At 30.0% G+C, this 144,179-nt stretch overlaps 1 long non-coding RNA gene across 1 annotated transcript; it reads left to right on the top strand.

Annotated features, from left to right (window-relative positions):
- Window positions 1-55,775: 55,775 nt before the first annotated feature.
- Window positions 55,776-141,870, top strand: LOC129960654 (uncharacterized). Its single transcript, XR_008783650.1, has 3 exons — window positions 55,776-56,045; window positions 63,832-63,899; window positions 141,628-141,870. It is a non-coding gene; the product is annotated as an uncharacterized LOC129960654 (long non-coding RNA).
- Window positions 141,871-144,179: the final 2,309 nt, after the last annotated feature.

Genomic DNA, 144,179 nt, shown 5'->3' with positions numbered 1-144,179 from the left:
AAATTTTAGGAGTCAAGTTCACGCACATGCGCAGAATTCATTCCTGTTCAAAACATTGTGCTTTTAGACAAGATTGACACCATGTTAAAACTTTTAGTGCATAATCATAATGAGAGTCTTAGACCATTCAGACGCTCTGCGAGTACGAAGCTTCGTGGCCAGATCGGCAGCACGAGTCACAAAGTTTTGCTGGTCTTGAGTTCAAGTCTGGAAAAAGAGAATTTTTTAAATATATTTTTATTTTCTTTTTTTTTAAATTTATTTTAGATATTTTTATTAATTATTCCCACACTTACTACGAACTTTTAAAAATCTTATACTACTAAAATAAAATTTACTGTCAAAATATTTCTATATTCAAGAGAAATTTGATGAGTCAAGTTCACGCACATGCGCAGAATTCATTCCTATTCAAAACATTGCACTTTTTGATCAATTTGACACCATGTTAAATTTTTTAGCAGATAATCATAATGAGAGTTTTAGACCATTCAGACGCTCTGCGAGTACGAAGCGTCGTGGCGAGATCGGCAACGAGAGCCACCTCGTTTTGCTGGTCTTCAGTTCGAGTCTCGAAAATGAGAACTTTTTAAATATACTTTTCTTTTCTTTTTTTTTTTTTAAATTTACTTTAGATATTTTTATCCATTATTCCCACACTTACTACGAACTTTTCCAAATCTTATACTACTAAAATAAAATTTATTTTTCAAAATATTTCTATATTAAAGAGAAATTTTAGGAGTCAATTTCACGCACATGCGCAGTATTCATTCCTATTCAAAACATTGTGCTTTTAGACCAGATTGACACCATGTTAAAACTTTTATTGCATAATCATAATGAGAGTCTTAGACCATTCAGACGCTTAGCGGGGGCGAAGCTTCGTGGCCAGATCGGCAGTACGAGCTACCTAGTTTTACTGGTCTTCAGTTCGAGTCTCGAAAATGAGAACTTTTTAAATACATTTTTCTTTTCTTTTTTAAAAAATTTACTTTAGATATTTTTATCCATTATTCCCACACTTACTACGAACTTTTCCAAATCTTATATTAATAAAATAAAATTTATTGTGAAAATATTTCTATATTCAAGAGAAATTTTAGGAGTCAAGTTCATGCACATGCGCAGAATTCATTCCTATTCAAAACATTGTGCTCTTAGACCAGATTGACACCATGTTAAAACTTTTAGTTTATAATCATGATGAGAGTCTTACACCATTCAGAAGCTCTGAGTGTATGAAGCTTCGTGGCCAGATCGGCATCACCAGTCTCTTTGTTTTGCAGGTCTTCAGTTCGAGTCTCGAAACTGAGAACTATTTTCAATATATTTTTCTTTTCTTTTTTAAAAATTTATTTTAGATATTTTTATCCATTATTCCCACACTTACTATGAACTTTTCCAAAACTTTCACTACTAAAATAAAATTTTATGTTAAAATATTTCTATATTCAAGAGAAATTTTAGGAGTCAAGTTCATGCACATGCGCAGAATTCATTCCTATTCAAAGCATTGTGCTCTTAGACCAGATTGACACCATGTTAAAACTTTTAGTTTATAATCATGATGAGAGTCTTACACCATTCAGACGCTATGCGTGTACGAAGCTTCGTGGCCAGATCGGCATCACCAGTCTCTTTGGTTTGCAGGTTTTCAGTTCGATTCTCGAAACTGAGAACTTTTTAAATACATTTTTCTTTTCTTTTGTTTTAAAATTTACTTTAGATATTTTTATCCATTATTCCCACACTTACTACGAACTTTTCCAAATCTTATAATACTAAAATAAAATTTATTGTGAAAATATTTCTATATTCAAGAGAAATTTTAGGAGTCAAGTTCATGCACATGCGCAGAATTCATTCCTATTCAAATCATTGTGCTCTTAGACCAGATTGACACCATGTTAAAACTTTTAGTTTATAATCATGATGAGAGTCTTAGACCATTGAGACGCTTAGCGGGTACGAAGCTTCGTGGCCATATCTTCAGCCCGAGCCACATAGTTTTACTGGTCTTCAGTTCGAGTTTTGAAACTGAGAACTTTTTTAATATATTTTTCTTCTCTTTTTTTATAATTTATTTTAGATATTTTTATCCATTATTCCCACACTTACTATGAACTTTTCCAAAACTTTCACTACTAAAATAAAATTTTATGTCGAAATATTTCTATATTCAAGAGAAATTTTAGGAGTCAAGTTCAAGCACATGCGCAGAATTCATTCCTATTCAAATCATTGTGCTCTTAGACCAGATTGACACCATGTTAAAACTTTTAGTTTTTAATCATAATGAGAGTCTTACAACATTCAGAAGCTCTGAATGTACGAAGCTTCGTGGCCAGATCGCCATCACCAGTCTCTTTGTTTTGCTGGTCTTCAGTTCGAGTCTCGAACATGAGAACATTTTCAATATATTTTTCTTTTCTTTTTTAAAAATTTATTTTAGATATTTTTGTCCATTATTCCCACACTTACTATGAACTTTTCCAAAACTTTCACTACTAAAATAAAATTTTATGTTAAAATATTTCTATATTCAAGAGAAATTTTAGGAGTCAAGTTCATGCATATGCGCAGAATTCATTCCTATTGAAATCATTGTGCTCTTAGACCAGATTGACACCATGTTAAAACTTTTAGTAGATAATCATAATGAGAGTCTTAGACCATTCAGACGCTTAGCGGGTACGAAGCTTCGTGGCCAGATCGGTAGCCCGAGCCACCTAGTTTTACTGGTCTTCAGTTCGAGTCTCGAAACTGAGAACTTTTTAATATATTTTTCTTCTCTTTTTTATAATTTATTTTAGATATTTTTATTAATTATTCCCACACTTAATACGAACTTTTCCAAAACTTTCACTACTAAAATAAAATTTTATGTCAAAATATTTCTATATTCAAGAGAAATTTTAGCACTCAAGTGCATGAAAAATGCGCAGAATTCTTTCCTAAGAAAACCATTCTACTTTTAGAACAGATTGACTCCATGTTAAAACTTTTAGTGAATAATCATAATGAGAGTCTTAGACCATTCAGACGCACTGCGGGTACGAAGTGTCGTGGCCAGATATGCAGCACGAGGTACCTAGTTTTGCTGGTATTCAGTTCAAGTCACAAAACTGAGAATTTTTTTAATATATTTTTCTTTTTTTAAAAATTTATTTTAGATATTTTTATCTATTATTCCCACACTTACTACGAACTTTTCCAAATCTTATACTACTAAAATAAAATTTATTGTTAAAATATTTCTATTATCAAGAGAAATTTTAGGAGTCCAGTTCACGCACATGCGCAGAATTCATTCCTATTCAAAACATTGTGCTCTTAGACCAGATTGACACCATGTTAAAACTTTTTGTTTATAATCATGATGAGAGTCTTAGACCATTGAGACGCTTAGCGGGTACGAAGCTTCGTGGCCATATCTTCAGCACGAGCTACCTAGTTTTGCTGGTCTTCAGTTCGAGTCTCGAAAATGAGAACTTTTTAAATACATTTTTCTTTTCTTTTTTTTAAAATTTACTTTAGATATTTTTATCCATTATTCCCACACTTACTATGAACTTTTCCAAATCTTAAATTACTAATTTAAAATTTATTGTGAAAATATTTCTCTATTCAAGAGAAATTTTAGGAGTCAAGTTCATGCACATGCGCAGAATTCATTCCTATTCAAAACATTGTGCTCTTAGACCAGATTGACACCATGTTAAAACTTTTAGTTTATAATCATAATGAGAGTCTTACACCATTCAGAAGCTCTGAATGTACGAAGCTTCGTGGCCAGTTCGGCATCACCAGTCTCTTTGTTTTGCTGGTCTTCAGTTCGAGTCTCGAAACTGAGAACATTTTCAATATATTTTTCTTTTCTTTTTTAAAAATTTATTTTAGATATTTTTATCCATTATTCCCACACTTACTATGAACTTTTCCAAAACTTTCACTACTAAAATAAAATTTTATGTTAAAATATTTCTATATTCAAGAGAAATTTTAGGAGTCAAATTCATGCACATGCGCAGAATTCATTCCTATTCAAATCATTGTGCTCTTAGACCAGATTGACACCATGTTAAAACTTTTAGTAGATAATCATAATGAGAGTCTTAGACCATTCAGACGCTTAGCGGGTACGAAGCTTCGTGGCCAGATCGGTAGCCCGAGCCACATAGTTTTACTGGTCTTCAGTTCGAGTTTTGAAACTGAGAACTTTTTTAATATATTTTTCTTCTCTTTTTTTATAATTTATTTTAGATATTTTTATCCATTATTCCCACACTTACTATGAACTTTTCCAAAACTTTCACTACTAAAATAAAATTTTATGTCGAAATATTTCTATATTCAAGAGAAATTTTAGGAGTCAAGTTCAAGCACATGCGCAGAATTCATTCCTATTCAAATCATTGTGCTCTTAGACCAGATTGACACCATGTTAAAACTTTTAGTTTTTAATCATAATGAGAGTCTTACAACATTCAGAAGCTCTGAATGTACGAAGCTTCGTGGCCAGATCGCCATCACCAGTCTCTTTGTTTTGCTGGTCTTCAGTTCGAGTCTCGAACATGAGAACATTTTCAATATATTTTTCTTTTCTTTTTTAAAAATTTATTTTAGATATTTTTGTCCATTATTCCCACACTTACTATGAACTTTTCCAAAACTTTCACTACTAAAATAAAAATTTATGTTAAAATATTTCTATATTCAAGAGAAATTTTAGGAGTCAAGTGCATGAAAAATGCGCAGAATTCTTTCCTAAGAAAACCATTCTACTTTTAGAACAGATTGACTCCATGTTAAAACTTTTAGTGAATAATCATAATGAGAGTCTTAGACCATTCAGACGCACTGCGGGTACGAAGTGTCGTGGCCAGATATGCAGCACGAGGTACCTAGTTTTGCTGGTATTCAGTTCAAGTCACAAAACTGAGAATTTTTTTAATATATTTTTCTTTTTTTAAAAATTTATTTTAGATATTTTTATCTATTATTCCCACACTTACTACGAACTTTTCCAAATCTTATACTACTAAAATAAAATTTATTGTTAAAATATTTCTATTATCAAGAGAAATTTTAGGAGTCCAGTTCACGCACATGCGCAGAATTCATTCCTATTCAAAACATTGTGCTCTTAGACCAGATTGACACCATGTTAAAACTTTTTGTTTATAATCATGATGAGAGTCTTAGACCATTGAGACGCTTAGCGGGTACGAAGCTTCGTGGCCATATCTTCAGCACGAGCTACCTAGTTTTGCTGGTCTTCAGTTCGAGTCTCGAAAATGAGAACTTTTTAAATACATTTTTCTTTTCTTTTTTTTAAAATTTACTTTAGATATTTTTATCCATTATTCCCACACTTACTATGAACTTTTCCAAATCTTAAATTACTAATTTAAAATTTATTGTGAAAATATTTCTCTATTCAAGAGAAATTTTAGGAGTCAAGTTCATGCACATGCGCAGAATTCATTCCTATTCAAAACATTGTGCTCTTAGACCAGATTGACACCATGTTAAAACTTTTAGTTTATAATCATAATGAGAGTCTTACACCATTCAGAAGCTCTGAATGTACGAAGCTTCGTGGCCAGTTCGGCATCACCAGTCTCTTTGTTTTGCTGGTCTTCAGTTCGAGTCTCGAAACTGAGAACATTTTCAATATATTTTTCTTTTCTTTTTTAAAAATTTATTTTAGATATTTTTATCCATTATTCCCACACTTACTATGAACTTTTCCAAAACTTTCACTACTAAAATAAAATTTTATGTTAAAATATTTCTATATTCAAGAGAAATTTTAGGAGTCAAATTCATGCACATGCGCAGAATTCATTCCTATTCAAATCATTGTGCTCTTAGACCAGATTGACACCATGTTAAAACTTTTAGTAGATAATCATAATGAGAGTCTTAGACCATTCAGACGCTTAGCGGGTACGAAGCTTCGTGGCCAGATCGGTAGCCCGAGCCACATAGTTTTACTGGTCTTCAGTTCGAGTTTTGAAACTGAGAACTTTTTTAATATATTTTTCTTCTCTTTTTTTATAATTTATTTTAGATATTTTTATCCATTATTCCCACACTTACTATGAACTTTTCCAAAACTTTCACTACTAAAATAAAATTTTATGTCGAAATATTTCTATATTCAAGAGAAATTTTAGGAGTCTAGTTCAAGCACATGCGCAGAATTCATTCCTATTCAAATCATTGTGCTCTTAGACCAGATTGACACCATGTTAAAACTTTTAGTTTTTAATCATAATGAGAGTCTTACAACATTCAGAAGCTCTGAATGTACGAAGCTTCGTGGCCAGATCGCCATCACCAGTCTCTTTGTTTTGCTGGTCTTCAGTTCGAGTCTCGAACATGAGAACATTTTCAATATATTTTTCTTTTCTTTTTTAAAAATTTATTTTAGATATTTTTGTCCATTATTCCCACACTTACTATGAACTTTTCCAAAACTTTCACTACTAAAATAAAATTTTATGTTAAAATATTTCTATATTCAAGAGAAATTTTAGGAGTCAAGTTCATGCATATGCGCAGAATTCATTCCTATTGAAATCATTGTGCTCTTAGACCAGATTGACACCATGTTAAAACTTTTAGTAGATAATCATAATGAGAGTCTTAGACCATTCAGACGCTTAGCGGGTACGAAGCTTCGTGGCCAGATCGGTAGCCCGAGCCACCTAGTTTTACTGGTCTTCAGTTCGAGTCTCGAAACTGAGAACTTTTTAATATATTTTTCTTCTCTTTTTTATAATTTATTTTAGATATTTTTATTAATTATTCCCACACTTAATACGAACTTTTCCAAAACTTTCACTACTAAAATAAAATTTTATGTCAAAATATTTCTATATTCAAGAGAAATTTTAGCACTCAAGTGCATGAAAAATGCGCAGAATTCTTTCCTAAGAAAACCATTCTACTTTTAGAACAGATTGACTCCATGTTAAAACTTTTAGTGAATAATCATAATGAGAGTCTTAGACCATTCAGACGCACTGCGGGTACGAAGTGTCGTGGCCAGATATGCAGCACGAGGTACCTAGTTTTGCTGGTATTCAGTTCAAGTCACAAAACTGAGAATTTTTTTAATATATTTTTCTTTTTTTAAAAATTTATTTTAGATATTTTTATCTATTATTCCCACACTTACTACGAACTTTTCCAAATCTTATACTACTAAAATAAAATTTATTGTTAAAATATTTCTATTATCAAGAGAAATTTTAGGAGTCCAGTTCACGCACATGCGCAGAATTCATTCCTATTCAAAACATTGTGCTCTTAGACCAGATTGACACCATGTTAAAACTTTTTGTTTATAATCATGATGAGAGTCTTAGACCATTGAGACGCTTAGCGGGTACGAAGCTTCGTGGCCATATCTTCAGCACGAGCTACCTAGTTTTGCTGGTCTTCAGTTCGAGTCTCGAAAATGAGAACTTTTTAAATACATTTTTCTTTTCTTTTTTTTAAAATTTACTTTAGATATTTTTATCCATTATTCCCACACTTACTATGAACTTTTCCAAATCTTAAATTACTAATTTAAAATTTATTGTGAAAATATTTCTCTATTCAAGAGAAATTTTAGGAGTCAAGTTCATGCACATGCGCAGAATTCATTCCTATTCAAAACATTGTGCTCTTAGACCAGATTGACACCATGTTAAAACTTTTAGTTTATAATCATAATGAGAGTCTTACACCATTCAGAAGCTCTGAATGTACGAAGCTTCGTGGCCAGTTCGGCATCACCAGTCTCTTTGTTTTGCTGGTCTTCAGTTCGAGTCTCGAAACTGAGAACATTTTCAATATATTTTTCTTTTCTTTTTTAAAAATTTATTTTAGATATTTTTATCCATTATTCCCACACTTACTATGAACTTTTCCAAAACTTTCACTACTAAAATAAAATTTTATGTTAAAATATTTCTATATTCAAGAGAAATTTTAGGAGTCAAGTTCATGCACATGCGCAGAATTCATTCCTATTCAAATCATTGTGCTCTTAGACCAGATTGACACCATGTTAAAACTTTTAGTAGATAATCATAATGAGAGTCTTAGACCATTCAGACGCTTAGCGGGTACGAAGCTTCGTGGCCAGATCGGTAGCCCGAGCCACATAGTTTTACTGGTCTTCAGTTCGAGTTTTGAAACTGAGAACTTTTTTAATATATTTTTCTTCTCTTTTTTTATAATTTATTTTAGATATTTTTATCCATTATTCCCACACTTACTATGAACTTTTCCAAAACTTTCACTACTAAAATAAAATTTTATGTCGAAATATTTCTATATTCAAGAGAAATTTTAGGAGTCAAGTTCAAGCACATGCGCAGAATTCATTCCTATTCAAATCATTGTGCTCTTAGACTAGATTGACACCATGTTAAAACTTTTAGTTTTTAATCATAATGAGAGTCTTACAACATTCAGAAGCTCTGAATGTACGAAGCTTCGTGGCCAGATCGCCATCACCAGTCTCTTTGTTTTGCTGGTCTTCAGTTCGAGTCTCGAACCTGAGAACATTTTCAATATATTTTTCTTTTCTTTTTTAAAAATTTATTTTAGATATTTTTATCCATTATTCCCACACTTACTATGAACTTTTCCAAAACTTTCACTACTAAAATAAAATTTTATGTTAAAATATTTCTATATTCAAGAGAAATTTTAGGAGTCAAGTTCATGCATATGCGCAGAATTCATTCCTATTGAAATCATTGTGCTCTTAGACCAGATTGACACCATGTTAAAACTTTTAGTAGATAATCATAATGAGAGTCTTAGACCATTCAGACGCTTAGCGGGTACGAAGCTTCGTGGCCAGATCGGTAGCCCGAGCCACCTAGTTTTACTGGTCTTCAGTTCGAGTCTCGAAACTGAGAACTTTTTTAATATATTTTTCTTCTCTTTTTTATAATTTATTTTAGATATTTTTATTAATTATTCCCAAACTTAATACGAACTTTTCCAAAACTTTCACTACTAAAATAAAATTTTATGTCAAAATATTTCTATATTCAAGAGAAATTTTAGCACTCAAGTGCATGAAAAATGCGCAGAATTCTTTCCTAAGAAAACCATTCTACTTTTAGAACAGATTGACTCCATGTTAAAACTTTTAGTGAATAATCATAATGAGAGTCTTAGACCATTCAGACGCACTGCGGGTACGAAGTGTCGTGGCCAGATATGCAGCACGAGGTACCTAGTTTTGCTGGTATTCAGTTCAAGTCACAAAACTGAGAATTTTTTTAATATATTTTTCTTTTTTTAAAAATTTATTTTAGATATTTTTATCTATTATTCCCACACTTACTACGAACTTTTCCAAATCTTATACTACTAAAATAAAATTTATTGTTAAAATATTTCTATTATCAAGAGAAATTTTAGGAGTCCAGTTCACGCACATGCGCAGAATTCATTCCTATTCAAAACATTGTGCTCTTAGACCAGATTGACACCATGTTAAAACTTTTTGTTTATAATCATGATGAGAGTCTTAGACCATTGAGACGCTTAGCGGGTACGAAGCTTCGTGGCCATATCTTCAGCACGAGCTACCTAGTTTTGCTGGTCTTCAGTTCGAGTCTCGAAAATGAGAACTTTTTAAATACATTTTTCTTTTCTTTTTTTTAAAATTTACTTTAGATATTTTTATCCATTATTCCCACACTTACTATGAACTTTTCCAAATCTTAAATTACTAATTTAAAATTTATTGTGAAAATATTTCTCTATTCAAGAGAAATTTTAGGAGTCAAGTTCATGCACATGCGCAGAATTCATTCCTATTCAAAACATTGTGCTCTTAGACCAGATTGACACCATGTTAAAACTTTTAGTTTATAATCATAATGAGAGTCTTACACCATTCAGAAGCTCTGAATGTACGAAGCTTCGTGGCCAGTTCGGCATCACCAGTCTCTTTGTTTTGCTGGTCTTCAGTTCGAGTCTCGAAACTGAGAACATTTTCAATATATTTTTCTTTTCTTTTTTAAAAATTTATTTTAGATATTTTTATCCATTATTCCCACACTTACTATGAACTTTTCCAAAACTTTCACTACTAAAATAAAATTTTATGTTAAAATATTTCTATATTCAAGAGAAATTTTAGGAGTCAAGTTCATGCACATGCGCAGAATTCATTCCTATTCAAATCATTGTGGTCTTAGACCAGATTGACACCATGTTAAAACTTTTAGTAGATAATCATAATGAGAGTCTTAGACCATTCAGACGCTTAGCGGGTACGAAGCTTCGTGGCCAGATCGGTAGCCCGAGCCACATAGTTTTACTGGTCTTCAGTTCGAGTTTTGAAACTGAGAACTTTTTTAATATATTTTTCTTCTCTTTTTTTATAATTTATTTTAGATATTTTTATCCATTATTCCCACACTTACTATGAACTTTTCCAAAACTTTCACTACTAAAATAAAATTTTATGTCGAAATATTTCTATATTCAAGAGAAATTTTAGGAGTCAAGTTCAAGCACATGCGCAGAATTCATTCCTATTCAAATCATTGTGCTCTTAGACTAGATTGACACCATGTTAAAACTTTTAGTTTTTAATCATAATGAGAGTCTTACAACATTCAGAAGCTCTGAATGTACGAAGCTTCGTGGCCAGATCGCCATCACCAGTCTCTTTGTTTTGCTGGTCTTCAGTTCGAGTCTCGAACCTGAGAACATTTTCAATATATTTTTCTTTTCTTTTTTAAAAATTTATTTTAGATATTTTTATCCATTATTCCCACACTTACTATGAACTTTTCCAAAACTTTCACTACTAAAATAAAATTTTATGTTAAAATATTTCTATATTCAAGAGAAATTTTAGGAGTCAAGTTCATGCATATGCGCAGAATTCATTCCTATTGAAATCATTGTGCTCTTAGACCAGATTGACACCATGTTAAAACTTTTAGTAGATAATCATAATGAGAGTCTTAGACCATTCAGACGCTTAGCGGGTACGAAGCTTCGTGGCCAGATCGGTAGCCCGAGCCACCTAGTTTTACTGGTCTTCAGTTCGAGTCTCGAAACTGAGAACTTTTTTAATATATTTTTCTTCTCTTTTTTATAATTTATTTTAGATATTTTTATTAATTATTCCCACACTTAATACGAACTTTTCCAAAACTTTCACTACTAAAATAAAATTTTATGTCAAAATATTTCTATATTCAAGAGAAATTTTAGCACTCAAGTGCATGAAAAATGCGCAGAATTCTTTCCTAAGAAAACCATTCTACTTTTAGAACAGATTGACTCCATGTTAAAACTTTTAGTGAATAATCATAATGAGAGTCTTAGACCATTCAGACGCACTGCGGGTACGAAGTGTCGTGGCCAGATATGCAGCACGAGGTACCTAGTTTTGCTGGTATTCAGTTCAAGTCACAAAACTGAGAATTTTTTTAATATATTTTTCTTTTTTTAAAAATTTATTTTAGATATTTTTATCTATTATTCCCACACTTACTACGAACTTTTCCAAATCTTATACTACTAAAATAAAATTTATTGTTAAAATATTTCTATTATCAAGAGAAATTTTAGGAGTCCAGTTCACGCACATGCGCAGAATTCATTCCTATTCAAAACATTGTGCTCTTAGACCAGATTGACACCATGTTAAAACTTTTTGTTTATAATCATGATGAGAGTGTTACACCATTCAGACGCACTGTTGGTAAGAAGAGTCGTGGCCAGATCGGCAACGCGAGCCACCTGGTTTTGCTGGTCTTCAGTTCGAGTCTCAAAACTGAGAACTTTTTCAATATATTTTTCTTTTCTTTTTTAAAAATTTATTTTAGATATTTTTATCCATTATTCCCACACTTACTATGAACTTTTCCAAAACTTTCATTACTAAAATAAAATTTTATGTTAAAATATTTCTATATTCAAGAGAAATTTTAGGATTCAAGTTCATGCACATGCGTAGAATTCATTCCTATTCAAAACATTGTGCTCTTAGACCAGATTAACACCATGTTAAAACTTTTAGTTTATAATCATGATGAGAGTCTTACACCATTCAGAAGCTCTACGTGTACGAAGCTTCGTGGCTAGATCGGCATCACCAGTCTCTTTGTTTTGCTGGTCTTCAGTTCGAGTCTCGAAACTGAGAACTTTTTCAATATATTTTTCTTTTCTTTTTTTAAAAATTTATTTTAGATATTTTTATCCATTATTCCCACACTTACTACGAACTTTTCCAAATCTTATATTACTAAAATAAAATTTATTGTGAAAATATTTCTATATTCAAGAGAAAGTTTAGGAGTCAAGTTCATGCACATGCGCAGAATTCATTCCTATTCAAATCATTGTGCTCTTAGACCAGATTGATACCATGTTAAAACTTTTAGTTTATAATCATGATGAGAGTCTTAGACCATTCAGACGCTTAGCGGGTACGAAGCTTCGTGGCCGGATCGGCAGCACGAGCTACCTAGTTTTGCTGGTCTTCAGTTCGAGTCTCGAAAATGAGAACTTTTTAAATACATTTTTCTTTTCTTTTTTTTAAAAATTTACTTTAGATATTTTTATCCATTATTCCCACACTTACTATGAACTTTTCCAAATCTTAAATTACTAATATAAAATTTATTGTGAAAATATTTCTCTATTCAAGAGAAATTTTAGGAGTCAAGTTCATGCACATGCGCAGAATTCATTCCTATTCAAATTATTGTGCTCTTAGACCAGATTGACACCATGTTAAAACTTTTAGTTTATAATCATAATAAGAGTCTTACACCATTCAGAAGCTCTGAATGTGCGAAGCTTCGTGGCCAGATCGGCATCACCAGTCTCTTTGTTTTGCTGGTCTTCAGTTCGAGTATTGAAACTGAGAACATTTTCAATATATTTTTCTTTTCTTTTTTTAAAAATTTATTTTAGATATTTTTATCCATTATTCCCACACTTACTATGAACTTTTCCAAAACTTTCACTACTAAAATAAAATTTTATGTTAAAATATTTCTATATTCAAGAGAAATTTTAGGAGTCAAGTTCATGCACATGCGCAGAATTCATTCCTATAAAAAACATTGTGCTCTTATACCAGATTGACACCATGTTAAAACTTTTAGTTTATAATCATGATGAGATTGTTACACCATTCAGACGCACTGTTGGTAAGAAGAGTCGTGGAAAGATCGGCAGCGCGAGCCACCTGGTTTTGCTGGTATTCAGTTCGAGTCTGGAAAATGTGAACTTTTTAAATATATATATATTTTTTAAATTTATTTTAGATATTTTTATCCATTATTACACACTTACTACGAACATATCCAAATCTTATACTACTAAAATAAAATTTATTTTCAAAATATTTCTATATTAATGAGAAATTTTAGGAGTCAATTTCATGCAAATGCGCAGAATTCATTCCTATTCAAAACATTGTGCTTTTAGACCAGATTGACACCATGTTAAAACTTTTGGTGGATAATCATAAAGAGAGTCTTACACCATTCATACGCACTGTTGTTACGTAGCGTCGTGGCAAGATCGGCAGCGCGAGCCACCTAGTTTTGCTGGGCTTCAGTTCGAGTATCGAAATTGTGAATTTTTTAAATATATATTTTTTAAAAAAATTTATTTTAGATATTTTTATCCATTATTCCCACACATACTACGAAGTTTTCCAAATCTTATACTACTTAAATAAAATTTATTGTCAAAATATTTCTATATTCAAGAGAAATTTTAGGAGTCAAGTTCATGCACATGCGCAGAATTCATTCCTATTCAAAACATTGTGCTCTTAGACCAGATTGACACCATGTTAAAACTTTTAGTTTATAATCATGATGAGAGTCTTACACCATTCAGACGCTCTGTGTGTACGAAGCTTCGTGGCCAGATAGGCATCACCAGTCTCTTTGTTTTGCAGGTCTTCAGTTCGAGTCTCGAAACTGAGAACATTTTCAATATATTTTTCTTTTCATTTTTAAAAATTTATTTTAGATATTTTTATCCATTATTCCCACACTTACTATGAACTTTTCCAAAACTTTCACTACTAAAATAAAATTTTATGTTAAAATATTTCTATATTCAAGAGAAATTTTAGGAGTCAAGTTCCTGCACATGCGCAGAATTCATTCCTATTCAAATCATTGTGCTCTTAGACCAGATTGACACCATGTTAAAACTTTTAGTTTATAATCATAATGAGAGTCTTACACCATTCAGAAGCTCTGAATGTGCGAAGCTTCGTGGCCAGATCGGCATCACCAGTCTCTTTGTTTTGCTGGTCTTTTGTTCGAGTCTCGAAACTGAGAACATTTTCAATATATTTTTCTTTTCTTTTTTTAAAAATTTATTTTAGATATTTTTATCCATTATTCCCACACTTACTATGAACTTTTCCAAAACTTTCACTACTAAAATAAAATTTTATGTTAAAATATTTCTATATTCAAGAGAAATTTTAGGAGTCAAGTTCATGCACATGCGCAGAATTCATTCCTATAAAAAACATTGTGCTCTTATACCAGATTGACACCATGTTAAAACTTTTAGTTTATAATCATGATGAGATTGTTACAACATTCAGACGCACTGTTGGTAAGAAGAGTCGTGGAAAGATCGGCAGCGCGAGCCACCTGGTTTTGCTGGTATTCAGTTCGAGTCTGGAAAATGTGAACTTTTTAAATATATATATATTTTTTAAATTTATTTTAGATATTTTTATCCATTATTACACACTTACTACGAACATATCCAAATCTTATACTACTAAAATAAAATTTATTTTCAAAATATTTCTATATTAATGAGAAATTTTAGGAGTCAATTTCATGCAAATGCGCAGAATTCATTCCTATTCAAAACATTGAGCTTTTAGACCAGATTGACACCATGTTAAAACTTTTGGTGGATAATCATAAAGAGAGTCTTACACCATTCATACGCACTGTTGTTACGTAGCGTCGTGGCAAGATCGGCAGCGCGAGCCACCTAGTTTTGCTGGGCTTCAGTTCGAGTATCGAAATTGTGAATTTTTTAAATATATATTTTTAAAAAAAATTTATTTTAGATATTTTTATCCATTATTCCCACACATACTACGAAGTTTTCCAAATCTTATACTACTTAAATAAAATTTATTGTCAAAATATTTCTATATTCAAGAGAAATTTTAGGAGTCAAGTTCATGCACATGCGCAGAATTCATTCCTATTCAAAACATTGTGCTCTTAGACCAGATTGACACCATGTTAAAACTTTTAGTTTATAATCATGATGAGAGTCTTACACCATTCAGACGCTCTGTGTGTACGAAGCTTCGTGGCCAGATCGGCATCACCAGTCTCTTTGTTTTGCAGGTCTTCAGTTCGAGTCTCGAAACTGAGAACATTTTCAATATATTTTTCTTTTCTTTTTTAAAAATTTATTTTAGATATTTTTATCCATTATTCCCACACTTACTATGAACTTTTCCAAAACTTTCACTACTAAAATAAAATTTTATGTTAAAATATTTCTATATTCAAGAGAAATTTTAGGAGTCAAGTTCCTGCACATGCGCAGAATTCATTCCTATTCAAATCATTGTGCTCTTAGACCAGATTGACACCATGTTAAAACTTTTAGTTTATAATCATAATGAGAGTCTTACACCATTCAGAAGCTCTGAATGTGCGAAGCTTCGTGGCCAGATCGGCATCACCAGTCTCTTTGTTTTGCTGGTCTTCAGTTCGAGTCTCGAAACTGAGAACATTTTCAATATATTTTTCTTTTCTTTTTTTAAAAATTTATTTTAGATATTTTTATCCATTATTCCCACACTTACTATGAACTTTTCCAAAACTTTCACTACTAAAATAAAATTTTATGTTAAAATATTTCTATATTCAAGAGAAATTTTAGGAGTCAAGTTCATGCACATGCGCAGAATTCATTCCTATAAAAAACATTGTGCTCTTATACCAGATTGACACCATGTTAAAACTTTTAGTTTATAATCATGATGAGATTGTTACACCATTCAGACGCACTGTTGGTAAGAAGAGTCGTGGAAAGATCGGCAGCGCGAGCCACCTGGTTTTGCTGGTATTCAGTTCGAGTCTGGAAAATGTGAACTTTTTAAATATATATATATTTTTTAAATTTATTTTAGATATTTTTATCCATTATTACACACTTACTACGAACATATCCAAATCTTATACTACTAAAATAAAATTTATTTTCAAAATATTTCTATATTAATGAGAAATTTTAGGAGTCAATTTCATGCAAATGCGCAGAATTCATTCCTATTCAAAACATTGTGCTTTTAGACCAGATTGACACCATGTTAAAACTTTTGGTGGATAATCATAAAGAGAGTCTTACACCATTCATACGCACTGTTGTTACGTAGCGTCGTGGCAAGATCGGCAGCGCGAGCCACCTAGTTTTGCTGGGCTTCAGTTCGAGTATCGAAATTGTGAATTTTTTAAATATATATTTTTAAAAAAAATTTATTTTAGATATTTTTATCCATTATTCCCACACATACTACGAAGTTTTCCAAAACTTTCACTACTAAAATAAAATTTTATGTTAAAATATTTCTATATTCAAGAGAAATTTTAGGAGTCAAGTTCCTGCACATGCGCAGAATTCATTCCTATTCAAATCATTGTGCTCTTAGACCAGATTGACACCATGTTAAAACTTTTAGTTTATAATCATAATGAGAGTCTTACACCATTCAGAAGCTCTGAATGTGCGAAGCTTCGTGGTCAGATTGGCATCACCAGTCTCTTTGTTTTGCTGGTCTTCAGTTCGAGTCTCGAAACTGAGAACATTTTCAATATATTTTTCTTTTCTTTTTTTAAAAATTTATTTTAGATATTTTTATCCATTATTCCCACACTTACTATGAACTTTTCCAAAACTTTCACTACTAAAATAAAATTTTATGTTAAAATATTTCTATATTCAAGTGAAATTTTAGGAGTCAAGTTCATGCACATGCGCAGAATTCATTCCTATAAAAAACATTGTGCTCTTATACCAGATTGACACCATGTTAAAACTTTTAGTTTATAATCATGATGAGATTGTTACACCATTCAGACGCACTGTTGGTAAGAAGAGTCGTGGAAAGATCGGCAGCGCGAGCCACCTGGTTTTGCTGGTATTCAGTTCGAGTCTGGAAAATGTGAACTTTTTAAATATATATATATTTTTTAAATTTATTTTAGATATTTTTATCCATTATTACACACTTACTACGAACATATCCAAATCTTATACTACTAAAATAAAATTTATTTTCAAAATATTTCTATATTAATGAGAAATTTTAGGAGTCAATTTCATGCAAATGCGCAAAATTCATTCCTATTCAAAACATTGTGCTTTTAGACCAGATTGACACCATGTTAAAACTTTTGGTGGATAATCATAAAGAGAGTCTTACACCATTCATACGCACTGTTGTTACGTAGCGTCGTGGCAAGATCGGCAGCGCGAGCCACCTAGTTTTGCTGGGCTTCAGTTCGAGTATCGAAATTGTGAATTTTTTAAATATATATTTTTAAAAAAAATTTATTTTAGATATTTTTATCCATTATTCCCACACATACTACGAAGTTTTCCAAATCTTATACTACTTAAATAAAATTTATTGTCAAAATATTTGTATATTCAAGAGAAATTTTAGGAGTCAAGTTCATGCACATGCGCAGAATTCATTCCTATTCAAAACATTGTGCTCTTAGACCAGATTGACACCATGTTAAAACTTTTAGTTTATAATCATGATGAGAGTCTTACACCATTCAGACGCTCTGTGTGTACGAAGCTTCGTGGCCAGATCGGCATCACCAGTCTCTTTGTTTTGCAGGTCTTCAGTTCGAGTCTCGAAACTGAGAACATTTTCAATATATTTTTCTTTTCTTTTTTAAAAATTTATTTTAGATATTTTTATCCATTATTCCCACACTTACTATGAACTTTTCCAAAACTTTCACTACTAAAATAAAATTTTATGTTAAAATATTTCTATATTCAAGAGAAATTTTAGGAGTCAAGTTCATGCACATGCGCAGAATTCATTCCTATTCAAATCATTGTGCTCTTAGACCAGATTGACACCATGTTAAAACTTTTAGTTTATAATCATAATGAGAGTCTTACACCATTCAGAAGCTCTGAATGTGCGAAGCTTCGTGGCCAGATCGGCATCACCAGTCTCTTTGTTTTGCTGGTCTTCAGTTCGAGTCTCGAAACTGAGAACATTTTCAATATATTTTTCTTTTCTTTTTTTAAAAATTTATTTTAGATATTTTTATCCATTATTCCCACACTTACTATGAACTTTTCCAAAACTTTCACTACTAAAATAAAATTTTATGTTAAAATATTTCTATATTCAAGTGAAATTTTAGGAGTCAAGTTCATGCACATGCGCAGAATTCATTCCTATAAAAAACATTGTGCTCTTATACCAGATTGACACCATGTTAAAACTTTTAGTTTATAATCATGATGAGATTGTTACACCATTCAGACGCACTGTTGGTAAGAAGAGTCGTGGAAAGATCGGCAGCGCGAGCCACCTGGTTTTGCTGGTATTCAGTTCGAGTCTGGAAAATGTGAACTTTTTAAATATATATATATTTTTTAAATTTATTTTAGATATTTTTATCCATTATTACACACTTACTACGAACATATCCAAATCTTATACTACTAAAATAAAATTTATTTTCAAAATATTTCTATATTAATGAGAAATTTTAGGAGTCAATTTCATGCAAATGCGCAGAATTCATTCCTATTCAAAACATTGTGCTTTTAGACCAGATTGACACCATGTTAAAACTTTTGGTGGATAATCATAAAGAGAGTCTTACACCATTCATACGCACTGTTGTTACGTAGCGTCGTGGCAAGATCGGCAGCGCGAGCCACCTAGTTTTGCTGGGCTTCAGTTCGAGTATCGAAATTGTGAATTTTTTAAATATATATTTTTTAAAAAAATTTATTTTAGATATTTTTATCCATTATTCCCACACATACTACGAAGTTTTCCAAAACTTTCACTACTTAAATAAAATTTATTGTCAAAATATTTGTATATTCAAGAGAAATTTTAGGAGTCAAGTTCATGCACATGCGCAGAATTCATTCCTATTCAAAACATTGTGCTCTTAGACCAGATTGACACCATGTTAAAACTTTTAGTTTATAATCATGATGAGAGTCTTACACCATTCAGACGCTCTGTGTGTACGAAGCTTCGTGGCCAGATCGGCATCACCAGTCTCTTTGTTTTGCAGGTCTTCAGTTCGAGTCTCGAAACTGAGAACATTTTCAATATATTTTTCTTTTCTTTTTTAAAAATTTATTTTAGATATTTTTATCCATTATTCCCACACTTACTATGAACTTTTCCAAAACTTTCACTACTAAAATAAAATTTTATGTTAAAATATTTCTATATTCAAGAGAAATTTTAGGAGTCAAGTTCATGCACATGCGCAGAATTCATTCCTATTCAAATCATTGTGCTCTTAGACCAGATTGACACCATGTTAAAACTTTTAGTTTATAATCATAATGAGAGTCTTACACCATTCAGAAGCTCTGAATGTGCGAAGCTTCGTGGCCAGATCGGCATCACCAGTCTCTTTGTTTTGCTGGTCTTCAGTTCGAGTCTCGAAACTGAGAACATTTTCAATATATTTTTCTTTTCTTTTTTTAAAAATTTATTTTAGATATTTTTATCCATTATTCCCACTCTTACTATGAACTTTTCCAAAACTTTCACTACTAAAATAAAATTTTATGTTAAAATATTTCTATATTCAAGAGAAATTTTAGGAGTCAAGTTCATGCACATGCGCAGAATTCATTCCTATAAAAAACATTGTGCTCTTATACCAGATTGACACCATGTTAAAACTTTTAGTTTATAATCATGATGAGATTGTTACACCATTCAGACGCACTGTTGGTAAGAAGAGTCGTGGAAAGATCGGCAGCGCGAGCCACCTGGTTTTGCTGGTATTCAGTTCGAGTCTGGAAAATGTGAACTTTTTAAATATATATATATTTTTTATATTTATTTTAGATATTTTTATCCATTATTACACACTTACTACGAACATATCCAAATCTTATACTACTAAAATAAAATTTATTTTCAAAATATTTCTATATTAATGAGAAATTTTAGGAGTCAATTTCATGCAAATGCGCAGAATTCATTCCTATTCAAAACATTGTGCTTTTAGACCAGATTGATACCATGGTAAAACTTTTGGTGGATAATCATAATGAGAGTCTTAGAACATTCAGACGCTCTGCGGTTATGAAGCGTCGTATCCAGATCGGCAGCACGAGCCAACTAGTTTTCCTGGACGGCAGTTCGAGTCCCGAAAATGATAAATTATTAAATATATTTCTCTTTCCTTTTTTTTAAATTTATTTTAGATTTTTTTATCCTTTATTCCCACACTTACTACGAACTTTTCCAAATCATATACTACTAAAATGAAATTTATTGTCAAAATATTTCTATATTCAAGAAAAATTTTAGGAGTCAAGTTCACGTCCATGCACAGAATTCATTCCTATTCAAAACATTGTGCTTTTAGACCAGATTGATACCATGGTAAAACTTTTGGTGGATAATCATAATGAGAGTCTTAGAACATTCAGACGCTCTGCGGTTATGAAGCGTCGTGGCCAGATCGGCATCACGAGCCAACTAGTTTTCCTGGACGGCAGTTCGAGTCTCGAAAATGATAAATTATTAAATATATTTCTCTTTCCTTTTTTTTAAAATTTATTTTAGATTTTTTTATCCTTTATTCCCACACTTACTACGAACTTTTCCAAATCATATACTACTAAAATGCAATTTATTGTCAAAATATTTCTATATTCCAGAGAAATTTTAAGAGTCAAGTTCACGTCCATGCACAGAATTCATTTCTATTCAAAACATTGTGCTTTTAGACCAGATTGATACCATGGTAAAACTTTTGGTGGATAATCATAATGAGAGTCTTAGAACATTCAGACGCTCTGCGGTTATGAAGCGTCGTGGCCCGATCGGCAGCACGAGCCAACTAGTTTTCCTGGACGGCAGTTCGAGTCTCGAAAATAATAAATTACTAAATATATTTCTCTTTCCTTTTTTTTAAAATTTATTTTAGATTTTTTTATCCTTTATTCCCACACTTACTACGAACTTTTCCAAATCATATACTACTAAAATGAAATTTATTGTCAAAATATTTCTATATTCAAGAGAAATTTTAGGAGTCAAGTTCACGTCCATGCACAGAATTCATTCCTATTCAAAACATTGTGCTTTTAGACCAGATTGATACCATGGTAAAACTTTTGGTGGACAATCATAATGAGAGTCTTAGAACATTCAGACGCTCTGCGGTTATGAAGCGTCGTGGCCAGATCGGCAGCACGAGCCAACTAGTTTTCCTGGACGGCAGTTCGAGTCTCGAAAATGATAAATTATTAAATATATTTCCTTTCCTTTTTTTTAAAATTTATTTTAGATTTTTTTATCCTTTATTCCCACACTTACTACGAACTTTTCCAAATCATATACTACTAAAATGAAATTTATTGTCAAAATATTTCTATATTCAAGAGAAATTTTAGGAGTCAAGTTCACGTCCATGCACAGAATTCATTCCTATTCAAAACATTTTGCTTTTAGACCAGATTGATACCATGGTAAAACTTTTGGTGGACAATCATAATGAGAGTCTTTGAACATTCAGACGCTCTGCGGTTATGAAGCGTCGTGGCCAGATCGGCAGCACGAGCCAACTAGTTTTCCTGGACGGCAGTTCGAGTCTCGAAAATGATAAATTATTAAATATATTTCCTTTCCTTTTTTTTAAAATTTATTTTAGATTTTTTTATCCTTTATTCCCACACTTACTACGAACTTTTCCAAATCATATACTACTAAAATGAAATTTATTGTCAAAATATTTCTATATTCAAGAGAAATTTTAGGAGTCAAGTTCACGTCCATGCACAGAATTCATTCCTATTCAAAACATTTTGCTTTTAGACCAGATTGATACCATGGTAAAACTTTTGGTGGATAATCATAATGAGAGTCTTTGAACATTCAGACGCTCTGCGGTTATGAAGCGTCGTAGCCAGATCGGCAGCACGAGCCAACTAGTTTTCCTGGACGGCAGTTCGAGTCTCGAAAATGATAAATTACTAAATATATTTCTCTTTCCTTTTTTTTTAAATTTATTTTAGATTTTTTTATGCTTTATTCCCACACTTACTACGAACTTTTCCAAATCATATACTACTAAAATGAAATTTATTGTCAAAATATTTCTATATTCAAGAGAAATTTTAGGAGTCAAGTTCACGTCCATGCACAAAATTCATTCCTATTCAAAACATTGTGCTTTTAGACCAGATTGATACCATGGTAAAACTTTTGGTGGATAATCATAATGAGAGTCTTAGAACATTCAGACGCTCTGCGGTTATGAAGCGTCGTGGCCCGATCGGCAGCACGAGCCAACTGGTTTTCCCGGACGGCAGTTCGAGTCTCGAAAATGATAAATTACTAAATATATTTCTCTTTCCTTTTTTTTAAATTTATTTTAGATTTTTTTATCCTTTATTCCCACACTTACTACGAACTTTTCCAAATCATATACTACTAAAATGAAATTTATTGTCAATATATTTCTATATTCAAGAGAAATTTTAGGAGTCGAGTTCACGTCCATGCACAGAATTCATTCCTATTCAAAACATTGTGCTTTTAGACCAGATTGATACCATGGTAAAACTTTTGGTGGATAATCATAATGAGAGTCTTAGAACATTCAGACGCTCTGCGGTTATGAAGCGTCGTGGCCAGATCGGCGGCACGAGTCATTTAGTTTTGCTGGTCTTCAGTTCGATTCCAGAAAATGAGAACTTTGTAAACATATTTTTGTTTTCTTTTTTTTTTGTTAAATTTATTTTATATATTTTTATCCATTATTCCCACACTTACTACAATTTTTTCCAAATATTATACTACTAAAATAAAATTTATTGTCAAAATATTTCTATATTCAAGACAAATTTTAGGGGTTAAGTTCACGCACATGCGCAGAATTCATTCCTATTCAAATCATTGTGCTCTTAGACCAGATTGACACCATGTTAAAACTTTTAGTTTATAATCATAATGAGAGTCTTAAACCATTCAGAAGCTCTGAATGTACGAAGCTTCGTGGCCAGATCGCCATCACCAGTCTTTTTGTTTTGCTGGTCTTCAGTTCGAGTCTCGAAACTGAGAACATTTTCAATATATTTTTCTTTTATTTTTTAAAAATTTATTTTAGATATTTTTACCCATTATTCCCACACTTACTATGAACTTTTCCAAAACTTTCACTACTAAAATAAAATTTTATGTTAAAATATTTCTATATTCAAGAGAAATTTTAGGAGTCAAGTTCATGCACATGCGCAGAATTCATTCCTATTCAAATCATTGTGCTCTTAGACCAGATTGACACCATGTTAAAACTTTTAGTAGATAATCATAATGAGTGTCTTAGACCATTCAGACGCTTAGCGGGTACGAAGCTTCGTGGCCAGATCGTTAGCCCGAGCCACCTAGTTTTACTGGTCTTCAGTTCGAGTCTCGAAACTGAGAACTTTTTTAATATATTTTTCTTCTCTTTTTTTATAATTTATTTTAGATATTTTTATCCATTATTCCCACACTTACTACGAACTTTTCCAAAACTTTCACTACTAAAATAAAATTTTATGTCAAAATATTTCTATATTCAAGAGAAATTTTAGCACTCAAGTGCATGAAAAATGCGCAGAATTCTTTCCTAAGAAAACCATTCTACTTTTAGAACAGATTGACTCCATGTTAAAACTTTTAGTGAATAATCATAATAAGAGTCTTAGACCATTCAGACGCACTGCGGGTACGAAGCGTCGTGGCCAGATATGCAGCACGAGGTACCTAGTTTTGCTGGTATTCAGTTCAAGTCTCAAAACTGAGAATTTTTTTAATATATTTTTCTTTTTAAAAAAATTTATTTTAGATATTTTTATCTATTATTCCCACACTTACTACGAACTTTTCCAAATCTTATACTACTTAAATAAAATTTATTGTCAAAATATTTGTATATTCAAGAGAAATTTTAGGAGTCAAGTTCATGCACATGCGCAGAATTCATTCCTATTCAAAACATTGTGCTCTTAGACCAGATTGACACCATGTTAAAACTTTTAGTTTATAATCATGATGAGAGTCTTACACCATTCAGACGCTCTGCGGTTATGAAGCGTCGTGGCCAGATCGGCATCACGAGCCAACTAGTTTTCCTGGACGGCAGTTCGAGTCTCGAAAATGATAAATTATTAAATATATTTCTCTTTCCTTTTTTTTAAAATTTATTTTAGATTTTTTTATCCTTTATTCCCACACTTACTACGAACTTTTCCAAATCATATACTACTAAAATGCAATTTATTGTCAAAATATTTCTATATTCCAGAGAAATTTTAAGAGTCAAGTTCACGTCCATGCACAGAATTCATTTCTATTCAAAACATTGTGCTTTTAGACCAGATTGATACCATGGTAAAACTTTTGGTGGATAATCATAATGAGAGTCTTAGAACATTCAGACGCTCTGCGGTTATGAAGCGTCGTGGCCCGATCGGCAGCACGAGTCAACTAGTTTTCCTGGACGGCAGTTCGAGTCTCGAAAATAATAAATTACTAAATATATTTCTCTTTCCTTTTTTTTAAAATTTATTTTAGATTTTTTTATCCTTTATTCCCACACTTACTACGAACTTTTCCAAATCATATACTACTAAAATGAAATTTATTGTCAAAATATTTCTATATTCAAGAGAAATTTTAGGAGTCAAGTTCACGTCCATGCACAGAATTCATTCCTATTCAAAACATTGTGCTTTTAGACCAGATTGATACCATGGTAAAACTTTTGGTGGACAATCATAATGAGAGTCTTAGAACATTCAGACGCTCTGCGGTTATGAAGCGTCGTGGCCAGATCGGCAGCACGAGCCAACTAGTTTTCCTGGACGGCAGTTCGAGTCTCGAAAATGATAAATTATTAAATATATTTCCTTTCCTTTTTTTAAAAATTTATTTTAGATTTTTTTATCCTTTATTCCCACACTTACTACGAACTTTTCCAAATCATATACTACTAAAATGAAATTTATTGTCAAAATATTTCTATATTCAAGAGAAATTTTAGGAGTCAAGTTCACGTCCATGCACAGAATTCATTCCTATTCAAAACATTGTGCTTTTAGACCAGATTGATACCATGGTAAAACTTTTGGTGGATAATCATAATGAGAGTCTTAGAACATTCAGACGCTCTGCGGTTATGAAGCGTCGTAGCCAGATCGGCAGCACGAGCCAACTAGTTTTCCTGGACGGCAGTTCGAGTCTCGAAAATGATAAATTACTAAATATATTTCTCTTTCCTTTTTTTTAAAATTTATTTTAGATTTTTTTATGCTTTATTCCCACACTTACTACGAACTTTTCCAAATCATATACTACTAAAATGAAATTTATTGTCAAAATATTTCTATATTCAAGAGAAATTTTAGGAGTCAAGTTCACGTCCATGCACAAAATTCATTCCTATTCAAAACATTGTGCTTTTAGACCAGATTGATACCATGGTAAAACTTTTGGTGGATAATCATAATCAGAGTCTTAGAACATTCAGACGCTCTGCGGTTATGAAGCGTCGTGGCCCGATCGGCAGCACGAGCCAACTGGTTTTCCCGGACGGCAGTTCGAGTCTCGAAAATGATAAATTACTAAATATATTTCTCTTTCCTTTTTTTTAAATTTATTTTAGATTTTTTTATCCTTTATTCCCACACTTACTACGAACTTTTCCAAATCATATACTACTAAAATGAAATTTATTGTCAATATATTTCTATATTCAAGAGAAATTTTAGGAGTCGAGTTCACGTCCATGCACAGAATTCATTCCTATTCAAAACATTGTGCTTTTAGACCAGATTGATACCATGGTAAAACTTTTGGTGGATAATCATAATGAGAGTCTTAGAACATTCAGACGCTCTGCGGTTATGAAGCGTCGTGGCCAGATCGGCGGCACGAGTCATTTAGTTTTGCTGGTCTTCAGTTCGATTCCAGAAAATGAGAACTTTGTAAACATATTTTTGTTTTCTTTTTTTTTGTTAAATTTATTTTATATATTTTTATCCATTATTCCCACACTTACTACAATTTTTTCCAAATATTATACTACTAAAATAAAATTTATTGTCAAAATATTTCTATATTCAAGACAAATTTTAGGGGTTAAGTTCACGCACATGCGCAGAATTCATTCCTATTCAAATCATTGTGCTCTTAGACCAGATTGACACCATGTTAAAACTTTTAGTTTATAATCATAATGAGAGTCTTAAACCATTCAGAAGCTCTGAATGTACGAAGCTTCGTGGCCAGATCGCCATCACCAGTCTCTTTGTTTTGCTGGTCTTCAGTTCGAGTCTCGAAACTGAGAACATTTTCAATATATTTTTCTTTTATTTTTTAAAAATTTATTTTAGATATTTTTACCCATTATTCCCACACTTACTATGAACTTTTCCAAAACTTTCACTACTAAAATAAAATTTTATGTTAAAATATTTCTATATTCAAGAGAAATTTTAGGAGTCAAGTTCATGCACATGCGCAGAATTCATTCCTATTCAAATCATTGTGCTCTTAGACCAGATTGACACCATGTTAAAACTTTTAGTAGATAATCATAATGAGTGTCTTAGACCATTCAGACGCTTAGCGGGTACGAAGCTTCGTGGCCAGATCGTTAGCCCGAGCCACCTAGTTTTACTGGTCTTCAGTTCGAGTCTCGAAACTGAGAACTTTTTTAATATATTTTTCTTCTCTTTTTTTATAATTTATTTTAGATATTTTTATTCATTATTCCCACACTTACTACGAACTTTTCCAAAACTTTCACTACTAAAATAAAATTTTATGTCAAAATATTTCTATATTCAAGAGAAATTTTAGCACTCAAGTGCATGAAAAATGCGCAGAATTCTTTCCTAAGAAAACCATTCTACTTTTAGAACAGATTGACTCCATGTTAAAACTTTTAGTGAATAATCATAATGAGAGTCTTAGACCATTCAGACGCACTGCGGGTACGAAGCGTCGTGGCCAGATATGCAGCACGAGGTACCTAGTTTTGCTGGTATTCAGTTCAAGTCTCAAAACTGAGAATTTTTTAAATATATTTTTCTTTTTTAAAAAATTTATTTTAGATATTTTTATCTATTATTCCCACACTTACTACGAACTTTTCCAAATCTTATACTACTAAAATAAAATTTATTGTCAAAATATTTCTATTATCAAGAGAAATTTTAGGAGTCCAGTTCACGCACATGCGCAGAATTCATTCCTATTCAAAACATTGTGCTCTTAGACCAGATTGACACCATGTTAAAACTTTTAGTTTATAATCATGATGAGAGTGTTACACCATTCAGACGCACTGTTGGTAAAAAGAGTCGTGGCCAGATCGGCAACGCGAGCCACCTGGTTTTGCTGGTCTTCAGTTCGAGTCCCAAAACTGAGAACTTTTTCAATATATTTTTCTTCTCTTTTTTTATAATTTATTTTAGATATTTTTATCCATTATTCCCACACTTACTATGAACTTTTCCAAAACTTTCACTACTAAAATAAAATTTTATGTCAAAATATTTCTATATTCAAGAGAAATTTTAGGATTCAAGTTCAAGCACATGCGCAGAATTCATTCCTATTCAAATCATTGTGCTCTTAGACCAGATTGACACCATGTTAAAACTTTTAGTTTATAATCATAATGAGAGTCTTACACCATTCAGAAGCTCTGAATGTACGAAGCTTCGTGGCCAGATCGCCATCACCAGTCTCTTTGTTTTGCTGGTCTTCAGTTCGAGTCTCGAAACTGAGAACATTTTCAATATATTTTTCTTTTATTTTTTAAAAATTTATTTTAGATATTTTTACCCATTATTCCCACACTTACTATGAACTTTTCCAAAACTTTCACTACTAAAATAAAATTTTATGTTAAAATATTTCTATATTCAAGAGAAATTTTAGGAGTCAAGTTCATGCACATGCGCAGAATTCATTCCTATTCAAATCATTGTGCTCTTAGACCAGATTGACACCATGTTAAAACTTTTAGTAGATAATCATAATGAGTGTCTTAGACCTTTCAGACGCTTAGCGGGTACGAAGCTTCGTGGCCAGATCGTTAGCCCGAGCCACCTAGTTTTACTGGTCTTCAGTTCGAGTCTCGAAACTGAGAACTTTTTTAATATATTTTTCTTCTCTTTTTTTATAATTTATTTTAGATATTTTTATCCATTATTCCCACACTTACTACGAACTTTTCCAAAACTTTCACTACTAAAATAAAATTTTATGTCAAAATATTTCTATATTCAAGAGAAATTTTAGCACTCAAGTGCATGAAAAATGCGCAGAATTCTTTCCTAAGAAAACCATTCTACTTTTAGAACAGATTGACTCCATGTTAAAACTTTTAGTGAATAATCATAATGAGAGTCTTAGACCATTCAGACGCACTGCGGGTACGAAGCGTCGTGGCCAGATATGCAGCACGAGGTACCTAGTTTTGCTGGTATTCAGTTCAAGTCTCAAAACTGAGAATTTTTTTAATATATTTTTCTTTTTTTAAAAATTTATTTTAGATATTTTTATCTATTATTCCCACACTTACTACGAACTTTTCCAAATCTTATACTACTAAAATAAAATTTATTGTCAAAATATTTCTATTATCAAGAGAAATTTTAGGAGTCCAGTTCACGCACATGCGCAGAATTCATTCCTATTCAAAACATTGTGCTCTTAGACCAGATTGACACCATGTTAAAACTTTTAGTTTATAATCATGATGAGAGTGTTACACCATTCAGACGCACTGTTGGTAAAAAGAGTCGTGGCCAGATCGGCAACGCGAGCCACCTGGTTTTGCTGGTCTTCAGTTCGAGTCTCAAAACTGAGAACTTTTTAAATATATTTTTCTTTTCTTTTTTTTTACATTTTTTAAAGATATTTTTATCCTTTATTCCCACACTTACTACGAACTTTTCCAAAACTTTCACTACTAAAATAAAATTTTATGTTAAAATAATTCTCTATTCAAGAGAAATTTTAGGAGTCAAGTTCATGCACATGCGCAGAAGCCATTCCTATAAAAAACATTGTGCTCTAATACCAGATTGACACCATGTTAAAACTTTTAGTTTATAATCATGATGAGATTGTTACACCATTCAGACGCACTGTTGGTAAGAAGAGTCGTGGAAAGATCGGCAGCGCGAGCCACCTGGTTTTGCTGGTATTCAGTTCGAGTCTGGAAAATGTGAAATTTTTAAATATATATATATTTTTTAAATTTATTTTAGATATTTTTATCCATTATTACACACTTACTACGAACATATCCAAATCTTATACTACTAAAATAAAATTTATTTTCAAAATATTTCTATATTAATGAGAAATTTTAGGAGTCAATTTCATGCAAATGCGCAGAATTCATTCCTATTCAAAACATTGTGCTTTTAGACCAGATTGACACCATGTTAAAACTTTTGGTGGATAATCATAAAGAGAGTCTTACACCATTCATACGCACTGTTGTTACGTAGCGTCGTGGCAAGATCGGCAGCACGAGCCAACTAGTTTTCCTGGACGGCAGTTCGAGTCTCCAAAATGATAAATTATTAAATATATTTCTCTTTTCTTTTTTTTTAAATTTATTTTAGATTTTTTTATCCTTTATTCCCACACTTACTACGAACTTTTCCAAATCATATACTACTAAAATGAAATTTATTGTCAATATATTTCTATATTCAAGAGAAATTTTAGGAGTCGAGTTCACGTCCATGCACAGAATTCATTCCTATTCATAACATATTGCTTTTAGACCAGATTGATACCATGGTAAAACTTTTGCTGGATAATCATAATGAGAGTCTTAGAACATTCAGACGCACTGCGGTTATGAAGCGTCGTGGCCAGATCGGCAGCACGAGCCAACTAGTTTTCCTGGACGGCAGTTCGAGTCTCGAAAATGATAAATTATTAAATATATTTCTCTTTTCTTTTTTTTTTAAATTTATTTTAGATTTTTTTATCCTTTATTCCCACACTTACTACGAACTTTTCCAAATCATATACTACTAAAATGAAATTTATTGTCAATATATTTCTATATTCAAGAGAAATTTTAGGAGTCGAGTTCACGTCCATGCACAGAATTCATTCCTATTCAAAACATTGTGCTTTTAGACCAGATTGATACCATGGTAAAACTTTTGGTGGATAATCATAATGAGAGTCTTAGAACATTCAGACGCACTGCGGTTATGAAGCGTCGTGACCTGATCGGCAGCACGAGCCAACTAGTTTTCCTGGACGGCAGTTTGAGTCTCGAAAATGATAAATTACTAAATATATTTCTCTTTCCTTTTTTTTTAAATTTATTTTAGATTTTTTTATCCTTTATTCCCACACTTACTACGAACTTTTCCAAATCATATACTACTAAAATGAAATTTATTGTCAATATATTTCTATATTCAAGAGAAATTTTAGGAGTCAAGTTCACGTCCATGCACAGAATTCATTCCTATTCAAAACATTGTGCTTTTAGACCAGATTGATACCATGGTAAAACTTTTGGTGGATAATCATAATGAGAGTCTTAGAACATTCAGACGCAGTGCGGTTATGAAGCGTCGTGGCCAGATCGGCAGCACGAGCCAACTAGTTTTCCTGGACGGCAGTTCGAGTCTCGAAAATGATAAATTATTAAATATATTTCTCTTTTCTTTTTTTTAAAAATTTATTTTAGATTTTTTTATCCTTTATTCCCACACTTACTACGAACTTTTCCAAATCATATACTACTAAAATGAAATTTATTGTCAATATACTTCTATATTCAAGAGAAATTTTAGGAGTCAAGTTCACGTCCATGCACAGAATTCATTCCTATTCAAAACATTTTGCTTTTAGACCAGATTGATACCATGGTAAAACTTTTGGTGGATAATCATAATGAGAGTGTTAGACCATTTAGACGCTGTGTGTGTACGAAGCTTCGTGGCGAGATCGGCGGCACGAGTCATTTAGTTTTGCTGGTCTTCAGTTCGATTCCAGAAAATGAGAACTTTGTAAACATATTTTTGTTTTCTTTTTTTTTGTTAAATTTATTTTATATATTTTTATCCATTATTCCCACACTTACTACAATTTTTTCCAAATATTATACTACTAAAATAAAATTTATTGTGAAAATATTTCTATATTAAAAAGAAATTTTAGGTATCAAGTTCACGCACATGCGCAAAATTCATTCCTATTCGAAACATTGTGCTTTTAGACCAGATTGACACCCTGTTAAACCTTTTAGTGGATAATCATAATGAGAGTCTTAGACCATTCAGACGCTCTGCTGGTACGAAGCGTCGTGGCCAGATCGGCAGAACGAGCCAACTAGTTTTGCTGGTCGGCAGTTCGAGTCTCGAAAATGATAAATTATTAAATATATTTTTCTTTTATTTTTTTTTAAATTTATTTTAGATTTTTTTATCCTTTATTCCCTCACTTACTACGAACTTTTCCAAATCATATACTACTAAAATGAAATTTATTGTCAATATATTTCTATATTCAAGAGAAATTTAAGGAGTCAGGTTCACGCACATGCGCAGAATTTATTCCTATTGAAAACATTGTTGCTTTTAGACCAGATTAACAACATGTTAAAACTTTTAGTGGATAATCATAATGAGAGTGTTAGACCATTCAGACGCTCTGTTGGTACGAAGCGTCGTGGCCAGATCGGCGGCACGAGTCACTTAGTTTTGTTGGTCTTCAGTTCGATTCCAGAAAATGTGAACTTTTAAATTTATTTTTCTTTTCTTTTTTTTTAAAATTATTTTAGTTATTTTTTTTCCATTATTCCCACACTTACTACGAACTTTTCCAAATCTTATACTACTAAAATAAAACTTATTGCCAAAATATTTCTATATTCAAGAGAAATTTTAGGAGTCAAGTTCACGCACATGTGCAGAATTCATTCCTATTCAAAACATTGTTCTTTTAGACCAGATTGACACTATGTTAAAACTTTTAGTGGATTATCATAACGAGAGTCTTAGATCATTCAGACGCTCTGCGGGTACGAAGCGTCGTGGCCAGATCGGCAGCGCGAGCCGCCTAGTTTTGCTGATCTTCAGTTCAATTCTCGAAACTGAAACCTTTTTTAATATATATTTTTTTTGAAATTTTTTAAAGATATTTTTATCCATTATTCCTACACTTACTACGAGCTTTTCCAAATCTTATACTACTATAATAAAATTTATTGTCAAAATATTTCTATATTCAAGACAAATTTTAGTAGTCAAGTTCACGCACATGCGCAGAATTCATTCCTGTTGCAGCGATTCTCAACCTGTGGGGCGCGCTCCCCTAGGGGGGCGCGAACATACTAGAAGGGGGGGGGGCGAGAATATCCAAGAGAAAATATTATTTAAAAGAGAAAAAGAGAAAATATTATGACTGAAAGAGAAGATATTATTACTGAAAGCAAAGCACACATGCACATAGAAAATAAAATACATTTCGACATATTTAATAACTTATTGAAGTAAAATAACTTACTTAATACAAACATACTAAATTAAAAACAAATTTAATATTTATTCGTGACTTCCTTGGGCCTTTCTTGCAGAGCAAAGTTTTTCGAAGGAAGGCTTAGTATTAAAAATAGCCAGTCTCAGTTCTCGAATATGTCGTCCAAGTACCTCAATTTCATCACAAATAAACTATCGTGAAAATACTAGGCCTCCTGTCTGTTTCTTCTTCTAGGAAATGGCGATTTCTTTTCTTAATTCAAAAATTTCCCACGTGATGACCATCTTGCCTCGCAATTAAATAGTAACGCTGCATGTACTGAACCCATGTCTTCACAAAGTTCGGAAAAGATTCTCGATTTCAGGGGTCTCATTTTTATATAATTTACTACGGTTACAACTGTAGTTAACACAATATTCAAACCAGGACTCATTTCTTTCGAAGCCTAAGTTTCTGTGTGGATCATGCAATGTGTGCACTGAGGCGAATTTTGTTTTAAAAGTGCTTGTATATATTGGAATCTTTCGGACATTGAACAAGCACCATCGGTGCATATTCCGACGCATTTTTTCCATTTTATGTTTGCCTCGTTCCTAAAATCAAATAATGCGAGTGCTGATGTTTTGAGTTCTATTGGTTTGCAGAAAAGTAGTTCTACTACTGACATATTACCACAAATTCGAACATGACAATTAAATGAGCATCTTTATTACTATCTGTTGCTTCGTCAAGCCGTATTGAAAACAATTTGTCACGCAAATTGTTATGATTGTTATTGCTTGTTTTATGATTTTAATTTTAATTCGAAGAATTCTCTGGGTTTGTTGACGTACTCACTATGGAGCGTTTCCGAATGTCGTTTAAGTTTATTAGGTTTCATGCTTTCTGAGGCCAACAATTTTGAGCAAATGATACACAGGGGCCTTTCTTCTTCATTTACTTCAGTACTAATAAACCCAAAATTTAAGTATTCTTGAGAATGTTTCCTTGATTTTATTTTCGGAACCACGCTCGTCTGTGTGCTTGTTGATGCTTGACTATCGTCTAATGCTTGTTTACTTCCGCTTAAAAATTTATTCATGAGTCTGCATAAATCTGCTGCCGTGAATATTTTATATGGTGAATTCCAATTAACACGAAAACATATATAACATACAAATTCACAATTGATTCGATAGCGATTAAAGGATCGACTCGAATGAGACTGGCTGGAATGGAAACTTGCGTATCGAATATTTTCCTTCTTCTTATGAGAAAACATTTACTCCGCGCATGCTCGAGACGACCTCGATCGTGTGGATTCCCTTGCACAAACATTCCTATTTTTATTTATTTTTTTACTGTTGTTTTGCCATGCTTCTGTTTTATTTCTTTTATTATTCTAAAAAATGTATTCCCCTTTTCTAAATTTAGCTCACCCCGTCTAGGTAAACTTTCATTGACGAATTTTTCTACTTTCATATTCTTTTAACGTTATCTCCCTGTTTGGCTTTCATTTCAAATATAATATTTAAATTTTCTCCGCTTTCATTCGTTTCATCTGTTTACTGTCCGCTTGTCCAAAATGCAAAATGTTTCTCGCCAACGTTGGCTAGCTTTTACTCTTGTTTTGGCAGTGAATTAAAAATAATTTAAAAACAGAATCCAAAATACTCAATATACACTATTGTTGTATACATTTTTTTTGTAACGGGGGTCGCGATGAAAGTTATGAGTGAAAACTGGGCCACGAATACTGAAAGATTGAGAAACGCTGTCCTAAACCACGAATTTGTCTTCTTAACAATGAATTTCACTCTTTCCCCTTTTTTTTACTTTTTACTCTTTAATTTAAGTCTTCACTAACCTAATCCTATTCAGCTTGTAAAATCAGACCTTGGACAAGATAAAATATATTTTTATGTCTGCATTTCAGTGTATTGTCAAATTTGAATACTCTCCAGTTTACTCAAAAATATTGTTTCCTCTTAGTCAATAATTAAATTCGCATTATAGATTTTCGGAAACAATAAAATATATTCTTACCAAAAGCGGGACAGAAACATAAAATTGTAATTTTACAGTTCATACTTTGCGTTCTGTCCCTTACATTGAGAATCCAACTGTTAAGCTAAATGTACTCTTCATTCACTCATTCCAATCCGGATAGATAATTGGAAATCTTATTTAATTCAATAGTACATTGCATTTCTTTAGTTAAATCTATAATCTATACTTATAATAAAGCTCAATGTGTGTGTGTGTGTGTGTGTGTGTTGGCGCTCTACAGGCCAGGTCATTTGACATACAGCTATCAAATTTGGTACATGTATACCTTAGAGGTCGGGAATGTGCACCTGGGGTCCCTTTTTTTGAAATTTTAATTAGAATTTTAATTATTAATTAAAAACTAACTTTCCCGCCAAAATAATCTTCCATTTTCCCCACCGCCAACTTTTCCGCCAAAAAAATCTTCCATTTTCTCCACCGCCAAATGAATAAGACTTTTCTCCCAACAGTAATGAGGCTAGGGTAAACATTTTTCGGCGGATTATTTCAAACGATTCTGTTTATTTTCTTAATGTTTTATGCATTTAAAATTAAACATTGTTAATTAATCCATGTTTCAGATTCATTCTGAAGTACTTTTTAATTAAAATAACACAGAATAAAGGAAATTAAAAATGTATAATCTGCATAGCGTTACCCCAACTGGAGTAGAAAAATTCCCGCATTTCGGTTACCGTAAAAGACGAAGAAAATTCACGCATGCGCGTTGTGTTCTGATTGTTGTCATGGCAACCATTATCAACGGACGATTTAAATTACTTTTAGGCGAGTTGTGTGCTTTTGTAATTAAATTGTATTTATGTTAGTTATATATTTTTTTGTATATGCTTATAGTTTTAAGTACATCGTTTTTTAAGTAGTTTTTTTAAACCTGTTTTCGACCGATTATTTTAAACGATTCGTTTTATTTTCTTAGTGTTTGATGCATTTAAAATTAAACATTGTTAACGAATCGATCTGTTCATGAGGAATCTGAGAAAATTTTGTTGACAAATTCTTGAGATATTACATAAATTAAGAAAGATATTCTTTAGTGCCCATAAAGTTTAAACACTCACCGCTGTTTTCAATAATCATATTACAAAAAAAAATACTTTGTTTCAGTAAAAAATATTGTTATATTAATTGCAGATTAATCCTTTCCACTTTAATTTAAAATATAAATTCTACGAGAGCTAACAGAAAATTAGAGAGATACATATAACGTTATGACTGAAGGCCTTTATAATATTATGAGTGAATTATATGACTATCAAAATTTGAAGTTTTAAAATATTTTGATGAAGAAGCTATTAAAGTAGGAATTGCATAAAATATTTAAATATAAAAATTTTAACGAACATTAAGATTGGCGAACCGGCTGGTCGACAAATTCTTGAGATATTACATAAATTAAGAAGGATATTTTTTAGTTCCCGTAAGGTTTAAATGCTCAGAGACTCTGTTTTCGTTAATCATGTTATTAAAAAAATTTAACATTTATTGACGAACACGAACACACTGATATTCACCGTTACTCTGATTAGATGTTATAAAATCTGAATAGATAAACATAAACGTGTAAACAGCTGTGCCCCGGTTTCTATGGCAAAACAGCTGGAAAGGGAAAAGAAGTTTCTAAGACAGAACATCTGCTTTACACAATTTTATAGAATAACTTTTCCACTTTTTCGTTTCAATTTTTAAAAAAAATTAATTATTTAATAAGAACAGCTGCTTTACCCAATTTTTTAGAATAGTTTTTCCCCCCTCTTAGCTTGCTTTAAAAAAACATCTATACTTATATATAAAGTTCAATGTGTGTTGGCGCTCCACAGAAAAGACCATTTGAACTACAGCTACCAAATTTGGTACATGTATACCTTAGAGGTCGGGAATGTGCACCTGGGGACCCTTTTTTTGAATTTTTAATTAGAATTTTAATTATTAATTAAAAGCTAACTCTCTCGACAAAAAATTATTTATTTTCCCTACCACCAAATGAGTAAGAGTTCAGTTTTTTTTCCCAACAGTAATGAGGCTAGGCTTAAGATTTTTCGGCTGATTATTTCAAAGGATTCTGTTTATTTTCGTAATCTTTGATGCATTTAAAATTAAACATTGTTAATTAATCGATCTTTCAAATTAATTCTGAAATACTTTTGAATTAAAATAAAACAGAATAAAGGAAATAAAAATTTCTAATCTGCATAGCGTTACCCCAACTGGCTTAGAAAAACTCACGCATTTGCGTTACCGTAACTAGCGTTGTAAATTCACGCATGCGCATTGTGTTCTGATTGTTGACATGACAACCAATATCAACGGACAATTTAAATTATTTTCAGATTAGTTGCATGCTTTTGTAATTAAAGTGTATTTATGTTAGTTATATATTTTTTGTGTATGCTTATAGTTTTAAGACCATCGTCTTTTAAGTAGTTTTTTTTAACCTGTTTTCAACCGATTATTTTAAACGATTCGTTGTTTTTTTTTTTTAGTGTTTGATGCATTTAAAATTAAACATTGTTAATGAATCAATCTGGTCATGATGAATCTGAGAAAATTTTGTTGACAAATTTTTGAAATATTACATAAATTAAGAAAGATATTCTTTAGTGCCCATAAAGTTTAAACACTCACCGCTGTTTTCAATAATCATATTACAAAAAAAAAATACTTTGTTTCAGTAAAAAATATTGTTATATTAATTGCAGATTAATCCTTTCCACTTTAATTTAAAGTATAAATTCTATGGGAGCCAACAGAAAATGTGAGAGATACATATTACGTGATGACTGAAGGCGTCTATAATATTATGAGTGAATTATATGCCTATCAAAATTTGAAGTTTTAAAATATTTTGATGAAGAAGCTATTAAAGTAGGAATTGCATAAAATATTTAATTATGAAAATTTTAACGAACAGTAAGATTGGCGAACCGGCTGGTCGCCAAAGGCGGCTAGTTATTTATAAAGCTCAATGTGTGTGTGTGTGTGTGTGTGTGTGTGTGTTGGCGCTCTACAGAAAAGACCATTTGAGCTACAGCTACCAAATTTGGTACATGTATACCTTGGAGGTCGGGAAAGTGCACCTGGGTTCCCTTTTTTTAAATTTTTAATTAGAATTTTAATTATTAATTAAAAACTAACTTTCCTGCCAAAAAAATCTTTTCAATTCCCCCACCGCCAAATGAGTGAGGGTTCAGTTTTTTTTCAAAACAGTAATGAGGCTAGTCTTAAGATTTTTCGGCTGATTATTTCAAACGATTCTGTTTATTTTCTTAATGTTTGATGCATTTAAAATTAAACATTGTTAATTAATCGATCTTTCAGATTTATTCTGAAGTATTTTTGAAGTAAAATAAAACCGAATAAAGGAAATTAAAAATTTCTAATCTGCATAGCGTTACCCCAACTGGCGTAGAAAAACTCACGCATTTGCGTTACCGTAACTGGCGTTGAAAATTCACGCATGCGCATTGTGTTCTGGTTCTGACATGACAACCATTATCAACGGATGATTTAAATTATTTTTAGATTAGTTGCATACTTTTGTAATTAAAGTGTATTTATGTTAGTTATATATTTTTTGTATATGCATATAGTTTTAAGTCCATCGTTTTTTAAGTAGTTTTTTTTCAACCTGTTTTCGACCGATTATTTTAAACGATTCATTTTATTTTCTTAGTGTTTGATGCATTTAAAATTAAACATTGTTAATTAATCGATCTGTTCATGATGAATCTGAGAAAACTTTGTTGTCAAATTCTTGAAATATTACATAAATTAAGAAAGATATTCTTTAGTGCCCATAAAGTTTAAACGCTCAGTGACTGTTTTCAGTAATCATATTACAAAAAAATATTTTGTTTCAGTAAAAAATATTAATATATTAATTGCAGATTAATCCTTTCCACTTTAATTTAAAATATAAATTCTACGAGAGCTAACAGAAAATTAGAGAGATACATATAACGTTATGACTGAAGGCGTTTATAATATTAGGAGTGAATTATTTGACTATCAAAATTTGAAGTTTTAAAATATTTTGATGAAGATGCTATTAAAGTAGGAATTGCATAAAATAGTTAATTATTAAAATTTTAACAAACATTAAAATTGGCGAACCGGCTGGTCGCCGAAGGTGGCTAGTAATTTCATAGAGCAGCTTTGATATAGAATCATTTTCACACACAAAAAAAGTTTATAGCCAAATTTTAGCAAAATGGCCAAATGTGGCTCGAACGGCAGCAATAGCTTTTCCAATCATAAAGTTCCGATGAACGCCGCAGCAAATTAACAGAAATATAAAAATAGATAAATAAATGTAGTAAAATAGAATGTACCCAAAAAAAAAAAAAAAACGGCAAAGAACAAAAAGTAGTAAAAAAATGGCAGCAATGTAACTCCAAACAAAGCGCTACCGAAAAATTGGTAGCCTCGCAAAGCGCATAATGACTGATTGTATATCAAAGCTTAGCCGAGAACTGTTAGCTGCGTTAACATCTTTTTAGCTTTCCTTTCAAGATGGCATAGATATTTTTAAAAGAGATTAAATAAAGGTTTAAAATGCTAAATGGCCTTTTTAGTAGCTCTGAACGTATTATTTTCAGATACTTTATATTGCATCTCTCTATATATTTTTAAAAAGCTAATATTTATATTTATATTCTAAAATGGATCCTAAAGTTCTATTTATACATCCGCCAACTTATTCTAAAGCTTTCGACCGAACATTTGACCCATGCTGGTCAAGAAAACTTTTATATCATTTCGCAGAAAGTGCTATTGGGTACTTTAGAATTAAGAAGATTGAATTTGAGATATTCGACTTTTATTCGTCTGTATTTTAAGTGGCAGCTTAAATTTGACAAAATTCCAGATCTGTCAAAGCAAAACTTCACTTGGTGTTTACTGCTTTAGCATGAAACACCAAAGAGCATAGCAAATGAATGATTGATCTTTATCGTAGACAATGAAATATCTTATTTCCCTGCTGAAAACAGTTTCAAAATCAATCGGAGGTGATATGACTATTTAAAATCAAGTAATAAAAAAATTATCCAAAGAATTTTTTTCTTTAAATCTTTAAGTTGTTAACATTTTTAACAACCTCAATTTGTATTAAGAATTAGAAATTGATCATTTAACGATTAAATGTTTCTAGCAAAAATAAAAAAATCTAGATCTTATTAAAAATAAAAGTTCTAGCAAAAATGAACTGTGTTGCAATCTGAGTAACATAAACGGTAAAACAAAACAAAAATTACGGATACAGAAAGATAAAAGCAGAAACAAGAAAGGCAAGTAAAGAAAGCAAGTTTTAGGATAGACGGAGGAGCAAAATAGCTTTGACTGACCGCTAGATATGAGTTTTTAAAAATTTTAAGAGAAAACTTGCAATTTTGCCTTTCAACGTATTCCACAACTATAAGTAAGGGGCAAATTCTAATGCTTTCCAGAATGACTGGATGTGCAGCTGCATTCTTGAATTCTTTTCTTTTTTTTATATTCTTTGTTCTATTTGATTATTTTCCCCTTTCTATGATTATAGAACTCTCAGTTTGAAAAAAAAATTACTAAAGGCCGATATTCGATTTAAGCATTTACAAAATACAGTTAATTTTCTAATTTTGAGAGTTCTATCTCCCGATATTTATGTATATCTCTTTTATTTTGGATATTTTATTATATTATATTTATTATTTAATTATTATTATTTATAATAAGAACTGTTTGAATATTTTTTCAAGTTCGATAAAAATTCGTATTCGTTTTTCGCATCACTTAAATGTTTTAATCAGATATTTCGGCAATCAGAATATTCTTTTGCAATTACGAGCTAAAAATAGCGTTACTCGTCTACCTTAGCTAAAAGCGTTAGGAATTTAAAATTGCATTTTCGACACCAAGACAATATATTTCGAAAGAGATTTCTCCCTTTAATTTCAGAAATGTCTAGACTCCATTTATTTCGAAACAAATCACGTTTCCAGGTGTTGAAAGTCTCTTTTCACAAATGCAGGACATATAATATAAGTGAGACGGCATTGTTTGAAATAGAAAATATAAGACTAATGACAAATTATTAGGACTACATTTAAATAAACACAAAAGTGAAAACAATGATAAATAAATGTAGTAAAATAGAATGTACCCAAAAAAAAAACAAAAAAAAAAACGGCAAAGAACAAAAAGTAGTAAAAAAATGGCAGCAATGTAACTCCAAACAAAGCGCTACCGAAAAATTGGTAGCCTCGCAAAGCGCATAATGACTGATTGTATATCAAAGCTTAGCCGAGAACTGTTAGCTGCGTTAACATCTTTTTAGCTTTCCTTTCAAGATGGCATAGATATTTTTAAAAGAGATTAAATAAAGGTTTAAAATGCTAAATGGCCTTTTTAGTAGCTCTGAACGTATTATTTTCAGATACTTTATATTGCATCTCTCTATATATTTTTAAAAAGCTAATATTTATATTTATATTCTAAAATGGATCCTAAAGTTCTATTTATACATCCGCCAACTTATTCTAAAGCTTTCGACCGAACATTTGACCCATGCTGGTCAAGAAAACTTTTATATCATTTCGCAGAAAGTGCTATTGGGTACTTTAGAATTAAGAAGATTGAATTTGAGATATTCGACTTTTATTCGTCTGTATTTTAAGTGGCAGCTTAAATTTGACAAAATTCCAGATCTGTCAAAGCAAAACTTCACTTGGTGTTTACTGCTTTAGCATGAAACACCAAAGAGCATAGCAAATGAATGATTGATCTTTATCGTAGACAATGAAATATCTTATTTCCCTGCTGAAAACAGTTTCAAAATCAATCGGAGGTGATATGACTATTTAAAATCAAGTAATAAAAAAATTATCCAAAGAATTTTTTTCTTTAAATCTTTAAGTTGTTAACATTTTTAACAACCTCAATTTGTATTAAGAATTAGAAATTGATCATTTAACGATTAAATGTTTCTAGCAAAAATAAAAAAATCTAGATCTTATTAAAAATAAAAGTTCTAGCAAAAATGAACTGTGTTGCAATCTGAGTAACATAAACGGTAAAACAAAACAAAAATTACGGATACAGAAAGATAAAAGCAGAAACAAGAAAGGCAAGTAAAGAAAGCAAGTTTTAGGATAGACGGAGGAGCAAAATAGCTTTGACTGACCGCTAGATATGAGTTTTTAAAAATTTTAAGAGAAAACTTGCAATTTTGCCTTTCAACGTATTCCACAACTATAAGTAAGGGGCAAATTCTAATGCTTTCCAGAATGACTGGATGTGCAGCTGCATTCTTGAATTCTTTTCTTTTTTTTATATTCTTTGTTCTATTTGATTATTTTCCCCTTTCTATGATTATAGAACTCTCAGTTTGAAAAAAAAATTACTAAAGGCCGATATTCGATTTAAGCATTTACAAAATACAGTTAATTTTCTAATTTTGAGAGTTCTATCTCCCGATATTTATGTATATCTCTTTTATTTTGGATATTTTATTATATTATATTTATTATTTAATTATTATTATTTATAATAAGAACTGTTTGAATATTTTTTCAAGTTCGATAAAAATTCGTATTCGTTTTTCGCATCACTTAAATGTTTTAATCAGATATTTCGGCAATCAGAATATTCTTTTGCAATTACGAGCTAAAAATAGCGTTACTCGTCTACCTTAGCTAAAAGCGTTAGGAATTTAAAATTGCATTTTCGACACCAAGACAATATATTTCGAAAGAGATTTCTCCCTTTAATTTCAGAAATGTCTAGACTCCATTTATTTCGAAACAAATCACGTTTCCAGGTGTTGAAAGTCTCTTTTCACAAATGCAGGACATATAATATAAGTGAGACGGCATTGTTTGAAATAGAAAATATAAGACTAATGACAAATTATTAGGACTACATTTAAATAAACACAAAAGTGAAAATTTGCTCAATGAAAGCGGCATTTCTATTTGAAGAAGGAAGTATGACCAACAGAAATGTTGCGGTAAATTGCGACTTTCATTTAATTGTTGTGTAAATCTATACTTTGTCCAATGATTATAAATAATTATTCACGTCAGCAAGGCCAGAGATACCTAACGGTTTAAAATGCAAAATAAATATACAATTAATAAATTTAATATTAATGACAAAATAATTCGTTTCGTTTCAGCTATTTTGTTGCAAACGACATTTTTTATCTTCATTTTTTAACTAGCAAAAAATAAAAAGGGTAAGTTCATATGAAATATTATTTTGAATCAAAGAAAGATTTCTGGAATTTTTTTCTAGGATTTTATTTATTTAATATACTATTAAAGTTACATTTTGCATTTTCTCTTTGTTTCTTCCTCATTCAACTCTAAATTCAAATTAAATCTAAATAATTGAAAGAGTTTGATTATTTCACGATTTAAAACAATGTAAAAGGAAAAAGCAACGTGTATCAGCAAATGATTGGTATTGGATGATGATGTCGTGTTCGCGTTACCACGTAAAGGAGACGCAGTAGTTTCTGAAGGCAAAGATCCCTTGCGCACCCGAGGGCAGAAGTCTGACATCTATCTCGTATGAAGGTGACATTCACTTGCACAAACCCTTTTCACAGAGGGACTGTTTCACACACCTCATAGATAGAACACAGGGCGAAGAATAGACGAACCTCGACTCGAACCCGGGACGCCCAGATCGCGGGAATGACGTGCTACCCCTAGGCCAGGACGCCGACATTTGTAATGGAACCAATGAATTAGGTATTGCCTGACTGGAAATTATATAATTTTTAAGAAGCTAGAATTTTCTCATGAAGAAAGTTTTTACATTATTTTAACTGTTAATTTATCCATTCTCTTTTTATTATTTTCCCATTTCCATGTACGATATGGAACAAAATAAAGAAGACTGCATCTTCAATATTTGTATTATATATAGCAGAATTTTGAATGGAAGGTAAATCGATAGAACCAGAGTAGATTGTCAGAATAAAATCTTCTTCAATATGAATTTTTTTCTAAAAAGGAAACACCATTATTGTTTGTTCATGATTCTAATATTATTAATGATGCAAATTGTACATTATAGAGAATCTCACAACCATATTATTTAGAAAATTAGACTTTTAAATGAGCAGCAGGAGGGGAACGACTCATCTCTTCCCCATATATACCCCCGCTTAATAGTTTTTGAACACAGGAATAAACTCTGAATATTAGAGATGTTTCGAATAAAATCTAAGAAAGGATCGACCGTCTGTTGGTCTATATTTTCAAATTCATGTAAACGCAATAGTCCAAAAACGTAGTAGTTTAAATCAATAGCATTCGGCATGCGATCTTGTGACTGCAATTATAAGTATTTGTAAAATTTTGTTTTCATTCGGTCAGAAAAAAGACATGCAAAATATATACCAGACAGTTAAATGTCGATTGTGTATAAAAAGCATGACAGTGATTTATCGTCAAAAAATGCCAAAGATCGCACACTAGATTCACGATAAAGATCGATATTTTGTAATTATTGTTCGTTTAAGCCATATAATTAATGCTCAAGTGCATACTTTGTTTACTATAATACTTTTACTTTACGACGACGCACGCAACTCTTAAGTATCGGACTCTGTATATAAAAATCTGAACACTCATGGTGTTCACAGTCTTGGTGCATAATCTTATGTGCAGGCGAAGAGAGATAATGCTTAATTAAAAAAGTATACCAGACAGTTTGACAAAGATTACTTTAATTTGGCCATTGTCATGTATATACACATCATCCGTGCAATATTATAATACAATAATACTAGGAATCTTCAGGAAAAATGTAAAAGAACGTGTTTTTCAAGATTTCAGACGATAGGAAAAACCAAATGAAATTATGAATTTTCAATTTAAAACATTTTGTTCGTTAAACATTTTTCAGATTTAATTTCACAAAGACTAAGTTGCAAAATGAAACATATATGCATCAGTACACATCGTATGCTGAATTTGAGCTATATTTTTGCTTTAAGCGGGGCTCTCAAATTGTGGGTCGGAAGTCAGTTTTTTTTAAAGTATGTTCCTCCCTTCCCCGCCCCCCAAAAAAACTTTTAAAAGAACTCGTGCTATTCGTCTTTACAAAGTTTCAACACGCCGAAGATAAAGGGGATCTTAAGAGATCCGATTTCAAAAAGAAGATCGTAAGTTTGGGAATCCTTTGTTCAGAGGTATATAATAAAATCAAGAAATTCTGTCTTACGAGAACATTGGATCTTCCTTAAAAACCAATACAAAGGCTGAAAATATAGGTAATGCTTTTTTTTAGCAATCCCAAATATATAGTCAATTATTATAACAATTTTACTTATAAATGCTAACAAATATCCTAACAGTTACAATAAAAATGAACATCAGTTTAAATTTAAAATGTAAAAGATGAAAAGAAAGCGAAAAATCCGTCCACAAAGTGCGCAATTTTTCCTTTATTTAATTCTCAAGGAACTTTCTTTTGTGATCTAATTTTAATTTGCGTTGTTGATTTTGATAAAGTATTAAATAATTAGCATAAACAAAAATAAAGATATTTTCCCCTTTTTTTTAAAAAAAGTATGTTTTTCTATAATGTGAGCAAAATTTTTATGATTTTTAAATTACAGGTGTCATATGGAAGGGATAAACTGACAAAAATTTTCACAGATCAATATTTAAATGATTTTTTTTTAAATTCAGTTTTATCTAAGAAAACAAATTTGTCGAAAAATGTTTTTAAATGCTCTTAAATCTGTCTGAAGTCGTCTAAAAGAATAAAAATCTTACTATAAAAATATTGTTCAACAATTTCAAACAATATATGGTTTAAATACAATGGAAATTAGGCAGGAGTGGTTTTTTGAGAGCCACGTCTGCTCAGATTTTTGTTTCTAAGTGCCCCACACATAAGCGTTCTGTGCTTCAAAGTACAGCGAAGAAAATTGAGTGTGCATTTGTAAGTCATTTAATCCACGGAATGAAATCAAAATTTGGCACTAAACTACAATATAAATGACAAGCTTATATACCAAATTTAATTTATCTCCGTTAAAGTAATTTTGATTTATTGTGTTTAGATGCAGGGCATGAGAATTTACTGGTCAGACGGTCGATTCTTTAACATTGGATCAAAATTTAATAAGTATATATGTTTTATTACTAAAACTTTGTTCCAAATTATATTCATCTATTTACTTTCTGCAATTATCAAGTTCACTTTTATTCGGAAGCCGCACAGACAGACTTCCTGTGGATGAACTTCTGTCAAAATTTAATAAAAGTATACAAATTTGTAATACAAAAAATACAAATGCAAAAATATACAAAAAATATATACCATCCAAATTTCATCCATCTAGCTCAAAACATTCTTGAGTTATCGTGTACCTATAGAGACAGGATTACAATAATAGGTTTTTCAGATTCAGAAGCATGAAAATTCGTCAACATCTTAAGTTCTAATTTTTTGACAAAATAATTTTTTTATATATATAATATTTGATTTTCAATACATATCTTTTGACACATATTTTATATTTTTTTCGTGTAAGAGAAAGTAAAAAAGGTTAAAGTTAAATTTGACTTCTTCAACATTTTGTTTTAATTACTGTCCATGAATGTTATTTCCTGTATTGGCTCAAATTTTTCTAACTAAATTATTCTCATATTAATATATATATATATTCCTACAATCCCATATTAAAAAATTAATTCGTGATAAAAATACAAAGGAATTTAATTATTTTTAATTAAAAAATATCTTTTGATGAATTCTCAATTTTTGATATATGTAAAATAAATTGAATTCATTTTTGCAAAATAGTCACTTTTAATATACTATATATCTGAACTAGACGATGAATGAGTAATGCAAACTGATTATTTTTATTTTGAAATATTTATTTTCCTATGATAAATCATGCATGAAGTGTCGAATTGCTCGGATAAGCCAAAATAGATTCAGTTTCTTTGAGCGAGTTCGAATTTGAATGATATATACTGTTTTCCGTAATCGTAAACATTAAAAATTTTGAACAGTTAGATTTATTTGTAAGAGAAAAAATAGTTTCTGAAGAATTCTCTTTCTAAACTCGCAGAATATAATTGCAGCATTTAACCGTAGGAATACGATTAGAGCTTCAGTAAATAATTTCAACAGAAGTGGCTAAACTTTGTCTTCGTTTTTTCTGCCTAGAAATCGTAGTTGTTTTTTTTTTTTTCAGAGTTTACCAAAAAGGTGTAAAACTGGATACAAATTGGCAAAAGAGGTATCTTAATTCGGTAAAAATATTCCATTACTTAGATTTGAAATTATTTTAATTCAAGTGTTTATAACGTAGGATTAAGGATAGATTTACATATTATTTAGATTAGTTGCTATCTAAGTGACAGAGAAAATATTACTTACATCCTATATTAGTAACAATCGCAAACATAATTTTATGTAATTATTGATAACAATTAACTTAAATATGGCATCACTATTCTTATAAACTTTCAAGACTCCTTCGAATCATACAGTAGCTAAATGTACGTAAATATATATATATATATATATATATATATATATATATATAAGTATTAGAATCAAGTTAATAGGAAAAACAAAAAATCAAATAAATATTAAACCAAAAAAATTATAAAAAATATAAAAAAAGAATCCGGCCTGAAGACTTTTTCAAGGGTCACCCTCAGACAGGGATTCAAAGAAAGGGATTTTTTTCTGTGAGGACATACAGACATTGTCTAATAATGATTCCTCGTGACCCGAAAATCCCCTGAAATTATGCTCAAGAGATATACCATTTTAACAGAAAGAAATACAAAACAACAAATTAGAAAAAAATAACCACAACAAAGTAAAAATACAATAACAAAAATAACAATAAAAACAAAAAATATCACTAAAATTAAAATTAAAAACGAAAAGGCCAGGACATACCATCAACAGTCAAGGAAACTTTAAACATCGATTGTGATTCCCTGTTTTTAAAAAAACTAACGGTAAATTATGTAAACAGATGTAGGCTCCCAGCGCTATCTATTGAGTGATCCAATATGCAAGGAAAGTTCTATTTTTATTTAAGCCAAAGGATTAATCCCAAACCACACCTTGTTTAATTAAAAAATTGACATTACAGTAATTTCTAGGAAATTCATTTTTAATTAAATTTTTAAGGAGGTTGTTTGATGTTTCAATATAAGAATTTTTATTATTGCAAACCATTTTGATCCTGTTAACTTGTGAGGAAATTAGAATTTTGAAAATTTTAGAGTTTAGATTGGAATGGTAGTTACATAGTTTTGTTATTTTAAAGTTGAAATCATCCCTTTTATCGTATATACCAACTATTGTTTTATCATTAGCAATTTCGATTTTTAAATCCAGAAAGGTAGCCTCAAGTTGATTTTTATTTGTATCTTTTAAAATTAAATCTTTTGGATAGCAATTAGTAATAATATTAGTATTGTCGAAGTTAATCAAAAGTAGGTCATCAATATATCTCCACCCGTTTATTAAATTATATTTAATTATTTTTTTCTCATAGTAATGCAGGAAAATATTAGCTAAAGCACTTGAGAAAGATGTTCCCATTGGAATGTCCTTGACTTGTTTATAAAAATTAATACCATTGAACACGTAATTTTCAGTAATATTAAAATTACATAACTCAAGCCAGTTATTTTTAGGAATGATATTTTCATTTAAATATTCGTCATATATAAAAGTACAGACCTTTATTAATTTTTCATGAGGTAGATTAGTGTATAAATTTTCGAAATCAAAAGTATTAAGTTTATTAATGTTGTTATCTTTAAGAAATCCAATACTTCTTTGTTACTAGAAATAATAAAGTTGTCTTCATTTTTTATTTTTTCCAGGATAATTTTTAAGTATTTAAAGAAATGTTTACCCATATAGTAATTATAATTGCCAGTGCTACAGGTTACGAATCTGAATTTTAATGGATTATTATGAAATTTAACTGTTGGGAATAAATAAGGATAGTTAAGAGAGCAAGTCTTAGTTTTGGTTGTTTTTTTTTTTTGCGAAAGCTAGCATTCTTTTATCTAATTCCTTTTTCCCGGTGTTCTTTAACATATAAGTTGCATTAGAGTTATATTCATTAATTAAAAGTTCTTTATAATAATATTTACAAATTAAACAGAAATTATTTGTTGATTTATGTATATATATATATATATATGTGTGTGTGTGTGTGTGTGTGTGTGTGTGTGTGGAGTATTTGTGTGTGTGTGTGTGTAGTATGGAAATTTTGGAGTATTTACCAATCAGCCACCAAAGGGATAAAAAATAAGCTAATCAAAAAATATACGATAAAATATATGCATAGTTCGAGGAATTTTGGAAAACACAGCATTAGCTGAAATAAAGATTCTTACATTATCAGTTTACAATTTTCGAGTAATTATAAACTGTTGAATTAGCACTCAGTAACATTTTTTCATCTGTCCGAATCAAAAAAATAATTAATGAGAAGCAGCTGTGATGTGTGTGAGTCACAACCATCTGCATCTGAATGTGAGAAGAGAATCAATAAACATTTCTTAAATATGCTGATTCGGAGGTATATACAATTCTGTATGGCAGGCAAAAGCAAGCGAGGGGAATTTCAAAAATATGATTTATCTATTACTGTTGAAATTTTTCTTTCATGTTAGAATAGGAAAGGCGGCTTTCTTATCAGGAGAATAGTCAAATGTAGAATGAATACTTCATAGATAAGAAACAAAAATTGTATTTTCATGATTTATTCAATTATATAAAATATTAAAATTGTTCATAAAGTATTTATGAACAATTTTTATTTCATGCAACAATTTAAATTAAATTCCATGCAAAATGTTAAAAATTATTAGACTAATTGTAAACTGAATCTCGAGATTTTTAAAAATCTTAATAAGGAAGTTGTAAAGCTAAAATCCTGAGAGAGAATTGGGCATTGGATAAACTACATAATAAATTTAAATAAATGAAAAATCAAACAGGTGTTTATTTTTCGACAAATTAAAATGCTTTCTAAAATTTATAAAGAAAATTTAAGGTTCCTAACCTAAGTTTAGTTTAATGTATTAATGAAAATAATATTAATATCATATCTTATAAACAAGAGTTAGTATATAAAAAGTTACGCAGTTTGTTTATACAGATATCGCTCTGGTATAAAAAAACGCAAACAAGCAAAGCCAAATAAAATTTGCATACAACCATTTAGAAGAATCGACTTTAAAATATATATTGACCTGTTTTATAAGCTGGGAGAACAACTTTTAAGATTAAATTCTAATACACATTCTAATTATAAGGCAAAGAATAAAAATTTATTAGCTTGACATGAAAAGGTTTTATGCGTAGTAATGTTTCAGGCATTTTAATCTTCACACAATTTGGTAAAGATTTTTTTAGGCCGCCCTTGTTTTTATGATCTCCCGTAGACTATTTGGCTTGGATTGGAACAGTTTTTTGCAAAATGATCCATCGATTTTGGCCCACTCTTCGACCAAATGTTTTCTTAAATCCTGCTTGTTAGAAATTTGATGTTCATACAGTTTTTGCTGCAAATAATCCCACACATGCTCAATTGGGTTCAGGTCTGGATTTTGTGCAGGGCTCCTAATAACACTAAGTGGGGACAGTGGTAGAGGACCCATAACTTGTAAATATCAGCATAACTTATAAATATGTTTCGGATAATTTTTTTGGTCTATCTTAAAATGTCTTCAGATTCCCAACTCGCTTGCACTCTGCTTTAAATTTCACTTGAGAATGTCAAGGGAGACATATTTATTCATCATTCCATCAAAAAAAAATGTAATTACCCGGCAACAGTGCTTGTCATACAACCCTAGACTATTTGATTGCCACCTCCATATTTGATTTAAATTTGGCCATAAATTTTTGATATGCATTGCTGCATTTGTTTTCCGCCAAACTTTTTGCTTGCCGTCCGATTCGAAATTGTTTTATTTGCTTTCATCAACAAAAATTACATTTTCTCAAAATTCTTTTGTCTGCTTTACATACTTTTAGCAAAGGCCAGCCTAGCTTGTCGATTTGCTTTGCTGATGTAAGACTTTCTTTGAGGTATTCTGCCATGATATTTTTGTTTTCTTAAGATATTTCTGACAGTTTCAAGATTTATAGATTTTCCAAACTTACTTTTTCATTGCAGAGTCAATTTTACTGCTCTAGTTTTTGAATTAAAGTGAATTTATATCACAATCTACCTCTTTTCACTTTCATTAAATGTCCTTGGACTCCCTGATCTTTCCTTGTTTTGAATACCTTTTGTTTTCTTGAACCTGTGACTAAGGTTAGAAACAGTAGACTTACTCCATTTCAAGATATGTCCTATACAGAGAACTGATTTTCCAGTTTTTCAGTGATCTATTACAAGATTTCGCACATCAACCGATATATCTTTGTTTCTCCACTTTTTTTCTATAAGCATTCTTATTCCTTGAAATTTTTAAGTTTAAAATTACAGTCTAAAAAAAGTGGTATTAAATTCAATTTTATTGATGTGCTATATATTTGCTGAGTTTCTCAATTTAAAAGTGTCCCAATACTTTTTTTGACTCTTATTTGCCTTTGAATTATATTTGGAAAGTTATATCAAATTATAATTCTAAAATACCAAATAAATTTTCCTTACAAATTGTACACCAAATGTTAAAATATTTATTGATTTACTTTGTTTATATTTTAATATGATAAATAGTTTTATAAATAGCTTTGTAGTTATTCACGCCAAGTGTCCCAATACTTTTTTGAGTGACTGTATATTAGAAGTTAAATTGACTCCGTGTTTCCAAAAGAAAGGCAATTGATGTAACAATTCACTGCGAGATGAAATACATATAAATTTTGTGACATCTCATAAAGATAAGCAAAACTGGTTTGATTCGACCCCATGCAAGTAATATAGAGATAAAAGAGCTAGTGCAATCACAGCCTCTCGCAGCCGAACAGCTGGATTCGTGTTTTTATAACCTTGAAAAAAGGGAATTAATACGCAGATATAAGCTTTTCTCTCTCGCATCCTACTCACTAATTTTTTTCTCCCTTATTACAAATTTGTATTTAGAAACAGAAACGGCTGTAAAAAATTAGAAATCGTCGTTAAATAATTACATTTTTAAATGAAACTAATTAACACATTCAGTTTTGATTAGGATAAAAATAATTTTCATGTGTTTTTTTAACTTTAAAAACTATTTTTGTGTACAAACTTTATAAAAAAGTAATTTTTTCATCGATTGAAAGTTTTTTTTAAATTAAAATGACAATATTAATTTAATCAGATGACTTTTTTAAAATGCCAAAAATTAATTTGCTCCATATTAATAAATCAGACTAACAGTTTGTTTTTGATTTAAAATGTTAATAATCTACTTTAATTTTTTTTCTTTTTCTTATGTTCTTCCAGAATTTTGCCAATGAGTTCTAGCAATAGTTTTTCGTGTTATTCTTGTTCTTCATCAACAAAAAAAAGTTTTTTACAAGTATTGTATATATTGTCTTTTAAAATCTATAAAAAAATTGCCAAAGTATTTAAAAAGTAAAATAGTAGTATTAAAATTATGGATATTTCTAATTCTCATTGTTGTTTACCAATAGTACAAACAAATACATACAAATTTCTTTATATCAAAACCGTTTGCATCTATCAAATCATTTATGAAATGTTATAGAACGAATAAAAATTTAAGCAAAACTTCATTGGAAGGAATTGGTTTTATTGAAAAGACAAAACTTTTGATTTTGCGATTGCAGAAAAATATTTCTTGTGGTATTTGTTTCGAAGTCGATGCAGTAAAAACGACGATATTTGGTTAATTTCCATTTAATTGGATGTTTAGTCATTGTTTGCGCTTAGAAAAATTGATGCCAATTTTGTCATAAGTATTAAATGTAGATGTTTGGTTTAATTAGGCCCGGTTATATAGGTGGAGATGTGAAATGTGCACGTATTTATGTGTAACAATAGTGGCTATCATTTACTAAGATGAAGGAGATAAAAATATTTCGTTTGCAAGAGATTTTTTTTGCATGTAAGTTGTTACATATAAGCATATCAAACGCAAACAATCTTACGGTCACTTAAAAAAAAGTTGTAAAATTATCGAAAAATTATTCAAAGAAAAAATTATTTTTATAGAACCATAAAAAACACTTTTTTTGTTTGGTGGCATATACCGGTTCAGAATCTTCAAAAAACTTATTAACTTCTTATATAAATCGAAAAAGACACAACAAAACGAGTTCAGTTTAACCACAGAAATGAAATGTAATCTGTTTATAAAAAGGACTACAAGCCGGCGTCCTGGCCTAGGGGTAGCGCGTCTTCCCCTCGATCTAGGCTTTCCGGGTTTGAGTCCTAGTTCGGGCATGGTTGTTCTCTTCCTTGTGTTTTCTCAGCGAGGTGCGTGAATGAGCCCCCCCCCCCTCCCCGTAAAAAGTTGTTCTGCAAGCAAGTGTGTGTGTGTGCTATCTTTGTTTGAGCTAGAAGTCAGACTTCTGCCCTCGGGTGCTCAGGAGTCTTTACCCTCAGAAGCTAACCAAACAATCAGCGGTGTGGTTTCTCCGAAACATCTCCTATACGCCCAAATAACGATTTTATATTATCCTCATCCCCTTGCACATAAAAATTAGATCAAGGAGACACAAGTATATATTTAGAATCCTGCACCTAAGTGTCCATTCTGTGCTTTTCTTTGTCGACAGATTGACAACAAAATTGGACACAAAACTACAGTTTTAGTAGCAGAATCATAAACTCTCTTCAGTTTATCTACGTTGTTGCGTTTCTCAGTCATCGTGTTTACATGCATGCGGATTTGCTGGTCTACAGACGGTCAAACTTGTTCAGATTTGTTTCTAAATTTTATATCAATTTACAGTTCAGCTTGTGTATAAATTTGTGAGATTGTATACAAATTTTACTTTTCCCTCTCGCTGCGTTTTGTAAATATGCAGGCAAGTAGGCAGAAAAATTCCCTAAAAATGTATTTCGCTTAAAATTTGATAAAAAATAATCTACAAATTTGGTGTAAAGACCAAATAACAAATTTCATCCATCTAGTTTAAAATGTTTTTTAATTATTGTATTTGTAGATATACAGACAAACATAATTTCGAATTTATGTTTTTCAAACTCGGGGAAGGGGCACGGTGGCCTGGTAGTAAGGTCTCGGCTTCGGAACCGGAGGGTTTCAGGTTTGTGTCCCGATTCCACCGAAGAACCGTCGTGTAAGGGGATCTGTTGCACGTTAAATTCGTCATGACCAAACGTCCTCCCGCTGGTGTGGCATGGTGTGGAGAAGGGGGTGCTAGCTCAAGTGTCGTCCTCGTCATCTGACTGAGGCTCAAATTTACGAGGTCCGTCCCAAAATAGCCCTAGCGTTGCTTTAAACGGGACGTTAATATAACTGAGCTGAACTGAACTCAAACTCGGTTAGATTGAAAATGTGGTGGTGATTCGTCAAAATCTCGTAGGCGAATTTTTTGGCAATATTTCAGCATTCCTTTTTTTATGCGCCTTATATGAGAAAGTAAAAAAAGAAATTGCATAGTAAGTTAAATTGAAAATATTCATAATAATCCATTCTGTGCATCTCACGCACTCTTTAAAGCTTTCAGACATCTGACTCCTGTTAATATATATAATGTGGCCCAAACTCGTATGAAAATTATTTTTAAATCGCATTTTTCAACATGGAAAATCGGACTGTTGTTTTAACATTGTTATGATTTGGAAGGATTATTTGTATAGGTGTTATTCTTATTAACCGATCTCAGTTTGTGGTGAAAGTTTATAAGCCAGTTAACAACTACGTTGCATGAGCAATTGCTTTTGTATCATGGTCATGTTACTGGACTGCGAACCACAAGGTTCCAGGTTCTACCCTCACTCATACCAATCCGCCACATTGGTGACCCGGACGTGATTTCAACAGACTGCGAACCACAAGGTCCCAGGTTCTCATACTAATCCGTCACTCATACCAATCCGCCACAAGTTAAAAAAGCACCCCTCGTATCGACTTTCTTTGCTTTCACATCCCGAATTAATTTCATAACTGAGCTATTTATAAGATTAGCATATGCATTCGCAAACTACGAGGCAAGGTTAAAATATTAAATTAGGCTCAATCGGTCTGATATATTATTTTGATATTTATTCACATCTGAAAATTCAATGAATTTTATGTAAAGTTGAAAGATGATTAGTAATTAAGTGATACAAAGATAAACTCCCTTATTTTAATAAGAAATATAGCAAATTCTTGTTATACAAAATTCTATTGCGTAGTCAAGAAAAAAAAAATTCAGCTATTAATCCCGAATTTCCTTTCTTTCTTTATTTTTTTGTCTAGCATATGAATTTGATCTGAACTAAAATGTTGTGTTTTTATTAAATTTTAATAATTATTAGATTGCATTATATTTCCTAATTAAGTTTAAAATATCGTGAACTTGAAAACGATTTTTTATCAAACACAAAAATTCTTCATAAAATGAAATGCAGAAAGATATTTTGGCCACGTTTTTGAAAATAAATTTCGCCAAACCGACGAGAATGTAGCTCAGAAGTTTGTTCTACATTCAAATAGGTGATAAACATTTAATTTGATTAAAAAAACATTTATGCAAAAAAACCAGACGGATATTAGAAAATATTCTTTGAAAACATCACTCGTTCCCGATTGGATAATATGTGATGCAGATTTCAGTATGCTTTATCATCTTTGAAAACCATTTGCTGAATTTGAGAGAAGTTTCTGGAAACTATGACGTCAAAATTCTGATTAACATATTGTCTGCGCATTACACTTTGCTTTCGCATTTTTAATCATTTTGTTATGTTGTGGTGGTGGGAGAAATGTCGCAGATATTCTGTTCGTTTCGTGTATTCCGATTCAATTTCAAATTTGGAAATGCTATGCAATTTTTTTCTGTTCAAGTTTTTTTGATCTCCCAAGGAATGCAAGAAATAGGTCTTTAATTATCAATTGAAACAATCAAGAGACATCAAGATTAATTTAATCTTCTGTGGATTTGCTAAAATATTGGACAAAGAAAAGAAAAAATGGCATCTTCGAACTTCTAAATTACCGGCCATCTTGACGTTCTCTTGCATGCGTATTTGGTAAGTTTTAACATTTTTCTTGTCTTAGTTCTTTGATGGTTGCTATAACGCTTCTTAATTTTGCGATTTTTTTAATAAGTATCGGATACAGAAGTGTTTGATGTATTGATTATTTAATAATTTTTATAACTGAATGCAATTTTTATTGCTAGATGTAATTTAAGACTAAAAATGTGTAATTAATAGGTATTGGAGAAAATTGAAGTTATTCTTGCATGGACAGTAAAGAACGACTGTACGTCTTTCAAGGAAAGACATTAAGTTTATTGTGTTTAAAACCCATGTTTGATTACTTTGATTATTAAAAATTAAATGTAACAAAATTAATTTAAATGTAGTAATTTTATAATCATTGGAAATAATCGGAATTTGAAATGAAATGTTTATCGTTAGGAAAGAAAATTATCCAATTTTATTCATGCATTTATTTTATTGTATTTATATGCATGACATTAGTAATTAATTTTAAAATCTTGACATGATGTGCTGATTATTTGCGATTTATATAAAATTAATGTACCAAGAATCGTGTTAAGCTCTTTTAAAATTTCTCACTTATGTTTTGAAAAATAAAAATATGGAATTTTTTTTAAATGGTACTCTTTGAATCTTCAAAGATAGTGAAATGTATTGTCATTTATTTTTCATTAAATTGTCACATAATTTTCTGTTAATTTATCAATTGTGAAAAATCCTGAAGTCGTGATGTGTGGTTTTACTTTGTCACCTTTTCTGATACGCATTATACTTTCATATTCGAGAGCATGCTATGATTAAAACGGATTGCTCTTGTTATTGACGATAATCATTAAATTTCATTTAATGCAAATTTTCGTATCCGAGTACATCAGATGAAAAATAAAACGAGTACAATTCAATAATGAGTGAATGGCTGTTTTTATCAATTATTTTCAGATGTGATTTCTTGGTTATCGTTTTTCTTATTTTATAAAAATGAGTTAAATTTTTTGCTGTTTAGTTTTTAAAAAAAAATATATGCCATCGGGATACAATTACACTTTTAAGGTTTGTGTAATTTGTCCTATGAAATTAAAATAACCTGAAAATTGTGCGTCAGACTATTGTTATTTTCTTGGAAAAAAAAAGCACTCGGATGATTCGCATTGGAGTTTCTCTTACGGCAAATATTAGTGCATTTAATATTTATACTCGTATATTAGTGTGTTAAATGATAAAATATGATATATTTTATTAAAAATTAAATTTTGGCGTTGTGAAATGCATTTTGGTCTCTGACGGCACATTTGAATGGAATTCGCGAATTTCTTTTTCGTAATGTTTTTTTTCTTTTATATAATAATTCAAAATATTTTGTTTATCATTCGTTTTATTGTTCAATTAGTCATACTTATTTTATTTCTTAGTATTTGTTGCCAGATCTCAATATCCTAGGATTTTTTTTTTTTTAGTTTTTGCCTGTGTAATGTCAGTGTATAAAAATATACAGACCAATTAATCTGTATATGTATTTGAACTTGGTGAATTATACATTTTCTTTTTCTGTCCCCCCCCCGCCCTTATTGTATTTTGGAATGGAATTGAAATTGAGTTTTATAGCACCTTTAGAATACCAAAAACATATTTGTTTAGATTGTTATGTAAGTATATTGAATTGAAAAATTTGCAGTGAGATGGAATACCAAAAAGTAGTAGGTAGGCTAAGTAGTTTAATTTAGAACATTATGAAATTATTCACTAAAGATTTGTAATTCATTAGAATTTCTCAAAATACATTTCTGTAGATTTCAGTACAATCGGCTGGATGAATCATTTTTCTGTTGGTTAATAAAAATGAATAATTAAAGTGTAATGATATGAAAGATAATCAGTATGTCTAAAGCAATCGCTTGCATATATATATGTGCAAATGTAGCATATAATTATATGTCAATTACAATTCAAAGGTTTCTAAGAATTTCCACCAAAAAAGATAACATATTCGTGATGAATAAACTATATATTTGCATAACAAACTTTACTCGTGTCATCGGTATACAGCTAAAATAATTGTAGAAGGGAAAAGGCCATCTCTATTACAGTATAAAATGTTCTTGTAAATTTGTAACATTTTTTGCATGCCGACAATTTATTGATATTTGCTGTTTTACCTTATACAGATATTTTATGACAAGAACATCTCATTTTTCTTCTCTGTTAATGGGATCACTTTTAGTCAAATATCTGTAGGTCGCAAAATTGAAAAATATTAAGGGTTAGAATACCATTTTTCGTGGCTATATAAACCAACGACCATTAACTGCAAAATCTATTGCATACAACGTCTCTTGCGAAAAATTATTTTATTGGATAGTGATGTAAATTTTACAACTTAAGTAGATAGTCGTTTTAGTAATTTACTTTTATTTCGATTTACAAGTTACAAAAATGACTTGAAACTTACTTAGCTTTTAGAATCAACTTCTACTATTGATTGATATGAATGAATCAAATGCATGTTTATACTTGACCTCTTTAAATGACCAGATTTTTAAAACAATCTGTAATGAAATGATTCATATGAAACTGAATGACTTTATTTTAAAGTTTTTATTCAGAATCTTAAAAGGATGTTGTACGCGAGTTTTACGTTGTCACTAGAAATGATATTTGAACCTTTAATATTCTTGCAATTTTGCGACATGGGATGTAGTGAAGAATAGTGTGCCCCTGAGTTTGTCGCCCATATGACAACCCATTGGAAAGCTCTTCCAGCAACCCTAATGCTGTTTTTATTACTTTTTGCAATGGTTGAGTTGTACATGAACTACTATATTTTGAAAAATGTTAAATTAAAAATATTAAAAAAATATAGATTAGCGATTTTAATTTTGTTTTTTATTATAATTAAAAGTTTAATAAAGTTAAGCTTATAATTAAGTTATATTCTTTTTTTAATGTGAATACGAATAGAAAATATTTATTCTTTTGCAATTTTTAATTGTCAGTATGCGCTTTAAAAAATCGTCTGAATTCCTATTTTATGAAATCGTCTGCATTCTCACTTTAAAAGACAGCTGCAATGGAATACTTCGCAATTCTAGTAATTCTTTTGGTGTTCTAACGGTTGGTTCCCTTCATAATTTATGATGGCAATTGTGCAAGAATGGATGTCAAGTAAATGGGATGGAAGACAGTATTTCGAACCTGCAGAATGCATGAAGGGGAGCGATATATATATATAATTAAGATTTGATGAAGTTCGGAAAGGATGCTTGTTTGAAATTTTATATGGAGAATGGTTTGATATCGAACAGGCAGAATGGATGAAGGGTGAGTGGAATATATTTTTACGAGTTGATGAAGTTGGGAAAAGGATGTTTGTTTGAAATTTTGTAAGGAGAATGTTCCGATTGCTTTTTTCTCCATTCTTTTCTTTTGGTTATGTACTGTTCCTGTTATCCTCACAGTCCTTATGTTCAATGTGCTAGTGAAGCTTACTAGGTTCCCGCTCCCGCTGCTAGCGGAAGCCGTAGGATGTTTTTTAAGTTAAAATTTTGCCCGATGCCTTCTACAGATCTGTGGAAGGCACCGGGCAGTCTGGAAAAGATACTTATCAGTAAAAAGTCCTAATTATATGGCGGGAAATGGTAACCATAACTGTTCCGCGGAAGTATTTGTTTATTTTGTTCGCCATATTTATTGGCGACTTGGTATTGTTGGGGCAGCAAGGGACACACTAAAATTCACTTTTACAGCGACTTGTTTTCTGGAGCAAATTATTCAAATTTTTTTTACAATATTTGTTTTTGAAAGTAATTTCTCAGTGGACTTCTAAAAAGCTTCGTTTTAGTGGAGTAGTGCATCGAAATATGTCAAGTAGAATTTAGATGTAGATGAAATGAGACATGTAAACAGCCCCACGAATTTGATTAAATAAAGGCATTTGTTGTATAAGCAGATTTTATTAATTCATAAATATTATAGGTAAAATTACTTCGTTTCGAATTAAAATTTAAAAATAAAAGCTCAATAACTTGATTTCATTTATTGCATTACAACTTTCTTTTTGTCCTACATTTGAATATTACCCCTTATTCGCATATATTATAAGCAAGCAATTTATTGAAATGTCGTGTTTAAAGCATTAAGTTTAATGAATTCCCTTTCTCAATTTTCTTTATACACAGAGTATGATTGCCTATTTACCAATGCAATTGAGATTAAATACTTCAGTAAATAACTGCGTTTTTTTAACCCTTAAATGGGGAAGTGCGGTCTGTGAGACCGCTAGCGATGGATTTTCTGTCACCCCTATTCTATTTTTAGCTCAGTTGAATGTATTGACCCTGTAGCTTCCTGTTTTATGACCTTGAATACACGTACACTTTTTGAACCGATTTCAGCAGATGCTTTTTAAAATAATTCAGTTATTTATTTCTTCGAGCGTGGTCTCTAAGACCGCATCTCCCTGTTAGTGTCCCAGTGATAAACAAGGCTTAGCAGTTGGCGCTAAAACTTGGGCCCCGAAATATCATCCAGTTTACTGATCTTATTATGAAGCAGTACTCCAGACACTTTTAAATGAAGAATAAAGTGATTTTAGTGATAAGGATAATTGTACAGAAGAGTTTTTCGATAAAAGTTTGCATTGAACTGATTTTGATATGTATGTTCAAACATAATTAAATTTTCTAGTGGTAATGTATTTTCAAAATTTATAAAATATACCAAGAGATATATATACAGAATTTATAGGTTGATTTTTATACTAGTTCTTAACCTGTATATTTAAAATGCCCTAGAAAACCGTGTTATGAAAGTCATACAAGCCGATAAAAAAAAGGGCCAATTTTACCCATTGTCATTTTTATTTTTCATATAATTGTTGAATTTTGCATTATATTGTCTTCTTCCATATACTGTAAAAATAAATATAATTTAAAAAGTGAAAAGTTATATGCTTTTTCAAGAATAATATTTATTGTAACATGTAATTTGAGAAGAAAATGTATGTTCCAACGCATTTGCTGTTTTTGATAATATATTTCGGAAAATTTCTAAAATATGTCTTTATATCAAGAAAAATATCTGCAAAATATATTGGCAGTTTTTCATACTAATACATTCATTAAAAAATTTAATTTTAGTGTAAATGAAATGCGGTCTCATAGACCGCACCTCCCCAGTTAAGTCCTAAAATTTCACCTCCCCAGTTAAGGGTTGAAATCAAATTTCGATTCATTCGGTAAATTTTTTTAATCATTACTATCAGCTGAAATATTCTGTTTGTACATTTTCTTAAAAACTTTGAAGATTTCCAAAATAGATGTTTAATGTAAAAGACCAAATGGTTGAAATTATTTAGAATAATAGTCTGCAGTTGCCTCATTTATTTAGTCTTTTCTGTAATCTCTTCCAGCAGCAGCATTGGCAAAAGTAATTCCAACGCCTACTAATCGTAACATTTCTTGACGGGAAGTTTGGCTTGAATCTCATGAATAATAATAGGCAAAACTTCTGCAAATGGAACCCCTTTTTTTTCATCTGCACCTGTCGAATTGTTTTTAAAAGAAGTCGGCCTGAGATAAATAGCGATGGGATCTGCCGATTATTAGTTTCATAAAATTATATTTACTTTATACAAACCTCTCTCAGATGAATCAAAATAGGGGACGATTAAGTCATAAAAATACAAACGAAACTATGTATTAAAAAGAGTATTTATGCATTACTTTTGCCCAATCCAGAATTCTGTATTCTGTAAGTATACGGGATGTTATGACTAGATATTGCTTAGGGGCGTCATACAGAAGTCAAGGTTGAACTTTACCCCGATAATTTTTCAGTCTAGCTAGGAATTGTTTTGCCTTTCATATGTTATGCAATTTCATTGGAGTGGCTGGCACTTGAAGCTTGCTGACTGCCTGCTATGTTCTTCCACTTTTTTTTATTCGGAACAGCAGATTTTAATCTTTATCTGAAGAGCAGTGTGAAATCTTTGACGTTTATTTCGCTTTCAAGTCGCGAGCGTTCATATTCGTACTTAAAATGGATACATTCGTATAAAATTCTCCGATATTGTGTTTTATTCGTCTTAGCATGTATTGTCACAGTATGTAACAATTGATGTGCATTATTTTAGACCAGATTTCTGTAAGTATATGGATAATTCTTGGATCAAGTAACGTTATTCAGAGATGAGGTTTGGGCTAAATCCGAAAAATAATTTTTAAAAAATTCTCCGAAATCCTCTGTGCAAAGAGAAGACTGAAATTTTATCGAAAATAGAAAATCGCCTGTAAGCGATTGCATTAGGTAATTTATTCTTTTAAAAATTAATTATATTTTTCAATATTTTGTTTAATTTTTGTCAATATTTTGTTTAACTTAATTTTTTTTAAAACAGAAGGACGTTTTTGGAAAGTTTTTAAGTATTTATGGAAGTATTTATATAAAATGTTAAAAAAAATCACAATACATCTGTGTCAATTTAAATAACCTACATTTTTGAAAATAAAAATCTGTTATTTGAAAAAAACTACTTTTAAGTATAGAAAAAAAAACAAAATTAGATGCATCATTAAACGCATAATATATATAGTTTTTGATTTTTTTTTTTTTTTTTTTTTTTGTAACGCGCTGTTAACCACTTTTGATTTTATGTTAGCGTGAAATTTATCATTTTTAAAAACTTAGACATGCAGCTAACCTGTACCCTGTTTGTCATGCTTTACTTTATTTCTTTTATAGGTTGACATTTTTTTGTTCTTTTTCAGTTATTTTATAATAACTACCAAACTTTCTTTTTTTTTAATTCCGGTTTATGGTAAAGGAATTTGATAAAATATCACACTGAAATTTACCATCGTTTTAAATGTTACATTAAAGTAAATGCAAAAGGTAAGAAAAGGACTGCAATTGAAACTTAATGAAAATAGAATAGTTTTGTAAAAGTAGATTAATCAATTTATGGATGATTTTTAAGTATGTGACTGGAAGACTGCAGGTTCGAAATGCTATTCCAACCAATATCCACTATTTAGTGGTAGAATTCCGGATTAGGCAGCAATCTAGGCCGGTGGACTGAGATGAGATTTAGCCCCTTGGCGTACGAATTTATTTAACTAATTAGATGAGGCATATCCTTCTTCGGACAGTAATTATTTTAATTCCTATAATAATATAAGAAACTTTGCATAAGCATTTTTAGGCGATTTTTGTATTTTAAATCTATGGATTTAAAATTCAGTAATTCGACGCGAAAATAAGATGCGTCATTGAAGGGGTTTATTAAAACGATTTTATTTGCCTAGCTGCTAAATTAGTTAAATATTACGAATTCTTTAGAACATAAATGACAATTATTAATTCCTTCACAAATAGAATTGCTGTGTTTTCTATTTGCTTCATTATGCTCAATTTGTTTTTCTAATATTCGAAAAGAACTGGGCATCTGCTTGAATAACGTTTATTTGCAAATGTTTTCATAATTAAAATAAACATAAAATTATATTTTCATAGAATGTGAAGCAAAAATAAGTGTTAAAATGTTAAACTAAATTGATCATTTGTTTTTGTCTAAAACTATGAAACGAGAAGCCTAAATATGCCCACTGCATGTTGTTAAAAATGTCTTAATCCATAGCAATTTGTATCCATTTTTCTTCGTTATTTTTTCTTCAGTATTGTATTGAAAGTAGCTGCCACTTCTTAAATGTCTTTAGTTTTATTAATGTGTTTTATTTTTATTTTTATAAATGTTTTTTTAATACTTATACCCAGTCACTGCATTTGTGTTTTTTATTAATAAAACTTATTCTTTCAGGCAAGTGGTATCATTTTGACTCGTCATTTTGTCGACTCATCATTTCATCCATTCATCTCTTCATCAATGTAAGTTTCATTCAAATTTCAATTTTTTTTTGTGAAGGATTGGCCAAATATATAAGTGCACTTGACTAATAAAAAAAAAATTATTTCAAGTAGTTACTATATAAAAAAACATTTACTAGTATCTACAGAAATGAGAAGGTGGTATCGGTTTTGTTTTTGGGGAATTTTCTTACGCAAGAGTCTGCTGAAATCGTTGTCTAATTGCACTAAAAAGCTTTGGATAGGAGGATAACATGTTGGAGGTCCAATTCCGACAGAAAGTTATTTGTAAATTTAGAAATATGGCCTTATAAAAGGCCTTATATGGTGTATTCTATTATTAAATATAAAATTGTCTTGTTTATGTAGCGTGCAAAATTTTTAATTGATTTTCTAGGGTCATAATTATGTGGTCCAATTGCAATAATCATCGGATGATTTAACAATGAATTAAGAATGCAATAGATTAATTGGCTTATGTGCTTGAAATTTTCACATATTCTGTAATATGTGGCGGTGATTTCTCTCCTTAAACCGCATTAATACTAGACCTTGGGACAGGTTAGAAATGCCATGTGTGTTTAATGTCTTTATTCCCAGGATTCGTTTAAGGGCGTTTTATGCTTCGTCGTAAAATGAAGAAACCCGAGTATGCATTTTAGATGGCTTTTATTTAAATTTTTTAAACTAAACTTTGACACAGAATTACAAGGTCATATACCAAATTTAATTTATATAGATTGCGTTTTTGAGTTCTTGCGTGAGAATGAATGTACCAAAAGACGGTCAAGCATTAAACAGGGTTCAGTCGAAATCCAGTACGGATCTGCACTGTAAGGGCGCCAATCATGTATCAGATTCGATACATGGAACTCTCTAAATTCTATAATTGTTTCTTTGTACTCAAACTTCCGTTAACGGATTTTGAATAGAAATTGATGTAAATTAATAAACTTGATTTACAAACTTCACGCGATTTTTTTTTTTTTTTTTTTTTTTTCATCTGGCTCTAAGTATTTTTGAGTTATACGAGTTCAAAAAGGATTTCATCGGACTAGAAGGATGAAATGTGGGGGATTCGTCAGAATTTCGAGCATGAACTTTTTAATGATTGCAATAAATTCTCTTTGCTTACTTCTTATTCAAGAATGTAAAAAAATGATTGGTACGATTTTTGTTGCTGTTAACTACATAATATTTTTAAAATTCGATAATTTGTGGAATTTTTTAAATCAATTTGATATTTGGTTCCAATTTATAAGCATTTAGTGATTACTTGACTTGAAATCATTTCTACTATTTATGAAAGTCGTTGTCAGACAATATCAAAGTATCTGACTCCGAAACGGAGAATAACATTATTTTGGATTACAATAGATTAAACTGACACATGGAAAAATTGACGGATTTTGTTAGAACCTAAAGACGAAATAAAAGCATAAGCAAAAATATATACGCATATTTTTAAATTTTGCTTCCTGGTAAAACTTGTAACAATTTTCCTCTTGTTTAATGCAAATCATTGTGTCCCATTTTTCAAAATTCTTTCTGAATTTATTATTAAATGGAATTTCGGAGAATATGAAATAAATGGCGGATGATCCATCTAAATATTCAAAACATTGTTACTTCTGTTTTAATTATGAAAATTTTATTGTTTTTTTTACATTATCATATAAATATTAAATATAATTTATATTTGCTTATTTAATAGTTTTAATTCTTTTCCTATTGTTTCTATATTTATTTTAGCCAAGATTCTTAGATGATATTTTACTGAAAACAATAGGTTTTTGTTTATTAGTGTATTTTGTAATTTTGTATTTCTAAAATTTTTGATTAGACGATTCAAAAATGTCATTAGATCACTAGTTTCAAATGATAATATTTATTCTATACTGTTCTCTATCACTTTCTGTAATTATGCGTTATTTTAAGATAGAATAATCAATTTAAATCTAATCTTCGACAAATTTATTTTCAAAAGTTTAAGGAGACATAATGACGCAACATAGTTTTTTACATAACTTGATCGTTTCTTAGTATGATTTTAGTCTCGCAAAATTTCGGTACTAGTTATAATGTACCAATTATTTTCAATTGTCCTGTTGTAAATATGCTTTTATTTGACAGTGAATTTTAATCATGAAGTGTGAATAATTACAAAATTTTATGTAAAAGAACATTGATGAAGGTAAGTAGTTGCATACTGTGTAAGCTTCCTAGACTGTATGAAAGCAGTTTATACCGTCATGTGAGTATTTTGAATTACAGCTTTAATTGTGGATATATGCCTTTTGCATTTCTATGGCCATTGTGATAAATAAGCGTCCTTCAGATTAGAATTCCCTTAGTTTAAAAAAAATACTATCTACTAAAGTAAAAATACTATCTACCAAACCCAGTCCTCTAAAATACATTATATTCATTATTTTTCTTTATATTGTTGAATTCCCGGATTGCCTTTCATCTGGCGCATTTTTTTCCCCTTAACCGTCATTGGTGATAAAGCAAATTCATGCTATTTAAGCATTTATATTCTTTACCAAGACATTCATAGATTTCACACATATTTTCTTTTGTGAAGTCGGGTATTTCTCGGTATTCTGTTTAATTTCGGTTCGAATTGATTAAGTTTCCTTCGAGTCTCGGTCTTTTGATATTGGGTTGAATAATAGTGCATTATTAAAATTGGTATATTTTGGAATAATTTATTTCTATTTTTTGAATAGAGGTTAAACTATTGCATTAGACTGTTAGCTGATCAATTAGAAACGTTCTTTTTTTTTTTTACGAATTTGATAGAAATTCCATGAACTATTAAAATATATTGATAGTGTATCAAATACAAATAGTCAATTCTTATCCGTTTCCTTACGTTCACATAAATCTTGGATAAATTTACTAAAACTGAGCCTCCGCTTAAATAATACAAACGTCAAGACCGCGCAGTCGTGGTTTACTATAAATAATTAAAAATAAGGATACCTTCACAAAGCTGCTAATATAAAAATGTAAGCTAAAATAAAGCATTAATATTCTAAGCTAAAAATATGAGATAAAGGTAATTTATTGAGTTAGAACGCCCATGCGTAGGGATACAAAAGCTTAAATTCGTCACTGGAATAATGAGTCATATTAAAAAGTTTCAGATATTAAATTTTAAAATTAATTTATATGTGAAGATCATATATAAAGGACATCGTTAAAATCACATTTTCTAAACACTAATGAATGAGTGAATTTGCTGTTTGAGGAATCTCCTGTTAATAATAAAAAGATCACATAAAAATAAACTAGTTTCTACTTAAAAATAAGATGCATTTTGCGTAAAATTTTTTTAATATTCATTTACAGTGATTATTAAACTGGAGAAACTTGAAAAGAGGATTTTCTAAATTAACTTTAAAAAAAACAATTACGCCTGGTCATTTTTGGATAATGAGCACTATTTTATAATAAAAGGACAATTCAGGGTTCTTATTAAATATAGGAACAAATAATAGATGCATATACAATCTTAAGATAGAATTCAGGACAATCATAGGCGTCTTCTCTCTAAATTGTCCCAATTTATATTTTTCAAAAATATCTTTCGAGCAATAAACAACTCGGTTATCGGCAATAGGTACGAATTTTTTTTTTTTCGGTCATTTCTTTGAGGACTGTTTAATTGCTGTGATTGAATTGCTGCTTTCCTTTTTTTTCTATTTAAAAAACCTAGAAAGTCCATTAAGTAACTATTTTATCATTGAAGGTTCAAGAGTTTTAGTTGGTAATAATTTTGCTGTTGAGCTTACCAAGATCCCAAGCGTTTTTCCTAGTTTTTGTTTAGCCTCTTTCGTGAAAATTGAGCTAATTTGATCAGAAATGTAATAAAATGAAGTCGTACATTTTTATCGATATTTAATTGCTCTATGCCATCAGCAAAGATGAAACATCCAAAATTTCTTTAAACGCATATATACTTGTATCAATATAAACCATTCACTTGAGTACTTTTTCAGTTGTATTTAACGATGAATTGCTGCTGAATGTTAGCTGGAAAAAATATTTTGCCGTTTGAATTGTTTTATGTTTGTTTAAAATGACCAATGGAATACTAAAATGAAAACTGTTTATCCTATCGTATTCTTCAATATTTTTTTTCAAAAAGAGTTATATACAATATTTTTAATTGTTATTAATCCTATTCAGTTATTGTCTCTTTCCTTTGCATATGCAGGAAAAATTGAGTCCTCAATTCGTAAATGAGTATTCATTATTGTCAAATTCATAGTTACACTCAGTTATATTCATTGATTTTTCATAAAAGTTGGCTTTATTAAAATAATTACAAGGTGATATGTATCAATCTACAAAGATAGTAAAATCATTAATTTAAAGCACTTGCTAGGCTGTATGTTTAGCCGAAGTTTCAAGATCAAAACGTTTACCATACTTTCGCATCAGGAATAGGTAGTTGCGGTTTAAAAGACTGCGTATACGTATTTGATGCTTTTAAAACTATTTAGCTCTTAAATTAGGTGAAAACTACAATGTTACCTCGTTTAAGGAAAAATTTCTTTTTGATGATAGTTTGGATCAAATTTGCTTTGTTTTGCAATAATTGCATCTAAATTGTGCAATAACTAATATTTTCAAATATTTTTCATATTTAGAAAATTAAGATTAAGAACTTTAAAAAAAATAGCCCTTTTTAGAAAATTTTCCGTTAATATTTAATTTTGCTGTACATTTTTTTAAAATTTTTATAAAATCTTCATTAAAATTAGATTTGATTTTGGAAGCCGAGAATTTATTTTTTTTTTTTTGTAAAATTTCAATCGGTCAAAAATTGAATGCTCCATTTTTATTCTTAAAACTTTTTACTGCTACGATTTTTGACATTTTAGTGGAGACGATTTCGAAAAACTGAAATTGAGAACTTTCAAGGTTTAAACACAAATTTTATAATACCGGTTTATATAAAATGTAATAAACTATATATCTCTAATAACTCTATAATAAACAAGCATGTTTAAATCGGAAAGTAGCAATTTAATAATTGTTACTATATCAATATAATTAGTAATTGTTAAGCAAAAATTAAAAACTTTTTATTTGATAACATTTTTCTAGTCGACGAATTTACAAAGTCATTCTCCTTTATATTAAATTTATTCTTTTAAAAGCAGTGAAATAATTGTAAGCTATTAAAAAAAATAACGAAAGTCTTGAAACAGGTCGGCTGTTTTCAGAAAGACATGGAATAAAAAAAAAACACTGCAAAAATTTTAATCGCAAAATTTTTTGCTGGAAACAGTGCTGTAATGTAAAGAGCTATTCCAAATATTGACTTTGAAATTTTTAGTTGTATCCGCAGTGTCTTTAATTTTGATTTAATTAACGAATTTGACTCTCAGATTTTGAAATCTCTTATAAATTGATTTATTTGAAACATCCGATTTATCGTCTTTGTCTTGACATTTCACATAAAATTTTTTCATTGAAAATCTTTTAATTGATATTTCATTAATTAAAAGAACATTTTCAAACCTTTTCGAAATTTAAGTAATAAAGGAATTGTGTTGATACCTTAAAAATGCTAGCTGTTTTTGTTTTGTAAAATTATCCCAAATAAGGAGAGACGATAACACCTACCAAAACAATTGCATCACTGACTAAATATTTTTTCGAATTTTTCGAAGACTTAATCAAAAGTTTAGAAATGGTTTGAAAATTTTCATTCCAACGGTTTTTAGGATATCAAGTTCCATACAGATGACCTTAACAATTTAAAAATTTTAATCTGTAAATAATATTTTGAATTATAAATATATCAGCGCTTGCTTTTAATTTTTGGACCCTGTTTTCTTCAAAAAACGAACGAATGAATGTATCTTAATCTGCTTTGCCTTTTAAATGACTGAATCCTTTCTCTTTTGTTAAAATGAAAAAAGAAATTTAAATGTAAAAATTTCATGTTTAAATCTCTATTACTGAAAATAATATTCGAGTTTGAGAACTGTTTAAAATTCTTTTCAACATATTCTTTTTGAAAAATGTAGATCCGTTTTGCATAAGCTTTAAGAAATCTCTTATTTTCCTTGTTTGTAAAATTTTGCAAGTTTCAAAAGTTATCCTTTTGATCGGAGTGCAGGCTAAGAAAATGCCATGCATTAGTTATTTCAAAGAAGTTGCGAGTTTTTTTAGTAAACCGAATTAAAACAGTAGAATTAATCATTTTCTCAAGTGCCACTTGTGCCTGAATGATATTTTGAGCTTATAAAATAAAATTTATAAACAGCAAATAAATCATTTGTAGATGTTAAACTTCGTTAAAAAATATTCAAATTTTCCAAGGCTTACTCACTTAAACTAAAATTTTTAACTCTGTAATCTAAATAGAATACTAAGAAATCTCAACTATTAGCATCTAATGTAAACGGTATATAATTTTTTGCTGGCAATTTTATCGTTAAATTATTTGTATAAGCTATGAAAGGGGGGAAATAAACATGATTTAAAGAAATGACTGAGATGTCTCTCTATACGTAGAAGGAAAATATCACAATAATATGTTAATAAATATGGGAAAATTCGCAAAAATAAAGAACTTGATTCGCTAGTGAAGAAATAATTTGATTTCAAAAATGTTTTGCATGGCTTAATCGAATGAATCCTTAAATGAATGAAGAACGGTTAATTATAACCCTCTTATCAAAACGACTCTTATTGTAGGATTTTGTTACGACAGTAAAGTCAGAAATTAATTAATGTAAATCTGAAGTTATATTTTTGTGCACGATGAAAATCCTACTCAGAATTATCAGCTAACATTTAGGGAATGTAGCTTCAAAATAAGCAGTAATTCAGCAGAAAATAACAAAAATGCACAAATGAGGGGAAAAAAACCTATAATAAATTTACAGACACTCAAACACAACATAAAGTCTACCCAAATTAATTGAATAATTATTATACTACATTTGTATAATTAGTAATTGTACAAGCAGACCTAAAATTTTTCGATTTAAGACTAGTTGATTAGAAACAGGGAAGAGATTGTAAATGTCTATCTACGGGAAATGATTGTATAAAAAAATTTCCGAAAATGATTTGTTCCATTTCTGTAGCTTTAGTATTCGCATTTTTTCCCAGTGGCCATCGGAATGCAAAAGGTTTATTTTGTAATAGTGTCAATACATTTATTTGTAGTGGAATCTCATTTAAAAAGATATGTAATGCAGTTTGTATTTTTAACGCAGTTATTTAACTACGCATGAGTAAGTAAAAGGAAATTCTTTCTCTAATCGGTGTGACGCTCCTACCCGTGTCGCTCTGTTGTTGTTCTCGTTCCGTTGGAGCGATTCATTCGACGCGACAGTCCTCGAGAAGGAACAAATCGATTTCTAAGTGTTGGTCAAGCATGAACTTCTGTTTCTGCAACGCGTTTTATCTAGTGGGAAGGGCTGAAAATTTGAGATGACACAAAGGTAGAACGAATTTGAATCTCGTATTTTTACAAGACGTTGGGCTACAGTCTTGGATCAGAATTTGGAACCATTTTTAACTCATTCACTGCTAGATATGTTAAGAATGTTTTTCTAATGTCCAGTCACCTGAGAATTATCGAAAATAATGCATTCTGCGGAACCCTCACTTGACTTGAATTTCGCCTTGGTTGAATTGAAAATGTGAACTTTTCTCATTTAATTTCATTGGGAGGATAAATTTTCTTTCTATTGGGGGGAAAAATTAGCCTGTAAAGTGTTGATCCTTTAATGAATTTCATGTTATAGTTACGCTGCATGTAAATTTTTTGATCGTTTAAAATATTTATATTAAAAAAAATTGATATTTAAAATATTTTTAAATTATTTTGTATTGAAAAATGAATACGATGCCTTATTAACAAATAGCCGTGAATTTAACTCACGGTTTAGGATCAAACGTCTTCTCTCCAACACTCAAAATTTAGGAAGGAATCGAATGAATATAACAGCTTAATGTAATTATTTTTCTTATACAATTGATACATAATACTCTATTTTATTTTGAATTTTATAATATTAATGTATATATGCAATACGCAAAGTAGCATCTCTTAAAGTAACTTTAGAGTTGCTTAGGAAGAGACGTGTTATTCTTTCTGCAACTGTTTATAGAGATCTTGTTTCTTATATCACCAGCGTATTTTTTTCTTCTTTTCCTATTCAGTTTAAAAATAAAGCAAATCTAACTGAACAGAACTCGGGTTTGAACAATTTAACATGGCAGGGATTTGAATTTAAAAACCGATATATATATATGTTAATTTTTCTCTGCTGTTTTTTTTGTCTACGACGTTTAGCAGCGTTATTAGTAGTTCTAGTAATAAATTTATCTGAATTCATGTAATTAAAGGAATAACTATTTGAAAAAGTATTCGAATATCTTAATTAAAAACTGAGAATTCAAAAGCACAATTTGAAGAAATTTATGGGAATTATTATTGGAAAAAATTAACTCTAGAGAGGAAACTCTCTCTCGAACTCACAAGAAAGGTTTGCGATGGTTTTGAGAAACCCACAAAAGCTGACGAATTTTCGATTCTTATGAGCCCAGTGTTATTCATGTATATATTTAGTACTTAAATAATATTGACTATTTCAAAATAAAAAAAAATACCATACAGTCGCAGGAAGATCTAAAAGTGTTATGTAAACAAAATTACCTTGCAACACTATTATCATAGGATGCAACGTCTTTGGTAAATGTATTAATCGTAAAAAGGTTTCACTTCATAAATTTTTTATTGTGCATTCATTCTCATGCTCGGCACCCACTTTTAAATCATGTGATTAATATAAACAAAAAAATAATACAATGGGAATAAACTCAACGGAAGCCACAGCGGTGTGGCGATTTGCGTGAAGATGTCTAATTTGAAGATGCATTTTTTGCATAGCAACCATGATCGACTGGAAAGGTAATGTTAAGGAGGCACACCGGTCCTTAAAGAAAAGGAAGAAAACAACGCAATTTTGTTTCTGGTAATTTTCTGGATGAAAAAATATTGAAATACAAATATTTATTGCATCTGAGAAAACGAAATATAGACTGAAATAATGGTTCGTTCAATGCATTCCTTCTGCTTTATATACATGAGAAACTAAAGACACGTTGAAACTGAAGTTTGACGAGTACAATTATGAAGCATAAAACAGCAAAACCTTTTACCTATCCTTTTTTCGGAAGATCTTATTTTCCCATTTAGGAAAACACATTGCTCAATCATTCTGAAGTTTGGTTCAGTACATCGTTTGGTTCAGTTATAAAAATAAAAAGAATAATTAAGATTATTTTTTTTCGACACTCGATGAACCTTTTGTATGTGTACTTTTGGTTCGTGAAAAGCAGAAGTAAAAACTTTGCTAAATCCAACAGTAGCAGTGAATGAGTTAAAATTGGAATTTCTTTTACAGTTTCATGCGAGTTGTTCATTCCTAAGAAACATCTGGTATTTGAAAATTTTACCTCAATTCTTACCCCAGCTCTCTGTAGCATCCAAAAAATTATTCCAAAGCTGATGAATTCTTTCTTTGAATGACGTACATTTCTTACATAAGAATTGAAAAAATGTAATCTTTCCATTACATCAGTTCATTGCAACTGATGTCATCAGTTCATTCACTGATGTCTAAACATTCAGATACAAGATTTTGAAGATGTATTACATCGCTTAGAATAAATTTACATCTAAAAATCAAAAGTTAGCACATTCAATAATTAAGTTAATAGTTGCTTATTAAAATAGTTAACAAGATCCAATTATTGAAGCCAAGAGAAATGATGGATTTATTTGGCGAAAATAGGCAGTTGTGTGGTGCAAATTTTTTAAATGTATATCGAATTATAAATCTGTCCAGTTTAAATCTTAGATGAGTTCCGTACAGGCAGCAACTGACATGAGATGAAGTTCTTAAGAATATTTGGATCTAAAAGAATATGTCGTAAACCGTAAAAAATTGTGATGAAGAGAAATTATGGCTATAGTACAATAAAATTCTGTCTGAACATTCACTATGTAATATTATGCTGAATATTGTCACAGTGAAGGCCTGTTTACGAATTCAAACTGAAAGAAAACCAAATTTAGAACTAATTTTAAAGACCAAAACGAAACAAAATCATAAATAACCAATCTGCTAATAAAAAAAATCAATGATTTTGAAAGAAAATTTGAAAAATACCTGGCAAGTTAAAAATGTAAATACAAAAAAATCGAACACTGAATCGTAAGTCTTTGATGTTCTTTGCAAAAGCAAAAAAAAGTAGCAAAACTTTTTTCAAAAATTCCGATTATGTCGTCCCTGTAGCGTTTTAAAAGCCTAAAGACTCGTTTGATTCAGGGATGATAGGTGTATTCTGATCAAGACTGTAGTTCATACACACTGTTTGCTTTAGTGACTGTACAACTGACATTTGATTTTTGTTTTTTGTACTGAAAAATTTCTGGCCAGCTCTGGTAGTTTTTCGTTTAATCAAGTATTTTGGGGAATAATTTTACTAAAACCAATGATTGATGCCGATGCATGCGCTCTTCTGGAAATGCTAATTCAAACAATGGAGTTCATTCGGACTCTTTATGAAACCGAATTCCCAAGTATTCTTCTATCTTGGTTTGAATTATTTTGCTTAAATAGAAAATACATTATTAATCCAGTTGGTTAGTTTTTATTCGAAGAATTTCGATTAATATTTTTGTTGCAAATCCCTAAAGTTGCTTTTTCCGAATTTGAAGGTAGCGTATGTTTTTCGACAAAATATTAAGTCTCGCCATTGGCTTCTGTAGATGATATAGAAGTTTACAATAGATGGCATATTCATTTCCTTTATTTAATATTAGAATTGTACACGCTGCCTGCAATATTTAAGTTTTGTCCTTGAAGATGAAATTTTTCATAAAATGTGAGTTTAAGACTCGAAAGACTTTGAAGACTACATAAAAGTTTGGTTTTGTTTCTCTTTCTGGTTCAAAAAGAAATTTGAATAAGATAATACTAATATTATGTAGTTTCCATATTTCTAACTTCGGGGAAGTATTTCAGATGACCTTTAAAAGTATAGAAAGTCATAATAAGCGATTTTAAAGTACCATTGACAGCTTATAAGAATTTCATCATTTTTTGAATTTCATTCTTATCGGGAATGCTGAATATTTCTTCTCTTTCAACATACATCATTTGGACTTCAAACGAAATGTAGTGGGTCTCATATGACCCTAAAATTATGACAAATAATGGAATATATATAATTAAATACTGAAATCTATACAATTAACATTGTAGAGAATAGTTGGAAATTATACTTAATTATAAAGTAAATCAGGATTTTTCAGCTCGCATATTGGAAGTAAATACAGTGACAGGTATTAATATTTTTAAATCGTATTGATATTAAAACATTGAAACATTTTAAAGAAAATAAATTTGTCCTAAATATTTGCTTGCCATCACATATCAACAAGCTTTAAGCAAGTTTGGTATCGTGAAGAAAAGTTCAGTAGAAATAAAAGAAACTTGAAATATTTTAAATTCATGATGAAATGGAGTATATGCACAACGGGTGAATGGTTGAAAAGTAGAGACACGCATATGTTTCTGATTATTTAAATAAGTAGTAAAATGTAGTAAAACCTCTTCCCTGCGATTTTTTTAAATGAAGTAAAAATTTATTCGAAGTTCTTCAACGGAAGTTTTTCTTATAAGGTAAAAAGAAACTCGTTTCTTGTGATGCGGTTATCTTCGGATTCTTTACATGCTCGCTTGCTAACACGGGAGATGTTAGCAAACAATCCTTCGTGATGTTTCAATATAATCCACTAGTTTACTTTCAATTGGATGGATTTGAGACACTATTTAAGCAGTTCTCATTTTCAATATAAAAATACCAAATTATTTGTTGAATGTTCATAAATTGAACAGATTGAGCTAATGAATCCAAACATTGTCAAATAATCAGTTATGCGTCGATCGATATTTTTAGGTGCTTTGTTTTAAATTGTGGTATATTTTGTACTGTATTTCTTATCGAAAATGTTTATTTTTGGCATGTTATCCAGCCTCTTGATTAATTGGCAACTTGCATGTTTCAGTAATTATGAATTTCAAAGGAAAGTAACTTCGTAAGATTTTTCAATATTATGAATTATCGCTGTAATTTATAATATTTTAAACATAGATAATTTGATAGAAATTTTCTTATTCGACTTGTTATCATCTCCTTTCTACAATATAGTCTTGAGCTCAAAAGTAGGTTTCTGGTTATGCCTTTATGGGCCACGGTGGCCTTGTGATAAGGTGTCAACTTCGGAACCGGATGGTTTCAGGTTCAAGACCCGATTCCATCGAAGAACAGTCGTGTAAGCGGGTCTGGCGCACGTTAAATCCGTCCTCCAGCTGTTGAGGTTTGGAGAGAGAGGGGGAGGGGGTGCCACCTCAGGTTCGGCCTCGTCATCTGACCGTAATTCAAAATTACCAGAACCGTAACAAAATAGCCCTAAAGTTGCTTTTAAACATAACGTTAATGTAACTAAAATTGTTTATGCTTTTCTTAGAAGAGGAAGATAGATTTTGGTTGTTTAGAGGGATATTTTTTAAATGGGTTGAAAATATTGATTTTTTTTTTTATTTTTAATGTAATACTCTTTGCGTGTTAGGAGAAAAGTGTATATTTGGGGGGGGGATGGAAATCGAGCTATTCATAGGAAAGCTTTTTTTTTGTCTTCATTGGCTATAAATAGTTTAATTTTTACAGAAAAATATTTCTAGTCTTGCATAATATAGCTTTTCTTTTGGAAAAAAAGACTAAGCAGAAACCTGAAATTCAGTTTACTCCTGTATTTAAGTTGAGGATGAGACGCTTTGTTTCTGTAAAGTTCATCTAATAAACGTACTGTTTCAACATTCCTCTTATCTATAGAGATTTAATGTAGGTATATTTTATTATATAAAAATTTAAGAATATAAAAAATGTCTGAACGTTAAAAGTTTTTATAGCCTTTGGCATGTATCTTCTCGACAAGTGGAATATATTCTTTGAAATAATTTCAAACTTACCGAATGAACAATTTGATTCATAGGAATGCATGAATACATATCGATTTACGCCCGAATCAAACGATTTATTGCTTTATCTTCAAATCTTGATAGTGGTTAAGAGTGTTGCATACAAATATTACTAAAAATAGTGGAGTGTCTTTAGCAAAATTTGAGATCACATTTTCCCTCTTATTTCTCAAGTTTAACTAGAAAGTGCTGTTTGCGATTTAGATTTTCTTTCGATATCTGTACTTGGAAAAAATTCTCACTAATTAACTCAAAGAATGTTTCTTTAACAAATTCGAAATACTGTCTAAAAAATTTGAAAAATTAAATTAAAATGAATTTGAAACATTTTTTTTTTTTTATTTAACAACAACAAAAAAAAAAAAAAATGGAAATTTGTTATATTTACAAATAGCGTTTAAAATTAAAAACAACTTCTTAAAATAATTAAAGGCCTGCCGAGAGAAAAAAATATTTCATACAAAAATGTAAAAGATGCAACTTAAAAAAAAAAAATCCTTAGCGTATTCGTCATTTATCCAAAGAAAATTCGTTTAGAATTTCTAGATATCTTAAATGTACTAAAAAGTGAATATTAAATTATTGATAAATAATTTGTATTAAATATTGATTTGCTGGTATTCTTTTAAGATGATTTTAAACGATGTTTCATTTCCAAATCTGTAAATTGTCATTCGGTATAAATTAACAAGACAAAAAATAATCTAATCCATGTATTATTTTTAAAAATTAATGTTGTAAAAGAATCGGCTTAAAAAGTTGATTCAAGTTTGATTTCTCTTCAAGAATTTAAAAATCAGTGCCTGAAAATTAGACGAATTATTTTGAAAGCCTATTTCGTTATTCTTTTTATTATATCATTAACAATCTCTTCTTTAGTATTTAAATAGTTACTTAATTTTAATTTACGATGATAAAGGAAGTGCATTCGATAGTGACAATTGAAATGTAATTTTCTCCATGTTAAGGATTGTTACATTTTCATGTTTAATAAATGCGAAGGCTTTTACTCTATTCAAGATGTACTTGCAATTCATGTATAGTTTCCTATAATGTATTTCTAAATAAAATTCGACAAAAACATTTAAAAAATAATTTGGAAATATAAAGTAATATTTTGAGGGGAAAACATCGATTAAAAAGCTGAATAGATTTTCTAGAAAAGAATACCAAAATGCTTGCATATGCCTGTCCAATAAATAAAAATTATGGGAAAATAGTGCCTTTCAAATGAAACAATCTTCTCCAGCTGAAAACAAAACGATTTCAAACGCTTATTACGACAGGAAAAACCCTTAACAAAATCCAGTTTTGAGATAGGTTTTCAGAAAAGAACACTGAAATAATAAGACATTTTTAGTGTAATGAAAAAGAAATTCGTGTTAGAATTATTTCAGATTCCAACAATTTAGACACTTAACTGAATATCTTGATTCTTTATATTCCATGTCGGAAACTTTTTAGATTTTAACCTGTAGCATAAATTTTCTATATTTCGTGTTTCCGAACTTTCTTGAAAGCAGTCAATGCATTTGATAAAATGTGTAGTTTTATTAGCACGGTTTTACTTCAAAGAAGGCTGGTGAACTGATTGGGATAGGTTGTGGTTCGGTTGATAGTTAGACATGCAACTCCACTTGACTACAAATGCTTTCATAAATTTTTTATTAATTTCGAACCGGCAATTTTTGTCGGTCAAGAGTGAATCATCTGCCTACGAATCATAATTATATAAGAAACAATTCACTTTTCACTTCAATTCACTTTTGAATATTATTTTTAATTTTCATCGAGTTTCAGAAAGTCTTCTGATGAATGTGTTTATCAACAGTATCCCGAAGGGGCAAATATGTGTTCATATTTTATTTGACTATTGAAACTTATCAAATCTTTTTAAATGCAGGTGTATCACATTGGCTTTTGGATATTTACTTTGATTATTTGAAAAGGTCTGTCTTTATTATCACAAAATATAATGTTATCGCTCCGCATAAAAATTTTTGAAAAGTAAATAAAAATTTAAATAAGTCTATTCTTTTCATAAATTCTTCCAATCTTGTAAAGACTGAAATAGTTACTTTCAACGTTTTCTAGAAATTAGTTCCCTTGTATTGTATAAAAATTCCTTTGGATTTCTTGTGAAGATTTTTTAAATCTCTTTATTAACATCTTTGTTTTCATTATTTTTCGTAAGATTTTCAATATGCATGTTTTCTTAGTGATCATTGATTATAGTAATCGCTGTATCTTCATCAATATGAAGAAAATCGGACAGTTCTGTATCATCTTAACAGATGCCCTGCTTTTCAATTGCTACTAATTAATAATGCAATCTATTTATTTTGTTTAAAACAATAGTAGGTAAAAAGTTTCAAAACCTTATATAAGTAAATACAAATTAGATACTCAAGAAAATAAAATACATTAATTTATATTAAATATTTAATTATAAATTATGTAAATTAGAAATTTTATTGGACTCGATCGTTACTGATGGAGTTTCCAAATGGCAATGTATTATTCTCACTTTCCTCCAAAAATAAGTGGTCTGAGATGAATTTATAGGGTACCTTTTAGCAAATACATATCTGCTAAAATTCTATTTAATATACTGCATTCTTGTTTTCTGCTTTGCGCAAGTTGTATTTTAAATCTTGATGCTGTTTTGCATCATAACTTGAGACGTACCTAAATAAAAAAGAACACTTTTTGTGTTTGATTTATTGAATTTGTTGTGAATGAATATCCAATGTCATTAAAGAGAGGTGAATCAGTCTATATTTCTTTTTCGAAATTTGTTACTGAATCTGATTTTACTCATTTTTGTGCAACATTTTATTCGGGAAGAACTAGTATTTTAAAGCTAAGATAGATCATTGACTTCGTTAATTGTTTAAAGAATTTTTTCTCATGCTTAAATAAACTCCTGTATTCCGCTTGTAGTCGTAAAGCAAAATTTATAACTTCGTGTTCTGCAGATTATCTTACTATTTCGTCGAACTTATTTCTTGAAAATAGATGCATAAGTTTAAATTATTTTTAGTTCACCGTACTTTGAACAGTTTTGTAGTGAACTGTATCTTGAATTTAATTTTCTCAAGATCAAGGCGTTTGAATAATTCGGTCACTACCGTTTTCACACTCTCAGAGAGTTGCAAGTTACTCAGTCTTATGTTCCATTTTTAATTTGTTTCCAAAGGAAAATATTTGTCATTAATACTAGCCAGCAAGAAATTTAAAAATGTTTTCTATGCAAGATGAAATACTTTAGCTGCAAATAAATGCCTGCTTTCAAATTTTAAGACCAGAAAGGCTAATAATTATGGCAAAATATGCTATATAGCGATCCTGAATTTTGAAATATGAATGTGGCTTTGCAACATAAAGCAATGAAAAATATTCTAGTGAAAATTCCCACCCCCTATCAATTAATAAGCATCCAATAAGAATACACTAAAAGGATTTCTTATTTGTCATTGGACGGATAATTTCTCATACAATAAACTGGTAACTGAATAAAGATTGCCAAAAAAATATAATTTTAGCAAGGAATCCTTATATTTTTAAATATAATTAGTACTATTTGTTTTTAAAATTTACGTTCTTTATAAAATTGACGGTTACTCATTTATATAAAATATATACAACTGTTGTTCTTTTAACTCCGCAGCTGATTTAACAGTGGGAGTAAAAAAATGGCATTTCATTCAAATAAAATTGGATCAGTTTGCAAAAGTTCGGTTAAAATCTTCCAACCTTCTGATAAATTGAAGATAATGTGAAGGATATTTTTAAAATTATTAATATCTCTCCTATCAACGTGTACATTTTTGTCATTTAATTATTTACCATAATCTTTTAAAAGCAAACATATAACTTTATTTTCAGTAAAAAAATGCGATGAAACGCTTTTTGCATCTTTATCATTCTCATTTAAAATTGAGTTAAAAATTGCTAGTTAAATTGCATTTAAAAAAAAATCTTTTTAAAACAAAAATCACCTAATTGTATAGCATGATTCCAAAATTTTAAGTTATGTGTGTATATAATATGTATGTATATATACGTATGTTTATAATATATATATATTAATGATATATCAAGTATCGCAACATTTTTCTCGAATTTTACTGAAGAGTATTGATATTATGTCTGTATGATTATTTTTTGAAAAAACTGAGACTTCAAATTGTAATATTTTAGATTCTGAAAATGTCTAATTTTTGCGCCAGTGCATAGATAGAAAATTTTATTATTTTATCTTTTGCATGAGCGAACTGAGACTATCTATGAAATTAAAAAAAAAAATTAATTAATGAAAAATTTCGTATAAAGTTTAGTTCAATTTTAAATGATTTTTATAAATTTTTAAATAATTTGAATTAGAGATCGCTCCCTGTTTAAAAACAGAGTGCTCACATGAAGTTAAAAACGAGCGCTTGAAAATAATAATAATAATAATAAAAAAATAATAATAAAGCGCGCGCTTGAAATTAAAAAAAAAAATAAAGCGCGCGCTTGAAATTAAAAAAAAAATAAAGCGCGCGCTTGAAATTAAAAAAAAAATAAAGCGCGCGCTTGAAATTAAAAAAAAAAAATCGCTTGAAATTTTAAAAGGGCAAGATGTACTATGTAATGTTATGTAAGTTACATGTATTCAAAGTTCGCTATAAATCCGAAAATATTCTTTTAATTTATTTCAAATACTGAATTTTGTATATATTTTATATTTATTCTGTGTTAAAACTACGCTAGTAATTTGGTCAGATGTAAATATAAAGCTATTTTTCCATTAATTAACACAGCATTTGGTAGAACACTTGCCTTAACTTTAAAAATTTGATAATGAAATATATACTGTTTTTCGAAAACTGCAACATCATTTTAAAATGTTCAAATGACTCATGAAGTTCTGTGTGCCTATACAGTCACTGGTAGTTCTATGTACCTGTGCCAAGACATTTTCAAGCTTTCATTGATGCTAGATCTGTTTGCAACTTGTGAATAACAATCGCTCATCTGCATAACATCGTATGTACTCTCACGTGAAAGCTTATGTTGGAACCTATGCATCGAGACTTACTATTTTCCACAAGAAAATTAAAACGACTCCCTTTCAAGGACCTGGATAACCTCATCAACCTATATATAAACTTAATGCTATAGTAATAAGTCTCGCTAGATGACACAACGTTCCAATCGGTCCAAGATTCTTGTTCCAGTGCTAAAAAAAAAAAAAAAAATGGTGCAGTTACTGTTTAGGTGTGTTCATCCTTAGGAAAATCTGCAGTCAAAAGCAAGACAAATTTTTATGGACTAGCTTCTTAGCGCTAATTACGAGGATTCCTGTAAAATTGAAGTTTCGGAAGCCGTGGAGGCCTTTGCATGATACGGGATACCTTTTGGTTAAATGAATCTACTTGCGTAATTATCAAATTACAACCATTTTATAGACAATCTCCCGTGTCCACCAAAAACCATAAGCTGGCAACTTCAAAAATTTTCCAAGAAAAAGCTCTTGGATTCAGAAAGGCAAAGAGATGCAGTTAATCTCATATTTGAGAAATGGCGTCCGGCAAGCTGTACTGAATCATTCCGTGACTTCGATGAAACATGTCTTTGCTGACCAAGTCGAAGCATATAGTCTGTCTTCAAATGATAATCTGCTAACGATGAGGTCAAAATGTGCAAACCAAATATTTTTGACTAATAAAATACACTGATGGCAGCTCTGAGACTCTGGGAATAGTTGGACCTAAGCACCTGGCACATCCGCTGATATAGAATGGACTTCACACTTTGGCTGACTGTTATACCATATCCGATGACCTTCTCCGCTTGACCCAAGACCCGCTTCCTCCACCATTCTGATACATATGGGGTTAAAGAGAGCGAGCATAGAATGACTGGAAAGATCGAGGTGCGAGACTATTCAAAATCATATGCCCTAAGATACTACGTAATCTACAGCAAAAAATATCTCCTAAATCAACTCTGGGAATTTCTGAAAAACTTTGTTACCTTCAATAAAAAAAATAAAAAAAAAGTCGAGTTGAAAATTGAACAAATATCATTCTCTTGCATTCTGTGTATTCGTTGCTATGCCGTTTGAAAAGAAAATTTAAAAGTTCGATTATCTACTGAACGTCTCTCATGCAATCTAAAAACTTGGTACAAACGAACTTTTCTCGGAACTTTAAAATTGGACGAATGGATTTCCCACAAGATGAACAGCTTCTCTTGAACACGTGGTAACCTTTCTCTTCTGCAATATCCAGCAGTTGTCATTGAAGACTGTAATGTGATCAGAAGATGCAGAACTGATTAATATGAAATTTCCAAACAGTGAATGAAAATGACTTGTTATTCAGTATCTATTGTACAATTTCTCTATGGTGATGCAGTTTTTAAAGAGGCAGTTTTTCCACAAAATAAATGGCGTATATTAAATATAATGTTTATAAGAAGAATTAAATTCAAAAAGTATTCATGAAAAGAAATTACCTAAATGGATTTAAAATTTATTCACTTTCTTGGTAAACTTCGATATCTTAAAATATTCAGTCTCTCTAAGTATTGGCGCAAAATTTATTTAACAAGCTATCTAAAGCAATCCCGATATTTTACCAGGTAAATTTCAGTGTACTCTTCTTAATAGCTCTGATTCTTAAATGTATAGAAATGCTGTAATTTTATTTAAACTTCCTTGGCTGTCGGAGAATGTACATCATATTGTTTTAGAAATAGAAAGAAAAAAAAATCCGACTCTATATATAAAAAAAATCCGTCTTAAGATTCTTATTAGTCTAAACTATTTACAAATTGTTTAAACGAATTGTGATTGCATTTTGATGTCTCAGTCCATAATTCATATATAGTAATGCATAAACCTATTGCTTATAATTTTATTTAATTTATTGAAATGAACTGCAAGAGTTTTTCCGGAAAATGGATTATGGGTCATTTTCTGAGCTAATTGCCACAGTAAAATTTCGAAAACTTCTCGTACATTTCCTTCAAAAAATACAACTGTGTCTGGATTTATAAAATGCTTTATTTCTATCATAGTCCTGTTTCCATATTTGTATTTTTTTAAATTATTAAAGTATTTACAAGAAAATATCAATTTTGTATGTCAATTGGAAAAACGAATCCCATTTTGGGACTCGTAACATTTCAAATGGTTGTAAATGGAACTGTAAGATTTATAACTGCTCTGCGTTTAAAAATGAAAGATGAAAAAAAAATAACTACTAGTATTTAGCCAAATTAATGTAACTAGGACAGTTTAATTTTTTTACTGGACTAAATAAATTTTGTTTCAATTATTTTATTCAGATATTTATTTTTTATTGCTGAAGATTTTAAAAAATGGAAATAAGGAGTGGCGAGAACAGAAAAAAAAAAATCTCCCTTTCCGAATAAAAGGAAAAAAAAACAATGATAAATACAGAGCATTTCTTTAAGTTTCATTAACTTTTAATAACAATTATTTTGATGGCTTTTTACATTTTTGAATATATGAACTGTATTTGGAATACTGCAAAATTATGAATATGTTAATGTAGAGTTTCCATATATAAATTGTAAATTTGTAACTTTTTAAAAACTTTGACTGCCACAAATTTTCATTACATCCCAAAAGATTGCACGTTACAAATTGAAGTAATAGTGCTTATTAGCAAATAATAATAATAATAATGAAAACTGAAGTTTATTTTGTAAATAACCAACTATAATAATGTTAGAAGTTGAAGGTTTCAGTCATATTTAAGTGTAGCTTTTCTGTGCATTATGTTTAAATATATAATTGAAATTATTCATACCAATAATATTTCTTGGTTATAAATTCTTGTATTAATATTAGTTTTAATATATGGTATGTACTTCCAATAATATAATTATGAGAATTAAATGTACTACTTCAGTGTATTGTCTCGAATTCCAGTGTAATGGCAGTCAATTTTTACATTGTGTAAAAAATTTTGGAATCCCACTAGTGATTATTTTCAAAATATATATATAATGGAATAAATATTATTATATTAATGAGGCTATTTGTATTCGATTTTAAGTAATTTCTTCTAAACATGATAAAAGATAAATTTTCATAGTTGCTTGATATTCCTTATATTCTTGAAAATCCAAAAATTTATGGAGATGAGCAATGAAAAGATGCACAAATCTGAGTCAAAAGTAAATTGGGTTGAAAAGTATTTCCGATAAATTTTAAAATTAAATCGAATTTTAGAAATTTTAAAGCTAATGAATAACTTAATAAAGTACTTAATTTTTACGGAATTTCCATTGTAGAGATACGACTACCTATTTGAGCAACCTGAAATTTTTGTATGCTAAATTTTAACTTTCGTATGCACCACTAACGTATATACGAAAGTTTTACTTTATTCTATTAGATAAGTTATGCTGAACTAGATTACGATATTCCCTATTGTAACGTATTTCGTATATTAACCACTAACTGTAAATAAGATGCAGGTCTTGCATCACGAGTGCTGAAATATTCTGATGATTAGGTATATGCCAAATGTGGCATTACACCTGTAAAAAGCTCATAATTAGAATAAATAAATCGAATTTAAATAGCTATCAAAGCTGAAATATAAAAAAATCACTTTTCTGCAGCAATTTCGTCTTGTATTGGTTAGTCACCTTGTGAGATTTATCTGGAATTACTTTATGGTCACAACTGAGGAACTTTTTTCGTTGGTAAAAACGCTTATTGTTGATTTGGGATTGGTTGAAATTTATTTATAGCAACTTCTTTTATTCATAAGATCATCAAATATCTTACGAATGCATGTATACATTGCAGATGTTTGATAATTTAATATTCATTTCCATTTAAGACCCTTCACTTCCTTTGATTACAAATTCTATACAGTAAGATGAGCGAATGCATTTCGCCGAAATATGCTGAATTAAAATGAAGTGATTTGCTGTTACAAATCTTGTTAAAATGAACGGAATTGTTACGAAATAAACTTTTATTTTTCAAAATACAGTCAATAATTGTATTTAAACCTACTTTCTATAAAATTGACTTATTTACGTTTACAGCATATACAACGGTTATACTATTAGTATGTTACATTATGAATATTATTTTGACGAAGACTCATTTGATTAAATAAATGCATAATTATGGTTCCTCACTTAATTTCCTAAATCATTTGACGGCGTGTGTAAAGAAAATGGTACTCATTTGCTTAAAATATATGCTGTTGAATAATTCAGTTAAAATCTTTGTTAAATTTTAAATAAAGATTTTTTTTGTCAATGTCTGGTTATTTTAATATTAAGAATTGCTGACATTAAACTGTTGATAATCTTTTAACAGCAGATTTTAATTTTTTTTAAATTAAAAAAAATGCATGTGCTTTCTTAAAGATTACCATTTAGAAATTTAATTAGAAAGTTGCAAAGTAAACAGGTTTTTAAAAACTATTTAAAACCTAAATGTCTCTACGAAGAAAATGATTCCAAAGTTTTTGTTAAGCTTATTAATATTGAATGTTGTAATATTTATATAGGCATCTGGAATGTCACTAAAGAATTCATTGATATTATGTCTGTATAAATATTCTGAAGAAACTGAGATGTCAAAATGCAGTACGTTAGATTTTGAGAATAGAACTTTTTGCGTTAGTCCCTAGGTTGCAAATTTGGAAATTGGTTTCTTTATCATTTATGTCAATGAATTGAGCGTTTCTGTGAAGTTTTGAATATATATATTATATAATTTGCTTGTTAAACTCGAAGTAATCTGTAAAGGCGTAAACTGGAAAATCGATTTCGATCGATTTTCGGTATCTTGAAATTTTTTAATTTCAAGATACCGAAAAACTTTTAATCGGTATCTTGAAATTAAAAAAGATACTTAAATTCAAATAAAAGTTTAAAAATCGAGTAAAACTGTATGCAAACTTAAAAAAAAACTCAGCTGGAAATAAAAAAAAACTCAGCTGGAAATAAATAAAAAACTCAGCTGGAAATAAATAAAAAACTCAGCTGGAAATAAATAAAAAACTCAGCTGGAAATAAATAAAAAACTCAGCTGGAAATAAATAAAAAACTCAGCTGGAAATAAATAAAAAACTCAGCTGGAAATAAATAAAAAACTCAGCTGGAAATAAATAAAAAACTCAGCTGGAAATAAATAAAAAACTCAGCTGGAAATAAATAAAAAACTCAGCTGGAAATAAATAAAAAACTCAGCTGGAAATAAAAAAAAAAAAAACTCAGCTGGAAATAAAAAAAAAAAAAACCTCAGCTGGAAATAAAAAAAAAAAAATCAGCTGGAAATAAAAAAAAAAAATCAGCTGGAAATAAAAAAAAAAAATCAGCTGGAAACTAAAAAAAAAAAATCAGCTGGAAACTAAAAAAAAAAAATCAGCTGGAAACTAAAAAAAAAATCAGCTGGAAACTAAAAAAAAAATCAGCTGGAAATTTAAAAAAAAAAAAATCAGCTGGAAATTTAAAAAAAAAAAAAATCAGCTGGAAATTTTAAAAAAAAAATCAGCTGGAAATAAAAAAAAAACAGCCGGAAATTAAAATGGCTGTTAATTGAAATAAAGCTAGATGAAAAATTAAAATTATATATAATTTAAAGTTAAAAAATAGCTCGAAATTAAAAGAAAAGGCTTGAAACTGAATAGTTTAAAATCGAATGAAACTTGGAAGCCTTAAAATAGCCTGTTTTGAAATTTTAAAGTGCGAATTTAAAAAGAAAGCAAAGTAACATTACTTCAGAAAATGTTGCTGAGCTGTTTCATAATTTTTTTCTTAACTTTATCTTAAAATACCTCACAGAAACGCTCATTTTGGTTGCTTGTATACATGCATTTATTTTATTCTGAAATGCAAATAGAAAATAATTAATATATATATTTGTATGCTTTAATATATATTTGCAGTGCCTTTGAGTCATAAAAATATCGTATGCAATATTGTATTGTACGTATTAAAAATTCTAAATAGAATATATATATATCACTATTTTTAAAGTGTTGTACGTATCATTAGATATTCAGCTATGAATGCAGAAACCATATCTGTAAATATTTCGTTTCATATTTGAAGTACTGTCGTTAATATGTTAAAAAGTGTTTTGAATTATATTTGTAAACCTTTAAATAATATTTTGAGTTCTGTATTTAAAAATAACATGAGTTATTTATGAGATGCATGTATAAAAAGCATTTCTTTATTGACTTTGTTAGAATGTCTTCCAAAATTTTAAACTTGCATATAGTTAGTTATGTATGAAATGTACTGTTTTTCAAAAACTGTAGCCTCATAAATTATTTGAGCATTTCAAAAGTATGAAATTTACAGCACTGTTACTGCTGATGGATATTATTTACTTTGCCAAAATGCCTTTTCATTGCAATTTATTAGATATTTGTAGCTTGTGAACAGTATTAGATTTACATTGTATGCACTGTCACTTGAAAACAACATCTGGAACTTTGCATCCTTTGAACTTGTTTGTCATCAAACTCCCAATGCTGGGATCTTTATTGGATAGCCTTATATATGTGTAACTGATCAAAAATAACTTTCAAAGTTTTAAGCAGTCAGTCCAATGTTCGTGTTCCAAGTACAAAAAAAAAAGTGTTTACAAAACTGCCATTTTTCTGATAACGCCATATCTGTTGGTATCCAGCAGTGTCCTTACTTTCGAATCTGCAGAAATATGTAGGAAACTTCTGTGGTGCAGAAGTCTTTTTAATCGCTTAAGCTCATGGCAAGTACTGGACATCTTTTGGATAAATGAATTCAGCCATGCAAGCTCAAGGAATTACTAATCTGCATAGACAAACTTGCCATCCAGGACCATATTCCAGCCTGCTTATCAGTCTTGCTTGTTCGTCATCGAGTACAATTTATATGGGCTCCACACAGGGATATGTCATTTTCATATTAAGGATCCAACATTGTCTGCATTAAATGTATCAAATAGTTTCCACTGAGGAAGTCCGATAAAACTGTCTATTTGCCAACCCACTAAAGTAAATAATTTGTCTTCAAACCATTCTGACAGTGATATGGTCAGTATGTGCAGACAAAGATTTCCATCTACAGTTTTTGGCAATTATAGTTCGGGATATCAGTGGTGTCGACTTCATTGGATCAGAAGTCTTCTCCATTCAAAGAAATGGACGAAATAGCCTATTTGCCAGCCAAATTAAAGCGAACAGTCCGTCTTCAAATGATTGACTGCCAATGATATGATCTGTGTGTGCAAACTAAACATTTGATCTACAGCGTGTGCCTACCTACTAAGCCAGTGCCTGCCTTGAGAATAGTTAAACTTAAAGCCTGATATTCCAGCTGGGCAAAGAATGGCCTTCACTCTTGAATTGACTATACTGGATTTGCCCAATGTACTTCGTCGCCAATAATTACCTTTCCTCATCATAATGGTGCCTGCGAACTTAAGGGAAGAGCGCAGCATAACTGGCTTGATCGAAGTGCGAGACTGTTCTAATGCGTATGTTCTATGAAACAATATTCAATAGCAGGAAAAGTTGGACACATAAACACTGCTAACATTTAAAAAAAACCGAATTGAAGACTATCTTCCTGCATTCAGTATATTCATCTGCCATGTGTTTTGAAGGTGATTTCGAAAATTTATCAAGCCCCTTTGAAACCAATTAAAAACTAATACGAATGAACTTTAATTAGAACTCTTATGTGGAAATCTATTCATTCAATTTGATAAACAGCCAGCTCAAAAAAAAAAAAAACTTTTGGTTTTGTGTTGGTATTTATAAATTGATGCTGCAGATGGAAATGTGTTTAGAAGATGGTGATGAATAAAATAATTGAAATGTATAACAAATCATGTTGTATGTTTATATGATGCTGCAGTTTTCAAAAATAGTATTTTTCACAAATGAATGTCAAAGTATTGAATACAATATTTATAATCTAATTAGTTGGAAAAAAAACTTTATAATTGTTTATTCGAAAAGAGTAAACTCACTAAATAAGATTAAATTATATATTTGTTCAACAATGCAATACTAATGCTCACATACTTTTTAAATATGCAATACTAAGTACTGGCGCAAAATTTAATAGTATTTATACTTTCATATTTGGTAAATGAAATATCGTAAATAAATCTGTGAATGTTACCTAATAATTTTGATCTTTCAATTTTTTTTATTAACGGATAAAATAAAGTTCCAATTTTATTTAAATTTACATAAAATGGAGGTCAGTAAATAAAAAAAACTGCATTCGAGGATTGCTGCATTAATTAAAATTTGTCTATACAAATTAAAAATTCGATTTCACTAAATATTTTCTTCTGTATTGCTCACAAGTTGTGTAATGATGGCGTTTTGACATCTCAGTTTGCTATATTTTGTTTTATTCCATAAATTATTTAGTGAAATTTGAATATAATTCATTGAAATAGATTGCACGGGCCGATCTGTCCAGAACGTTGCTCTTCCAAGCAATTTTCTGGGCAAGCTCGGATACCATTGAAATTTCGAAAACCTTTTATGAATATCAGTTATGAAATCCTCTGTATAACCTGAAATTTATAGAATGCCTCCTTTCTGTCGTGGCTCCTATAATGTCCAAGTTTGTATTTTGTTAAACTCTTAAGAAATATTAAAAAAAAATGTTTTAATATCCGGTGTGAAATTTCTCAAATCGTGCATATACCAAATCTAAAACTGGATCCCATTCAGAGATTGGTAATGTTTTAAATGGTTGCTTTTAGAGCTGTTTGATCTATACTTCTCCTAAGCCTTTAAAATGAAAAATATCTATTTTTATGCAATTAATGAATATTGTATATTTCACTGCTGTTCTTGTCTCTTGAAATAAAAAAAAACCAGAAGGAAGGAGGGAAAAGAAGAAAAAAAAATCCCTGCTCCCCAAAGAGACACTTGAAAATAATGTAGAAATTTTTATGAAATCTCATTACAAATGCTTTTGTGCAAATGATATGTATGTACTTAATTGTGAAATTTTTAAATTTAAAATTTGAATTTTCAACATGTATGAAATTATAAATGTGTAAATGTGCGTTTTGCATATTGAAATTTTACTTTTATAATTTAAAAATCTGATTAAAAGAAGAATTTTTTAAGATTCAGAGAAAACACGTAGTGTAACAAAGTGCCTGTTAAAATCATTTTTTACCAATGAATTGGAAGAAATTTTAAGAAATTGAATTCTTAACACTTGTTAGAACTTCAGAAATGTTTCTTGCTATAATTAAGATGTCATAATCTGTACTTTGTGCTTAAAAATTGAATTCAAATTACATTTACCAACATTATTTCATGGTAATAATTCATTATAATAATTTATCATGAATAATTTATAATTGGTTATGCGTATTGTATTTCATTCTCTTGTATATTATATACAAGGAATATTCTAATATTGCTTTGTTTGAATTTTAGTGCATTTTTATTGGAAAAAATTTTGGAATCGTATGTCAGTGGTTCTTTAAAAATAATCCTTAAACAATTAGGCGGATAGAGATAAGCAAATTTGACATTATGCTCTATTTGAGTACATTTAAATTGTATTTAAAATTTTGTAAGAAGCTTGATAAAAAGCACATTTTAAACTGTTTTATATTATGCATTTAAGAGATTCATTCGCACTTCTATGAAGATAAGTAGATAGTTAGTTTTTGTGAGTTGAAAAATGCATATATTAAAGATTGAATTGAGAAATACTTTTTATCAATTTTTATTTAAATACCAATGTTTTTTGTTACAATATTAAACTTTTTAAAGTAGTTAGTCTTCGTAACTTTAGTCTGTCATTACGACAGAGCATTTGAGCAACCTGTACTCTTTCTATACTAAAGTATGATTTTTGTTTTAATGTAGTATTATAAGGCATACTAAATAAATTATTTATTTAGTATATAGACTTGTAAAGGCATCTGTTTGTATTTTCTCTGAAATGCTGTAAACGTAAATTAATATTTCACAAACTTCATCTTATATTGAGGTTTTGCCGTGTGTGATGACGATACAGTAATTCCGTATATAACTAAGAAAGCCTTTTTGTCCGAAGAAATATTTCTAATTTTTTGATATTGTTTTCAGTTATTTCTGAGATTTTTTTCCCTTCCTAAGAGCATGAAATATCCTGTGAATACAGGAATATGAACTGATCGTGCATCCACAAAATTTAAATTCCTCTTAAGACTTTCCGTTTCCATTTATTGCTTATTCAGTTCACTACAAGACTGGGCAAATATATTTAACTGAAATTTGCAAAAAATAAGGTCACTTCGAATTAAAGTTTTTATAAAAGTTTGTAAAAGTAAGATTAATAACCATTTAATACCGCCTTACGCCCCTTGATTTTACTAATGCTTCGTGTTATGTTTCTCAGTGCATTAAAGGTGCCCCCAAATCCTTTATTTTGATTCATTTAAAATTGCCTTGTTTAAAACTAGTTTCATTTGTCTAAAGCTACGAATTTTGTTCAGTTCATTATAAACCGAAGTAAAGTTAGTTTTTCATGGGAAGTTGTAGAACATTGAAAATAATTTTGAATTTTGAGGGAAGTGAGAATAATCCATCAATTAAAATTATGCATAGTTCTGAATCATCAACAAAAATATTCTTAAAAAAAATTTGATTCATTTTCTACAAAAGTTTATCAAAATGAAATGCTGGCCTTTCGTTTGATAGGTCACGAATTCGACATTTAGCTTGATATATAACACTAAAATAAAGCCCTTTATTATGGTCTCTTCTTTATTTAAGTGTTATAATAGATTATTAATACATGGTCAATAAAGAATACTGTTCTGAATTTTTTTTTATTTTCAAATTGGAAATTTAATATATGCTTCTATTTTTATAAGATTCTGATTCTTTGCAATATGTCTGTATCATATTAATAATGTCGGGCATTTTTTTAATATTTAATTTCTGGTGGAAATATCTCATTCACTTTAATAAATTTTTAGACTTCTGGTGAAAAGAAACCTGAAAACTTTAACCAGTTTCTTTATTTTGTGAAAGACAGCGACGTTCTAGTGGTAGGATTTCGCCATCGGAGCGGGAATGTTTCAATTTCGAGATTTGATTCAACCGAAGAGCCGTAGTATTAGTTGGTCTAGTACTCGCTAAATCTTTAGTTTCTCCCATTGGCGCTGGCAGAGATTCCAGCTCGCGTCTCATCCTTTTCATCTGACTGCAGTTCACAATTTCTATATCTTCTTAATGGGAAATTAAACTAAATTTCATTCTCTAAAGAAGTAATTAAAAATAGAAATTATTACCACAATGTGAAAAAAAAAATGATCGACAGGTTAGTGATTCATAGGCAGATGATTAGCATTACATTTTGATTAGACCACATCACGTTACTTGGATAATTATTTTTATTTGAACTTGAGAAAATTTTCTTCTTTAGTTGAATTATCCATTGATCTTACCTTAAATATTTTTATACAATGAATGAAATTTCATACGGTTTTTTTTGAATCTGCGCATGTTGAAATGCGGTAAAATCGAAACATCAGAAATGGAATATGAAGATTGAAAATTTAATTTTCTCAAATACTTATCTTCTTTGGCTAAATGATAATTTTAAAATGAAAAGTTCTTTTTTCCTTTCGTAAATATCATATGCAGCATTTGCAATCATAAAACAAAACACTATTTCTAAATATTTCATGGTTTTTTACTGTATGCTAAGAAAGAATTTAGATTTCAACTCTTTTAGAGTTCTGAACTATCTCAGCAGTTATCTTCTGAACAGTCGGGATTACTGTTCAGAAATTTTTTTAGTTCATTTAAAATTTAATCCAATAATTAATTTACAAATTAGATTCGCGAAATTAAATCTACTGGGGAAAATATTTTCTGCATAATTTCCCTCTAACTCTGGAGATTAAACATCACTAAGAGTTTCGGAGCAGTTATGAATAAAACTCGCTTTTTTCATATGAAAGTGAAATGAATAGTTTCATAGCAAGTGAATAATATGCATGCAACTCTTTCCTAAACGATAATATTTTGTATACCATGCACATCTCAAACTCTATTTTAATTTTTCTTTTTATGATATAGTTTTTCGGAAAAGTAATACCCCTTATACTATTTTTATCACATTTCGGTGAAGCTATATTTTTTAAGATTTTTACATCCTGATCAGCAGCAACGCAGAATGCTTATTCTGGTAATGGTAGCCAAACGTACAGATATGAGCAACGCGGTGCAATAATGTAATCATTAATATATACCCCATGATTTTATCATTATGTTACATAGTATATACTTTCTGATATGGAGTTATAATAGAAGTGTCGCGCATTTATTTCGTGTTGAAATAAAGAAAATACTTGTATTTAATTTTGAAAGGATTTTAACGTCAAGAGTTAAAAATTTAGATGTCTGTGTTTCAGATCTGCGCCACAAAGCTATAAACCCCAGAGGGTAGAAAAGGCAACATTCCATTTTTTTAGAGTACTATAAGTACTATTTTTGATACTATTAAAACAGAATTTATTTGCCATATCGATATTTTTAATTTTATCGATGCAGTAATTACATAATAACTCGAAAGAAGAATAAATTATCTAATAAACAATAAATGTATCCCGCCACATAACTCGCCGATTAACATGTTGATCTTGAAATTAAAATGAATTTTTAAAAAAATCATTTGATTGTAATATTTACTATTCAATATTGCACAATCAAAACTGCTAAGAAATCAAATTATTTTAAATTGGAGATATTGAAATGATTCTTTGTCTCATTTCAATGCATTGAATTCTTTCCTAATCATATTTTGTTTGGCTTATTGTTCATAGAAAAATGTAATAATTAATGTCTAGAAAGTCGTAAAAACGCTGATAAATATATAATATATGAAGAAGTAACGTCTTTTTTTTCTTAGAAAATATTAGCAGTGAGAGAAGAGATTATAGCAATGTCCCTTTACAATGTTGTGAGTTCGGCGCGCAGATAGGTATTAAAGGCGTGTAGAAGGAATGGTTACTATCCTTGACGAAGTGCTTCAAGAAGAGCTAATCATATACAAAAGAATTTTGAAGTTTCTCTTATATTATATGAGAATAGATGGAACTTTTCACTAGACAGTTCTGAACCAAATTGACCCAAATGACAATATTCTGTTAATAAATATGAGAATCTTTCGAAAAGAAACGCCACTGTTCGAAAAGAAACTATTCCTTTGCACACTAAAAACGGCGAATCAAATTGCATTGAAGCTTGATATTTTGATATGGATGTTCGCTTTTATTCAAATTACCTGCACGTTTAATGTCAAGTTTCTTCAAGGTTATAAATCTTTTACTCCTTCCTTGTCTGTTAAAATGGTACTTCGAATAATTTATCAAAACAGAAATGCAGGCCATGCAACTCAATAGTGTCAATTCTGAAGAGCTCCTTGAAAATAAGCAAAGCTCATTCGATTTTAATTTTACAAATACAATTCTACAATTCGATTTCGACGTATTCTACAAAAGTTATCCTCTTTATTAATTATTGATTTTTTATATTACTAAAAAGAATAAGAAAAATATATCTTTACGTTAATTTATAAAGAAATCTGAATTGAATGAGCTGTACTAATTTTATATTTCCTTTTTATAAAGTGAAGCATATTTATCTGGTCAAGCAATTAGTCTTAAGTTAGATGCGGAATTACATAAAAATTTCATTATATTTCGGTGATCGTACCATGTTTAGACAAAAAGTTTGAGTATATCTCTATTTTTATTTGTTCTAAGATATTCTTCATTGCAAGATCATCAGTTGCAGTGCGGCTTGACACAAAATAATAATAAAAAAGAAGTTTTGAAAGTTCTAAGCGTTTAAGAACATTGAAATTGTATTAAAAACAAATTTTACAAGTATTCTAAGGCATTTAAAATATTTAGGAATACGAATATCAATGTTAAGAAAATTTTGTGAAATTCAAGATTTAGAGAGTCAATGCAATAAAATGAACACAATTTTAAGCGAGCCACTGTCTCTGAATTTAAGTTCGGTAGAAAAGTAAATAAGCGACTGTAAATTGTCATTGCATTCTTTCGCTCTTGTAGTAAATTACGAAGAAAGATTCCTAGGCTTCCTTTTTATAATGTTGCTGTCTGGGAGTTAAGTATTTACGTTCAAGTAGTGTAAAGAATAATATGAAATTAGATTCGATTTAGATCTTCAGTAATTATTCTTTATAACTGTTCTTTATCCTGGATGACATGTATTAATAACGTCCGGTTTCCAATTCGCTATACAGGAATTAAATTAAAGGAATTTAAAAAAAAAAAATCAGTCTTAGTTGCGCAATTTTTAGCGTTTAGCGCGTATCCTTAATTATGGAAAAATTTTTAATCGTACCTTGTACTATGTTAAGAATAATGCTAATATTCTCTTTCGAAATTGAGACGCTGGCATTTATTTTTTAAATAAATACTTCGTTACAATTTTCATAACTCACTGTAGTATCGTTATACTTCGTAACATTTCGCAGTCTGTCTTAGCATCGAAGAGGAGTTTGCAATCAGTGTAAAGAAAATAATGAGAGTTATTGCGTATTAGAAAATGCCGTTATTTTTACAGCAGTCGGTTTGTTTGGTTCTATTAGGAATTGACAAATGAAAAATCGCCAAATATTGGAATAAAAATGAGTCGAGCTGAACTTCGTTGAATAGAGAATATCTTTCACAAAGGCGAGTTTAAATAACACGCAAATGCCGTTTGAAGTCGGAGTCCTGTAGAAAATTTCATTAAATGGAAGCGGGTTGTATATAGACTCTAATAAAATACTTTTGAGCTCAAGATTTATGGTTTCTGCATTTTTCCTTAAAAAAAAATCAACTTCTTTCTTAAATTCTTTTTACTTTTAAAAATGTCGAAGCTATATTTTTTTCACTTTGCCTTGCTTTTAAGAAGTGCTTTCTTTTTGAGAGAGCAACCAACTCTTCCTTATTTTGTAGTTCAAGTGCTTTCCTCCTTTTGATGAATTTCTGTTCAATTAAGCTCAACAGCAAAGCATTTGGAGCAAGTAAATGTTTTTAAGATGTAATGGTTTAAATCTTTGATCTGCAGTTCTCCTGATTGTCGATTTTTATTCCATCATTAATATATTTGAAAGAAATGCAACACTTAATTTTTCCCACTTGAAAAGACTTAATAGCTCTTTCCCGATGTTACATTTGCTTCGATTGCATTTGCATACATTTTCTCGAAATTACAAATGCTCAGATAATTTAATTGTATTCAAATTATTAAAAATCCAAAATTATAAAGCAGTGAACTTTTTTTCTCAAGTTAAATCAATGTTTCTTCATTCACTGAAGTAAAACTGTTATAACGTTGCCAGTTTTGAATGTTGCTTTCTTTTTTATTTCACTTTTGAAAAGAATGTATGCCATCATTTAAGTCCTCAGATATATGAATTTTTGTAAAATTTCGTTTTTAAGTAAATAGTTTAAAGAATTTTCCTGCGATGAATCTTAAATTTTTCATGCGAAAATCGTTTCGGGTAGAGGCCAGTGATTTAATTATTCCATTTTCTTTTATCTCCTTAATCCTCTGAATACAGACATTTCAGAAAGATTTTTTTCGTTTCAAACAGAATTAATTTGGTGATGCGCGGAATAGTATTCAAAAGACAACAGATATTGCAAAGTTTTATTGACGAAATAATTTGCCATTTTAACCGAACCTATTCAAAACGAATTATGTCAAGGAGTAGAAAAATATTTCTTTCGCGTTTGCCTGAAAAACGCGTAAATCTGGTTTCATGCCTACATCATAAAGTTTTTTTTTCACAAATAAAAGCTCTCCATTTCTATTGAATATCAAATATTTTTCCTGGAATATAAAATTTTGATAACTTTAAAAAGAATATAGAAATTTATGAAATATTACAAGCTAAAACCCATTCTAATAATAATTAATATAGTTTTAGAATTTTATCTAGTGTACTGCAGATGTGATTTAACGAGACGCTTCAGAACTTCAATTTTTTAGAGACATGAAATGACGCCAGTCTTTAAAACTAAATTGTGTGACAGATGAGGCATAATTTTCTGTATTTTTATCCATGTATCATATAATCGAACTTAAACCTTAAATCCAAATACGAGTTGGATTTTTCTTTGTCTAAATATTCCAAAGGATTTCTTTAGCGTTTTCATGTTTGGACTTTTAACCATGCAACAAAAATTAAATTTTATTTCATTTTATGAGTAATTGGAAACGAATGAATTTGTAATAAATACTGAGGATAAAACATTTAAATGTTAAATTTTTTTTTAATAAGTGCAATTTCTACTTGAATTAATATTCTCAAATAGAAAATATGTATTGGAATAATATATAATAATGCTTTAAAATCTAATGTAAATCTTAATTTCCAAATTTTTATCTTAATTTAACTTCATTCTAAAATCTCTTATTTCCTAATCCAACTCTTACTTTTTATTCAATTAATGCTACACGCACTCTGTATAAATGCTTCTGCATTTTCTCACGCTCTGAGGGAAGGAATAAAAATCCTTAATCCTTAGCATATTCTTTTAAAGATACCTAAATTTCCCTATCATAAATCGACACGTGTCGAAGAAATCCCTATTAAATTGTCATTGTAAAAACCACTGAAGGAAACATTTCGCTATCTTTTGCTCTTCTGCTCTTGGGCCGTGATGTAGATTGATGCATTTTTTACCATTTATTCTCGTACATAAATTGCGCCTCCCGGGATGGAATAAATCGAAGTTCAAGATTTTATTCTTCTATTCGGACTAGCATCTGATAAAATATGTTTGCACTGTTAAAAATACTTTATATAATATAGTGGGAAATTAGTATTATAATAATATACATTTAGATTCGTTCATTAAAATGTTCCAAATACAATAGTCGGTCCATTTCAAGGAAATGGGCTTCTGGCATTGCTTTTATATTTTGGAATGTTTTCATCTCATGGCTTCGAAATAGCGTGGTCATCAGCTCTGTCACTTAACAATCGGGATGTCAGGGTTCAGTCCTTGATACACAATGTTAAAGAATCTTGAGAAACTTATCAAGTGAAGTAAAATTATTTATAAATTAATTTTAATATTTATGAAAAATAAATGCTCATTCTCCTAACACTTTAAATATTAAATTTTAATCGGAATTAAACTAAAATAATTAAATATCTTGAACGGTGGTAAATAATGTAAATAAATATCTCAAAATTGTTAAGTTTTAAATTTTAATACATTCTAATAATTTATAATACTCAGAATTTACTAAATACAAACAATACAAACTTGAATAATCGAAATGAAATAGTAAAAAGCGAGTTTTATGGATTGCGTAGACAGGTGGTTTGAAAAAGGCAAAGAAAGTGAAGCATTTTCATAAACATTTTAACATTTAGATGGCATATGAAGATTAAAAATCTCAAACAAAAATTCAAACGAAGAACTGTTATCTGAACGTATTGGTAGAATTCCGGATTAAAAAAATAGGCCACCTTAATTGTACTTTGCTCTAGTTGTCCAATTCCTATTCTTTGAGCAAACGTGCAAGTTCCTTGGATTGGAATGTCACCTTGGATTCTCGTCAAAGACTATACAGAATAATTTATATATATAATACAGAAAGGAGTCAAATTTCACACATTTACATTCCTTAATATCTCGTGTATGGCGAGGATAAGCCAGAGATTTTTGCCATAAAACACAAACTCATAAGACCAGAGGCATTAACTGCGTTATTGAAATTTCTACCGTGGGTTAAATGAAAATATAATTTTACGTTATAACGTCATAATTATTAGACATAATACAAAAATTTTCACATCCTTTTGCAATTCAAAACATTAATTATTTAGTGACATAAAATTTACTTCTATACAACTATTTCTCTACTTTAAGCAGTTATCAGTATTAATTTACACACAACTTAGAACACTGCCTTTTTTCTTTAAAATAATAAGCCTAATTAAGGGTACTCGGTACCCTGTGGATTTCGGGTAGTCGATAAATATATCGATTTTTCCAATTTTGAGTGAAAAATGGCCTTTGAACCTTTATTAATTTAAAAATTTCAAAATCGTTGGGCAAGTATTTAGTGAGGTATGGAATTATTTTGTCTAACGCGATATCCTGTGCCACGACCACTTTGAGTGTTTACGTCAAAAATATTTCATGTGCAAGTAACTAAGCCGCTTAATTTTTTACATGAAATAAAAAGCAGGACAGTTGTTTCATACAGTAACGGTTAAATCATTGTTTATAGTCTTAATGCTCTCTTTTCGATTGAATTTCTTGCTGGTTATAATAATCTTCAAAATTCCGAACTTTTATTTGAATTTTAATCAAATGGTCTAGAGTTTTCGCAGTGTATTAAGATATTTGATAAACAGAACTGCAGATAATTTAATAAATATTTTGACGAAAAAATTTTTATCTAATAAAAAAAGTGAATTTTTTTCTAATAATCCCTATATACGATAATGGTCCTTAAAAAAATATAATATATATACTAACGAAATTGATATCTTAGGACTTAAAATTGTCACATTATTGCTCTGAGGAAAAAAACTTTTTTTTCCTTTTCCTTTTTTTTTTTTTTATTGTGTTGAAAATTTTAAAGCTGTTTATCTTAATTTGCTTTCTTCTAAAATTCTATCTGTTGCAAAATGTTAAGTCAATCACATTTTATTGCAATTGCAGGAATTTTTTCTGCTCGCTGTTAAATGCATGCTTAATAGAATTAGGGATATGTTTGTAAAAAATTTGATTAGAATTTTTTTTTCCCGAAAAATTTCAGAATATTTTGAGCAATTTTTCTTATCTCCAAAACTAATATAGATATTAAAAATCTCCTCCCTAATTCTGTTAAATACATTGTGAGGCCCCTTTGAAAAAAATTTGGGGAAAAATATTGAAAATCGTAGAAGTATTTTTTAAAAAAGGGTAAATATTTTTTTTAATTCAAAATATTTAAATTTGTAACTTTTGAATCTGGAAATTATTTTAGAAATTTTAATATCTGCACAATTAACATCAATTACAACATTTGAAAAGTATGTTGAAAATTCTGGAAAGAATTTTGGGGGTATTGAGTCCTTTTAACAGTTTATAAATCGCATCTCTCATACGTACTTTTTGCCAATGTTTAAAATTATTTTTTCTTCTGCCTTTTAGTTTCTTAGAAAATGCAGTCTATCTTTAAATACTGTTGTTCAAAATTGTCCGAATTTTTCTTTTATTGTTTGCATCATTTTTTTCCATATTTTAGTGTTTTGAAAATTTTAATGTCCTATTTGACATATTCCTTTACATGATTGTTTTTTTTTTAAATTTAGCCCAATGAATAAGAACTTCACTCGATAAATTTTTGTTATATTGCGTCTCATTAACTTTATATTTAATTGCAACGGTTTCACATTTCTTACACAGGTCTTCCATTTTAGAAACATGTAACGGACAACTTTTTCCAGCTTTAACAAACTACAAAGTTCCGGCCTCTTTTTAATTTGGTGATATTTTCGGTTGAGGCATTTTCCCTCGCTGTTAACCAATATCAGAGTTCAAGATTCAAACACTGGAATGTGAATATTTAATTAAAAGAATTGAATACCATTCTTCCTAAATCAATATAGGTGTGAATGTAAATAAAGGAATTTCCGCGAAATCAGAATATTCCCACAAAAATATTTATGAATAAACGCAGTTATTTAAAAATAAAAACATTAATTTCATGTTTCGTGTTGGCATTCCGCTGAGTGCACGTTGGCCCTTGCTCCATAAAATTGTTTACTTATTTGAATTTTGTAATTATCGGAATTCTATTTAAGTTGCATTTAATATTTAGAGATTTGTATGTATTGTTACGCGTCTTAACTTCTAAATTAGAAAGGTCTTTTCTTTTTACATTGAAATACGTATTTAAGAGTTCTACAGTGGGAAGTCCAAGGAAGCTTTACATAAGACAAATGAAAGACTCAGTGTAAATGTTTATCCAAAATCTTTAATATTAATTGCTAATGAAATTAATATTGAGGACTCTGAAACGTCTTAAAGGATTGAGTATGCGATTTTAAAAGTTTTACGACGTGAAATTATACATATTATGTACGTGCAAACAGAACCCATAAACATAGCTGGAGCAGTGGTTGCTAAGGCTACTTTAACATATCATAGATGGTTGAAATATCTGAGTATGGGCACTGTTTGAGTATCAGAATCAGATGATTGGAATTACTTTAAATTGTTATCATCAATTTAAATTATACTTATTTAATTTATTAGTGTAAATTTAAACGTAAATTAAAATTTTAAGTTGTTAATTTGGAAAAGTCATTCAAGAATGAAATCTATTTTCCGGTTACTAACGATTACCGACCGCGATGTTTGGTAGCTGAAAGAGTCGACAGTCTTAATCTAAGGTGTTGTGTGTCCAAACGATTAAACCAATTTTCATCAAATTTAACACATTTGTTCCTCAAAACAGGAGAAAAAATGCTATATTTTTTAAAGTACAGAAGTTAATTAAATATTCAATTAGAAATTAACTGAAATTTTACCTTTTTATGCAATAATTTCGAATTAAACTTTATAAAAAATATTACGGTATTTTTTTTAAATTAAAAAGTTAACTATTTTAATGAGATCAATTATATTTTTGCACACTATTTCTCTCAGTTGAAATTTTTTTAAAAAATTATTTTAGCATTTTAATTTTTAAAATTTCAATGCATATCATTTCATCTTGTTTTCAATTGTTTGCATGTAGTGATTTAGCAATACAAACGTGAGTCAGACATTCAAGAAAAATAATTTGCAATCTTGTAAGTAAATGAAACAGATACACACTGATAGCAACAGCTGCAGGCTATTTAGGTTTTGACCTTTTTTTTTTCTACAGAATTTCAGAAGAATTAACAGTAAATTGCAGCATGAAATGTTACTTTTTTAACCTCACAAATATCATTATTTTTGCATAGATTTTCTTTCAATTATTTAGAAACTTTATCGCAGAGAATTTTGGCATAAGAATATTTGTAGATACATTTCTGGGCAACTTATTAAATTATTATACCACTAGTTTTAAGAATTCTTTTATTTTGTACTCACATGTAGTCATTTTTAATGGAATTTAAATACTTTAACGTTGCCAAAACGTAAACGTACTTCACTCTCTCAATCAGAGGCATGAAAAGTAAAGCTTTCGTCAGTAATTGAAAAAGCTAATAAACGGTCAATTTCAGCTTCTAGCGATGAGGAAAAACCAAAATTGAGTGTCTTGTCTATAATAACTTCCGAGAAAATTATACCAGAAAATATTTTTACTTGCATTTAAAAATTCAAACTTTACTTTTTTTCAACCATGTCAATTTTATTTTTAATTTTTTGATCGATACTGATTTTTAAGAACATTTAGCGGAGGCTATGGATATTTAGAGGTACTTCTTTGCCACTAAATATAAAGGCTTTTCTATACATTTTTTAATGTCTCACGTTAATACATAACTGTTTATAATGTTTCTTGTTTGTTTTAAAGTAGTGATTTAACGATAACTGAAAAAGAACAAAAGTGCACTGGTCAAATTCAAGCGAATAAATGCAAAAATATATCTTTATGAGCAAAAGAAATATTTTTTTTTTTATCTTTGATAAACAAGAATACGCACAAAGAGCTGTTGCCAGATTACATCAGCTATCATTTAAGAGAACCTGAAAAGTAGAGGGAATTATTAATTGGCATCAGGAAAACTACTGACATATTTTCAAGTTTTGTAATGAATGAAAATTATTCAATACTCTCACTGTTCTTTAAACTTTTTTTTATATTTGAGCATTCATCAATAACATTTGCAGGAAAAATATAATAAATATTTCAAACTGATGAGATAATTACCTATTGATGGTTTTTAAATCTCTGCTCTATAGATATTTTAAGGAAACGTTTCAGAAAAAAAATTTGTGATATTAAATCTTTCTATTTGCAGTAATAATACGCGAAAAACTATATCTGTAATGATAAAAAAAATATTTTTTAGAAAGCCAATTTTTATGTTAAAAAATCATGAGGGTTTTATACTCAGGCAGCGTTGTGTATTTATCTTGTTTACTCGTATATAAGCAGTCAAAAGTTTGAAGACTGCGTTTTCTCTGCATGGGCTAGCTATTGCGCTTTACATTCGATGAAATGTTATAGTTTTACTACTATTCTGAATCTGTCATTTTTTAAATTGAGCTTTTCCTCTATCCCAAACGATTGTGTGTTTTTCAATATGTTAGGATGAATATCTGGGGTTTTTTTAAACATTTAAAAATTGTTTTAATTTTGATTATTTCTTTAGTATTGACGGCAATTAAAATATTAACTAAAGCTTGAATTCATATCAGTATTACTTGCTAAGAATAATCTATATTTCTTAACCGAATTGAAAGTGCTGCTCGATGGATTGTGATTATCAGTTGAATTAACGTTTTGAGAGTTCAATTTAAGTGACGTCTGTGATGCCAATATCTTTGAACAGCGTCAATTTCCGATGACAGTTTTGTTGTAAGGATAGCGAGGCTGTTATTGGAAATTGTAAAGATTTTTGATTAAATCATTTAGCAACTGAATGAATTTAATTTCCTTTTCCCATTAACTTGCAACCTTATTAATAGAAGACAAAGAAATCCGCTACCGCTAAGATCTATTTTTAATGTCGGGAATAGATGTTTCAAAGAAAAATTTGTGCCTTTCGTAAGATTTGCTAAATTACTCCTGAATTCTTGTTGTGTAATAATTGAAGAAATTAATAATTTGATATAAAAATAAATTATCAGTAGAAACTACGCAATATGAAGCATTTTGCATTTAAATTATTGTTTATCGTGACTAATAAAACATTTAGTATATTTTTGATGGAAAATTATTCCGAGATCAAAGTTTCGTGTATTTATCAGTGTATTTCAACTAGAAAGTAGTATAAGAAATCATTTGTGATAACTCCTATCTTTATTGAAAAAAAAAATTAAGGTTTGAGACTACTGTAAAACAAATTTTTTAATATATTTGAAAATAATTTAACGGAATAAATTCTTAATCTTAAGACCTAAAGCTTTCGTTTCAAATAAACATTGTAATCGAATATATGTTATTAGATGTTTTCATTTTCTTACTCATCGAATTCTAGTTTTCATATACCGTCTGGAGTTCTACGTATGAATAAAATATCATATTCAAACAAAATTTATTAAAATATCATATTAATCATAGTTAATACTTCGAACGTTTGTTTTAAAAGTAGACATCAAATTTTTCATCTTGAAGTAAAGCAACGCACTTTTATGAAAGCGCTATTGTTCATTCATTTTTTGCAATTTTAATAATCTCGCCATTCTTTTATTGTTCATTTCTGTCCATCTAATTTGGATCATTTTTAAAGAAAATCGTCCTTTTCAAGACTTCAGCATAATTGAATATTTTAATTCCGATAGAATTTGGAAACGCTGCTAGTTAATAAAAAGGCATTGTCTCATATATACTCGTATAAATCTCAATGTGTGTGTGTGTGTGTTGGCGCTCTACTGGCCAGACCGTTCGACCTATAGCTACCAAATTTGCCACATGCATACCATGGAGGTCGGGAATATGCCACTGGTGTCCCTTTTTTGAATTTTTAATTATAATTTTAATTATTAATTAAAAACTAACTTTCCCGCCAAAAAAATCTTTTCATTTCTCTACCGCCAAATGAGTAAAGCTTCAATTTTTTTTCTCACGCTAAAAAGGATAGGCTTAAGAAATTTTCGGCACATTATTTCAAAGAATTCCGTTTATTTTTTAAGTGATTGATGCATTTAAAACTAAACATTGTTAATTAATCGATCTGTTCATGATGAATCTGAGAAAATTTTGTTGAAAAACTTCTTCAGATATTATATAAATTGAGTAAAATATTCTTTAGTGCCCATAAGGTTTAAATACTCAGCGACTCTGTTTTCAGTACTCGTATTTAAAAAAAATGCTTCGTTTGAGTAAAAAAAAATATATTTATTGCAATTTAATCATTTCCACTTTAATTTAAAGGGATTTAAATTCTACAGGAGCTAACCGAAAATTAGAGATACATATTACGTTATGGTTGAAGGCCTTTATAATATTATGAGTAAATTATATGGTTATTAAAATTTGAAGTTTTAAAATATTTTAATGAAGAAGCAATTAAAATGGGAGTTCCATAAAATATTTAATCATTAAAATTTTAACGTGCATTAAGATTGACGAACCGGCTGGTCGACAAAGGCGGCTAGCTATGAATAAAGAAAAATGTGAGGCGAGTAAATGGAATTTTCAAAATGAAAAAATTTAACTTAGGTTGTTGAATTCTTTATTTAAAGTGAAAGAAATAATTCTGAATATTTATTAGGACATTTTAGTAGACAAGTAGACAAAGTTTAAAACTTTTTATAGTATAAGAATTGTGATTGAAAAGTTAATATAAATATTCTTAAACAAGTTTTTATTTAATCCGTTTTTCTGAAAACTTTTCTTGTTTCAAAATCGGTTGTAAACTATTTTAAATAAAATATTTAAATCTATTTCTTGGTATTAATAAGCATCCAGTGAGAAAATTAAGAATGATTTCCTAAATCTATCGATTATGAAACCATTGATAAATAATTTTAACTTTTTCCAAATATAATTAAAATAAAGCAATATTAATTACTAGAGAAACGATTAAATTCTATGAAATAATCACTTCTCGATTACATGCTTCGCTATAATTGAGAAAAATAGAAGAATGGTGATAGTGAAACAAAAAACAATTTTCCAAAACCAAACTCCACTTTTTTGGGAATATATTTTCTTCGAAATTAATTTAAATCGTGAGAATAGGATCCTAAATTCCAATAAGTTCATTGATGTTCTTTAAAAATATTGGTGATTATTGGAAAATAATAATTTTAATTTCAAAGATTTGAGCATAAAAAATGGTTTTTAATATTTAAAATTCTGAGCAATTTACATGTAATCACTACAGGAAACGGCAATTTTTTTAGAAATTGTAGAAAGTCCCTTTTAAATAGGAATCTTTGGTGAATGGAAACCATATTAGTTCAATTTTTTGCATCTGTAAAAAAACTAACTAAAAAGTTTTATTGTAGTAGATTCTACTTAAACAGTATATTTTGCTACAGTTTGTTTAAATTTAATATTTATCCACATCCTTAAAATTTTTCTTTAACACTGACGTTTATAAAATATCATCAGTTTGAATTCGGTGGACTAACAAAGTTTTAACGTAAATATGCTTTAACTAAACTAGCGATAATACTGTTCCCTGGATATTTTCGAATACTTCAATACGATACATGTTATGCTTAATTTCGTAGAACAGGGAGATAATTGAATAACTGAAAGTTGTTACATAATTGAATTTTTATCGTTTGACTTACGATTGATTATATGTGAAAATAATTGAAATTGACATAAACGCATGCCAGGGATTTTGAATTGAGAATTTTCTACAACTATCTTATGTTTTCCTTTCATGTATTAATGCATTTCATTATTTTTATATAACATAACTCGTTGAGGTTTATGGCCTATTTAATATTGTCTAACTAATGAAATTTTGAAGTGAATAGAGAAGTGACATTTTGGATATCTTGCAGTTGAGGTGGTACGATAAGTCGCGATGATAAATAAAAGAAATCTTCTTTGGGTGGATAATTTCTTCTGTCCTAGAAGAGATATTCGAAACCTATGTAGTTGAAACTTAGAAAATCATTCTGAATGAAATATCTTGTGTAATATCTTACAAGGTTTTTTTTTGTACCTGCTTCTCTTATGCGATTGTGGCTTTTTTGCTTTGGTGTTGGATGAATAAAGTTGCCTATCGAGAATGATTCCTAAATATTTAAAAGTGTGACTTATTTGGCTTTTCCATTTGATGGTTAGACCTTATATCAGTTTCCAAATCGGATGGTAAATAGATTTTGAAATAGAAGTGTTTAATTGGTTCTTATTTGTCTAATTTTAAAAAAACATTTAGTGCTTGTTTAATATAGATTTTGAGACTATCTGTAGTTCTGGGACATACGTAAATAACGAAGTCGTTCGCAAAAGCCTTTTTTTTTTTCTATGAATCCTTAGAAGGATAAAAGAGTATAGTTAGGTTGCTTATTCTTTTGAGTTCTGTTCTATATTTGCATAAGTAGTAGGTTTTGTCGTTCTTGTTTGATTTTTGTCACTATTTTTTCTGGCCCGTTTTTCTTCTCTATTTAAGACATTTAATTGCTTTTATGAACGCTTGATGGCTGTTTTCTCCGGGGAGGTGATCTTCGTTAATATCTGCTATTTAAGTTCTACAAAATCCTAAAAAATTTTGGATTTTGTAGAAAATTTTGGATTTTGTTATTTTGGTCGATAACGCAATGAATTGCAATTAGAATTTTTCCGTAGTTGTATTGTTTAAAACTTTCATAGCCCTTTGTGGTAATAATTAAACTTACAAATATGACCGAGTATATTTTCCTCAGTGGAAAAGAAACCTATTGAATCATTTTAATTTTCTATTCAAGGAATAAGTTTCTTACTCCTTCCGTTATATTATTAGAATAAAGAGTGAAAACCACTGTTAAAATTGCTCCCCATCATATGCAAACATCTGAAGAGCCATGATTTTCGAATATTTATAAAAAAAACAACTAAGAAATAGGAGAAAATAGTAGAGGAACGGGACAAATTTAATGGAAATTATGGGGTGTGTTTATGCAAATATTATTCCAGTTTTATAGTATTAAATTGCTGAATATCGTGAGGTAGCAAGAAAATTTAATGTATGCAAATGGTTGTGAAAAAGGGAGTGGAAGAAGAGAGCGGAAGTTTCTTAAATTATGAGTTCCTTTAAAGAAGTAATTTTTTCCCAGAACAGCCTTTTATTTAGCTTGCGAATGGCATGACGTAGAAATTATTTACCTTCATTCCTTTGCCGAAACCAATTATCAGTGAGTAAATAGGGAATATCGTTAAGGAAATGGAGATAATTGAAAAAGAATGATTAAAAAACCTAGAATAAGAATTAGATTTATAGCAATTAAATATTGAATCGAAATATTTAACACTATGCAAAGGAAATTATTTGAACATTTGGGCAAACTTATTTTTTTCCCTTTCTAATCTGCTATCATTTGTTTTATTTTCCGATTCTGTTATTTAATAGTCAAAGGCTGAATACTGAATAAATAAATAAAAATTCAAATTATGGAAGAAAGAATTAATCCATATTTAATGTAGAATTGTAAGAAAAACTTTTTTCAGGAATACGAACTTGAAGAAAACAAAGAGTTAAATATTATGCTGCAGAGGAAGATCTTTGAAAATCGCGAAAGACAACCTAAGAACGTTGTGGGTTAATGCATGAAATGTTCGGTGATATTTCTAATTAAAGCCACCTGTTATGAAAGACGAGTGGCAAATTAATGATGAACGATAGTAAAAATAATTCAAATCGCCGTTAAAAAATATCGTTAATTGATTGTTTAACAGAAATATTATGTAGTCTCATTTTATCCCTTATTTTAGGCGAGACACCCCTACCTTCTCGAAATAAGGAAGTATAATACAGTGTCCTAAATGTTAGAATGATGAATTCGTTGACCCATATTTCATATCTAGACCAAAAATATTCGTAAAAAAAATGTTTACACGCTTTTACCCGAATTTCTTGGGGAGATTTTCCGAATCATTCTTGAGATTCGGCCTTACAAATTATGTTGCTCTAGGTTTGACCATAGAAAATTGAATTATCTTCATGAACTTCTAAGCTCATTTTAAACTCGAAATTTTTATGAATCGTTACCTTTGAAACATCTTTAAATCAGAAAAAATACATTTTTGGAATTATTTATGGCTGTGAACCTAATTAAAAAATGTTTTGAGCTAGGTGGATGAAGTTTGTCTTGTGCATTTAGCATTAACATTTATTATTCGTATTAAATTTTGTCGAAATATGTTTAGTTCTGTCTGTTCGATTGTTCGAATATAAGGTAAAACACCAACTAGAACGAAAGAGCTGGACGGATAAAATGTTGTACATAAATTTAGTATTTCAGTATAGATATCTATTGTGAATTTGGTACAAATTTACAAGGTTCGGTCGTTTATGGATCTATACTTAGGTTCTTTTATCAGAGCGATAAATCAAAAAGGTAACGACTTATGATATTTATTTGATTTAGTTATGTAGGTGTCAAATTTTGTTTTCAATCTTGTTGGGGGGGGGTTCAAAATACATACACGGTTTTTCACTATATTACAAACGGAAGAAAATAAAACATTTATGTGTGTTACTTCTAAAATTAAATTTGAGCAGAGCTGGAGCTCCCGGTACTTCTCTCACTTTTTTTAATAGACTGTATTCGAAAACGCTTAGGGAAAGCCTTCTCTCTGGTTTATTCTCAAAACTATAATATACTGATTAATCCATTTCGTAACATGCGCTGATGCCATCACTATCAAACGATCTTTCTTTCGGTCTCTCTTTTGTCTCCGTCTTTCAGTCTGTCTCGGCCAAATGGTGCGTTTGTAATGATATGGCTTAAATCGTATTTTTCTCATGATTTTCTGTTAGATCCGGTCGCGAAATTATATATGGGATCGGCAAGAAAGTGATACAAATTATTCGTGATCATTTCATTGAGCAGAAAACTGATCCTGACTTGTAAAAAGTTGCTTTCTTGTGCGCACTATTTATATGCATTTTCATAACAATTTGAAGTATTCGATATGAACTTACGAAATTCCAAATTTTTTTTCTTATAACTTGCTTAATTATGCAAAATTTAAGGAATTTAATTTAATGTACTATTATATTAAATTAAAAGTAAATGATTCGAATATTTAAAAATGTGTTTTTATTAAATTAAGAGTTTAAATGCACATATGCGAAGCATAGCAGAGCACTTTTCTGATCATTTCAAAATCCGGGTGAATAAGGCAATTTTTATAAAATGTTCAATGGAAAAATTCTGGATTCAAAATTCTGAAAATTAATGGCATTGCAGCGAACTTATTTTTTAAAAAAATCTGCCCAAAGCAAGCATAATGAAGGCATATTTGGTACAAATTGATATATTTTAAGCTTTAATCTCCAAATAAATTATACTGAATTGTATGAGATTAAAACTATTCTGTACCTTTCCATGTTCATAAATATATAATTGATATTGCAATAAATTAAGCATCTGTAAACGAAGTTTAACGGAGTATTATTCAAACTATTTGTTGAAACATTTCAATTGTATATGAGGATTGCAATTCTGAATGGGATTCGAACTCTCAGTAGGTCAAGCCATTGCCTCAACATCCATTCTATTCCCGATATGTGAAATGAGTTGGAATATTATTCTACGTGAACAAAAATATCCCACATATTTCATAAGGCTTGACTTTTTATTTTATTTAATTTTTACAAGAATGGTATATATTTCTTCAGAAATATTTCAAGAACTGATATTTTGTTACCAGCTGTCATTATAGCAATTGACTTCATTTTATATTAGTGATTAACGCATATGCAGGAAAAGTGAAGCGTGAAAGTGTGCAGATACTTTAAATTTTTTAATGTAATAATTTCCAAGTAGGTATACAATTCTAATAATTGTACTATTGTGAATCTGTGAGTGACTACGGGCGCATGATTATTCCGACATAGTGTGCCCTTAAAGAAAAGAAAAGAGGGAGGGGTCGAACCAGACTGTTCAGGTTTCGAGAATTCGCTGCTTTTGAAGCTAGAAATCAGTCAAAAAAATTACAATCAGTCACGACAAATATTGTTCATACGGCTTAACTCTGTGGTAACAGCCTAGCTGTAACAAAATGCATGTTTGAGCCTTATATAATTACACAACATTAAAAGGATTAAAACGAAATTTAGTATACTTATTCCTAAGAGGACTTCTGGTTCTATTAAAAGGTTTCTACGGTCCTCTAAAGGGGGTACTAAAACATTTTTCTACCCTTATAAGGGTGTAAGGTAGTGATTTAATGATGATCAAAATAGAACATAAGGGCAGTGCTCCAATTCATACGAAGAATTTCAAAAGTAAACATTTCGTGAAAATATAAAATTAATTTTTTATCGTTGATAAACAGAAATACGCACTAATAGTTATTGCTAAACCTCGTGAACCATATTTCAAGAGAACTTCAGAAACGCAGGGGATTAACAATTTAGTATAAGAAAAAATTTATTTATTTTCAAGTTCTTTATGAATGAAAATTATTTAATGCCATAAAAATGATCTTTAAACCTTTTTTATATTTCAGCATTCATGAGTAAAATGTGCAGGACTAATATAATAAATATTTCAAACTAATGGGAAAACCACCTATTGATGGTTTTTAAATCATCTGCGCTATAGATATTTTAAGGAAACGTTTCAGAAAAAAGAATTTTGTGATATTATTACTGCAAATAGAAAAATTCAATACGCAAAAAGCTAGAACTGTAATGACAATTTTTTGTAGAAAGCCAGTTTTTACGTTAAAAAATCATGAGTGTTTTATACTCAGGCAGCGCTGTGTATTTATCTTGTTAACAAATATATAAGGAGTCAAAAGTTAGAAAACTGCGTTTTCTCTGCATTGGCAAGCTATTGCGCTTCAATATGTACATTCGATTAAATGTTAGATGGTTTTACTGCTTAACTGAATCTCTCCCAAAGTCATTTTTTAACCTTATTTTTCTCTCTAGCTCAAACGATTTTTCAGTTCGTTAGGATGGATATCTTGAATATATTTAAAACATCTAAAAATTGTTTCAATTTTGATTATTTCTTAGTGTTGGAGGCAATTAAAATATTCACTAAAGCATGAATTCATATCCGTTTTACTTACTAAGAATAATCTATAATTTTAAACCGAATTGAAAGTGCTGCTCGATTGATTAGTGATTATCAGTTGAATTCAAGTTTTGAGAGTTCAATTTAAGTGACGACTGTCATGTTAATATCTTAATGATCTGTGTCAAAATTTCAGTTGACAACCCTATTGTAATGATTGCGAAGCTAGTATTAGAAATTTTTACCTTCTGAATCAATCACTTTGTAAGTGAATGAATTTAATTTCTTTTCCCGTTCACTTGTAATCGTATTAATAGAAAACATAAAGGAATCCAAAACCTCTAAGATTTATTATTTTAAAATAAAATGTCGGAAATAGATATTCAATGAAAAATCCGTTCATTTAGTAAAAGTTGATAAATTACTCCTAAATTCTTGTTATGTAATGATTTAAGAAATTAATAATTTGATAAAATAAACTTAACAAAGAAATTACGCAAAATAAAACATTTTGCATTTAAATAATATCTGTTTTAAGCAATTATTTAAATAATTGCCTAAAACAGTTAACATGTTTTTGATGGAAAAATGCATTTCTCCGAAACCAAAGTTTCGTGGTATTTATATCTGTGTATTTCAACTTAAAGGTAATATAAGAAATCATTTGGGATAACTTCTATTTTTATTGAAAAAAATTAATCAACATTTTAAACTACTTAAAACATTCCTTAATATTTTTGATTTAAAAACAAAGCTTTCAATTTAAATAAACATTGTAATCGAATAAATGTTATTAGAAAGTTATTGGATGTTTTCATTTTCGTAATGTTCCAATTGTAGTCTTCATAATCCGCCTTAAATTCTACTTAGAATAAAATATCGCATTTAGTATTTGGATTGTTTGTTTTGAAAGTAGGCTTTCAATTTTTTCATCTGGAAGTAAAGCAAAGCACACTTTTATAAAAGCGCTATTGCGCACTTATTGTTTGCCATTTTGATACTCTCTCCATTCTTTCATTGTTCATTTCTACCTATCTGATTTGGACCATTTTTAAAAAGAGAAGCCTTTTGAAGACTTCAACATATTTTTTTGATTACTTTCAATTCTGATAGAATTTGGCAACGCTACGAGTTAACAAAAGCGTATATTGTTTTATTATAAATGATGGAAAATGTGAGACACGTAAATCAAATTTTCAAAATGAAACTTTTTAAATTTGGTTAAATTCTTTTAGTAGAACATTTTAGTTTCAACTATACAAAATTTAAAGCTGCTTTTCATGGTGTATTTCTGTTTCATATCACAAGAACAGTGATTGAAAAGTTAGTATGTTTTTAAATACATTTTTTTTTAACTTTGCTTCTTTCGAAATCGGTTTTAAATTTTTTATTTAAATAGTTTGCAACAATTTTTTAGTATAATTAAGCATACGGTCAAAACAATTAAGAATTGTTCTCTAAATATATCAATTATAAAACAATAAATAAATGATAACTCTTTTTTTTTTCAAATATACCTAAATTAAACTTTTATTAATTACTAGAAAAATAATAAAACTTAATTAAATTGCTACTCATATTACGTTATAATTGGGAATAATCTGATTAATATTATGATTAAATCTAATAATGTTCATGTTTTTGGATCCGTAAACCCGCTTTTCTCAGTTTACTTTTTCTTAAGTCTTGTCTGTAACAAAATACTAAAAGTAGTGTTTTGTTTAAATTACTTGAAATTTTTACCCTTACATCAACTTACTAGATTGAGCCGATTTGTAAAATTATTGATTAAAAAAACAGTAAGAATAGTGACAGTGAAAAAACAGATTTAAAAATTTTTACGGGAATTATTTTCTCCAAAATTTAGATATCGAGAATAGGATCCCAAATACCAATAAGTTCATTGTGTGAGAATTCTTTAAAAATAATTGGTGACCAGATATTGAAAGTTAAAAAATAATTTTTAATGTCTGATAATAAAAAATCATATTAAATGTCGGATATTTTTTAAACAGTTAAGGTTATACTTAACATACTATACATTTAGTCGCAGCAAAGAAGGAATATTTTCTAATTAACGTCAGTGTTAGAGAAAATTTTTAGATTTAATATTTATCCACATTCTTAATATGCTGTTACAAAATCTACTTAAAATAAGTCAACCGATATAAAACAACGAATCAAAAATTCAACTGATTTAATTTCCATTCACCAAAGCTCCTTATTTAAAAATATCAGTTTGAATTCTGTGAAATATCGAAATTTTAGCTTACTTGTGCTTTAACAGAAAACCAGCGTTCCTTGGACATTTTCAAATACTTCAACAATATGACACATGTTTTAACTTCAGAACAGTGAAAATAATTGAAAAGTTTAAAGTTACTTTGCACAGTTATGTAGCTAAATTGCTATAGTTTCGCATACGATTGATCATGCGTAAAAATAATTGAAATTAACATAAGCGCGTGCCAGAAATTTTGTGAAACTTTTAAAAACATCTTATTTTTATCATTAATGTATTATTCTATTTAATTTTTTATCAGTCATACATTATTCTACTTCATTTTTGACATTCATACGTTATTCTATTTCAAAATTTAGATTTAACATAACTGAGATTTATGGCTTATTTAATATTATCTGAAGGATAATTATTCATCGATAACACGTAATTTCGCTGCGAAAGAACCAATTATATTTATCATGCTACAATTGTTTTAAAAACAGTATGAAACTGAAATTTTGGAATTAGTCTTGAATGTCAACAAACAACGCTAGTAAAATCTTTAGCTATTACTGGTAAAAACGCAATTCTGATAGTTAAAAATATTCTAATTCTTCTAATTTAATGATTTAAAGATCTATATATTTATAGAATATCCTTTCCCTCTAAATAAATTTAATCCGCTCTTGTATATTTTAAATACAAGTACTTTTAAACATGTGTCGAATTTTTTGCTCAATATCATATATTCTACTTTTACTAAAGTCTATGGGTATATAGGTCTGTTTTAATAAGAACACATTTCTTTCATAAATATATTTGCATTTTTTTTTTGAAAATTAAAATATATTTGTAACGTTATCTAAACTGTAATATCCCATCGTACAGTATCAAAACGAATTTTTTTTAATAAACCATTATCGTATTCATCAACCATTGTAACAGCCTTATTGCATTTCATGACGCTTTGCAAGATGTTATATTCCACAGTACATGCCATCATATTGCTTTCAAATTAGAGGAGCACAGACTCCTCTAATGCGTTATCTTCAACAGCTCTTATACTTTTAATATGCTGCAGTTTTCGCGATAATCTGGTTAGTTCATTTCTTTTGAATTTCAATGAATGAGAAGTTGCGAAATGTTTGAAAATTTGTTATAACGTCCATTCCACATAAATTGTCTTTTGTAATTCACAACGAAATAGCCTGTTAATATCATTGCACGTTGAGGTACTGTAGAAATAGTTTTAAATACCGACTTATTTATATCTTGTAATACAATATATAAGCGAAATCCACATGCTTTGTTATGAATACATAATTATTAATAATCCCCGTTCCTAGATTGTAGAACACTCCTGGTCATTTGAGATAAGTGAAACGATATGAAACATTTTTTCCCCAATTTTCAGATTAGATAATAAGAGAAGGCTCTGAAATTATATGAAATAAAATTTCGAACCCTTTTTTTTTTTTTACCGTATAAGAGTCCCGAAACTTTTAACAACGAAATCGTTAATAAACTAGCAATCATCTCCTTTTTTTAAGGGTTCCGACTTAGTATATGCGGAAGAATATCTTAATCTAATAATTTTGATCTTTGATATTGTAGTTGGGATTTTATACGAAGTATTTAGTATAGCATCAAAGGGAGAGAAGAAATCAGGGAATATGTATACAAATAAAAAAATTTCATTCACTGTTTCAATAAGCTTTTTAGAATAAAGTGACATGGAAGGGTGATTATATATCTTCTTTATACTCAGATTAAACTTTCGAAATACGTAGGAAATAGGCTATGCCCTGTTACAAATAAAATTAGTTCCTAGACTATTAACTAGAAATTGGCGATACCTTGTGTGTTGGATATCCTCTGGCCACTAGTTTTCCCATTTTTGCTATTCTTTGTCCGGATTCTTTAGACATACAACAATTTCTTCAAGTAGCTCGCTGCATTTAGTTGTGAACTTGGTTTCCTTCAATCATGGCTCGATACACTAATTCGTCCGTATTTTTCTTCTGAAATGTCTACGCTTTGATCCTGTTTAACATTATATGTCTATATTGGAAGAAATCTGGCTAAGTAGATCAGAATTTGAATCGGATAATCTTGCCCTCTTCGTGTGTTGCCAAGAGCAAACTATAAAGGATGGAGTTTATCTATCCGCTTATATAGATTTGTTAACCTACAAAACCACGAAGAAATTATTTGCTCTTCTTTCCATTTTGAAATCGTGTATATATTAAGACCTGCAGAGATTGTAATTTTGGTAAACAGGTTAATTATGTTACCGATATCATGTTTAGCCAGTTCTAATCTGAGATAGGAATTTTGGCCTCGCACTGTTCTGTGAGAAATGATTTTCTGCAAGGAAGTGCTATCTTCCTTCCAGTCTAGTATTCGAATGTAACAAATATTTTGTTCTGTCTTCCGTAGAGGTAAAATTTTGGATATCGTCTGGATAGTTGAGGCGGTACGATAGGTCCCCATTAATTGAATAGCAGAAATGTTCTTTGAATGGCTGGTAATCTCCTCTATACCGGGGGATATTCGAAACCTATTCAATTGAAACTTGGAGAATCATCCTCTCTGCCTCAGTGAAATGTAATATTTATCAAGGTTTTTTTTTTGTTCCTGCTATTCTCTTACGCAAGTGAGTGTGGATTTTATAACTTGGCGCCTGATGAATAAAGCTGCCCATCGAGAATGATCCTTAAATATTTAATGGGGTGATCATTTTTGACTTTCCCATTTGTTGGTTTGACCTTACATCAATTTCTCAATCAGATGGTAAATAGATATGGAAATAAAAATGTTTAATTGGTTCTTATTTGTCCGATTTCTAAAATTTTTGGTTCTTGTTGAATATGTTTTGAGACCGTCTGTTGTTCTGGAACATATTAAATAACGTTCGCAAAAGACTTTTTCTATGGATCCTTATTAGAATAACAGAGTATAATTAGATTCCTTTTTCCTTTGAGTTCTTTACTATATTTGCAGAAGTAGTAGGTTTTGTCGTAATGAATATGCATATTCCAATGATATAACGGAAAGAATAGCAATAAAGAGTGAAGACCACTGTTAAAATTGTTCCCCATCATAAGCAAACATCTGAAGAACCATGAATTTCGAATATTTAAAAAAAGACTTGACGAAGAAATAGGAGAAAAAACAGTAGAGGTACGAGAAAAATATAAGGAAATTATAGGATGGATTTATGGAAATATTTCCAGTTTTAAAGAATTAAGTTGCTGAATATGCATACTTTAATGTGAAGTAACAAGAAAATCTAATGTATGCAAAAAGTTGGGAGAAAGGGAATAGAAGAAGAGAGAAATTTTCTTAAATTACGAGTTCGTTAAAGAAATTATTTTTCCCAAAACAGGCCTTTTTATTTAGCTTGTGAATGGAATGACGTAGAAATGATTAACCTTGATTCCTTTGCCGAAATCAGTTATCGATGCTAGTAAATAAGGAATATCGTTAAGGAAATGAAGATAATTGAAAAAGAATGATTAAAGAAACATAGAAGAACAATTAGATTTATAGCAATTAAATATTGAATCTAAATATTTAAAACTATCAAAGGAAATTATTTGAATATTTGAGCAAACTTATTTTTATTTCCTTTCTAATCTGCTATTATTTTATTTTACGATTCTGTTATGTAATAGTCAAAGGCTGAACATTGCAATTCAATAAAAGATGTTTCAGGTTTTTTGAATAAGAATAAACAAAAATATGAGGATTGTTATCAAATTTCATATTCAAGTGGCGGATGAGGGATAACATATGAGGGATGAGACATATCAAATAAATATTTGGGAAATAAATAAATAAATAAAAATTCAAATTTTCGAAGAAAGGATTAAGCCATATTTAATGTAGAATTGTGAGACAATTTTTTTCGGGAATACGAACTTTAAGTAAACAAAGAGTTAAATATTATGCTGCAGAGGAAGATCTTTGAAAATCGCGAAAGACAAACTAAGAACGTTGTGGTTTAATGCATGAAATGTTCAGTGATATTTCTAATTAAAGCCACCTGTTATGAGGGATGGGAGTGGTAAATTAATTCGATTTATAATAATAAAAGTAATTTAAATCATCGTAAAGAAGATCGTTATGTGATTGTTTAAAATAATATTATGTAGTCCCATTTTGTCACTAATGTTAAGCGAATCGCCCTTGCCCTTCTTGAAATATGGAAGTATTATATAGTGTCCTAAACGCTAGTATGATGAATTCGTTGACCCATATTTCATATCTGGACCAAACATATTCGGAAAGAAATGTTTACACGTTTTTTACCCGAATTTCTGAGAGATTTTCCGACTCTCTTGCAATTGGGCCATATGAATTATGTTGTACTAGATTTGCCATAGATAATTGGATTATTTTCATGAACTTGTTAACTTATTTTGAACTTTTTTGTCAAGAAATGCATATTGAAAGAGAAAGTGATGCAATTGTCAAATTTTGAAATTTTGATGAATCGACAGCATTTTAAACATCTTTAAATCAGAAAAAACACATTTTTTTTTTACTTATGGATGTGAACCTAATAAAAATGTTTTGAGGTAGGTTGATGAAGTTTGGCTTGTACATTTAGCATTACATTTATTGATTCGTATTAAATTTTTAATAAATATGTTTTTGTTTGTTCGATTGTTCGAATATAAGGTAAAACACTAAGTAAAACAAAAGAGCTAGATCAGAGGGTCCCAAACTTTTTTTCTCGTGGACCACTTTCAAAGTTTTACTATTTTTGGTAGACCCCCTGCTGCTACATTTCTACTGTATTCCCAAAACTCCTAAAAATATCACCTTAAATTGGGGGTGTTAAGAAGAAAAAAAGTAGCACAATTTCTTGTGTCCTATTTATTAAAATACTTGTGGTTATACAAAATTACTTTTCATACTTTTACATACTTTTAGCCATACTTTTAATGAGACGGATGTACTTGATGAATTGACAGCAAATAATCAATATTTGGCTTCAGTTTCGTAAGAAGTAATCTCAAATCTCCCCGTTCTGTGATGTTCAATCTGCTCCTTTTTTTTTTTTTTTTTTTGTTAACAGGTTGGTAACGGCACTAAAACTTCTTTCGACAAGACATGACGAGGGAAACGCTATCAAAAATTTTCTCGCAATTTCCCACAGCCCAGGATATTTTTCGGGGATTTCTGCTTGCAGCCAAAATGTTTGATAGACTTTTTTAAATTTCACTTTCAGTTCCTCGTTGGTGCTGAGCTCAAGTAGCGCCTCTTGTAATACCACATTCGCCTCTTCGTCTCATCAAATGGGGTTAGGATCCATGGTGGTATTTCCATCGTCAGAATATCTTCAAATCTATTTTTGAAGTCATCGTGCAGGGTATTTAAATGTTGAGCGTATGTATGAATATCCTCATCAAGACATTCTATCTGTGACAAGTGCGGAAACTGGAAGAATTCGCGCCGACTAATATTCTGCTTCATTAATTTCAATTTACCAAGAAAAGCCGAAATTACACCCTTTGTTTTTATTAAATTAAGGCTGTTCCCTTGTAACTGCAAGTTAACGTCATTGAATTTTATGAACAAATCTGTTAAGTACGCAATGTCCGCTTTATATTTGATCAGATTTTCTTTTAAATCTGGTGTTTAGTTTCCCGACACTTTATCACTGATTCGAAAAGTGAGTAAAATCTCGATAAGCATGTACCTTTCGACAATCAGCGTACTTCAGTATGCAAGAGTAGTCGTTGAAAATTTTCATCGCACAATAGTGCAAATAAATAAGTATTCAAAGCATTGCTTCTTATTTTCTTATTATTTTTGGTGGACTGCCACTTACAACTTGTGAACCCCTGTTTTCTTTTCACGTCTATGTGGACCTCCGTGTGGTCTCCTATGGACCCCTGGGGGTCCACCTGGACCACTTTGGGAAAATATGAGCTAGATGAATAAAATGTTGTACATAAATTTAGTATTTAAGTATAGATCTCTATTGTGAATTTGTACTAAATTTCTTCAAGGTTCGGTAGTTTATTGATCTATACTTACGTACGTACACCAGTGCGGTAAATCAAAAAGGCAACGACTTATATGATATTTATTAATTTAGTTATATAGGTGTCAAATTTTGCTTTCAAACTTGTGGAGAGAAAAAAGTTCAAAATGCATACACGGTTTTTCACTATATTACGAACTGAAAAATAAAACATTTCTATGGTATTACTTCTAATATGAAAAAATTGAGACCTGGAACTCTCGGTTGTTCTCTGTCACTTTTTTTAATAGACTGTATTCGAAAACGCTTGGGGAAAGCCTTCTTTCTAGTTTATTCTCAAAACAATAATAAACTGAATAATCCAATTTGTGACATGTGCTAATGCCACCACTGTCAAATGATCTTTCTTTTGATCTTCCTTTGTCTCTGTGTTTCAGTCTATCTCTGCCAAATGTTGCGACTGTAATGATACGCGTTAGATAAAAAAAATTGAAGTATTCAATATGAACTTTCGAAATTCCAAAATTTTCGGTTTCTTTTGTATAGCATGTTTAAGCGTGCAAAATTTAAGGATTCTTTTTAATTTAATGTACTATTATATTAAAATAAAAGTAAATGATTCGAATATTTAAAAATGTGTTTGTATTAAATGAATAGTTTAATTGCACATATGCGAAGCATAACAGAGTACTTTTCTTATAGTTTCAAAATCGGGGTGAATAAGGCAATTTCTATAAAACGTTCAATTGAAAGATTCTGAATTCAATATTCTGAAAATGACTGGCATTGTAGCGAACTAATTTTTTTTTTTAAATTCTGCCCGAAGCAAGCATAATAAAGGCGTATTTGTTAAAAATTGATATATTTTAAGCTTTAATCTCCAAATAAATTGTACTGAATTGTATGAGATTATGAATATTGAAAGATAATGCATATTTTTAAATATATAATTTTTATTGCAATAAATGAAGCATCAGTAAACGAAGTTAAAAATTTAACGGTGTATTATTCAAATTATTTTTTGAAATATTTCAATTGTGTCTGCGGATTGAAATTCTGAATGAGATTTGAACTCTGAGCAGGTTAATGCAATGCCTCAACATCCATTCGATTCCCGATATGTGAAATGAATTGGAATATCAAATTCCATGTAGACAAAAAATTATCCCTCATATTTAACAAGGCTTGACTTTTCCTTTTTACAAGAATGGCATGCATTCTTTTATATTAGTAATGAACGCATCGGCAGGAAAAGTGAAGCGTCAAAGTGTGCTGAAACTTTTAATTGTTTAATGTAATGATTTGCAATTAGATAAACAATTCTAATATTTGTACTATTGTGAATATGTGAGTGAACCGGAGAGTGACTGTTGGTACATGATTTTTCCGACATGGTGTGCCCCTAGAGAGGAGAAGGGGAAGGAATGGGTCGGACCGGACATAAGACTGTGTTCAGGTTTCGAGAATTGGCTGCTTGTGAAGCTGGATAGTGAGTGGCATAACAATCAGTCACGACAAATAATGCTTATACGGCTTAGCTCTATGGTAACAGCCTGGCTGTAACAAGATGTATGTTTGAATCGCAACACCACTATAAGGATTAAAACGAAATTTAGTATACGTATTCCTTAGCAGCTGAGAGGACTTTTTATTCTGTCAAAAGGTTTCTACGACCCTCTAAAGGGGGGGAGGTGATATAAGGGTGAAAAAATTTTAATTTTCCCACCATAAATGTTGAAGAAGTCTTTGTAGAAAATTTTCTAAAATCTTAAAATTTAAGCTTTATAGTGACATAAATTTCCTTTCTAAAAGACCATTTCTCTAATCAGATTTTTTTTAAATGTTGCACATTTTATATTGCCTTTATTTTCATTTGAAGTATTAAGTTTTATTACGTTTATCAATCGCGCGGTTTTCTAGTGTTGTCGGTAATTCGTCGGTAATTTTTTTTTCATTTGCTTTTGTTATACAGCTGTTTTAGTTGGATTTTTTATCGTGTATTTTTGAAACGACGTATTAAATGTAAATACAATCTTTGAAACGACGTATTAAATGTAAATACATAGACAGAGTAAATATACGACCTACAATGTGTTTTGCTTTAATAGACGCCGGTGTATCCGCAGATACAGTTCATAGTAACGTAATAAATTTTACTGTTAATTATGATGCCTATTTTACATTCGTATGTGCTTAATTTATAAATGTTCAAGAATTTTCAGCGCATTTCAAACCTTAATTTAAATCTGTATTTCTCAAGATCCTTTAATTCCTTTTATTTCATTATGATCTATTTTGGGTTCCAGAAAAGTACTTGATTTTTCGTTGGATTCTGTAAAAGTCCTTACAAATGTAGTCGAAATGTGTTTTTCTAAGAAGGAAGAGAAAACCAGTTTGAGACTTGGTATTACCCGGACTGTTCCGCAAATGTAAAAGAATGGATACTGATGCAGTATCAGTGTCAATTTCTTGTCTCTTCTTTGTACTTTCGATTAATAAGGGGATAAGTGGGGGTTGAAGAGTGAATCCAGCTGTATTACCACAGCTTCCAAAGAATTTTCAAAAGACTTTGAAGCTGGAGATAATACTTGTTACTCCATTTAATTTTTTGAACGATTTTTGTTATAAGTTGTCGAAATTCGATGGAAGTATCCTATATCAAACTCTAAATAATATAAATTTATTGCAAAGTGTAATAAACCAATGCAAGAAAATATAATAGAAAATCTATTTTAATAGAATTTAACACCGTTTTTCGTATAATATGGCTCGCATTTTAATAGATTTAATGAATTTGAATTATCCAGGAATCTAAATTCTTTGATAAAAATTTTTTTCAAAAGTCGTATCTGAAATATTTGGGATTGATAATTAAGATTCTGATGATACTATTCCATTGAGAGGCTATAGTTGGTTTTTTTCCGTTTAATCAAGGAATTTTCAGGTTAAAAACATTGAAAAAGAAACATGTATAGAAAAATGTTTGGTTTCTGTTGGTCTGAAAAACTGTTGGCAGAATACAGCCAAATCACGAAGGAATTGACATATTGGACAATTTGTACATATAATTTATTTATGAGCAAAAATTGTAATCTGAAATAAATAAAAAGAATTTGAAAATAGAATACATTACTGAGGAGATTAAGGTTTTAACATTTAGAATTGTTGGAAACTGAGTAGATGCAATCTACACTTCAGTAGTTTGTGAACAAATTTATTGTAAAGTCAGAAAATATGCGAAATTTTAAATCTATAATAGAATTTTAGAGGTTGACAATTTAACAGAACAGAATTTTTAAAAAGTCTTTTAATGTTTCAACTGTTTGCAGTTCGTTTGGTTAAACGTAACTGAAGATTTGTGGATTTTTATCTGTCCCATGTGCATTTCGGTTCGTTCTGCCAATAACTTGGAAAAATAAGGCTGCAGACTTTTTACAAATGATTTTTGTTTCATCTCGAGTGTGAATGTGCTAGCGAAGTGAATATACAATTTTAATTTGGGTGAAATTCCATCTAATAGTTGGTAACCAAAGTGTAGTTAACGGTAGTGGTGCTTGTATCGTAATTCAAAAGAAAGCTGCAGATTTTTGTTCGACTTTTTTTTAAATGATTGTTTCGTCTCAAGTGTAAATGAATTTCTGAATAGGTTTCCTTTAGATCTTTTAGTGAATGCAAGAGTTTTCTTAAAGTTAAAATACTAGCTTAACTAGTTAACTGCGGAATTTAAAGTCCCTCAAGTCAAGTCAAGCCAAGCCAAGCAATGACGCATATACATGTCGAACGTAATGCAAAAATATGATTTTATTAGAAAAAAATTACATTTCGACCGTGCCAAAATGATTTGTATTGACGGTTATACACATCAAATGTATTTAACTAGTTCAATAAGATTTTTATTATGCGGAATCCTAATATATCATTGATATTGATTTGGTAAACTGTCCAAACCGTCTATATAAGCAAAAGCATGCAGTTTGTAAATTATGTCGGTATGTATTAATGAATACGATGCATTAACTTGTTGATCCGGGATCAAGGACGTCTCTTAGATCAGCAGAGCTGCAGCATCTCCTTAAATAATTTTTACCGGTTGTGTTTTCTTTTATTTCATTTGCTTACTTTCAAGTCTAGGGGTTCGAGTTCTGTGCTTTTTTTTACATGCTTGAGACTTAAGATAAGCTAAGAAAATGGGAAGAAAGCAGTGAAAATATAAGACAGAAAATGAATCAACAAATAAGACAAAAGAAGGTGGAGGTAAAATAGAATGGATTGCCACAATTAATTTATTTATCAAAATAAAAAAAAGCAATTCTTTATCCCTTAGAATTGAGGTATTAAAGCTGTAATCAGATCAGACCTAGCGTGGAGCGAGACCAATTGATCTCTCCATTTCCATCAAAAGTACCCATCTCTCCATTTCCATCAAAAGTACCCATCTCTCCATTTCCATCAAAAGTTCGTCTTCGTTGTCTCGGTGTTTTTGCTTTTTCTCAATGGCTGTTCGGTTTCGATTCTTGTTGCCTCAACAGAAATATTTCTGATTTATTGAATGTTTATATCCTTTTGTATTAGAAGTCTGTCTAATAAAAAAAAACAGTATTTAGATAATTTTTTGAAATATTCATTTTTAAGGCCGTATTTGTTAAGTTTAAAAAAAAAATTGAGACTTTTTGGTAACTTTGGTACTTTTTTTTTGTATCAGTGCTAATCTAAGAAGCTAAAATCTCCCGTTTTGTCATCTCTACCTCCATATGTGGTTATATTGCCATTTTGATCAAAGTTTGTTGAAATTATATAATACAGAAAAGCGTAATTATATATAATTATACTAGATTATATATATATACTATATATAAAATTGTGCTAGATTATTTTTCTGGATTTAATATTAAAGTGAAAGAATATCTATAATGGAAACTTCAGATTTCTCTTAAGATTAAGTTTTTAAAAATATGAGCAGAAGATACGGGAGAAATCAGTTTTCATTAATTTTTTAAAGGCATAAGTGACCCCAGCATACTGGTAGTTGATTTTTATTTTACATAAAATAAATATAATCTATAAAATTAGTTCAAATTGAATTTTATCAATTCGAAAACCTTGCACAATTTGTGCTTCTTTATATAAAACAGAAAAGCATGATTCGTCAGGGAAAAAATAATTCTTCGTATATTTACTCTTTCCTCTTTCGTATTATTTTCAAAGTTTTCAGTTATGGATTAGAAATCTTTTCTAGAAGAATTTACTGGATGTCCTCAATGGTTAATTTAGAAATGGGTGCACGCTTCAATTGTAAAAATACTTGTCCTGAAGTAAACAATTTTTTTAAAACATAGTTTTAGTCAATATATGTACAGGTAAATAAGTTTCAAAAATATAATCTTTTAAATTTCCGTAAACTGCCCTATTAAATAAAATATTGCCATAATATTTTCAGTTCCAATTTTTGCAACTAAACTTGATATGGATATTGAAGCTTTGAATTTTATACTTTAATATATGGTAAATCAGTAAATTCTGCTTATTATTTACGTAATAATAAGCAGAATTTTTACATCATTCTTATAAGCACATATTGTTTATTTTTTCGCGTTGTTATAGTAATTGAAAATATTTGTTAAATCGGATCACAACTTCACCATGTCTGGAATCTTTTAGAAGCCGTTAGTTGTGGGAAAATCCAAAAAATAAAACGATGAACTATTTAAAGATTATATTTTAGTATTTGCATATAATATGTATAAATGTCTGAAAATTACTTCTCGTGGGAGTACGGATACAAAGACTCGTTTATGAGCAAAATATAACTTGTCTGGCAGAAGTGAGATGAGAGATAACTTGCGATAGTCATATGGGAGGAAATCTAAATAAACCAAAAAGAATTGTGAGTAAGCTAGTGACATCACTTTCTAAATGAATAAACTTAGAAATGCGGAACATCTCTGTATAAAATTTATCTTCTCAAGAATTGGATTATTGAAGGGGAGATGGATTAGTTTCACAATCAGTCTTAGCCATCCAAATTGTTATTACGTAAATTAATCCATAATCTTTAGGATTAGACTCAATAACTTTGCCTGCTCGTTTTTTAATTCTAAGCAATATCTTTGATAACCGCAGCGTTATTCAGTTGAATTTTTTACGTCTACATTGTACACTTTTTCCGCGATTGCACGAATGATATATAGGCAAGGCATTCCTGGATTCCCTGAAATCATGAAACCTTTTTCAGTAAGTCTTGCCAGCAAGAACTCGAAACATTGAAATGAATATAATCATTGAGAGGACTGATAAGAACCTATCCGATAAGGACGTTAGCAGAGGTGAGATAAAGTTATTGGAGTTGTCACTCAAAGCAATGAAAAATATAGGCTTGGTACAAGATTCTGTTTCTATGGTGAAGATGATGAATTTCTCAAAAATCAAATATATTTCACGATTATCGCGCATGAGATGGAACTTTATGGATTTTACAGCTGCTCTCCACTGGACAAATGTGTAAGAATGAATTTAGCAGATTTAGAAATTTTGTATTTGCAATACGGTTACTGCCACAAGCTTAAAGATAAAAGCCTTTTTTATTGAGGATTTCCAGATTTTTTTTTTCTTCAAATGAAGTAAACTTTTTATCGGCAATTGGCAAAGGCTTTGAGCGATGGATTTCAGAGTTGAAATTTTATAATAAAATATAAATTAACTGAGGTTATCTGTTGGTGGCTTTTTGTTAAGGGATTTAAAACCTGCATTATTTCGCCTCTCATCGTCAATGATACGGAAATTGGATGCAATAAATTGAATAATATCCGGTTTACCAATGGTAGTTTTAACTAAGGACTGTGATAGCTTTCTTATCTTAAAGGAATTGTTTTTGTTTTTTTATCAGAAATTCAGAATATGTTTTAATATAATTGTTTCATTAGTTAAAAGGCAAGAAATATAATTGAATTTTTGAATATTAAAAACAGTTTCATTTTCTTGAATCATTGAAGCATATAGTTTTGAAGTCTAACTAGTGATTTTATTTGCTATTGAATGATTTAATATTTATTCTAAACTACTCAAAACTGCAATTGGCGGTATTATCGCCATTCATAGTACTCATTAATGCTTGCATATTAAAATAAGCAACAAATTTCTATAGATTTTAAGAATCTAATCCTACAATCAGACAAATTTTCTTTTCTGAACTCGACTCGTGTCTATATGCAAATGTTGAATCAAAACCAGACTACTCATTTTCTAATCTGTGAATTCTGCTCACATTTTTCCCACAGATTCAGACTAATCCAATGATATATGTTGTGAATTAATGCCAATCTGGCACGATGCCTTTTATTCTTAATAGTTTCTATATCTTTTGCCGTTTTTCGTGAAACCAAAGATAATTTTTTGGAATAAAATGCAACAATACTTAAGCGGATAACTTCCAGTCCTAGGTAATTTAGCCGGTGCTGTCGCAAGATATTGTGGCGCTTGTGGTCTTTTTAGCAAATATTTTCAATTTAATATGTTTATGAATGAAAAATTCCAATAAATTAAACGATGCCTGATGAAAAGATATTTTAATATTTACATATAATATAAGCATATTTCTGAAAACGCTATTTGTGCAGTGCAATTACAAATACTCGTTTAAGAAACAACTCGGAACCTGCGTTTTTTAAGAGTAGGGGGATAGATTGCATTACTTTCAGGTCATCTTGGCTTCTTTTTTCATTCAGAGTTTAAGGAGCACCAGCTTCGAGATAGGGTATCTTCTGTCAAGGAGCCGACTGTTAAAAACTATGTAATTCGTGGTTAGCATGGACTTTTACTATACCTGTGAATCTTCAACTGAACTGCAGGCTCTGATGAAACTGGAGGGGTAAGTGGAAAGGTGAATACTCAGTCACTGTGAGAGCTTAATCTTCAGGAATGTACGATTGAATTGAAAGTAATTTTTCTGAAATTTTGGAAGTTTCCAGGAATTTTTCATTGTTTCTGAACTGCTAATCACAACGGGTCTAGTAATTAACGATAGGTGTGAAGTTATGAGAACTCTTTCATTAATGCATTAATCCGATTTTTTTATTCTCATTATTTGTTAAATTGTGATTGCTTTTGAGACCTGAGAATCCATTTGGGGGGTGGGGTATGGATTTCTTTAAATACCTCCAATTAGTTTTTTTTAAATATCTTTTGACATCAACTAAGCTATTTTCGTCTGAATATGAGTTGTTTAGCTTACCCAGTTTAAATTCTAAATGTGGTCTGTTACTTTTTGATATGGAAAATGAATAAAATTCTCTTCTATTTTCTTATCAGGAAGGTTGTATGCTATTTAGTGGATTGTTATGAGCGTTTATCTCACAAAACCAGATGGCCTTTCTCTTTGCTAATGTTCAGGTGTTTTTCCTTAATTTGTCGGTGATAGAATGTCTGCCTTGAATTTTATACAACGCGAATTGCATTTGCAATACTAATTGGTATGGTAAAACCTGACACGGTTAAAACACGTTCTAACTATAGTTGGAATTCTGTAGGTTTCGATTAGTGCTTTTGATACTGAGGTTTTGATATTGGGATAATCGTACATTTTCTTTTAATTTTCCAAGGATTGTATAATAGCATTCTTGTCAATTTCTAAGTCGAAAAAGTTCTTAGTATTTTAAATAATTGTAATCCCTTCATTCTCATTTCATCTTTACAATGGTTTGAAAGAAAGAATTTAGTAATTGTCAGCGACGTTTCTTCTGGGGTACCAGACAGTATGAATTCGTCTTTTCTTTATTTCCTGTTTTTCAGTCATCTTAATACTATCTTATGCGTTTTCATGTTTTATTCTGATGAATCATTTGTATAAATATATTCGGTGACCTGAAGATTCCGAAAAATATTTTGGTTCGTGATGTTATGGTCGTCTGAGACATTAAGTTTATTTCTGAGACTGAGTTTTCTTTGATAGGAATTTCATCTAAAGCTAAATATATAAACTGTAAAAAAATAAATAAAAAAAATAAAACTAGTAATAAAAAAATCCCCTGAAGATTGCGGCTATAGTAAACATGACACTTAGGGCACGCCCATCGAAAAATAAATTCAATAAATCGTGAAAATGAAATTACCTGTGCAATCATAAGAAATCACACAAGACATTAAAGTTTTCCAAATTATCATTTACCTTTTGACTTTATATTGGAAATATATTTCCTATTCAAATGACTTGTTTTAGTAAATTTCATTTATCTATTTCATATACAGTCTCTTATGTTTCCTTAATATGGACCTTTGTCCTATAATGAAGATAAGTAAACCTTCAAAATGCATTTAATTTAGATCGATTGGATCGAAATTTTGGTTGGTGTGCAATTCCTGTGAAACACCAGTTTCTGTGAATGTCGGTTCTCATCTTTGAAACAGATTGACGTATTTAATTCTATAAATGCCTATTTCGAAATTGGATTGTTTTGAAATATAAAGCAATCAATTTTGAGGTTTGAATTTCTAGCAATGCAATAGTATATTTACTTTTGCATTTAATATAAGGGATTGACTTCAAAATTAAGAAAATTTATTCAAATAATGAATATCAAAAGCTTTCAGGCTTGCTTTTATCAGCACACTACGTAGTTGAAAGTAATATTTGTTAATTAAAAATATGAATCTTACCAAAAATTGTATAATGTACTTAAAATTCGGTATGAAATATTTAAACCTAATTTGTAGGTTTCTATCATTTTGAATAATGAAATTCATAAAGGGAAACCTTGCTTTTTTGTCCAATTAGAAATGAACTTAGTAACTAAACGAAAAGAGTTATAATTTGATAGAGATTACTCACCTTGTAGTGCAGATTAGTATCGGATTCTGAAGCAAATTCTTCAAGCAGATGGCCATCTGTCAGTCTGTATAATCGCATACATGTAACCGCGACAATCCAAATGCAAAACTGAGATAAATGAACTTGATTATGTCATCTTGCTACTTAAAATTGTTAATTTCTTTTTTGATCAGATGGAAAAATGGCATAACCGATTTTTTTTTTCTGTGCGCTGTTAAGTGCAAAACGCTTATGGGATTCTAAAAATAGAAGTCTTGAGTTCTCGTAATGTTGAAGGTCTTGCAAAGGTTTATAATTCTTATTGGGGAGGTGAGGGGGGGGGGGGGGGGTTGATAACATCTTTAACGGCACTATAGTTTTTAAGTGTGTTATCGGATGTATAGTAGTAGAAAATACGGATGATGTTATAGTTATTAAGGCTTTATTTTGTGCAACTGCTCCCAACGGATTACAGCATTTGAATGTACAAGATCATATTTGTTATAGGTGGCGCTCTTGCATGCCATGACATTACAGCGGGTTAATGCATGAAATGCTCAGTGATATTTCTAATTAAAACCACCTGTTATGAGGGATGATTGTGGTAAATTTGTTTGTTTTTTGTGGCGACCTTGACGAGCCAGATGTTTCATTGCTTACATTAAGTTGCTCCTCGCCGCCTGGAAGGAGCGTACTTCTGGGTTTGGTATCGAAATGGATCAAAGAATTATGGCCCGATTTTCGACAGCTTCGGCAGATGAATGTGGATTTGCAGGGTGGCTTATGCAATTTCAAACAGTTCTTACAAATGTTATATTTTTCTAAAAGTTCAATTTTTTTAGAAACGCTCAATTTTAAAAATTCAGGGCATCTATGAAAAGGATATCGAATTTTGCATAAAATACATGGTTTTACATTACTTAGTTTATTCAAATTACGGAGAAAGTTTTTTAGCTTATTTATATTGCACCTTGAAATTCTTTGTGGAAATTGTTATTTGTAGGGGTTTACCCTATTTGATCGAGTACCATCGCGCTTGATTCTAAAAATTGCAAGAGCTCCTTCAATGAAGGTATTTGTTTTGATTGTATGGACATTTCTTGTCAAGTCTTTCTAATGTTATATTTACCAATAGAGCATTTAAGTTATTGCATTCTATATTCAAACTTTTTAAAGCTCTGACTTTTGTTTATTGTATCTGATATTTTGTAAGCCTTTTGCAGACTCAAAATTTAATTTTTCTAGTTGTTGATATTCACATTCAAAATATGCTACAATTGCTCGCTTATTTTCAAAGCGTTCTTTGAGACCAGCAAATAGTGACTCAAATGCATCGTCACTTGTTTCTATAAATTTAGCTTCACCACGGAGGGCAGCCTTTAAATAAAATAACTTTTGATCATTCGTTAATTCGGTATTATCGTTTATTAGACACATGAATTGATTTTTGAAATTATTGAATTCTTCCATTTCTTTTTTTCCCGTAAAATAGTGGTAAGGGAATTTCCGGAAGTTCCGATTTTAATTCAATATGATCGATATAAGCTTTCAAATTTGAATTTTGATCATTTTTATTATGCATTACATTTTCCTTAACTTTATAATTAGAGAATAAGCATTTCAAATTTACCACTATTTCGTTTCTTTCTTCTTTGATATCCAACAATTCTTGATCGCACTTCTGGATTAGTGTTTCTTCTTCGTTGATTTCTAAATAATCCTTGAATAAAATTTCTAATTCATTTATTACTGCCAGCTGATGGCAGCTGAATATAAATTTTTCTTCTTCAACCGTTGAACTACTTTTAACAAACCTCTTAATACTTGTTAATTAGGCTTTTATTCTTCCACGGATGCTATTTAACTCTTTGGCTGTTTCAGCTTTATTTTTATCCATATTTTCGCTAATCCGTCTCGCTAGGGCCAGAATGGAGAGGTTCAACAATGACGGACCTTTTTAGAATTTTAAAGATTTTGTTTCTCCTCTTTCGGGAGTTCCTTTGAGCTTTGCCTTTCGGCGTTGCTGCTACATCTATCAATTTAGAAATCTGATTGTTTTTCACATATACCGCTTGAGGGCGTTATAAGTGAGAGGCGGAGCAATATGCTTACGTAACAATGATCTGATTTAACACATATTTTCATAGTTATATTAATATATATTGGGGAATAATTCAATGCCCTGTAATGTGTAGGAAAAATCAGAAGTAAATTGCTTGATTTCAAGATTACATTGTGCATAAATATCAAAATATATTCTGAAAACAATATTTCTGAAAACACTGATTTGCAGGAGAGCAATTACGAAGACTCATTAAGAAGCAGTTCTGAACCTACGTTTTGTAAGAGTGCAATGGTAACTGCGGGTAGATAATTTACGTTAATTTCAGCTCATCTTTTTACACTTAGATGACGTTTAAAGAGTATCTACTTGCGGAAAAAGTATCTCTTGTGAGGGCTGATTGTGGGAAGCTTTGCACTTCCAGATGGCATGGGCTTTTGCTATACTTGTGGTGGGAGAAATGAACTGGATTGTTAACTGAATTACAGGCTCTGATGAAGCAGGAGGGGTAAGAGAGCTTCATCTTCAGGAATAGAAGAGGGAGACGAAAATAATTTTTCTGAAATTGTAAGTTTTCGGGGATTTCCTATTGCTTCCGAGAGGCCAGTCGTAGCAGGTCTAGTAGTTAACGATAGGTATAAAGTTATAAGAACTATTCCATTAGTGAATTAACCCTCCAGCTGCTTATCCCGATATTTCCGCGGGGTAGCAATCAGTCCATTGTTGTTGTTGCATCCCGTTTAGTGTGTCTTTTTACGATTCGATTTTTATTATGTCATATTATTATCGTGTAATATATAGTATCAAGTCACTTTGTTTGAAAAATTTTTTAACTTATTTGCGAACAACGCATCTAAATATTGATTTTAAAAAATTACGTAATCAGAGTATCGATCAGTTTTTCTTTATTTGTTTTTCATTATGATTGCATTTCTTTAAATACTTCCAAATATTTTTTTATTATATTTGATATCCAGTAAACTCTTTTCGTCTGGTTACGAGTTTTTAGCTTTCTGTTTGATTTCCAACCTTGGTCTTTTGTTTTGTGATATTTTGATATGGAAAATAGCAAAATTCTCTCAAATTTTCTTGTTTATCAAGGAGGAAGTGTATTTTCTAGGGGAATGATAAGTGCGTTTATACCCACCACGAAACTAACTGGCTTTTCTTTTTACAAATGCTTTTCCGTTGTTTTTCTTGAATTTGTCAATGAATGGTGGAATGCCTGCTATTGAATTTGATGCAGCGGGAATTGCATTTGCAATGCCAATTATTATGGTAAAAACTGGCACTTTTAAAACACATTGCAGTTATAATTGAAGTTCTGTAGGTTTCGATTTGTACCTTTGTTACAGAAGTTGTGATATTGTAGATATTGAAATAATCATACATGTTTCTTTAATTTCTCAAAGAAATAAAAATTAAATAATAGCATTTCTGTTCTGTAATAGCTAAGCCCATAAATTCCAGGTATTTTAAAGAATTGTAATCTCTTCATTCTTTTTTCATTCTTATAATGGTTTGAACGAAAGCTTTTAATAATTTATACAGGTGTTTCTTCTTGGGGCGTCAGACAGTACGATTTCGTCTTTTATTTCCTGTAGTTCAGATATCTTAATTCCATCTTACGCATTCTCCTGGTTTATTCTGATAAATTATTTGTATAGATATTTTCGGTGACTTGAAAATTTTGATAAATATTTTGACGGGTGATGCTATGGCCATCTAGGACTTTTCTTTTATTTCTGGGACTGATTTTTCTTTGATAGGAATTTCGTCTAAAGCTAAATATGTAATTATAAGAAACTATAAAAAAAACTGGTAATAAAACATCTAAAGATTGCGGCTGTAGTAAACATACCTGACACGTGGGGTTCGCCCATCGAAAAACTAAATTCTTCAGTAAGCGTGTAAGTAATTTAAAGTAAAGCGTTTAATGAATTTACCATTGCAATCATATGTCGTACAAGTCATTAAAGTATTACAAATTACCATTTACCTTTTGACTGTATATTGAAAATTAAAAAAATTTTCAAGTAAAATGACTACTTTTACTTCAATAAATTTTCTTTCTCTCTCTAATACAATGTCTTATATTTCCTAAATTCGGTGCTAAGAATTTTGTCCTGTAAATCCTTACAGGATACTTGCAGGATAATTGCACTTACAGGATAATTGCACTTTCACAATTGCATTTAATTTTGACCGATTTGATCGAAATTTAAGTGATCTGTAATGTCTGTGAAAGCCATATGCTAGTTTCCATTTTTGAATCAGACTGACATATTTAATTCTATAAATTCCTCTTTCGGAATCGGGTTGGTCGAAATATGAAGTAATAAATTTTAATGTTCGAATTTTTAACAATTCAATAGAGTATTTACTTTTGCGTTCAATAATGCAATGACTTCTAAAATTAAGAAATTTGAATTAAATAATAAGAATCAAAAGGTTTTAAAGTTGCTTTTATAAGTTGAAAGCTACGTAGTTGAAAGTATATTTGTAAATCAAAATATGGATCTTAGCAAAAATTGTCAAAACGTAAGTATAGAAAAGATACAAGTCGATTAAAATTCTTATTCCATTTATAATGTACTTAAATGCGGTGTGAGATCTTTAAACCAAATTTGTAGATTTCTAACTAATTTTCAATCATGAAATTAATACAAAATAAGCTTGCTTGTTTGCCCAATTAGAAGCGAGCAATAGTAGCAAAACGTGAAGAATTATAATATCATATTTTTTTCTTATTCTTATTTTCTTATTTCATGTTGCTCGATTGTACGAAATAAATTGTTGAGCATAATAGAAAATTTCGAAATACTTTTTATGTTAATCCACTTAATTAAACAACTTATTAATTTAAAAATAATCCTAGTTTTTGTAAAGAAGCGATAGTAAATACTCCAGTATACAGCTGTTCCATTTTTACGTTCTCGTATATGATATATGCAAAGAAAATCGAACATGAGATTTCCTTCCCCTCACCCCTCCCTCCAACGTTGGAATGACGTCTACCTGGCGTCTCTCTGCTTGCCGGTCACTGAACACGATAACACAAAAGCGTTTTTAATGGTTTAAATTTTATGTGTGATCTTAATACGAATTTTTAAAAAATTCTACCGAACTTTGCTCCAAATCGACGCAGAAATTCTGGCTGGTTGTCTCTCTGAATGCAAAGGTGGTAATGTCACGGCTTCGGAACCGGAAGGTTTCAGGCCGATTCCACCGAAGAACCATCGTGTAAGTGGGTCTGGCGCACGTTAAATCCGTCAGAACCAAACGTTCTCCCACGGGAGTGGTGGAGAAGTTTGGAGAGGGTAGGTGTCGTCGTAATTTCTGTCTTCATCTCAGGTGTCGTCTTCTGACCGAGGTTCAAAATGACGAGGTCCGTTCCAAAATAGTCCTGGTATTGCTTTAAAACTGGACGTTAATGTATCTATACTGTCCTAATGCAGGTGAACAAAATAACTAAACACAAAGCGATAGATAAATTTTAATATGCAGAATTTGTATCTGAAGCATAAATTAGTATCAAAATTTGAACAAAATCTGTCAAAGCTTTGACCGTCAATCAATCAGTACATTCACATGCAGGTAAATGGGACGACTCCCAATAGCAGAGGTTTATAATTAAATGAAATTTGGTATGTGATCTTGTGACTAAAATTGTCTTTGGTAGAATCTGGATTTTAATCGGTTAGAAAAAAAGATGTCCGATGTTTTTCTTTACTGTACTATGAAGCAGAAAATCTAGTTGCTGAAAAAAAGAATCTAGATGCTCGTGCGAATCGCGGTGTTACCGAAGGTCAGTAATTTTATAAAGGGAGATTAATATATTATTAGATTACAGAGCACGTGGATAAGAAAGGAACAGTCCCATTCTTCTTTGTTTTTGGCTACTGCAGTTTTGTATCTTTGTGTAAATGTTTTAATTTTACACCATAGTTCTCCCAAAAACGGCCTTTTATCGAAAGAAAAAATATCTATTTTTGTAATCTTAATTGCTAACTTTAAAAGTTGTTTCCTTTTATTATTATTTTTTTTACAAAACCCTTTTACCTTGCCTATAACTACCAATAATTAAATGCCATGTTTCAAAATCTGATTTTAACCCTCCAGTTGCTTATCCCGTGATTCCAGAGGATTGACAGTCAGTCCATTTTCAATTGCGTCCCGTGCTTTTGGAAGTTTAGAGTGTTTATTTTTAAGATTACAGACCGTGTAACATAAAGTATCAATTCCCTTTATTTAAAACTTAAATTATTTAAACTTATTTGCAATAGTAATAAATAGTAATTTTAAAAAATTACGCAGTCAGAGGGTTAAAAGTAATATGACTATTTCTGATTCAAAATCCAGCAGTGAAACACTATTTTCAGTCTTGTAATTATTGTAGGGCTATATGAAACTGAAATCTAAAATTATTTGAATTCAGTATCTTTTTTATTTCTTTTTGAGAATATGTTTGATGCTAGGACTAAGCAATATTTTTTGTAAAATCACTTTTCACTATTTGCAAAATCACTTTTCGTGAAAGCATATTTTTAAGTGTCTAGTGTTCTGTATTTTTGTAATTATGAATACGAGAAAATATTTTTAAAAAGATATTTTTGGGCAAAATTCGTTTTTATGTGTATTCCACCTGTCCCTTAAAACTGGAATGTTTAACATGGGATGACAAACTACGTTCGTCTTTTTTCTATTTGAAATGTATGTAAACTAGACTTAAATTTTCCTATGTATCAGAGTGATTAACAAATATAGTTATACTTGTGAGGCAAAAGATTAAACGTGAAATAATTTGTATTTAATTTTTTATAGATTAAGGCTTTTTGAACCTTTGCACTCTGATGGCTCTTCTCTGGCACAAATCAAACCGTTGCATCATTTTGACGTTTCATATATACAGAGGTTAAAAATGTTTCCGTACGCAGTTATGACTATTAATGAAAGTTTAATTTTTGACACTAAGTATTTTGTTATGAAAATGAAAATTTGAAAATTGGTTTAACACAATTTTATTTATCATTTATGAATTTTATAAAGGAAAAACTACGGAGAAAATTAAATACGTAAATTGAAAGAATCAGAAAATGCCACTAATAAGGAACAAAAAAAGTTTCCGTACGGTATTTGCATAGTACATTTAAGGTCTTTTTCGTGCTGACCAACTTGCATTTAATAATCGGTAGGCCTTCCTTTGAGCTTTATCATTCTCTCAAACGTTGTGACTTCACCTCCACAAGTTTTTTGTTGTTGTTGTTGTTGTTGTGTCTGGAGAAATACTGTTCCAAATGTCTTGAATGGCTTTGAGTTCAACCTTGTTCTTTGCGTCATATTCTTTTAGTTCATGACTGATTTTTTCCCATAAATGTTCTATAGGCCTTAAATCTTGAGACTAGGGAGAGCTATGAAGCTGTTGTTTAATATTATGCGAGACATTACTGTTGACATATCTTAGAGGTGTGCTCAGGATCGTTGTCCTGCTGTAAAGTAAAGTTAGTTCCAAAGGACAATTTTCTGCAACGGTGAAAACATTTTGTTTTAAAATGTCAAGATATATGTATCTATCCATATTTATCACTAGAAAACAAATGTCTGACACCAGCAGCACTCATACACCCCCATACCATGTTCCCGCCATCACCATGCTTAACAGTTCCACATAAATTCCTAATTAACATATATTGCTTTGATTCCTCCGGACCATAACTCGACCATCTGACCTACGGATATGGAATTTTGATTCATTTTTAAAATTACAGGTTCCCAAAAATAAGAGGCTTACTTATATGCTTCTTTGTAAATTCGAGACACTTTTCTGTTGCAGGGACTTATAACAGGCTTCTTACTGGCCGCATGCCCATTACAATCCTTTTTTAATGACATTTCTCACAATTTGAGGTGCGACTTTGATATTGTAATCAATAATTAAATCAGTTGCATTAATCGGTGGGATTATATTGCCCCTTGCACATATTTCTATTATGCAAGCAATTTAACTACACAGGTCTTTCCAGATCGATCTCTATCTTTAAATGTTTACAGCTCACGGTATTTTTTTAATAATATACTGCAATGTAGATTTTGGTTTGTTAATGATTTCACTAATTTTTTCATAAATAATCCATCTTTTAATAACCGAATCACTAACTCTCGAATAGATTTCTGAACTTCCATTTTAAGACGATCTTCTACAAATTGGAATTAAACAACTGTTGCTATGTCGTATTCTTCACTCTGAGAAACCATCAAATTTCGAATATTTACTGCTAGCCAGTTATAGAATACGTCAGGAAGAATTATTATATTGCGTGCGGAAACTTTTTTTCCATGTTACTTCATCAGTTATCTTAAAACTTGCACACAGAAAAACTTGCTGCGTTTTGTAAAAATATAAATTTATTATGAAACTCCCTTTTAAAGACTCATATTAACCATATATAAGTAGTTTACAAAGATAAAAAACAAAGTTTAGAAATAATGCTAATTTATTTTTATTTTTGTCTTCCGTACGGAAACTTTTACCTGCTATAGATATTTTTCACTTTTGATTGCTTGAATATTCAAGAGTAGTAAAATGATGTAGAATTAATTTTTCGTGGATATTCTATCAAAACAATTGTGTTTATTTTTCGCAAAGGTAAACATTAGATATATATTTATGCATGTAGTTACTTTTCCAAATGCAAAGGGTTAATTTGTCAAATTTCATTTAAGAATTATAATAAATTCGCACTTTTATTGTTACAGTGTGGTAAGGAATGCGATGCTGTATTCAAGTGTTATTACAGGTCAAATGTTTCCACAATCTTCAATAAAATTGGATTAAAAGTTGGAACGAACTGGGGAATGCATTTCTTGCATAGGTTTTATTACCTTCTGAGCTATGGCTAGTGCTTAAATTAAGTATTATGGCATAAATATTTAGAAGAAAAGTTTTTATTCTATTGAAGATACACATTTCATATCTATATCATTAATACATATCTATATCTTTAATATTCAATCTAACGTTAAGTAAAATAGAAAATATCACTCTTATTTTGAAGTGTTTTGAATAAATTTAGTTTGTAAAATGTGTAACAAAATTTTGAATTCTATTTTAATGGGCATTTTTTTTATCTATAATATCTGAATGTTGGAGATATTTCTTCGAATCTCAATCGCAGTTTAATAAAATAAATGCCGATGAATAAATTCATAAAATCTGCTTGGAAATCCTTTTATTTTCTCTCCTTTATAGTTTTATCTCACAAATATTGATGAAAATACAATATCAAATTTTAAAAGTAATCAATTTTTCAAGATTTTTAAAAATAGATTGTGTTAAAAATTAAGCTGTATATTTTAAAAGATCGCATTGTATTCTCTATAAAAAATACAGTTCATGTTTGGAATGAAAGAATATTATTTATTAATTTCTATTTAAAGGTTCCTTCTTCTAGTTCGAATAGTGGTAGCTCGATAGTGTTCGAAGTTCAATTCATCTTTTGTATATTTTTTTTTTATTAATTGTAGCAACTATAATGCACGCGAACAGGAAAGAAATGCATCTTATTTCTACAGTTGAGGAAATAAACATATTTAAATATATATAAAAGTATAATTAAATATGCTAAATGTTTCTTAAATTATTAAAATTGGAGAAAGAATTAAATAAAAATTCTAGCTAATTTTTTGAAAGCCTTGCGCTAAGGTTTTTGTACTATAATTGGCTTCTGTCGTTTTGGGGAAAATCATTTTAACTTCCGTAAATATTTATTTCATTTTTTAAAATTTTAAATATATTTTTTATTGTGTACTTATCACCGAAGAATAATTATGTGCTGTATGTGGTAGCTCGAAACCGAAAGGACTCGGTGATTGTTTCTATTTAAAATAATTTTATTCACTATGAGCAAACAACTTGATCTGATAGAATTTTCACAAATCTACTTTATTCTATGAACTCGCTAGCTGTCGGTTTACCGTAATAATGCGATTAAAAATTGTGTATCCATTGCATTGCTATATGATGAATTATATTTAGGCTTATTGATTTGAAAGCATTTATCGTAGTTGTGAAAGGAATTAAACTTCACAGGAAAATAACTTTGCCGTAGGATATCAATTATAATTAAAACAGAAGTTGTGTAAGTAATTAACATTGAATTTTTCTGGTAGTCCAAATGTAAGTACGACTCTCTAAATTTTTGAAGTCTGGTTCAAACTGATTATAAACTTTCTCCATTTAAATAAGTATCAGTCGGTGAACACGCTTATTTTCCCACAAAGGCAGATAAATCCGTTGTACGGTCTCTGTCTCTATATTTATTAATGATATGAAAGTTTAGTTTGTTTATGGCTTGCTTCTTGTCGACAGCACCCGCTACTGAAATATCATTGTAGAATTCTCGTTCATGAGACGTATTCCTGTTTTATGAGGTAAATATTTAAGAAAGTAATTAACAAAAATCTAAACCATACTCGCATAGCACATAGATAGATCGCGAGCTGGTATTTGGCCAATCCTTATCGTGTTGTGACTTTCACTTCTTGTTAAGTGTTAATTTCAGACGTTGAAATTATTAACTTTGGTTAACACAGATGATTCGCATGTCAAAATAATCTAATGCGGTCTTTTAGTCCATTATTTGTCGTTTTAATATATTTTTGATACCTTTTATATGCATTGTTATTAATATTTTTCTTCCTTTATCCATAAAATTGGAGTTACCATTCAGCGAGAGTGAAGAACATTCAGCTGGGCTGAAGAAACTTTTGCTGGTCATACCGGACAGGAGTGCAGGTCTGAAACTCCTCTCAATGAAGGACCTTTTACAAGTGACTGAATTGATAGTGTATTAATCAAGGACACCTGTTGACATTTGAAAGGACAATCTGCTGAATTTGTTACTGATCCATGAACAATGGACATTTTTTTTTCTCAGAAGACTTAAACACACTTTCTTCTCCACTTTCTTGGACTTTTTCCTTTGCTTGTTCTTCGGAATGAGACTATGTTGAAATATCTTTTGTGTTGGATTTCTTCATTCTTTAAATCATTAGGACTTATCACAGATATAGACATTGGACTTTCACAATATGCAAGAATATTTTTTTATAAAAACATGCAGGAGCTTCCACATTATTTTGTAATTTAAATTTAACTATTATCTATTTTTAGTAAGTGACGAAAGAAAAAAAAAATATAACTTCATCTTTCTCCTACAAAAGAAAAGGGGATATAGACAGCCGCCAAAAGGCACCCATAAACCCGCATCGCTCGCATCCAGACGCCGTTTTATGAGCTGGCATGCGACTGCTGTGTGGTCAGTAGGTCTGTGTTGTGTTCTTTTATTTGCGCTAAAGCTCCTTCAATTATGGAAATCTGGTATTATTCTAAATTTGTAGTTGTAGTTTCTACTTCCTGTTTCAAGCGAATTATCTTCTTCCCATTTAAAGAAATTAGTTTGTTGACTTTTAAGACAAATTTGCCATCTTATATAGGGAGTATATATATAATATATATAGGTTTTATCTTAAGTTTAGAAAAATTTAAATAATTATCAAAATCAAGCCTTATATTCTTATTTTAAATTGTCATTTAAATGAGATTGGAGTAGAGGGATTTTATTTAAACATAATAATTGAATTTAAACAGTATAAATTCTAATTATTATCCCTGAAGAACAGAAGTGAAATGCGATTAATATTTTCACTTCGCTATTTGAGCATTGTTGTATTTAATATTTATACCAGGTACTTTCGGATAGTTTTTTTATTTCACAAAATTCCTAGTTTGAACGAAAATGGAAATATGATATGTACAGTTTTTGATTCGCTATCAACAAACTTATTTCATATCATCGATATCATAACTGTATTCTAAAAACTATCGTCAGTAAAGGTAGCTTAGACAGGCATTTGCGCTGATGTTGGTAATTTACATATGTTAAGTGAAAAAATGTTATAGAAACCATCTCTAAAAAACTAACCCCAAACTCTTAATAATGGTGCATTTGTTTTTTATATTCGCCTTCTTGCCAAACGCTTGAAATCAAAATTGCAGTTAAAATTAAAACGTAGAAAAATTAAATATATTTAAAAGGTTGCATTTTTGAATTAGCACTTTTACATGCTTCTGAAAGTACAAACCGGTTGACGTTTAATCTCTCTCGTGGAAATTCAAAATTTTATCTGCGCCAAAGCGACTAGAGTTATGCATCTTTGATATTAATGCTTAATTGGGCGTGTCGTTTTAAATAAGACTCTCCTCTTGCAAATCAAATCATTGAAATCTCTTTTTCAAAAAAACGTAATTTGTTTTCTGTAAATTTTTTTAATTGAGCTCTCCAAAGTCGCAATGAAGTAGTATGAAAGGCCCAAATGCTTAGTCTTATTAAAATCATACAAATAATGTGAGCTCCCCGCGCTGATAAAATCAGGCCTTTTTTTGTTAGTTTAAATGGTCGTTTAAAATGGATTTAAGTAATAGATTTATATTTAAATATCGTAAAGCGAGTTTAATTGTTCTTTATCCCTTTTAAAGCATGTTCTCTGGTGTACGACGAATTCTTTATTCACATCCCTGTATTGTTTTAATATTTGATGACCGAAACTTTACGCGTATGTCGTCAAGTTTGCTCCCATAAAATGAGAAATATGACTCCTTGATCTCGAATAGGATCGTTTCCAGATTTTAATTTTGTTATTTTGCGAAAATTCCCGGTAAAGTTTTAAAAGCAATAATGCACAAAGATCTCTACATTTCGGGCAACGTTACTTTAAATGACAGTCGAAAAAATAATGTTTTTGAATGTTGACGAATTTTCGAGTCGTTATCAACCTTGTAGCCTGCTCAGTAAATATCAGAAAATCCGGAACTGTATGCTAAAAGCAGTCGCCTTTTAAATTATTAGAATAACTGGAACTGGGTAGGAATAAGATGCGTGACAAGCATCAAACAAGTGGGAAAAAATGAAATTTCAACTTTTAATTAGTTACTATTCAATTGTATAATATCCCGTGAATTAGAGGCAGTTTCTTTAATTCAGCGATTTAAATTTTAACTAGTTTGTTAAACTGAAAAAATAATTACGATATCATCGAAAATATTGGTAAAACTAATCGCTTCCTTCGCTCGTGGCAAGGGAGACATAAATAAAAGAAGCTTCGCTAAAAACAGTGATCAATAATAAAAATAATATTCATTAAGATGTTTAAAGTTATATATTATAATATTATAGCAACTTATCTTTCGATTCTTGACTTAAGAAATGAAA

The sequence above is a fragment of the Argiope bruennichi genome, chromosome X2, assembly GCF_947563725.1.
Source record: "Argiope bruennichi chromosome X2, qqArgBrue1.1, whole genome shotgun sequence".
NCBI lineage: Eukaryota > Metazoa > Arthropoda > Arachnida > Araneae > Araneidae > Argiope > Argiope bruennichi.
Note: the sequence above shows the minus strand (reverse complement) of the source record. Positions and strands in the feature narration are given on the sequence as shown.